A 141825-nucleotide genomic window follows, 5' to 3' on the forward strand; every position below is an offset into this window, starting at 1 on the left:
TATAAGATATTGACCTACCTTCATAAAAAGATGTCAGTTTCAATATTCACTTTGTGGTGAGGGTCCTCAAACATCATCTTCTCTGCGAATAGTTTTTGGGGCTTAGGTTTTCTATGCAAGCAATTCTTAAATAGGAGAGAGTAGAGGCGGTGGGAGAGTGTCCTTATTTGACTAGTAGTCTAATTTGCATTGGAAAAAGAAAACAGTGATGAGGTGGAAAATTTAATTTAATTTAAATAATATTGTACTGACGTGAAAAATTGTGGGAGTTTCAAAAGTTTCGGTTTTATATATATATATATATATAGATAAGTTTTTTTTTTATTATTACTTCAACTGTGTTAGCAATGGCACGCCTTACCATATATGTAAATTTATATTGTTTATTAATTAATGAATTCATTGTAAGAACTAAATTTATTATAAATTAAGAATAATATAAACTAAATTAATTGTTTTCGCGGCCAAATTAATTGTGAGGTGTGACCTAAGATGTACGACCAAAAATGCTATCTGTTTAAAGCTGTTTTGTTTTGTCCGTTTATGCCACATGAAAGACTGTCGCAGACTTTGATGTGAAAGTAAAGCCTGTTTGCCCCTGTTTGGTAAGTGTGTTTGAGCACACTTTTAAGCATTTTAAACAATATTATACATATTTGCACACACTTTTTTACTTAAACGTATATCAAAAACACTCAAACAATATTACTCAAACTCCTTCACCAAACACCCCTAAATGATTGAAAATTTTATTTTAAACTTTGTGTTTTACAGCATGATTCCACTCACCCTAAAAGAACGTGCCAAGGTTGAATGTATTTTGCATGAGTATATATATTGTTGTTGTTGTTGTTGTCGTCGTTGTCATCGTCCACAAGTCGGGTCGACTCGATTTTGGACCTAACCTAGACTTGACCTGTCAACATTGAGTGAAGGGCTAAGGAATCCGAAACCGATCACTAGAAAAATTGGTTGAGTCGGTTTTCGGGTGAGGACGAGTGTCAATCAGACCAGGTCGATCACCGGAATTATAAAAAAAAAAAAAAAAAAAAAAAAAAAAAAAAAGGCATTAAAAATCTGGGGAAAAAAAAAAAAAAAAAGGTCGTTGGAATCTGGAAATTTGCCAAAATCTGGAAAATGTCATCGAAATCTGGAAAATGTTGTCATAATTTGAATTTTATCGCCAGAATCTGCATTTTTTTTGTTGGAATCTGGCACAAGAACAAGATCGTAGAGCTCGGGGACAGAACGATCAAGACCATCCGTTGGGATCCGCTGACAGTTCTCGGTTGGATGGACAAGGAGTTGATGGAAGCTTGGAGCTTCATTTTTCCTCTAAAGGACAAGAGTAGGGTGGACGGTTGCTTGCCGCTGATGGATCCAACTTGGCATTACACCCCCAACCCATGGTGGCGGTTCACTCTGGATCGTCCGCCTCAGCTGCCTCCGGGGCAAACGACCTCCAACATCTCAAGCATTCTCTTGGAATCAGACCTCTCCGAAGCATCTCTCGACCTGATGGAGAGGGAATTAGTCCCCTTGGAGATTTGTCAGAGGAAATACCTCACTGGGGAAGCCACCAGAGTTCTAATCCAAGGCACCCTTCCTCAACTGAAGCTCATCCAGACAACCATGGCAACAACGAGCTTCACGCTCGGGACTCTAACCAAGCAAACGCAGTTGAATCTGCTGGAACACTCCGTGACCTTGTTAACGGGAACTCATGTTCTCAAGGAGGACCTTCGACGGGTGGGATGGACTTGGATGACTTCCAAGAGGGTGTCTGCCCTAGAATATGAGTCCTTCAACCCTCATATCTCCCCCAAAATGAATATTTTGATTTGGAATTGCAGGGGGGCCATGAAACCCTCCTTTAGAAGCTCTATCCGTGATCTAACTAATTTCCATTCTCCTGGAATCATTGTCATTACTGAGACCCGTATTAGCGGTTCCAGAGCCGGCGACATTCTCCGTGCCCTGCCTTATGATGGCATTCACACTACTGACCCTATTGGGTTTGCTGGAGGTATCTGGCTCTTTATGGCGCAGGGACATGGTCGATTTGGATGTCTTGACTGCTACGGAGCAGGAAATCCACGCCATTGTCAAGGTAAACTCCTCTTCCCCTCCTTGGCTACTCTCTTCTATCTATGGTAGTCCTAGATTTGCTGAATGATTAATTCTTTGGGATAATCTTTGTGCTGTCTCCCGTCTCCATAACCTTCCCTGGGCAATTGTTGGGGATTTTAATGATGTCCTTAATGATTCTGAGAAGAAGGGTGGTAATAGGGTTAATATGACAAGAGCTACTGCTTATAGTAATTGCATGAGTTTTTGTAACATGGTTGACCTTGGCTTTTCTGGGCCTATCTTCACTTGGACCAATCGTAGAGATGTGGATGGGCTTATTCAAACTAGAATTGATAGGTGTTGGGCCAACCCGAATTGGTCTCTTACTTATCCTGAAGCTAATGTTACCCATCTTCCCCGTATTAGCTCTGACCACTGCCTTTTGCTCCTTAGCCTCTCTAGATTTTCCAGTTGTAAAGTGGAGAGGCCCTTTAGGTTTGAAAAAATGTGGCTTAGCCATCCTGATTTTCCTCTCATTGTTGAAAAGGCTTGGGATGGAAACCCCATGCTTGACCAAGCAATCTCCGCTTTTGTTAAGTCTGCGACCACCTGGAACAAAGAGGTTTTTGGTAATATTTTTGTTCATAAGAAAAAAATTTTGGCACGCTTTAATGGTGCTCAAAAAGCCATGGCTTCTAGTCCCTCGACTTTCCTCATTGCCCTTGAGAAAGATCTATCCCTTGAGTACAACACCATCCTTAATCAAGAAGAAGAATTTTGGGCTCTTAAAGCTCATTTGAACTGGCAGCTTCAAGGAGACAGAAAAACCACTTTCTTTCACATTAAAACCCTTAACAGAAGGAAAGCTAATAGAATTAATCGCCTTCAAAACCGTGTCGAGGACTGGCTGGATTCGGAGCAACAAATTATAGATCATATTTTGGGTGGATACCAGGAACTTTATAAAACCCAGCATACTTCTTCAGTTGATAAGTCTAAATTTAAGGTGGCCTGGGCCACTAGTTTGTCTGAGGAGTCAAGGCTTTTATCTGCTAATGTCACCCCAATTGAAATCCACAATGCCCTTCTTTCTCTTAAGCCTTACAAGGCTCCTGGGCCGGATGGCCTACACGCGGGCTTCTTCCAACATTTCTGGCCCAATTTGGGGAATTCAGTCATTGAAGAAGTCCTAAGAATATTTGCTACCCAGAAAATGCCCTCTTACCTTAACTAGACCCTTGTCGTTCTTATTCCAAAAAGAATTGGACCCGAATTACTTGGGCATTTTAGGCCTATCAGTTTGTGCACCACGGTTTACAAAGTGGTTTCTAAGGTTATTGTAAGCAGAATAAGGCCCTTCATGCAGCAACTTGTCTCCCCCCTCCAAGCCGCGTTTATTCCCGGTAGGAAAGGTCTTGACAATATGATCATAACCCAAGAGATTCTCCATTCAATGGAAAGGAAAAAAGGCCGTGTTGGAGTAATGGCATTGAAAATTGACTTGGAGAAAGCTTTTGATAGGCTGGAATGGAGTTTTGTGCGCGAGGTGCTAGTTCATTTCAACTTTCCTCCAACCTCAATTGCTCTCATTATGGACTGCATCTCATCATCTACTGTCTCCATCCTCTTCAATGGAGGCAAGCTAGATCCATTTACCCCTTCCCGCGGGATTAGGCAAGGAGATCCTATCTCTCCTTACATCTTTATTCTGTGCCTTGAGTACCTAAGGCTGCTCATTCACGATAAGATTACTCTCAAGGCTTGGAAAGCTGTTAAAGCATCTAGAACCGGCCCTGCCTTCTCCCATTTGTTTTTTGCTGATGACCTCATTTTGTTTGGTCAAGCTACTCTTTCAACGCCCCATGCCATTGATGATGTACTCAGTCACTTTTGCCGCTTGTCAAGGCTGAAAGTTAGCAATGAAAAATCCCGAATTCTTTTCTCTAAAAACACCCCTGACTTGATCAAGAATAACATTTGCTCCTCCCTTGGTTTCTTGGAGACTAAGAAGTTTGATAAATATCTGGGGTTTCCTCTCAAATTCTCCAACCGGGGCAGCAAGGACTTCAACTTCATTATCCAAAATATTCAAGGAAAACTTGCTGGTTGGCAAGCCAATCTCCTCTCCTTGGTTGGAAGACGTATCTTAATTCAGTCTTCTTCTAATGCTATTGCTGATTATGTCATGCAAGGTGCTTTGCTTCCTAGTAGGGTCTGCCAAGAGATTGATCGTGCTAATCGCAATTTCCTGTGAGGCTCCACCCCTGATAAAAGGAAACTCCATTTGGTGAACTGGAATACTGTCACCTTGCCTATTGACCATGGTGGGCTTGGCATTCATGCCGCTCGGCCAAGGAATTTAGCTCTCCTTGCTAAACTTGATTGGAAACTCTCCACCGGTGAGAACTTGCCGTGGGCTATGGTTTTGCGAGCTAAGTACATTTCCAGCTGCACCACTTGCTCCCCTTGGCTCTCTAAAGGCGCCTGCTCTCGTACCTGGGCTGCCTGTAAGGCTGCTAAGCCCACTCTTGATTTCGGGTTGAGGAAAGTTATCTCTTCGGGCAACTCCACCTCTTTCTGGTATGATACTTGGACCATTCTTGGTGCTCTTAGGTCCGCCATTTCTGGTCCCCTTAATCTGCAGGAAAATCAAATGCTGGTTGCGAATTTTCTTGATGATAATGGGAATTGGTCATGGGATAATCTCTCCTTTGTCCTTCCCCAATCTATTTTGGATGCTATTAATGCTACCCCTATTAGCACCTCCTCTCCTAGTGAGGATCTTATTGCTTGGAAGCCATCTAAGGATGGTTGTTTCTCTCTCAACTCTGCATATTTGTTGGCTAAAGGGTTAAATGTTTTGAACCCTCACACTTTTTCTGCTAGCTGGATCTAGAAGCTGAATGCTCCCCAAAAAATTTTCATTTTCCTTTGGTTGTGTTCCTACAACAGCATTCCGGTTAGAGAAGTGTTGGGTTCAAGAGGTTTAACCATTGATCATTCTTGCCCCATATGCAACAATCACTCTGAATCAATTCCTCACATATTTAGAGATTGCCAAAGTTCTGTCAGCTTCTGGAACTAGCTTGGGCTACACTCTAAAGTTATTCAATCTTTTGGCTTGCCTTTCATGGAATGGCTTCATTTTAATAGCACCTGTGGCTTTCCTTCGAAGTCTTTTGGTTTACCTTGGAAAATTGTCTTTATTTTTGGGATATGGACTCTTTGGCTGAATAGAAACTCTATGGCTGAGTTTCACTTCCTCATCCAAGGTTCAAGGCCGCATGCCCAAAAAATCCAGCGTTTTGTTCTCTGGTCTAAGCCGAGTGTGGGTTGGTTTAAACTGAACACAGACGCCTCTGTTCTTCCTTCTTCAGGCCGTGCTAGTGGGGGCGGTCTTCTTAGGGACTCTAATGGTGCTTGGATTCAAGGCTTCTCTAGGCTTATCGGTACCTCTAATGTCCTTCTTGCGGAGTTGTGGGCGTTAAGGGACCGATTAACTATGGCCTTTAACCTTAACATTGAGAAACTTATTATTCATGTGGATGCATATGAAGTTATTAATCTTCTCTCAAAGCCATTTAACACTAACCGGTTAACTCAACCAATTGTGACTGACTGCAGGAGCATTCTCCAAGTTTTCCAGGAGTATCGCGTGCAACATTGTTACAGGGAAACTAATAGAGCTGAGGACCTGCTTGCTAACATGGGGCGCTGTCAAGATGTGCAATTTATTTCTTTTGTTAATCCTCCTTTTGCTGTGTTGGAGGCTTTAGAATATGACTCTATTGATGTAAACAAGCCCTCGCGGACCTCTTTGGCTTTTGGTTATTTTATGCTTCATCCTTTGTTTACCAAAAAAAAGAGACGATATGCAGATGTAGAAGCATATAAGAGTAATAAAATCTTATATGTATGGGTATTTGTGATTTATTTGTTGTTCTTTTAAATGATATCATTAGTGAACTTTTGAATATATAAACTTAAAAATTGATATATTATTTAAGTTTTGATAATAATAATAATAATAATAATAATTATTATTATTATTATTATTATTATTATATATGACAAACTAATTGGTTTCTACCCTGACTTGAACCTGAACGAGATCTGACCTGACCCATTTACCTGGTCTAAGAATACATCTCTCACACACACATAATAGAGTTTTAACCTATAACATTGACTCCATGATGCATGCAATTTATTATCAAACCAAGATACCAATCGGTTTTTAGTGTAAACAGAGTTCGAACCCCAGTTTTGTTATTCAACGACAAGAAACTTTACTAGTTAAGCTAACTAAAACTTAAATACCTAATATATATATATATATATATATATATGTAAGGACACAATTCTTTGGCGGCCCAATAAGGATGTTGGGCTCGCGCATGAAAGATCCCTCACAATATGTTGTAAAGAGTGGGCTTGAAAAGCTGGCCGTTGGTCGCGGGGCGATGCTCCGGGCTCGATTTTAGAGGGATTCCAGTAAAAGAAAAGGGTTGGGTTTGGCCATTTAAGCCGTGAAGCGTGGCGTCCATTGTGATTGGGCTCCTCGGACTTGGTCCGAGGAGCATTAAGGTCTTCCCCGATTACCTAACGGCGGGTCCTTTTATGGTCTACACATGTTATTAGGGTGTTTCCCCTTAGGGAGTCTTTCTTTTTGGAGATCCTCCTCTCCAGATTCACTTGCTTCTTCTTTTATACTAGCCTGCATTCGCTGTCCTTCGTCCACGTGTAGGGTCAATCTTTACAAAACTGACATTTGTCCCATCAGTCCAATCCCGGAATTGTTGGGGATGGTTGATAAAGCTGGAGAGTACGGCTCTATCAGGGGCAGCGCATTGAATGGCAATGAGAGCAGCTGTCCCGGATATTCTTAGATTCTCTTTTAAGTCTGGCCCTATACCAGTTTTATCCTTCTTCTTCTGGTGGGGTTTCGGATCTGCCGAGGACTGAGTTGTCCTCGGCTACATCACAAAACCGTTAGGTGCTCTGTATTGTAGAGCTTGGGCCGTAGTTTGCCTCGGCTCGGGCCTTCGGACTCTCTAAGGGCGAATGGGCCTGGCCCATAAATTATTGGGCCCCCACAATAGCCCCTCAAAACCCTGCTATCCGACTTCTGGGTTGGAAAGGAGGGTTTTGGTAAACCCGGACCTTTAGTAGGGCTTATTTAGTTCAGCCCCGCATTAATGTGGGCGGTTTTCATCTGTCCAGGAAATTCGCCGGTTTACCAGGTACTCCTTTTAATTCGCTCGTAATCTACTCCTGCCGTTTGGCTATCCAAGGTGCGCCTTTAATGGCTTCCCTTTACGAGGTTAATTCACGTTCGGCGGCTTATCTGATGGGGTGGGGAAGTGGAACGGACATACCTTTATTCTTCAGATTCTTTTTGGAAACCTGAATGAATTTAATTCCCTTCATTTTTCTCTTCCTATAAGAAGGCAAGCAGGAGGCCATCACTTTAGTGCAGACTCCCTTCCATCCTTCTGAGATCTGAAACCCCTAGCCTCCCTTAGCGTTCACTTAACCCCATTGTTATACACCCAATCAGAATACGTTTACCAGAACGAGTGATGAAGGAACCATACCCCTCCTCGAAGCACCGTGTTCCTATAAAGCTTGAAATGGCTCGGTCAGGACAAGGGTGGCGGAGACTTAAGATTCGTCTCACCTTCCCTTCAGCCAAAATCCGAAGCAGGGACTCATCACGTCCAACTTTCGGAGTGATTGAGTCGAGAACTCCCATCATCATAACCAACCGCTCTCTTATGAGCTCACCTAATATGGCCCCAACGTGTCAGGAGTCAGGACCGAGGCAGGGAGTAAGTGTCTCTGCTTCTTCCTTTCTTCGTTCACTGGTGGCCCTCTCCGCCTTCCTTTCCTAGTCTTCCCAGCACCAGATCCATTCTGGTGCTTTCTCTTCTCCCTCTTTTGCTCCTTTTCTTTCTTTTCATCTCTTCTCTCTTCTTCTCCTCCTTCCTTACTCATGTCCTCCATCTTCTTCATTCATCTCCTCCATCTTCTTCATTGATTTCTTCCTTACTATTTCCTTCTTCATTTTTTCCTAAAGAAGGTTCTTATCGTAATATGAGCAGTATTGAGACAGAGATTGGAGAGACTTTGAAGACGAGTTTAAAAGACACCTGACTGTTTACTCATCTGTACTGCGGATGTTACCGCTGCATAGGCAGTTCACATTTTGTATAGGCTTGTTTGAGCCCCTCTTTGTACGTTGTAATGATTTTTCATATTAATAAAAGTTGTTATTTTACTTCGCATGTTCTGTCTATGTTTTTACAAATTTGCAAGCGCTACTCGGCACAATAATATACCATTTGAATCAATGATAACTAAAGCCAAAATACATGCTAATAAAAAGATGTCACCATAACTTTAATAGAATTGTTTGACATAGCAATGCGCACCTGTAAATAGCGATACTTGTCCGAAACGAAGCCGAGATTAGAACTGGATGTTCTATGTGGTGTAGGAAGTAATTATTCAAAGACATATCATCCGCCAAAATGAATAGCCCCCTTAGGCTTCCGAATAGTGGAGTGTCCCACCATCATCCTAACACTTTTATCGGCCTTAACATTTTACAGTATTTGAGCTGGGGACTTTCCCATCCGAGCAGTTCCCTATAGGCTTGAGTCCGAGGACCATGCAAGGCCTTGGTTCTGTCCAAAACTTGTAATATTTCTTTTTTGTACTTGGTTTCCCCATAGGCTTGAGTCCGAGGACCATGCAAGGCCTTGGTTCTGTCCAAAACTTGTAAGATTTCTTTTTTGTACTTGGTTTCCCCATAAGCTTGAGTCCGAGGACCATGCAAGGCCTTGGTTCTGTCCAAAACTTGTAAGGTTTTTTATATATATATATATATATATATATTTTTTTTTTTTATACTTGGTTTCCCCATAGGCTTAAGTCCGAGGACCATGTAAGGCCTTGGTTCTGTCCTTGGGCCCATATGCTGAGCGGGCTTGGGCCGCGAATTTACTGGGCCCACAAATTAGGAGGTATTTCTGTAGTCTTTGATCACGCGGTACTTTTTGGCGTCCCAGTGTTCGAGGTGCGCCTTCTCGAGACTCCTTTAACCCCAGGGTTGCAGACGACGTTGGAAATCGAGTCAGAGACATTTTGTTTGTAGCGTTCCTTGGGATGCTGCGTGAATTAAATGCCACCACCTCATCTTTTTAAATAAATAAGGGAGAAAGTTGCTTTACCTAAGCACAAATCCTTCAGTCTCCTCCCTTAGCACATCATGTTTGAGGCGAGGGTTGGGGAAAAAGAACTTTCTCTGCCACAAAGGCGCCGTGTCCTCTTGAGACTCAAAAGAGTGATGTACGGGCAAAGGAGGCATAAATTCAAGAGAATATTCCAGTTCGACAGAGGGGAAAGGGCGTTTCTCCCTCTTTTAGTCAAAATCCGAAGCAGGTTCTAGTCATGCCAGATTTTTGGTATGTCAGAAGAAGGAATTTCCGCCATCAGCGCCGTCTGCCTTGTAGCAGGAAAATTTTTGCGGGGGCTCCCCAACTTCCGGTTCCCTGCACCTTTTCTGTAGGTGGTGTTAGCCTGAGGTCAGGTTCTTTGGCTGCCTGAGTTATGGGCATGTAGAAGCGTCGAGGAATAGTTTCCTTAGACGACATCTTGGAACAGTAGCCAACCTCTCCTCTGTGCTACCTCCTCGGCTTTTCTTCATTCTATTGTATCTTTTTTCTTTTCACTTGCATAGTTAGTTGTAATGTAAGCTTGTTTTAGCTTTTTACTGTACACTGTACTGTTCCTTTGACTTAATAAAAGATAAGTTCATTTCTTTACACATGCTTTTCTTCTCTGTAACAACTACTTTGCGCATGAATATTAAATGTAAGCATGCCCTTAATAATATTCCGGGAAGGAAAATACCTTAACGCAGATTCCTACCAGTTTAAACTCACAAATATTATCAAGTATAACAAGGGTAAGCCTTAATAAATTAAACTCTTGGAACTAACCGGGATAACCGCTGAGTGCTGCGCGATGCATGCTAGACCAATGTCCGAGAGTGTGGCCGAGTAGCAAGGGACTTTGATTGTGTTTTTGGGTAATATATTGCGCTATATCACATCGATCCCTTTGGTGTTGGGGATCCGAGGGTAGACTGGGGGATTCGTGCAGTTTTAGGGATCAACCCTACTGTTAACGGGGAGTTCTCCTCGGATGGATTTTAATGTTCAAGGAACAGTTTTTCTTTCATGTACTTGGGTTCCCCATAGGCTTGAGTCCGAGGACCATGCAAGGCCTTGGTTCTGTCCAAAACTTGTGATTTTTTTTATATACTTGGTTTCCCCATAGGCTTGAGTCCGAGGACCATGCAAGTCCTTGGTTCTGTCCAAAACTTGTGATTTTTTCTTTTTTGTACTTGGTTTCCCCATAGGCTTGAGTCCGAGGACCATGCAAGTCCTTGGTTCTGTCCAAAACTTGTGATTTTTTTTCTTTTTTGTACTTGGTTTCCCCATAGGCTTGAGTCCGAGGACCATGCAAGGCCTTGGTTCTGTCCAAAACTTGTGATTTTTTCTTTTTTGTACTTGGTTTCCCCATAGGCTTGAGTCCGAGGACCATGCAAGGCCTTGGTTCTGTCCAAAACTTGTGATTTTTTCTTTTTGTACTTGGTTTCCCCATAGGCTTGAGTCCGAGGACCATGCAAGGCCTTGGTTCTGTCCAAAACTTGTGATTTTTTCTTTTTTGTACTTGGTTTCCCCATAGGCTTGAGTCCGAGGACCATGCAAGTCCTTGGTTCTGTCCAAAACTTGTGATTTTTTCTTTTTTGTACTTGGTTTCCCCATAGGCTTGAGTCCGAGGACCATGCAAGTCCTTGTTCTGTACTTGTGAGTTGTACTTGGTTTCCCCATAGGCTTGAGTCCGAGGACCATGCAAGTCCTTGGTTCTGTCCAAAACTTGTGATTTTTTCTTTTTTGTACTTGGTTTTCCCATAGGCTTGAGTCCGAAGACCATGCAAGTCCTTGGTTCTGTCCAAAACTTTTGGTTTTTTCTTTTTTGTACTTGGTTTCCCCATAGGCTTGAGTTCGAGGACCATGCAAGGCCTTAGTTCTGTCCAAAACTTGTAAGATTTCTTTTTTGTACTTGGTTTCCCCATAAGCTTGAGTCCGAGGACCATGCAAGGCCTTGGTTCTGTCCAAAACTTGTAAGGTTTATATATATATATATATATATATATATTTTTTTTTTTTATACTTGGTTTCCCCATAGGCTTAAGTCCGAGGACCATGTAAGGCCTTGGTTCTGTCCTTGGGCCCATATGCTGAGCGGGCTTGGGCCGCGAATTTACTGGGCCCACAAATTAGGAGGTATTTCTGTAGTCTTTGATCACGCGGTACTTTTTGGCGTCCCAGTGTTCGAGGTGCGCCTTCTCGAGACTCCTTTAACCCCAGGGTTGCAGACGACGTTGGAAATCGAGTCAGAGACATTTTGTTTGTAGCGTTCCTTGGGATGCTGCGTGAATTAAATGCCACCACCTCATCTTTTTAAATAAATAAGGGAGAAAGTTGCTTTACCTAAGCACAAATCCTTCAGTCTCCTCCCTTAGCACATCATGTTTGAGGCGAGGGTTGGGGAAAAAGAACTTTCTCTGCCACAGAGGCGCCGTGTCCTCTTGAGACTCAAAAGAGTGATGTACGGGCAAAGGAGGCATAAATTCAAGAGAATATTCCAGTTCGACAGAGGGGAAAGGGCGTTTCTCCCTCTTTTAGTCAAAATCCGAAGCAGGTTCTGGTCATGCCAGATTTTTGGTATGTCAGAAGAAGGAATTTCCGCCATCAGCGCCGTCTGCCTTGTAGCAGGAAAATTTTTGCGGGAGCTCCCCAACTTCCGGTTCCCTGCACCTTTTCTGTAGGTGGTGTTAGCCTGAGGTCAGGTTCTTTGGCTGCCTGAGTTATGGGCATGTAGAAGCGTCGAGGAATAGTTTCCTTAGACGACATCTTGGAACAGTAGCCAACCTCTCCTCTGTGCTACCTCCTTGGCTTTTCTTCATTCTATTGTATCTTTTTTCTTTTCACTTGCATAGTTAGTTGTAATGTAAGCTTGTTTTAGCTTTTTACTGTACACTGTACTGTTCCTTTGACTTAATAAAAGATAAGTTCATTTCTTTACACATGCTTTTCTTCTCTGTAACAACTACTTTGCGCATGAATATTAAATGTAAGCTTGCCCTTAATAATATTCCGGGCAGGAAAATACCTTAACGCAGATTCCTACCAGTTTAAACTCACAAATATTATCAAGTATAACAAGGGTAAGCCTTAATAAATTAAACTCTTGGAACTAACCGGGATAACCGCTGAGTGCTGCGCGATGCATGCTAGACCAATGTCCGAGAGTGTGGCCGAGTAGCAAGGGACTTTGATTGTGTTTTTGGGTAATATATTGCGCTATATCACATCGATCCCTTTGGTGTTGGGGATCCGAGGGTAGACTGGGGGATTCGTGCAGTTTTAGGGATCAACCCTACTGTTAACGGGGAGTTCTCCTCGGATGGATTTTAATGTTCAAGGAACAGTTTTTCTTTCATGTACTTGGGTTCCCCATAGGCTTGAGTCCGAGGACCATGCAAGGCCTTGGTTCTGTCCAAAACTTGTGATTTTTTTTATATACTTGGTTTCCCCATAGGCTTGAGTCCGAGGACCATGCAAGTCCTTGGTTCTGTCCAAAACTTGTGATTTTTTCTTTTTTGTACTTGGTTTCCCCATAGGCTTGAGTCCGAGGACCATGCAAGTCCTTGGTTCTGTCCAAAACTTGTGATTTTTTTTCTTTTTTGTACTTGGTTTCCCCATAGGCTTGAGTCCGAGGACCATGCAAGTCCTTGGTTCTGTCCAAAACTTGTGATTTTTTCTTTTTTGTACTTGGTTTCCCCATAGGCTTGAGTCCGAGGACCATGCAAGGCCTTGGTTCTGTCCAAAACTTGTGATTTTTTCTTTTTTGTACTTGGTTTCCCCATAGGCTTGAGTCCGAGGACCATGCAAGCCTTGGTTCTGTCCAAAACTTGTGATTTTTTCTTTTTTGTACTTGGTTTCCCCATAGGCTTGAGTCCGAGGACCATGCAAGGCCTTGGTTCTGTCCAAAACTTGTGATTTTTCTTTTTTGTACTTGGTTTCCCCATAGGCTTGAGTCCGAGGACCATGCAAGTCCTTGGTTCTGTCCAAAACTTGTGATTTTTTCTTTTTTGTACTTGGTTTCCCCATAGGCTTGAGTCCGAGGACCATGCAAGTCCTTGGTTCTGTCCAAAACTTGTGATTTTTTCTTTTTTGTACTTGGTTTCCCCATAGGCTTGAGTCCGAGGACCATGCAAGTCCTTGGTTCTGTCCAAAACTTGTGATTTTTTCTTTTTTGTACTTGGTTTCCCCATAGGCTTGAGTCCGAGGACCATGCAAGTCCTTGGTTCTGTCCAAAACTTGTAAAATTTCTTTTTTGTACTTGGTTTCCCCATAGGCTTGAGTCCGAGGACCATGCAAGTCCTTGGTTCTGTCCAAAACTTGTGATTTTTTCTTTTTTGTACTTGGTTTCCCCATAGGCTTGAGTCCGAGGACCATGGTCCTTGGTTCTGTCCAAAACTTGTGATTTTTTCTTTTTTGTACTTGGTTTCCCCATAGGCTTGAGTCCGAGGACCATGCAAGTCCTTGGTTCTGTCCAAAACTTGTGATTTTTTCTTTTTGTACTTGGTTTCCCCATAGGCTTGAGTCCGAGGACCATGCAAGGCCTTGGTTCTGTCCAAAACTTGTGATTTTTTCTTTTTTGTACTTGGTTTCCCCATAGGCTTGAGTCCGAGGACCATGCAAGGCCTTGGTTCTGTCCAAAACTTGTGATTTTTTTTTTTTGTACTTGGTTTCCCCATAGGCTTGAGTCCGAGGACCATGCAAGTCCTTGGTTCTGTCCAAAACTTGTGATTTTTTCTTTTTTGTACTTGGTTTCCCCATAGGCTTGAGTCCGAGGACCATGCAAGTCCCTGGTTCTTTCCAAAACTTGTGATTTTTTCTTTTTTGTACTTGATTTCCCCATAGGCTTGAGTTCGAGGACCATGCAAGTCCTTGGTTCTGTCCAAAACTTGTGATTTTTTTCTTTTTTGTACTTGGTTTCCCCATAGGCTTGAGTCCGAGGACCATGCAAGTCCTTGGTTCTGTCCAAAACTTGTGAAATTTCTTTTATTCGGTTTACTTTTGGACCATAAGCCCCTATACCAGGGCGGGGAAGGTTGGCTTGAGGCCGTAAGCCCCTGGAGATCCCCGCGCCCTTGGCACTGTAAGGCGTAGCCCCTAGCAGAAGTTTTAGCCGGAGCAACAACTGTATGTCGCCGGAGTCGGAGGAAACCCCCGGAATTTCTGCTTGCTATAGAGCTGACTCCACCGCCACCTGCGCCAACGCGCAAGCTTTCCCACAGACGGCGCCAATTGTAAGGACACAATTCTCTGGCGGCCCAATAAGGATGTTGGGCTCGCGCATGAAAGATCCCTTACAATATGATTTGTAGAGAGTGGGCTTGAAAAGCTGGCCGTTGGTCGCGGGGCGATGCTCCGGGCTCGATTTTAGAGGGATTCCAGTAAAAGAAAAGGGTTGGGTTTGGCCATTTAAGCCGTGAAGCGTGGCGTCCACTGTGATTGGGCTCCTCGGACTTGGTCCGAGGAGCATTAAGGTCTTCCCCGATTACCTAACGGCGGGTCTTTTTATGGTCTACACATGTTATTAGGGTGTTTCCCCTTAGGGAGTCTTTCTTTTTGGAGATCCTCCTCTCCAGATTCACTTGCTTCTTCTTTTATACTAGCCTGCATTCGCTGTCCTTCGTCCACGTGTAGGGTCAATCTTTACAAAACTGACATTTGTCCCATCAGTCCAATCCCGGAATTGTTGGGGATGGTTGATAAAGCTGGAGAGTACGGCTCTGTCAGGGGCAGCGCATTGAATGGCAATGAGAGCAGCTGTCCCGAATATTCTTAGATTCTCTTTTAAGTCTGGCCCTATACCAGTTTTATCCTTCTTCTTCTGGTGGGGTTTCGGATCTGCCGAGGACTGAGTTGTCCTCGGCTACATCACAAAACCGTTAGGTGCTCTGTATTGTAGAGCTTGGGCCGTAGTTTGCCTCGGCTCGGGCCTTCGGACTCTCTAAGGGCGAATGAGCCTGGCCCATAAATTATTGGGCCCCCACAATATATATCTTGAGTTTTGTTTAGAGTAATTTTTATAGTACTATATATATAGTTAAAGAACAAAGCATACCAGAGCATCTCCGGGATAAAACCAAATTAGTTCTATTACCAAAAAAAAAAAAAAAATAGATCCAAATCTACAAAAAATTTGTAAAAAACTCAATACGGATATTTATTTATAAACAATTCATGAATTAAGTATTTTCTTTCTATTGTGATCCAATGTTTATCAGGCAATTCATGCATGGTTTACAAATGTGTGAAGACAAGTGATTCTAATTTACAATTTTACCACGAAAGAAAAAAAGAATATTTTTATTAAATGAGATCACTAATAAAAACTAGGAGAACCAATAATTATTTTAACTAAAAAAAAAAAAAAGATAGAAAATGCCATGAACCTTGTGACTCGGTAATATTGCTGAGTTTCTATCAGGAGGAGATCTATGGATCAAGTCCGTTTATTTGTTGTAACAACTGATATATATATATATATATATATATATATATATTTATATATTTATATATATATATGGAATAGTAAAGGGTGCAAACCTTAAATTTCGCAAGCCCCACCAGGCAGTGTAAATTAATTTTTTTGGAAAATCTGTGGACTCTAAGATCCCGGACCGACGGGCTTCGAGGAATATTCCAAAATCAAAGGTTCTTGTATTTGTTGAATCAATAGGGCAGAAATCGTGTGAAACAGAGAGATTTCCAAAACTGTGGTCACAGTTAAAAGAACCTTGGACGCATTCACCATGATGTAAACACGCTTTACGCCAACAATATGTCAGTCGTTGAGTTGAGAAAAAAATACCAAAAGGCTCCAAATACCTAAACGAACAGAAAAACCCGTTAAAACATTAGTAAATTTTGTGGATATCGAAACCAAATGCTAATAATCAACAATATCAATAAGAGACCACGACATATTCTTAGTATAATGGTAATTTCACAAGTATAAGTACTAGTGAGGTGTGAGGGCAAGAACTGAGGTTCAAATCTCTATATTTAGATTATGCTAGAGTAGAATTTCTATCTTGTATTTAAAAAAAAAAAAAAAAAAAAAAAAAAAAAAAAAAAAAAACAACAACAACAACAACATCAATAAGAGGGAAAAAGAATTGTATAAATATGAAGCTTCCACTTAATTTCTATAAAATATATTTTTATTTTTGAATTTAAAAAGAAGTAATATTAATAAGTCATCCTCAATATGCAAATATGTAAAATAGAAAACGAAATTACTACGTAAGCAAACTTTAAAACTTACATAACCAGCAAGGACGTATAGAAAGAAATTGAATGAAGCTCTGATCGGTATGGGAATATTTTTATGTTCATCCAGTTTCTTCAAGGATAGGTATATTTGAAGAACTCTTGGCACATATTGGATAAGAATAACAGCGTTCAAGATTGTTACATAATTTGTATATTCCGCGCGTCTCATTTCTGAAAGTATGTTTGACATTAACACCTGAATGGATTACAAGAACTTTCGTGTTTAGAGTCAATGGATAAAATCTAATAATGTGTAGGGACAACATTAATTTAAATAAATTAGTGACCATGAATAAAAAGAATTTTTGTTGTGAAATGAGTAACATAACGTTCCTTATCCAAAAAGAAAGTATTCTTTGTCAATTGAAAATTATGTGTTTTTTTTATTTATTTATTTTTTTGGTGTGTGTTTTTATAGATAAAATTTTAACCTATGATGTCAATTCCAAAATGATTGATTTTATCATCAGGCCAAGACTGCAATCGATTTGTTATAGACGATGAGTGAACCTTAAATCTTTTATTCAATAATAAGAAATGTTATTAGTTGAGTTAACTCAAACCTATAAAAATTACATGTTAAAGCATTATTCTATAGGCACTACTATTATGAAATAGAAGTAAGAACATTGGCAAAGTGTGCAGTGGTATCTTTAAGAATTGTTTTTAGGGTGGTTACTAAAAAATTTAAATTATAAAAATATTTTTCTTGGTACCATTTTTTAAAGTAAAATGAAATCAAAAATTATTTTTATTGAATAGGTTGGACGAGCTACAAATTTTATCTTTTTTGTTTTATAATAAGCTTTTTGTTGAATAATTTTTTCACTTCTTGTTGTTTGGTCTTGTCTTGGTTTTTTTTTTTTTTTTTTTTTTTTTTTTTTTTTGTTTATATTTGTTGTTATTTGAGCTAATATTTATTGTCATTATTTAAGCTTTAAAAAAAAACAAGGATTAAGAATTATGTTTGGAGGCAAAATTAATTTTGGAGTAATGCTATGTTCATAACATTTTTACAATAAATTTGATGCAAAAAGCTGTTATTGGTAGGTAAAAATATAATATTAGTATTTGGCCCAAATTAGAATTAGTAACAGCTTACTACATTAGATTTATTGTAAAATTATTGTGAATGTAGTAGCACTGCTTTTATTTTTGTTAAACCCAAATTTTTGTAATTCTTAAGTTAGGGTGTTCAAAATTTTTATTAGGGTAGTTACAATATATTAGTTTAGCATATAATTTTTTTGGAAAATATATATACATTTTTTTGCAAGTTAGGATGGTCCTGTGACCGCTATGGCTTGCAGGTAGAGCCGCCACTGGTGCGATGAACATATTTAGAGTAGTGGTGAAGCCAAAAATTAGCTCACGTGGGCCGAAGTATAATTTTGATGATTAAGTGTTTTTTTTAATAAATTATATTCTTACTATGTAGAGTAGAATAACATATATAGTGCTATAAACACAATTCAAAATATAAATTAAGTATTTTATAATTCAATGTGTACTAAATAAAATACACCCATTAAACTTTAGCAAACTAGAGTCAAGATCGACAAAAAGATTCAGTATCTTTAACTTATCTTTAATCAACTATCATTTTTATGAGGAGGAAGCCAAACAAAATATTTTTTTTCTTTGGGTTATCCCTTTAACTTTAAGATAATGGTTAGGGTAACTATATATTAATTATAATTTATGAATGTCCAATTAACTTAAGAAATTAGTATACACTACTCATCATTAATAAGTTCGTGACTTTATTCAAATGAATATTAGAAACCTCAAACTTTCATATAAATGTATATAATTTAACAAATACTTTATGAATAAATTATACTTTTGCTCTTTGAAATTTAGTGTAATCTTGATTTTGTTCTGTCCAATTTAAAAATTTTGGATTTAGTCCCTAAAATTTCAAAGAGAAAACGTTTTCCTACCTAAAATTTAGGTTAAGTTCAATTTTGGCTCCCTACATATGAGGCTGGTTCAATTTATTCCCCATAAATGAGGTTGATTCGACTTGGTCCCTAAAAAATGGGGTGACTTAATGTACTGTTAGTCATGTAAAGAGAATGGAGAGACCAAATTGTGCCCTTTTGAAAAATTTGAGGACCAAATTTGAACTTTTTAAATTTGAGTGGCTAAGATCGAACCTACCAAATTTTAGTGACCAAAAGTATAATTTACCTAAATTTTATTTATATTAAATTTTTCATTGGCATATGGAGGCCATAAGTATAAATATATATTTTTTTGTTTTATTAAAAAAAATGTTCTACCCATATATAAAATCAATATCTATTTAGAAATTTTTATTTAAAAATAATAATAATAATGGGGAGGGGGTGGGGGTGGCTAATCCACAGTTGACCTGATGGTTAAAAGATATATTATACTACTTTTGGGATTAAAGGATACATAGGCATGCAATTTTTTATTTTTTATAAATATGATAGAATTTCAAGTTATAATGTTCGCTTCATGATAATTACTTTTTTTATTAAGTCAAAATTCTAATTTGATTTGGTGTAAATAGGATTCAAACCCTAAATTTTTTAATCAATGAGATTTTATTAGTTAAGCTAATTAACTAAAACTTGCCACACAAGTGTGATCTAAAAGTTTGTTTATTCAGACAATATGAGAGTACCATTGAATATATATTGGGCTTCAAGTTATCAAAGTGTTACTTTATAGCTTCATATTTAAGAGGTTGTTTTGAGTATAAGATTTAGTTTAGTTTGAGTCTTTAAGAGAGTGCACTTATAGTTGTGGGAGTTAATTTGTAGGTTTAATTTATGAGTATTGATCAAATAATAGTAATGTATATTATTGATAATAATTTTTTGTTTTATGAGAAGCTATTGATAATAACTTTTGATTGTTAATGCATGTAGATGAAACATGAAATTGGTTGAATTATGTTAGATTTTTTGCAATTAATTTCCATGTGAAAGTGCTCAGAGTACATCTGACCTGGCACTCCAAATTAATATAAAGATTTTATTAACAAATGCAAAATGCCAGCTGAAAAAGTTAATTTTTGTATTACCTGTGGAAAGGGAAAAATAACTATAATATCGAACATGAACCACATCCGCAACTTCCACAACTTTTTTTCTTCTTGGCTGAAGTTCCAAAACTTGCACCTTTGACCTTTTGACTCATCTGCGCTTGTAGTCTTTTTTTTTTTTCTCAATATAATTCACAACAAAATGCACTAGGTATTTGAAATCTAGGAATGATCCAAAAAATAGCATTGATCCACATTTTTTTGTCTTCACTAATGCACTTCCTGTCTTCATGGATTAAGGGAGGGGGAATAGAGTAAAATTGGCCTATTTGCAGCCAACTCTACTCTACTCCCCTCCATTCTCCCTCCTTCCTCCCTCAATCGAAACAGACCCTAACTGTTGGATTGCATGTTAATTATATTCCTAATACACATGTCAAATTTCATGTCAATCAAATGTTATTTATTTTTCAATTCATAAACTTATTTTTTATGCATAATTTTAGACTAAAAAAGATGTGAAGTTTAAAATTTAATTGTTGACTAGTTATTAATCTTTGATCTTCTAGAAATTTTGCAAGGATGAAAGATATAAGAAGGAAATATAATCTAATGGTGAATTTGTCAAAAATCACATACAATAAAAAGATATTAAGTAAAGTTATAACCATTTGCTACAACCAAATTTGTAGACAAATTTTCTACTTGCGCTAATGATTCAAAATGCTGAAATCAAAGTTTTAAAAATACAAACTTGATAAAGTGAAGAACGCTCCAATTTAGAAGAAAGAGAGTCGCACCCGTTCCAAGTTTGATCAAATTCACATCTTTTTTTCACGGTCTCTCCGTGGTTGATGCATATGCTTGTTTTTAGTTAAATTTTCACAAGCTTTCATTTTTTTTTTTAATTTTTAGTGCAATCCCATGAAACACAAAGCGCTCCAAATTTCAACACCATTTACAATTCCATTACAACCTCGTCACAACATTAGAGCACTAGCATCATGTATATTAAAAAAAAAAAAGGAAATGTTAACGAGTGCCATATAGGTGGTTTTTTTGGCGTTTAGCACATCCCATATGGGAAAAAAAAAAAAAAACAATTAATGTTTTGACAACTTTTTTTATTTCCCATAAAAGTGATGTCAAAATTTTTCTAAAATAGATTGTTAATAAGTGTCTTAAGGGCATTCGTTAGCATTATTCTAAAGAAAAAAACCATCTATATAAGATGTGCTAAACGCCAAAAAAATGTTGGCACATGCTACGTTGCAATTCAAATACTAGCACTGTAGGGATAGAAATGGCAAAAAAAAAAATTATTATTATTTTACTAAAATGGTAAAAAAGAAATAGAATATATGATATAGGACGCTATATTTTAAAAACCGAACCGGACCGATAGGTTTGATCAATTGAAGTAGGAATAGAGGCTAATTTGGTTCGGAAAAAAGGCCTAAAACTGGAGTTAAACTGGTGAAAACTGGGAACTAGAGGCAAATTCGATTTTGCCTTTGGTTCGATTTTTAAAACCATGATAGAGCGTATTATAAAGTGGTGTGTTATAATAGATAAATTAACTTTTTAATGTGTTAAAATAGCATATGTTTAGAACGCCTAATGCTAATGCTAACCACTTCATCAAAGTATTAGTAGGTTGAAGAAAATTCAAATAGGAGTTTTATATATTTACATTATACTTGCAATATAAATTTTATATTGTAGACAAATAAAAAGTGACAAATGTTATACATATTTGCAAAAAGTGGTGTGTGTGTGTGTGTGTGTATATATATATAGGGAATGAGCTATGTTCCTACCAATGGGGGCCCTTGGAATTTTTTTTTAAATTTATATATAAATATATAAAACTTTTTTAAAAATAAAATAATCACTTGACTATCTAACTCATATTATGATTATTGGCATGTCACTTCAATTATTTGAATAGGCTCAAAGTTAAAATTTTAGTATTGTGGGATTTGAGTATTATTGTATTATTTTATTCAACCTAAAAATTTTTTTGGATTATTTATTTGTTTATTTATCCTTTTGGTTTTTTTTTTACAATATTTTATTTGGCAACACTAGTTATTTATGTTTTTTTTTTTTTTTTTTTTTTTCTTCTATGTGTGGGTAAATTACCATTTTGCTCCCTAATAATATACTATGTGTCAATTAGTTTTACAATGAGTCGGGTTGGATTCAGGTTATATGATTCACAAATCCGTTTAACCCGACCCTATCTACCTATATTTAATATATATTTAAATTTTAAAAAATATATTATAAATATTTTTATTTACTTTTTATCCATCTTCCTAAATAAAACTCAAATCTAAAGTTCTTCTTGCATAGTTTGCATTGATTTGGTGTTATGCTCAGAATTACTTGGTTATAACTTTGCTCTTATTTGTTGTAGCGATGTTCTAATTCTCAATTTATTATTAATAATAGTAATTAAATTTTTTTAAAAAAAAAGTCCAGCCCAATCCATGTGGTTTGGGTTGAGTTGGACCTCTATGACGGATTAGGTTTTTTTAACCCATCATGATTGATAGGTTAAAAAAACCTTTCAACCCGACTCATGTACCCCTACCCGTAGAAAACAGAATAGAACAGACATGCAAAATCTTCTTGGAAAATTTTTGAGCTGGTAGCCTAATATCCAATTTATTTATTAAAAAAAAAAAACAACAATTTATAACTAAATTTGTTAGACTACTGGCCCCAAAAAAAAAAAGAGTTATTTTTAGCACGTAAATAGAGAAAAAGAAACTACCTTGCACCGTTCCCTTGCGTTTCTCTCTGATTACCCATACCTAAAGCTAGTCGATGATCCAACCTCCAAAACAAAGAACCAGCCTCTGAATTATGTTGACACGACCCAACGAGCTTTACAAAAAAAGTTTGAATTTTGATACCTGGAGAAATGGAAAACAGATTAGACAATACTAACAAATTTTTCATTTATTTCAAAGTGCAACAATACTAAAGAACAAGGCTTTTTATTTTTTTTTCGGGATAGGGGGAAAAAAAAAAGGCTATTGACCTAATTGTTCAAAAATATAATAAAAGTAAACAACAAGTATTTCTAAATATGCACACCTTTTTTTTGGAGTTATAAGTAGCATCACTAAATTATATTATCTCCTTAGTGGTTGGTTGAAAATATGGTGAAGTTAGCTTGGTTGAGACTGCGTGGTCTATCGGTCTGGTATTGACCTTAGCATACCTCCTCGTTCTTTCTTGGGTTAATGGAGCGAATACTTATTCAAGAAAAAATAAATTGTAACCCCTTAGATAGAAAGAGAATGTGTAAATGAACCTGATCACAGACTCAAGTAGCATGCATTTAACAAGGTAGAACAAGAGGGAAGGGAATCTGGACAAAACAAAGGGTACGTTTGGTACACTGAATGGAGATTACGATAGGAATTGTAATCTTTATTACTAGCAATAAAATGTGTTGTAATGTAATAGCTAAACCTATTCATTAGTTTGGTTATGAGTTATAACATTAGAATGAAACTTAACATTTATTTTAGGAAATATCTTACTCATACAATTATATCTCTTTAAAAATTATTATTTTTAAATTTCAGAGAGATATGTATTATTTTTTATGATTTTTTATTTTTATAATTGTTAGATGTATATGGAAAGTTTGTTTATTTGGAAATATATTAAGTTTTGAAATTATTGTACTTACTAAATAATAACTAATACAACCTTTTAAAGAGGAATAGTTATTCCTCATTTTGAAGAATAAATATTCATAAGGAATTACTATTCCTTATAATAAAAACATAATCAAACTAAAGAATAACTAAATCATAAGAATAACTATTACATTACAACGCTTATTATAGTCCACTAAACATGCCCAAAGAGTTGCAGAAATTGGCTTTCGTATAGAATTTTAAGAGCATGCGGAGGTCCAGAAACAGCTGCAAGTAATAAATAAGAGTAACTCCTGTCATTATGATCTTAAATTCTTAATGGGTGAGTGATATGAACCATTCACACTGGTCAATCCCACAAGTCTTCCTGTTTTGTCTTTTTCACCAACCAATAAAATTCTATTTTAATGAAAGGGATGGAGCTAGAGTTTTGATGGAGGGGGCCAACGTATAAATTTTCTATTTCAATGAAAATTCAAATCGGTATTTATTTAATATTAACAAAATATACCCCCTTTTATTCAGCATATATATATATTGTGGGGATGGGTAAGATTCAAAAACAAAATATTGCCAAGTGAGTCCGACCCGAGTAGAAGGAATTAGGTTCAGTCCCTCATCAGTTCTGGCCCAATATGTTGATAAGAGTCCAAGTATTAAAACTGAAGAAGCTAACCACCTGAGGAGCTCGAAGAGCAAACACTCCGTGAAAGGCTTTAGATAAAGCCACCTAGACCAAAAGACAAAATACCAATGAAGGAGGTAGAGAAGTACAAGTAAAGAAGAAGGAAAATACCCACATAAAGTACTCATCATCTCTGTATTTAATGCACTGCATTAATTCAGCTGGCTACATTAATAACAGAATGACCCTTGAACAATACCCTCACAGCTTGCAACTCATTCTACCACTAGAAAAACCCTGATGAGACAAATATCCAAATGAAGATAAGTGACTGTATAAGTGGAGGGCTGTGATGCATTTCAAATAGCCATATAAGGAAAAAGGAGTCTTCCAGAAAAGGGGAACAAAGAATTAGAGAAAAGCATACATTATGTAATCATAAGCTTTGTAACTGAGACTTGAATATTATATAAACTAATAATCCTCGAACTAACCCAAGGAAGAGTTAATATTGAAATCTTCTTTTTCAATGGTAATCTGTTGTATTCCTACCGACTTAAACGAAATCAGTAAGGCTTATAAAGGTTGACCTTGAAAACCAATCTTGGTAAATGCTTTTAGCCCACCTATATAAATATATATATATATATATATATATATTTATATATCACCTTTAGTGAGTGAGAAAGAGAATGTGTACTTATAAAAAGAAAAGAGTGGCTGAAAGTGGTTTTGTTGGAAGATTTTTGAGAGCAGGTGCAAGTGATAAATAAACATACCATGGTCTTTAACAGTTACTTCTAGTGTGGGGAGTGTTAACCATTCACAATTGTCTAGTCTTTCTTGCTAGCTATTAATAATTTAATATCGTCATCTTCACCAACCAAGAAGAATTCGTTTTCTTTTTTTTTCCCCAAATAATTATAAGACGGATAAGAATTCAATTTGTTGTTACTTATTAAGTCCTTCGTAGAGTCATCTCCACTTCTCATAGGGGTGCGCCAGGAAGGAAGACTCGTCCAAGAAGACTCTGCAGTCAACTCAACCACTTACGTGTAACCAATATGAGAAATAAAAATCAGCAATCTTCTTTGTTTTCTAATTTTTTTTATTTTATTGTTTTTTGTTTTATATAACTCAATAGTTAGAAAAAGTTATTTAGATCCTGACGTTTCAGTCCAAAAGATTAAGAGGTGTTAATTAAATTTCAAAAGCTTTAATAGCATTCTTATGAACATATATTTTTCACCATTTATTAAGAAGGTAAATTTGTGTTTTAAAGAATTATCACCTTTAAATGAACTAATTCTTGACATAGTTTTAAATATATATCGCAAGTCCCAATATATCACATTAAAAATTATTATAAAAAAATGGTTTACCAAAACAAAATAAATATTAAAAAAATTATCACAAAAACTTATTGAATAAAAAAAAATTCAAGTTTACAGCTTCCTAACAAAACACTTCGTAAAAAAAAAGACAAGAAAAGAAAAGTACGCTTCGTAATTCTTAGTAATTTAAAATATTGGCTAAATAACCTAACAATTATATTTATGTCTAATCAATGTTGTCATCTACCATAAATAAATGTATGTACGATGGGTACTAAATGAATAAGACAGCTAGCATATTTATGTCTAACTACTGTTGTCTTCTTAACATAAATTAATGTATGTAAGATAGTTAGTAAAGGAATTAAATGGATAAGACAGCTAGCATTTGTTGTCTAGTCACCAGTATTAATTGTTGGGTGCCGCTTTTGTTCGGTATCATGTGACACTGGTCAAAAGCAGTGAATTCAGGACATCGAAGGTACTAAACAGAAGCAGCGGCCTTAATTGTTTAGCACTTGACATATCAAATATTAAAAAAATAAGATTTATGAGATATTTTAAATGTTAAAAATTTTAGCATTAATAGCGAAATTGCTTAAGTATAATATCTGGTTTTTTATTATTATTTTGATATGGTGTAATATTAAAATAGAAAATTTGATGTATAGTATATTGTAAAATAATATGTTAAAATTGGTAAAATAAATTGACATTTAGCATAGCACACTTGATGCTTGTGCTTTAATAATGGAACATACAATGAGAACAGTAGATTGAATGATAGTTAGGAATGGCACTACCAATGTAGTGTGTTTTTTGTGACGTGGGATGTTAAATCAATTTAACATCACCATTGTTGACTTAACTAAAGTTACACCCTTTTAAAACAGATTCTCACTATAAATAAGCAAAATACTACTTTCCACATCAGTAATGAGGAGTTATTGGTAAAGATTATATTATGGAATAGCGGTGAATCCAAGAAGATAAAATTTATAACTAACATGCATATATTATTGTAGGAAAAACTTAGGTATATACTTAGATATTGTTATTTAGGTTCTTTTCTTAAAATTCAATCATATGACTACTTAATTAATGAACCAATAAATTCCCATCATCCAGGAAAGCCTTTGGATGACCAATGCGCCATAAACGTGCATTTAATGCGTGAAGCATTACTAATGGACGGACACATAAGCATTACTAATGGACGAACGCATAAGCATGACTGTTGGACGGATATTTAAAGCAAATCACTAAACCACCAGAGCTATTACCGAAGCCATTAAGGCCTCCATTGAAGACCTCCAATGGCTAGAAAAGCAAAGAATTATATAAACCACCTCAAAACCTAAGCAAAGGTACAGATATAAATAATTACACACTTTTAAAAATTGTTTTCTCTTTAAATAGTGATCTGACTTTATTATTAGAGGTTCATTGGCTAGCATCATGCCAATGACCTTTAAAGAGAAACACCATAGTTATTCTTTTGCAGAAAATCGAGATCATTATTGCTAAACTACATCTAGACGAACTTATCAACTAACGAATTTGGCTTCATCATTAACTAAAAATGATGGTTTTTAGATCTCTTAAAAACACAATTGGATTAACTTAGATAATTAGCCAAATTGTTACTTAGTCCAATTTAACAAATCTAGGTTATCACAATCACAATAATCATATCATGCAAAGCAGTGGAAAGACAAATAATACAAAGATATGATCACTCAGGAAACCAAACCGGTAAAAACCTGGGGAGAATTTAACCTAGCTATCCTCAAGATAAACCTGAATCCACTATCTTGAAAGAATTGAAATTCATACAATAAGACTTACAAGCCCCCACGCTCGACTTCTTATTGCTACCCACCAGTAGAACTTACTGACACAACCACGTGCAAGCTCCGAATCCACGGACTCCTTCTTTTTTGGATTCATCGTCAGATACAAGCACATCTATTTGTGTTTCTTTTAAACTTCAATGACAGCATCTGAATTGATCATCAAGGTGTAGATAATATCTGCTCCTTAAAAACCCTAAGTTTGTGCAAAGGAAAGCTCCTCTAGATCTCATAAGAGATTTACACAAACAGTAATATGAGCAACACTAAAACATGGCTAGGGTTTTCCTTTTATACTTAGGACAAATTAAAAAACCCTAAACGTTTTAAACAAACTAGGGCTAAGTTGGAATTCTGTAGAAAAACGCTTCTGACCCGATTTTCGATTGATCGAGCCTAAGCCTCGATCGATCGAACCAGACCGAGAAGCATAAAAGCCTTCTGCATCAACTTATTCCAACTTTACATAAAAGATACAACTTTGAGCAAGTTTAAACATTACTAAATATATTGTTTTGATCATGGTTTCCTAACAATACACATTAAAGTTCTAAATACATAAAAACCTAAGTCTTTAGAACCTAACAAACTCCCCCTTTGGCAATCCGTGACAAAACACAACTAAAAGCTCAAAGTTTACAAAGAAAAGCCCTTTACAAAACAAATGCTCATAAAACAAACTCAATCATAACTACTATCCATCAGTTGCAAGTGTAGACAGCAGCTCAATTGAATTAACCTGTATATTTCCTGAAACACTAAACAAAATACATAACCGCATGTGTGGAAAATACAAGTAAACAAAATAAATTCTTGATTTCAAACAACACACAATAAAGACATATATCAATGAATAACTCATAAATATAAATCAATAAGCAGTTGAAAACAAGAAACATATAAAGCAATAAAAGTAACTCCCTCTAACATGAATATCCCAACAAAAATATGGCAAGAGCTAAAAAAAACATACAATGTGAAGCACCTAGATACAATCTAAACTCCACAAGCTTCAACCAACAAAAATACTCTCCCCCTGAAAACAAAACTCTACAAGTGCTCAACTCAAATAAGTACTCCCCCTTTTTGTGACGGAATGCCAAAGGGCAATCAAAATCCATCATCAAAAGGGAGGTGGTGGTGCAGATCGTCTAAACTGTGCCAACTCTGCGCGTAAAGCACGGATCTTATCAAGCACGTCCACCAAAATCTGTCCGAGCCGCCTGAACGGTCAAGACATGATCCAACGTACGTTGAATGTCCGAATCATCTGAAGTAGTTGGTGGAGAAACATCAGCATCAGCAGCAACAACACCAGACGCCTCAACAACATCATCACTTGTAGAAGAGGGAGGGCGAGGAACAATACCAGATGACGCACCTCTAGGACGCGAAGAATCAACTCTCAAGTAAGCAGCATTCTGCCTAAAAAAGGTGGCACCTATGGGAGCAACAACATGAATAGGCTCACCAGAAGGAAAACCATCTAGACCAAGAAACAACAAAATCCTATGAATGAAAATAGGATGGATAAGCGCATGCCCTATGGTAGAACTCCTATGAACCTCGTTCAAAGAACGAATAAACAGATGTGAGAAACTGATAGACGCACCAGAAACAAAAGGGTACAAAAACACACATCGCTTTAGAGGGATGGTGTAGAGATGAGAAATAGGCCACAAAGAATGACATGCTATCCTAAAGAAAAGATAGGCAATCTCAGTAAGCTCAGCAAATGTGATCTGAGGATTAGAACCCCACTAGATAGAAGACCCAGTGATGTATGACATGACAACATCTAAGGGTGGAGACTCATCATAGGGATAGTCAGGCTCCTTAACAACCAGAACCCCAAGAGCTTCGGCCACTACCCGAAGAGTAATGGTGAATTCAACACCTCGTATCCAACTCCTAACAAGAGTGTAGGAATCATAGACGTGGCAAGAGAGATTCGAGAAAAACTCTCTAATCAGGGCAGCCGAGGGTGGATGATCTATCTCTAATAAGGACAACCAACCTCTAGACTCAAAGTTAGCCCTAATGGCAAGATCAATCTCATCTAAAATCACAGAACGCTCAGCTCAAATCTTACGCTTACAGTTCAGTTTCTCAAAGGCCTCTCTGCTTTTGTCATTCCTAAACACCTCACTCCTAAAGGGAGACTCAGAGGAAGTGGAGGGGGTCTTATGGGCCACAAAACTCACTTGCTTAGTTGTGCATAGAGATGCTTATCTAAGTTAGAAGAGATACAGAGTTTAGAAAACTTTGTTTCAATGGCCATCCAAGGTACACAAGTACCAATGTACGCAAAACACACGTTGTTTTTGTATTTTTCTGATTTTTCAATTTTATTTTTTTATTTTTATGAAAAAAAAAATAAAGCAAAACTAAAAACAAACAAACAAAAACAAGTTAAACCAAAGCATAGCATAAAACTAGACTAACTCAAAAACAAGAAAGCAAAACACATAAGTAATGCATAAACAAAAAGGAGAAGGAGAGAAAAAAAGTGACTAAATCACTTAGAACCTTTTTTCCTTTCATACCTTGGAAGAACCTTTTTGTTTAGCAAACCCTTGATCTGGCGATGAGGGGGAAGAATTGAAGTTGTTCAAGTTCGAAAGGAACATGAGGGCTTTGAGAAGATCTCCAAGAGGAGAAAAAGAGGAAGGAAACTAATTCTGGTGCCTGGACGAGATCATACTGTTGCTTTGTTGAGTGGCTAACCACTTGTAACAATTAGGTCGAGTATGTCCAGTAGCTCCATAATGATGACAGAGATGCTACTTCTTTTGCTTAGACTTTTGGTTATTACCTTTCTTAGTCCTGGGGTTTCTAGTCTCTTTCTTTTCAAGCTTAGGGGGTGCTCCTAAGATAGATTTACCCTTATCTATGTTCTCACTAGCTAAAACATTTTTCACATTATTGTAATTAGATTCAACATTATTAGCAGGTGAAACAAATACAGTAGTACTAGAAGAAGTAATATTAGGAAAAGAGAAATCATACCCCAAACCGGTTCGATCAGAAACAGATTTTTGAAGGCTAAGCATCTCATCAAGCTTTGTACTCGAAGTCCTCTCCAACTGAGCTATGACTTGAAACAGCTCCGCTTCAAGCTTTTTGGTCCTCTCAGCTAAGAAATTGTTCTCAAACCGCAGTGCCCCAATGGTCTAATTAGCTTCATCAAACTTTATGGAGATTTCTTCTCATTCAAGTTCCACATCACTGAGCTTCTTGGTGGCCAGCCTATACAATTTCTCATACTTTTCAGAGACCTTGAACAATTTTGCATAGGCTGTATGGATGTCATCCTGTTCATCTATCTTCTTAAACTTAGACTCCACCAAATCCTCTTCTTCATCTACCTCTTCAATAATCCCCTTAGTAGGATTTATTGTGGCAGTGAATGTATTCAAGATTCCCTCGTCATCATTATCCAAATCATTCTCAGGCTCGGTGTCACTCAAGATAGCAGCAAGGGCTTTGCTTTTCCGAATGGTCTTGAGATAAGTTAGGCATTCTTGTTTCATATGTCCAAAATCTTGACAACCGAAGCATTTTGGTCCAAAGGGAATAGTGTACTGACCGCCGTCCCTAGCATCTTTCTTCCCTTTACATTGGCATTCTTCATGAACTTTTTGAATCGCCTAGTGATGAGATTTCATTTTAGAATCTTCATCATCCGAAGACTCATCAGTGTCATTGCTTTTGGACTTCAGTGCCATGCTCTTGCTCTTGCTTTTGCTTGATTTCCCGATCCTAGACAAACCCAATTCATAGGTTTACAAGTCCTTTGATTCCTCAATAGCAGTGATCTTGGCATGAAATCTCTCTGGATGAGATCTGAGCACCTTTTTCACAATTTTGGGTTCGGGAATAGTTTCCTTAAGATTAAATGTAGAGTTCACTATGTCTTTGAGTTTGGCATAGAACTCATCAAATGACTCATCATCCTCCATCTTAATTTCTTCAAAGCTTGGGGTAAGCCTTCGAAACTTCGAATCCTTAACAACTTTAGTCCCTTCATAGGTTGTTTAGAGGATAGTCCATGCTTCCTTTGTAGTTTCAGTAGAGGATATCTTCTTGAACTCCTTATTAGTGACTGCACTGAATAAAGCATTCAATGCCCTGCTGTTAAAGTTTGCCACCTTGATCTTAGCATCATCCCAATCAGCTGGTACTTCCTTTGGCTTAGTCTAGCCTATCTCCACAGCTTGCCACACCTTCTCATCTAAAGACTGCAGGAAAGTTCTCATGCGTACTTTCCAGTATGCATAATTAGTGCCATCAAATAAAGGAGGTATAGTAAGAGACTGTCTTCTATCCATGACAAACAGGGGTCAATGGATCACACAACAAATATTAACACTAATCAGAGAATGCTCGCTCTAATACCACTTGATAGACCAAAAATGTATTGACCCCTTAGGTAAACTAAAAAATTAATTTGCCAAGTGAATTAATTAAGTCAATTTAACATGCAATACACGTGGTAGTACAAACAAAACACCAAATACCTAAATGCAACGGAAATTAAATTTGACATAAGTGATTTGTTTACGAATGGGGAAATCCACCAAAGCAAAACCCCACCGGGTGAATTTAAGGTCACCACTCCCAAGAATCCACTATTATCAAAATAAACAATTACAAGTAAAGGAATCTCAGTACCTTATACCAACCTATAATTGAACTCTTACTCTAATACACAATTGAACTTGTAATGTAGTGACAGTCTCTCCTTTCAATGCATGACTCCAAGTACATGACTAATCAATCGATGCACGGATCCCAGTACGTGACTAACACACCAACTTGTGAAAGATGTTGACTGCAAAGTATTTCAGTTCATCCATACAATGAAGATCAAGAAGCTCCTTTGTTACAAAACCTTACGGCGTACAAATGTAGCAACTTCTTCAAGAGAAAGATGAACTAGGGAAAATTGTCTCCGGTCACAATATGCATGAATAAAACCTTTGCATCAAGTTGAGACGGCCCTTAAAATAATCCTTATATATGTCTAAGGTTGTGAGAAAAGAAAACCTAAACAAATAGCTTGGAAATGTGTGAAAAACAAATCTGAAAATTTGAATTTCGTAATCCTTGATAGATACAACTGTCGAGCTATTTGTCGAGCTTTGAAGAATTAAACCTTGATAGATATATCTGTCGAGCTATCTGTCGAGATTTAATGAACAACACTTCTTCACTTGATTCTTGGACTGATTTGCATGACTTTAATACTTGGACTTGAACTCTTGTTCCTTTAAGTATTAAACACTTCCTAGATATACCCAATTACAAGTAAAGTGCGTTTTGTCAAATGATTAGCCAATTCTATATGACATATGTTCTTAACAAGTTCCACATATGTCCTAATAGTTATGATTTGAAATATATCAAATTACGATCACAGGACCTAAAACGAATGAAAGAAAGTGAAATTACCATTGATACTGGGAGTGGGGGTGTCTATAGAAGAGTTTATTAAAGAGTGGGTCACTCTTCCATGGCCACTGATCTAAAGATGAAATTGGGATTGAAGGTTGTATATCAAAAGGAACCAAAATTGAGGGAGAACCTAAATTAGGGTCTTGAAAATTTGATGAAAACCAATTCTAAATATAAACCAACCAATCAAAATAGCCAAACCTAAATCCTACTAAACGCCCAAAATTAATATAAAATATTTTAACTGTAGCCATTCTAGAGGTCTGAGGCTAGCAGGATGCTGAACATTGGGTTGGTTGTGTGGTTTGGTGAAGTAGCAAGGTGGAGGGCTTTGCAACCATGAGAAAAACATAGAGACAAATATTAGTGAGAGAGCAGAGGTAGAGGTTTGCATTTTTTAAGCATGAGATAGAGAAGAAGAATAGATTTTCAAAAATAGGATATTAAAATTTAAAAAGAAAATAGCAATGAGGAGGAAAATTGTGGAGGTTCCAAAACTTATGTAATACAACATGTAGAAGTCAACTATTAATCAAACATATTCAATTTTATAGATATTTATAGATGTCGAATTACAAAAGTGAGATAAAAATTTCTTACAGAAAAATACAAGAGAGATAAATGTATTCTCATAAAGCAAATTACGAGGGAAGTAGATGTCATGCAATAAACTACAAAGTAGTCTCATACTATAAGGGTATACCACATGGGTAGTATGTGTAATTTACCTTTTATAATGTGGGAAAAAAAAAAATATGCCCTATGTATCATGGTGTTCATACATTCCACTAGTAAAAAATGAATGAAGCATAATGGGATCCTATTGTATGAAATAAGATTAGATATGCATCGCATGTGTTAATACTTACAAGATAAAGGTTTTACGTAGAGTCCTTATTTAATGTTACCCTAAAGAGTTTATTATTTCACATATTATTCTTTTTCTAAATCTACCATTATCATTTTCAGAATGGTGCACCTACACAGAATCCAAACAAAGTAGCAGCAGCTGTATGACTAGAAAAAACTAACCGATCCATCAAAACTAACTTAATACATGTAATTTGACATCAAAACCAACTATTGATCATTTACAGCGACAGTGTCAGCACTGCTTGATTCTGACGTTTTCTTGAAGCATCAACACTTTGGTTGATCGCAGCAACAGACTGTAATAGTGAACAATTCTAAATAGAAAGATTTCTACTATTGCATAAAATGGCTAGCTAATTAAATCATTGAGTCCAACTCTGTTTATATAATCACAGAGGAGAGAGAAAGCTAAGCTAAAAAGGTGGAGATTCTGTTACAACAGGCTTAGGGGCCGTTTGGATTGAGTTTTTTGATAACTCAATTCTCAGTTTCCATAACTCATAACTCAAAAATGGTGGGACCCATAACAAAAAGGTTGTTTGGCCAAACGATAACTCTGTTTCCATAACTCTGTTTCCATCACTCAATTCTCTGATTTTTGAGTTATGAGTTATGGAAACTGAAAACAACAAAAGGCTGTTTTCAGTTTCCATAACTCATAACTCAATGGCATTTCCGTAAATAAACACACATGAGGGATCCACAGCCACAACTTTTGACCACCTTTTGACTTTTTTTTTTTTTTTTTGGGTTGGCGTTTGCTGTTTTTTTTTTTTTTTTTCCTTTTCTTTTTCTTTTCTGGGTTGGCGTTGGCTGTTTTTTTTTTTTTTTTTTTTTTTTTTTTTTTTTTTTTTTTTTTTTTCTGGGTTGGCGTTGGCTTTTTTTTTTTTTTTCCTTTTTCTTTTTCTTTTCTGGGTTGGCGCTGGCTTTTTTTTTTTTTTTTTTTTTTTTAAGTACCTAGACTCACCAAACTTAGTGAAAAAAAAAAAAAAAAAAAAAAAAAAAAAAAAAAACCCAGACAGAACAGCCAACCCAGGAGAGAAAAAAAAAAAAAAAAAAAGAAGCTACTAGTGAAAAAAAAAAAAAAACACTGTATCGTGACAGGTGTGGGCCCTCCAAATAGTGTGAAAAATAGTGAGTGATGAAAACTGAGTGATGAAGGCAAACGGATGTGAAAAATTGAGTGATGAGTGATGAGTTATGAGTGATGAGTGATAAGTGATGGAAATTGAGTGATGGAAATTGAGTGACGAAAATTCCTTACCCAAACAGGCCCTTAACAACTTAACCACCAATTACACGTGTGAAAAACAGAAATCAAAAGCTAAATAACTGAATAAATGAAACACAGCGTTTTTCTCTTGATTGCAAACTCAGGATTTTAAGTGATACGGTGCACCTGACAAATGGGATTCAACACGACACCGTTTCCATTGTCTTTATCAAAATCATCTCTGCTCTTCAAAGAGAAGCTGCCCTGTCTAGAACAACATCATCATCCGTCTTTGCACGATGCTGGTGCCAACTTCGTTGTACACGAATTGCAGCCTTGGATTGCAATTCCTCGGGTCCTAATAGTGAGAACTTAGACTCCATTATTTTTTTGAAGTCGTGGGCCATTAGAGCGAAGGCTTCCACTTTTGTGTGGGTTTTGAGGGTTTTTGAAGAAACAGGAAGTATGGATAGGTTGCGCATGTCGTCGGAGGTAGGTTTCAAAACCCATTCAAGAAGTTTTCCTCCAAAGTGCTGACCTTTTTCAAGACGCTCAGCACGTCGAGAGTCAGATCCTTCACCATTATTGCTTGTATAAGTCCATACAATGCCATTTGTAATCAAGAATAATGCATCAATAGGGTCTCCCTCCTTGACAATGTAGCAATGCTCATTGTAGAACTTTGGCTGGAGAGAGTCGCAAATCTTATGCAACAGTTGTGTACGCTCATCCAAGCCATTATCTTTCATGATTTTTAGCTGCTCAAGAAAAACAAATATGCTGAAGTACAAATCTATTTCCTAACTAATAAATAAATAAATAAAAGAAGAGATGCTTACTTTCAAATTACCATAAAATCTATTAAAAAAATTTTAACTAGAAAACAATGGGCCAAAGAGTTTTGCGGAGGGATGACAACGGAGTGAGCCAAAGTCGAATGATGGGATCTTCAAGATCCACAACAATTCTATTAACTATTCTACCTTTATTTTTTATTATAAAACTTGTTTCCTTAATATAAATATACTTAAAAAATACATCTACATTACACATCTAAATGACTAGTCACGATTGAAACTCTTTATAATTATTTATAAAGAGTTAAAGTGTGAGACTCATCACATTCCTACACAACACACACTTAAACAATGTCCCAAAAAAAAATGTTAAAGTATAGATTATGTAGCTCTAAGAATTAATATTTCAATAATATCTCATCTGATTCATATAAAAAAAAAATATATAGTTAGAATAAAATAAATAAGCCATGCGAGCTGCTTGAGCCTGCTTGTGTGATCATGAAACCGATCATTTATTAATAAAACTATTCTCTTTTTTCATATTATTATTAACGAAATTTATAATACAGTTATTTAGCAAATTTATAGAGGTAATAAAACTCACATTCTTTAGTATCTGTAAGCAGATATGACGCTTAACTTTCGTTTGAAGATCCGTTGGAAGATTGGGGACCAGGTTCTCCACATTAACGTCTTCGCCTTCTTCATATCTCTGATTTATGTTTTCCATAATAAGGCTTTTTTCTGTACGATCAAAATTCTTTTGGGAAATCCATGATATCATGCCCTTATGTTGTTTTTGTCGTTGACTTGACTTCATCTTCATGCGTATCTTATCCCATTTTTTTATGGATTTTGATCTTGTCCACTGCATGTACATCTGTCCCACCTCTACTAAGTCAGTTCAATTTTAACAAATCTCACCTTGTAAGTTGTATAGTTGTTAGATCAAAATATAATTACTTTCAATGCCTAGAACAATTCATTGGATTAGTTTTTTTTTTTTTTTGGGGGGGGGGGGGGGGGGGGTAGTAGAAGTGTATTTCAGTAATACGTTTCTTTTTCAAAATAAATAAAAAAAAGAAAAAAGAAAAAAGAAAATGAGATAAGTGAGGAGGCTTAGGTTTCAAATCCTCTATCAAAGGTGTAGAAATTATAGACTTCAATAATTTTTTTCCCAAACCATTACCTTGGTTAGGAGACGACGGAATAAAATTGTTAGCCTTATGGATGATACTGGTACTTAGCTTTCCGGAGACTCAGACATGCATCTCTAATGTTCAATATTGATTCATTGATTTAGAAGTTTATATGGCTCTTCCACAAGGCTTTCACAGTAAGGAGGAGATGATTTGTAAACTTAATAAGCCACTTTATAGACTGAAACAGGCATCAAGGCAGTGGTTCTCCAAATTTTCTATCAACTTTACTCCAATTGGGCTTAGTCAAAAGCTGATTACTCTGTCTTTACTAGGCAACAAGGACAGTCTTTCATTGTTCTTTTAGCATATGTGGATGATGGTCTGATTGCTAGTAATGATCAAGAAGCTGTGAATCAATTTAATGTGCTATTGGATTAAAACTTCAAGCTTAAGGACTTGGGTGACTTAAAATTCTTTCTTGAGTTGGAGGTAGCAAGATCAGAAAAAGGAATCACACTTTGTCAAAGGAAGTAATGCATTGGAGATACTGAATGATGCAGGTTCAGTTTGTTGCAAGCCTGTCAAAACTCCAATGGAACAAACCATTAAGCTTAGTATGTATGAAGGTGAAATTCTCGATAATACAAGCATATATAGAATGTTGGTTGTAAGGCAGCTGTACTTGACCATTACCAGACCAAATATCACCTTTGATGTTCATAAGTTGAGCCAATATATGGCAAAACCAAGGAAGCCTCATTTGAATGCAGCACACAAAATTCTACTGAAAGGAATATTTTTCTCATCTAGTGTTGAACTTCATGTAAAAGGCATTGTAGAATCAAATCGGGCTTCGTGTCCAAACACAAGAATGTCTGTGACTGGATAATGCATCTTATTTGAGATTCTTTAGTGTCTTGGAAGTCTAAGAAGCAACCAACAGTCTCAGATCTTCAGAAAAAGCTGAATATAGATCCAAGGCAATTGCTACTTGTGACATAGTTTGGATATTATATCTTCTCAAGGATATTTAAATTGAAGGGAAGCTTTGTTATTTTGTGACAGTCAATTTGATCTCAACATTAGATCCAATATATCCTGTGTTCTATAAGAGAACTAAAAACATAGAAATTGACTGTCATGGTGAATATTCACTCACCAGCAGCTCATCTTAAGGGGAGTATCAAAATATAGAGAGCAAGAAGACAGACCAACTCAAAGAGAAGAACGAAAAGAATCAGATAAAGTGCATGTTAGACTACTTGCAGTTTTTAGTTACAATTACTTGTTTTGTTAGTAACCACATGCTACACACGTGACTTCATTGTGTAACAAAATTAGGCGGGCTTTTAAATTGGATCCATTACCCATTTCCTAAGGGATTGCCCCTTTCAAGGCAATTTTGGCTTTTCCCTTGGGGACAACTGTCTTGATGCATTTTTTCTTTAAACTCCTTTATCCACGTAGCATTAATTTAACTCTTCATTCCTATCGTTCTCCTTGGAGCTTGGTCTTCTCTTTGGGAATATGGGCCTTGTGGTTACATGGTAAAAGATGTGTGTTCAAAAACTCTGCTCGGCTGCTCCTAGTCTTTCTATTGTCTTTGAGGTGAGTAGTGGATTTCTTCCACTTTGCATGTGAAAGACCAAAAAAAAAAAGAAATCAAAACCACAGTGCAAGTTGAGTGGTGCAAACAAGCAGATAATTGGGTTAAATTAAATATCAATGGTTCCTCTTTGGGTAATTCAGGTTTGGTTAATGCTGGTGACATAGTTGAAGTTAAAGATCATAGAGGGATTTGAGTTTCAGGCTTCTCAAGGGCTGTAGATATTCCAACAAGCGTTACAGCCAAAACTTGAGATATCAAAGACGAGTTGAACTTATTCAACCAACTTCAATTACAACTTGATAAAGGTTGTTCACAAACGGTGGACCGTTTGGACCAACATTGATCACTATGATCCTGGTATTCTGGAGGTTCATAAAATTGAAAAATGTGGAAAAGCCTTACGTGAATGGAGTTTAAGTTGTTTTGGGAATGTAAGGAGGGTGTAAAGTTGTTATTTACAACTATTTTGTGTTGGCTTTAATTCCATGCTAAATTTGATTGTAATTCTGTTCAATCATTTTTCTCTGTATTTTATGTGGGAATTTATTGTAAGAGTCAAGCTCTTATTGAAGAGTAAGTGGATTTCGCGAGAAGATTCGCAAGAAGATGCCCCACGAAGTAAGCCACATGCAGAGCACGACTGGAATGTGAAGAGCCATGACAGCTGGAGTTTTTGCGAGTAATTCATGAGTGAGGCCTTCCCACGAAATACCCACAAAACATTCTGTTTTTCTATTTTGTCATTTGTGCTCCGTCATGTCTTCACCCACACTATATATACCCTCATTATGCACATATTGTAAGGAGTGCTTTTCAGAGAGAAAACCCTAGCATACACACTTGAGAGTTAGAGATTGTCATACCCATAATCATCTACACATTTCCTTATGGTTTTCCTCTACTCTTACCTCTCCATATCCAAATCCTTGAAAGGTTGATAGCCCAAACACTTGCCACACCCAATCTAAGTGTAAAGTGAGGTTTTGGTGCTGCTGGGAAGCATTGGAAGAAGCCAATTGTTGGTGGACGCAATTGGGCTGAATTGCGTGATCCAGGAAAGTTAGAGAAGACAAGGCTTTGTCAAGTCAGTTGATAGCAAGAGCTTGAAGGGCTCAAGCACATGGGGTAGACTAGGCTTAGAGGGTCTTTTGTTATCTGTGTACTCAAACTTATTCTCTAGTGGATCGATTTACCGCTTGGAGAGGTTTTTGCCGAGTTCTTCGGTTTCCTCTTCGATAACACGTCTCGTGTTATCTTGTGTTTGTATTTTTCTTTCCTACTGTTTTGGCTTTCATTTTATTATTGATATTTGATAAATATGGTTTAGAGTAGTTTTATTGTTTATTCGCTTGCATTTACTCTTATTTCGCACTTAGTTTAAGTTAGAATAAAAACAACTGAGCTGTAACTATTATTTAGAGGTCTAAACAAACTTTTGTGTTTATACACAAATTTGAGCTTTCAGAGGGACTTGGAGTTGAAGAGAAAACAACTTCAGTAGGTCAAGAAGGAGGCACTGGTGTCTGTGGTAAATTTTTGGGTGTTGGAGTTAAGAAGTGAAGTTAATGACTTGATAAAGAGAATAGAATGTGGTTTCAAAGATCACGATCATTATGGACTGTTCATGGAGATAAAAATTCAATATATTTTCATAACAGAGGAACTCAAAGGTTTTGGAAAAATAACAATGATGATATTAGAAATTCTTTAGGACATTGGACCACTGATTCAAAAGAAGTGGCAGATTGTCTCATTAATTACTGCCAGATCTTGCTTTCCTCCATGGGCAACAGTCAACCAAAGGAAACAATCAACATAATTTCTTTGCGTGGTCACCTCAGGTATGAATTAACAGCTTAAATATGAGTTTATGGCACTGGAGGTTTAGGTTGCTCTTAAATAGATGACACTTCTAAAAGCTCCAGGACCTGATGGTATGCCGCTGCTCTTCTATCAGAATTATTGGAATCTTGTAGGCATGGATGTTACTTAGTTTGTACTTTCTTTTCTTAATTCTGCTTCCCTTCCTCAACATCTCAACCATACTTCTATTACTCCCATTCAAAAAGTCAATAAGCCTGAACTTGTTTCTAAATTTAGATCTATAAGTCTTTGTAATGTTCAATATAAGACTTTTTCTAAGGTCTTCGCTAATAGACTAAAGAGAATTCTACCAAAGATTATCACCACTGTGCATCAAAGTGCCTTTACCAAGAACCGTCTCATCTCGAACAACATCATGGTGGCTTTTGAGACTCTTCATAGCATGCAACATCACATTTCAGTCAAATGGTTTTATGGCCCTAAAGTTGGATATGAGCAAAGTTTATGATAGAGTGAAGTGGTCTTTCCTAGAGTCTGTAATGAGAAAGAAGAGGTTTAATGAATATTGGATTTCTTTTGTTGTTGGTTAATGCTTTGTGTTAAAATGGTCTCTTTATTTTGGTCAATGGAGAACCAAAAGGTTTTATCAAGCCAAACAAGGGGTATTAGACAACGCGATCCTCTTTCCCCTTTCCTATTTCTCATATACATTGAAGGGCTTCACAATCTTATTTCTTAAACGGCTCAACAAGATATTATTCATGGATTGTCTTTGAGTTCAAGAAGTCCCAAGTTGACCCATCTTTTATTTGCAAATGACAACCTTATATTCTATAAATCTACACCTGAGGAATGTTAGAAAGTGATGGATATCTTGGGGGTTTATGAGAGGTGTTCAGCTCAATAGATTAACAGAAATAAGACTATTATCTTCTTCAGTAAATTCTACCTCAAAAGATCGGAGGACTCAAATTAAGAAGGCTCTTGGGGTTACATAGATAAAGCAATATGAGAAATATCTAGTTTTGCCCTCTTTTGTGGGTAGGAAAAAGAGGGCCAACTTTGAATGCATCAAAGAACATGTATGGAGGAAGTTGCGAGGATAGGAGGAAAAGCTTTTGTCATAGACAAGAAGAGAGATTTTGATTAAGGCAGTTATGCTAGCAATTCCAACTTATTCTATGAGTTGCTTCAAGTTTTTATTGGGTTTATGTAATGATTTGGAGAATTTAATCAAGAGGTTTTGGTGAGGACAATTAGGTGACAGTAGGAAAATTCAATGGGTGGGATGGGAGGAATTATGCAAGCCAAAGATTGAAGGTGGTATGGATTTTAAAGATTTAGGTATGTTTAATGATGCTCTCCTAGTGTGGTGGGCCTTTTTGTAATGTTGAGCTGGGCTGCCTCCTATCGTACTAGGCTCAAGTGTTCTGGATTAAGGAGTTGGAACCAATCCAATTGTAACCCACCTTAGTCTGATTTATGCACAAACTATACCCAGTTTGCCAAAGCTTTGGTTACATGCCCATGACAAGCAAAACTGCTATGGGAAAGTTATGGCAGGCAGATAAAATAAAGATAACAAAAGAGATGCATTCGCTACTTAGACAAAAATAAATAAAGCGCAGCGACAAGAAATTGCCCTTTTTATGAAATAGCATAAATAAATGAGGAAGAGATAGTAATAAGTTTATTGAATCAAAGAGAGAAATGTTAGTTTGCATTGCCAAGTTATGTTACAGGGCCGAAGTTAAGAAGGGAACCATTTCCTCAATGCAAATAATCTCCCCAGGAAGAAATTAATTGCTTTGAGGGAACGGGCCTAAATGACCTATGCGGCTATGCCTAGAAGAATCTTTTGCCTTTAGCAGAGAGCTTGGGCTTTAGAGGGAGAGAGGGGATCAACCTATTGGTGCATGCATGCCATTCTATGCTCTCCGTTTTTCATTCTTTCTAATTCTTCATTTCTTTTCTTTTCGTTTTCTTTCTCAATGTTTGCTTATTTGTTGTGATTCTCTCCTAGAGGTTACTATTACTCTGTTCCTCTCCTGTTGTGCACGGCAAGGATCCTTTATATAATGTCTGTCGTGACCGGATTTTACTATTTTATCCTTTAACTACCTTTGTCTGGTCTGGGTGTTATTGCCGACCACCACTGGTTTGTCAGTCACTCCGCCACCACCACTTACCTGTACTGGTTGTGCCACTAGACAAAGAAGACTATTTTGTTTGTTTGTTTGTTGTAGCACTCTTACTTGCTACGGTGTGGGTGCTCTCTCTCTTCCTATCCCTCATAGCATGCACCTAGTGATTCTAGCTCATCCTTGCTTCTTTTGGATGGTATGTTATTCCAACAGGACATTTTTCCCAAAAGAGCCTGAGCAGGAACCCCAGAATAGGTTTTCCCCCTCTCCCTACCGCTAGACCATGCCCTCTTACCTCTGACCCACCCCTTCCTGTATTGGCTAGGTATAAACTGGTGATATCTGGGCCTTGCATATGCTTCACTTCTGTGTATGTCCAAAACCTGCCTATTGCTCATGCATTCGCCGTGGCCTAAAGGCTTGCCTGCACATTCTACCATCCATCCTTGACTTCTTATGACGTGAGTTGTACTCTGATTTCCCTTTCTTTATGGTTTGCTCCCCTTAGGGGCTGGGCTTTGTTTGATTGTGGGCTTTTCTTTCTTTAGCCCACTTTTTTGCTCCTTTCTGCAGTCTTGCTACCATTTCCTATTGCACTATTCTGTCATTCCTGCTGTGATGTTATTTGATCCACGCCTACTAGACTTCTTTGGGCTTGATGCTTATTCTACTCTCAATGACTCAGTATGATCATTGGGCTTTTTGTTACATTGCTTGCGGGCTCCTGTGTCCCATTTATTTTCTCTTAGGCATCTTTGGCCCATTTACTTTCCTTGGGCATCTTCAACCCTTTCTAATTCTACGTTCCCATGAACTTTTACTAAACCCCAAGATTACAAATTACTAATTCAAGCTTATTATCAAACAATGTATGTGCGGAATATGAAAATAAACTAAAACTGAATTGATAAAACAATCTAAACCAAATAAAATCACAACCATAGCAAAAATTAAATGACAAAGATTAAGGAAAGAGAGATACAAACACATAGACAACACAGCGATGTGTTATCGAAGAGGAAACCGAAGTCTTCGGCGTAAAACTTCTCCATCGCCCTCCAAGTAATCAATAATCCCTCCAAGCTTTCTGCTCCAACGAGGTTATGCCGAACCTTTGTCTTCTTTAGCTTACCAGATTCCGCTATAGCCCATAGCATCAACCAATATCGATTGATCTCTTCCTAACTGTTTCCCAAGCACCAAAGAGCCTTCTCATAGATATGGGTATAGTGAGATAAGGATTTGGCTAAATGTACCTCTCAAGGATGTAACAATAGAGAGGGTGAGAGTAGAGGAATTTGGAGAATCAAAGGATGAAGATTGTGAATGAGCCAATCTTGTTTTTCTCTAGGGTTTCTCTCTCAAAATTCTCTCTAGAAACTCTCTACATTTTGTGGTTATAAGGGGTATTTATACTGGTGTGTGTTTGGAATGCGAAAGGTCAGTTTTCCCCAAACAGTGTGGTTTAGTGACTTGACCTCGCGACGTGAGTGTAAGTCGCGAACTAACTACCTGGCCAGACTAAAAGTTTTGTCCTGTAATGCTCTAGTTGGTGTGACTCTTTAGCTCCTCTGCATGCTTCACACGTGTGCCTCCTTTGGCGACTTGCCAGCCGCTAGCCAATCGCGAGGCCCTGTTGAGTGCATACTCTTGAGTTTTTCTTCACACTCTCTCATACACTACCCTTACATGATTCCTACATGAATACAGGATTTCTAAATGTTAAATTCCAAGAAAATTTGGCACGGAATAAAGCCAACTAATGATTGAATAAATTCAACCTTACATGATCTATTATTCCTGTTGTTTGGGCTTAATGGCTTTTCTATCCAATTACTAACTCCTTTCTGCCCATGTTGCTGGGCTTCTTCCTTTTACTGGGATTCCCAAAATGAGCATCAACACCTAGCTAAGCAAGCTTGGCGGTTATTGCATAATAAAGACTATTTTATAGGGTTTTAAGACAAAATTCTTCTTCAATTGCTCTATTTTGGAAGTCAAAGGAGGTACGTCGGGGTCTTATATTTGAAAATGTATTTTGAAAGGTATGGATGTGCTTAAAAAAGGAGTCCATTAGAGGGTGGGAAGTGGGGAAGACATTCCTCTATCTAACTCGTGGCTATCTTCTAGGGATCAACCTCGGCTTCAATTTCCTTTATCTGAAGAGTTATCCACAGCTCATGTAGTTGATCTCGTTGATCAGCTCAACAAGCAATGGGATTTAACTCAGCTAGATAATTTATTCTTGCCTCACGAGGTTAGTTCTATTTCATCCATTCCTCTTTGTAGAAATCGGATTTAGGATACACTTATTTGGCCTTTTAATCAATCAAGTCAATACTCTGTAAAATCTGGTTACAAGTTTTTGGGTGAAGAGTTCACGGACTTGGATCAAAGAGAGTCTTCATCGGGTAAAGTGGAGTGGAAGAAAAAATAGGGTTTGACAGTTCAGAGTAAAGTAAATAATTTATTATGGCGAGCTTGCAAAAACTCTATCCCATATAACAAAATCTATTCATCCTTGAAGACATTTGCGATCATTGCCATCAATCTTCAGAAGATAATTTGCATGATCTTTGGAGTTGTCCTTGTCTTTCACCAATCTGGGATTCAGACTCAATGTGGAATTTTCGAAGTTCAACATCTTTCTCTTGGTTTGGGGACCTAGTTACGTATGTTATTGATAGAGGAAAGAACAAAGATCTCTTCAATGTTTTGGTGTGGACAATCTGGTACAGAAGGAACTTGCTGTGAACGAGCAATAAATCATTCCCCATTGGTTAGGTGAGGCCTACTACAACTACTGCTTATGAAGATTTTACTCCACCCAAGTGTTGCTCCATTTCCCGTAGTCCAGCCAGAGTTCGTTTGATTCCTCCACCTCCGCCACTTTTCAAAGTTAATTTTGATGGTGTTGTGTTTAATGAAGATAGGAAGGCTGGCGTTGGGGTTGTGATCCGAAACTGTTTGGGACAGGTTATGGCTTCCATGACAGAGAAGTGCAATTTACCCACATTAGTTGATGAAGTTGAGGCTATGGCAGCGGTCAGGGCTGTAGTTTTTGCACAAAAATTGAGGTTTTCATCTATTATTCTTGAAGTGGATTCAAAGAAAATTATGAATACCTTTAAAAATGATGAACCTTCTTTTGCTTCTTATGGTCATTTGATTGAAGAGGCGAAGTTTTTAGCAGAATCCTTTGTTGTTTTTAGTGTTTCTCATGTTAAGAGACAAAGTAATTCTGTAGCTCACAATCTTGCTAGATATGCTAGACATATCAGTGATTTGTCGGTGTGGATTGAGAGTGTTTCTTCACATCTTAATGCTGTAACCTTAGCTGATTTGGTTGTTTAGTTTTCGATAAAGTCACAATATTTCTTCTCATTAAAAATAAATAAAATAAAATAAAAACTTCAACTACAAGCTATGATAGTTAAAACTTTTGCTAGAGTTGTTGATCTTGTATCGGGCTGTCTTTCAACTACCACTAGGCTTTCTTCTTTGGTTAATGATTGCAAGGCCCTTCTAAGTGAGTGATGGGGACCCAATTTTTGTGTTGATTGCTTTGAGGGAACCAAGACCTCCAAATTGATAAATAGACTACTTGGGAGTCCATACCTCCAAAGTGAAAACTCACTCAATAATCATATTTTTCAAACATCCTTTATTAATGAACACAAAAACATATATATATATATATATATATAGAGAGAGAGAGAGAGAGAGAGATGGCTTTACAAGATAAAGTAACATTCAAAATCAAAGAAAACCAAATCACTATCTCTTATAAGTAGATAAGAATTATTTAAAGACTAACCTAACAATCTGTCATATTCTTATTTAATTATCCAACCTCTAATAACAGAACTATAATCTTGAAATGATAAGTTATTTTCGGTGTTTTCAACAGAAACATCTAATGACAACTTTTCACTAACCCTATTGTAACAATCGAATTTATAAAATAAAAAATAAAAATTTGTATCCATGTAATAATACTACTAAAAATAATATGATTATTAACATATAACTTATTAAATTATTGATGTGTCATTCCTATTTAGAAATCGCGCTCTCTCTTCTTCATTCAATACATTATGTACCTAGTGCATTACAAACCTCTCCACATAAACATGGGTTTTATCTGTTGAACCCACACCAATTAGAGCTTACTTTCCTATAAGAGAAAGGCGTAATAAATTAGATGTAATGAATAATTTCACATGTAACTATGATGCTTAAACATTTTTTAGAAAGAAAAGAAGAAAAAAAAAAGAAGAGAATTGGGTACTCACCTGCAAATTTCCCAAGAAATATAGAAATAGAATCAAGCCAAAGATGGAAATAGAAAGTGCAAAGCAGTTTTCCCATATATGGTTACTTGTTTGGAGGTTTTGACCAAGAGAACTGCAAAAATGGCACAAATATAGTGTCTAAGATACTAATCTCAAAACTTTATAACTACAATGCATAAAATAAAAATACACAAATTTTAGGGGAAACCAAGCCGTTAGAAGGAGATGTGAAAATCTACACTTGGGCATTCAAGATCATTAGTTTATGGCCTTCAGTCCTCCCAAAGGACCACGTAAGCAATACCTGATGATCCTCCTATCTAACAATATTGTGTCATGTGTTATTATTTATTAAGTAGGATCCTAATCACTAGACTAGTAATGAAAAAAAAGAACATAAAAACATAAAACATTAAAAAAAAACAAACAAACAAACAAAAACCTTCCCCTTCACTATTACTGTCATTAACTCCATTGCCACCACCACTATCCCCAACTCCTATGTCAACAGCAATATTGGTCTTCCCTAATTAACTTTAAATAATTTGCAACCTGAATTAAATAAAACTCATTTTATATTTTCTTTTTCTTTTTCTTTTTTGTTTTTTCTCATGGCAAGGTTGTAACCAAATCTACAAAGTGAGTCTCGAGAAAAAACCCAAACTTCAATCGCAATCCAAAGGTTCTTGTGCATTCGTGGAATGCGACCAAAATTCAGGAACTCCAAATGCCCTAAGATTTATGTACAGCCTCTTTGGCATTATTGATACTTATAGTGGAACTAGCCCAACTAGTCCTGTAAGAGAATTTAGATCCGAACATCTAAAAAATTTAGCTAGCATTTCAAAATGTTATTTTATCTATTTTAACACAGTTTCATAACTCACACTATATCTCGTCTTCTATTTTTACATTCAACACATTAAAATAATATAAATAATTTCAACTACTTTAGCACGCAACCCATTAAAATAATATGTATAAAACAAAAAATAAAAAGAAACGGTTAGTTTCTCCAATCCACCTCTTCACTCTCTTTTCCCCAACTCTTAGTCTGTCTTCCTCACCTACAGCACAACTAGGCACAAAACCCAAATTGAGAATCAAAACAACCCACGACAATCCATGGCACAACCAACCACAAAAACCCATAGCAACTAGCCACCCAACCACCATCGTAACCCATAACCCAAGAAAAAACCCATCCACAACCCACCACCAAGAAACACCTTCCTCAGCAAAACCCAATCCAAAATCAACCCATCAACCCAACCACAAACCCATGAACCCACCATGGCCCATTCCAAAATCAATCCCAAGCCATCACAACCATGACCCAACAAGAGAGAGAGAGAGAGAGAGACGTTGGGGACAGTGAGAAAAGAGTGATTTTTTAATGGATAAAGTTTGGTTGCAAGCTAGGTTGTAGCCTAAAGTTACAACTCCACTTAATATCTTTTAATTGGATGTGAATTTTAACAAATCCATCATTAAATCCATTTTCTTCTTTTATTCTCCATGCTTGCAAAATTTCCAAAAAATCAAAGATCAATTAATTATGTCATCAATTAAATGTTTAAATTTGTAATCTAAAATTATGCATAAAAAAATAAGTTTATGAATCATATAGTAAATAACATCTAATTGACATGAAATTTAATATATATGTTAAAAACATAAAGAACATACAATCTAACAGTTAGATTTTCAAAATATATAGCAATGTTTATTTTTTTAGTGGGAGTTAAGTATTAGCCTTAGAATACAACTAAGTTTTTAGCCAAACTTTGTCATTTTTTAATTGAATGAAAGAGATAGAATTGAATAAATAATGGGGTTAAACGTTTAGCTTGTTGCTATAGTAAGTACTATTGATAGCAGTTTATTGTAGCTTGTTCCTAAAAAATTTTGGATATAATAAACCGAATGTATGCACTTTATTTGATATTTGAGATGCTAAAATAACATTTTGAATGTGAATGCTCTTAACAACTAAGCCAAAGAATTTTGGGTGTGTAAAAGAAACCCCATGAGAAATTTGGTGGCAATTTAATAAAGGGTGCGTGGAATGGAAGGTTAAAGTTAAGGAGATGGGGAAGAGTTTAACGATGAAGGGGGATGGTTATATATATATATATATATATATATATTTTATAATTGGATTGCTAATTAGGATTTGACTCAATAAATAACACATGGCTCAAGATAAGGTTTTCCTACAGTGCAAAGCTTGGGTCTATTAGACCCGTTTTAATGGTGACATGTTCCTTTTTGGTCATATGCCATCATCCCAACAAGCATTGACCTAAGCCTAACTCTTTCCTTCAAACCAAATTAGAGAAAGATCGGAAGAAATTTCCTTCAAATTAGATTGCATAGTTCAACACTTTTCTATATTAAAACAAAAGTTCATTAGAGAAGAGAGTGGAAATTGGTGGATTAACAAATGTGTGACGAGGAATTATGTTCTTCTTGAAAAATTTAAACGAGGGGAAATTAACTATTATAGTCACAAACATCAAATTTAAGAATAGATTAAATATTGAAAAATAAAAGTCTAATATGTGCAAACCTCAGATTTCGCATGCCCCACCAGAAACTGAAAAATAATTTTTGTGGAAAATCTGGCGATTCTAAGACACCAGACTGAAGGGCTGGAAAAAATATTCCAAAGTCAAAGGTCGACGTTGTATTTGGGACATTTATTCGGCAAATATCATTTATAAAAGAGAGATCTCTAGAACTACGATCACAGTTAAAAGAAGTTCCACAACATCTAGTACGATTTCGATCACACGCTACGTGCCAGCAAGCTGCTAGTTGTTGAGTAGAGGAAAAATACCAAAACGCTCCCAATACCTAAAAGACCACAAAATCATTAATTAAACATTAATAAACTATATATGTAGATATCCTAACCAATTATTATTAATTGTGAGCAATAATAATAAGAGAAAAAAATAACTGTAGACATGATGAAACTTCTTAATATCTTTAAAAGATTATAAGAAAGGTATGAGAGAGGTATTAGACCTGTTAGTACACTAGATTTTCCATGTTCTAACTTAACTAACTTACCTCTCAAAAGAAAGGTATTAGAAATAAACCATTACTCAATATTTTTTTAATGAAGGTGAATTTTAACAAATTTACTATTAGATTACATATTTTTCTTATATCTTCCTTATTTGCAAAATTTCTAAAAACTTAAAGATCAATAACTATGTCATCAATAAATTGTTTAAATTGCAAATTTTTATACCTTAAAATTATGTATAAAATATAACCTTATAGATCATATAGTACATATTATCCGATTGACACAAAATTTGACATGTATATTAAGAGTGTAAAGAACACGTAATTCAAAAGTTAAATTTTCAAAATATGTAGTAATGTTTATTGTATTGAGTAAGATTATAGTCTGAGGGTCTGTTTAATTGAAGCGGTGGAAAAGTAGGAAGATAGAAATTGGTGGAAGGATAGAAAAGATTTTATTTTCTCTTTTTTGTTTGGTTGGGAGTGGAAAAGTGGAGTGATGGAAAAAATGAGTTTGAATAAATTTACTCATATACCCTTCTTAAAGAATGATGCCCAATTAAAACAAAAAAAGTGATAAATAACCACAAAAAAAGAGTAATCAGCCAAATTTATTAAAAAAATAAAAATCATGTCAAAAAAAAACCACATCTAGTTTATTAAAAAAAAAAACACAACTATCATGCCTAGACCCTAGAAAATCAAAAGAAAAAAAAGGGCAATGTTACTACCGCAAAGAAAAAAAAAAAAAAAAAAAATGCAACAAGGCAACATTACTGCCTAAGGGAGAAGAAAAAAAAATAAAGGCAACTTAAAGAAGCCCATGTGCACATGCACATGAGCCTTTTTGTCAATCAAAAAAAAATCCATCTCCACTCAATTTTTTCTCCATTTTGGGAAGAAAACATTTTGGTGAGCCGGGGGAGAAAAAATCCGGACCCCCACCATTTATTTTCCATCCTTCTTACCCAACCAAACACATTCCAAAAAAGTTTTTCTTACTTTTCTCTTCATAGTTTTCCATCCACCCTATTTCACCTCCAAACACACATATCCTTAGGTTATAACCAATTTTATAGTTAAACTTTGTCCAAAAAGTAATGCAGGATAGTAGGATCATCACCCAGGGCTAGTTTAGATAGAGGAAGATGAGGGGAGAGTAGAGAGGAGCTGAGTAAATTTGGCCAGAATCAAAACTGGCCACAAGTTGATAACATGAAACCTTTGGAATCTATATATATATAAATTTTTTTTTTTTTTTGGGTATGTTGGTTCATTTGAAATGAATGTTTATCAGAGCCAATAGGACATTGATAAAATATCAAAACTTGTCAAGAATAAATTTATGTTGCATTTGGAAACTTAGATTTGGAATTGGATTTGGATTTTAAATCAATAGATTTGAAATGCCATGATTTCAAATCCATTGATTTTAGATATCATTTCAAATTCAAGAATTATAAAGGTTTAAAATTCTTGGTAGATTGTATTTGTCAAATCCAAATCCTTGACCTTTTTTAAACCATCCAAATTTGGTATTTAGACTTTAATTACCCAAATCCAAATCCATATGTCCAAATCCTGCCATCCAAATACACACTATTAATGAATATGAAATTACCCTGTAATCAAACTTACATGTCCAGCAAGGATGTATAGAATGAAATTCAATGGAGCTTTGACCCGTAAGATTCTATCAAATTTCTTGTCATTTGTTATTAGTTTCCTCCAGGATAGGTAGATTTGATAAACTCTTGGCACATATTGGAAGAGAACAACAACGTTCAAGAATTTCACTATATGTGTAGATTCTGTGCCTCTCATTTCTGAAATAATAATTCGAACTACCACCTGAATAGATTACAAAAAATTTTGTGTTTAGAGCGAATGGACAAAATCCATGTGTAGGACAATGATAATTTAAAGAAACTAGTGATTTATGGGAGTAGTGGAAATTAAACTAGGATTTAATCTTTAAGGGGTCAAATTTTGAGTCCATTTTTTTTATTAAAAAAAAATTTTAAATAAAAAATAGATTAATGGTCCATTTGGATTGAGAAGAAATAGAGTAGAATTGACACAAAATTAACTTATTTTCAACTAACTCTACTCTGCTCCCTTTCACTATCCCTCCTTCTCCTCTCAATCTAAACAGGCCCTAAGATTCAACACTAAATTAATACAGAAAAATGTAAACTATTTTTTTTTTTTAAAGAAGAAGAAGAAGAAAATGAAAATGTAAACTAGCATTTACTAATTGTTGACAAAATAAAAATATAAGGAACAACATAAAATAAATATTTTTCAATACCTGTCAACTTAATCATTAATTGAAGTAAAACTCAACAGTTTTTAATCCTCAAAAGTCGCTTATGATTGATTTTATATTGAGTTTTGGGGTAATTTCCCTTTAAATGTACAAAATTTAAGAGCCAATTAGAAAACTTTCTTCTACTTTATTGTGAAACCTAGTTTTGACAATTTTTTTATTCGAAGAATCAAATGCTATAATTGAGTATTATCAACAAATAAATTCAATGTTATATTTACTACTAGATTATATTTCCAATATTTTGTTAACTAAAAATCTAATTAATATTGTCAAATAAGAATAAAATAAAATAAAATTTTAATTTGATAGTTACAATGAAAGATGGTGGATTTAAACTTTGGAAATCTCCATTATAAATGCTAGGAGATGACGGTTAAACTATAAAGCTTTTGAAAAAAAAAAAAAAAAAACTTACTTACAAACAAAGATTTGAAACTATTCAACTTTGACGACTTAGCATTACAAACATAGGTTTTACTTACAAATTTTACTGTATGAGTATCAAAAATTGATGTCACAATTTTGCACACATCATAAAAAGTAATTCAAATACTCATTTATTTTCTCATTGAAGTATCCTCAATTATATTCCTCGGTACATCACTTTGTAATTAGAGTCAAATTGTACTAATTTTGGAATTTCTAGGAAAAAAAAAAATTATGGATTAACATAAACTTAACCCCATAAAGTGAATTAGTCATATTAAAAGATAAGAATAGTACATTTAATATAAATTATTAACTGATGTCCCCCTTACCTGTGGGATGGGAAGAATAGTTAGAATGTCGAGTAAGAACCGAGGCCACAAATATTTCTGAGCTATTTTCCAAGCATCTGTATTTAACTCAGGTTTTGCCAGTTTCCGAAGTTCCTCATCAATAAAACCAGTGCGAAATTGCAATATAATATGCAGTAGGTGAATGATATCGAAGAAAGTTCGCAAAACGAGAGTTGTTTTCCACAATCTACCGTCAAACCCAATGCACTTCTTCTTTTGATTGATCACAGGAAGGTAAAAGAACAATGGATCCACTGCTACTGCAGTCATACATGACAATACAAATCCTACCCTCCATCTTTTAAGGAATTTCTCCCTCGGGTCAAGAATATCAAGAATATATGCCTTCAAAGTCTTTTTTTCTTTCACTGAATCACCTCCACCATTCTTAAGAACTTGCCTCTGCCCCTCAATGTCGCCCTTCCTAAATAAAACACCACAAATATAAAATTAGGGAAATCGACTGTAATTTTGCTAGGGGAGGCTTAGGTCCCGTAGTGCAATTAATCCCTTCCCTCTCAAAAACATTTTTAGGGCTTCCACTTTTTAACTTTTTTTTTTTTTTTATTCAATAGTTGAGATTGAAAGTTGCTTAGTAGTTAGTACTGCACCTAATCTTAATCTGATCTAGTATGTCCTGTGCATTGGACCCTATAGAATGCTACCACATGGTAGCATCTTATCAAGTGTCATCCTATTGAGTCTAGTACACAGGACACTAGACCCAACCTGAACTCATTAGTAATAATAGTTGATTGTTCAAATAAATTCAATTAGATTAGGATTATGATAGAGTTTCAATAATAGATTATAAGAAGTTAGTATTTATCTAGTCTATTTGAAAGTTTGTATTGCAAAAATTTATGAGTAATGCTATCAGTAGTTCGGTATTACAAGTTTTACTACATTAATCTTATAAACTGATATGTTACCAACTATAAAGAGACAATTCAAGTATTCAATTATGAGATAATTGAAGTTCACTAATCACATTTATTATCACATCAATTTATAAGACTTATGTTGTAAAATTCGTAGAACTTTTAACATTTTCCTAAATTACATGGAGGTTTGGACTCACCACCCAAAGCAGTTCAATTTTTTGTGGTCTTAGCATTATTCCAATTACATTGCAATACATGAAATAGTTTAGCAAGATATGATCTTCTCTTGCTTTTTTTACAATATGTAATTTGAAGTAACTATCGAAATATCAAAAAAAAAAAAAAAAAAAAAAACAATGTATGGAGATTCTGAAGGTATTTTGGTATGACGATTTTAGGGATTTTTTTTCTTATACTTTTTGAGGTTTATGTTTTCTTGAGCTCCAAAATGGCTGAAAATGTTTTATGCCTCAATGAGAGGGTTTTTTTTTTTTTTTTGGTCTTTGAAAAATGATTTTGCTTTGACCTACTTTTTTAGTAGTTCAAAACACCCGAAAATAAGGAAAAAATTTTATTTATTTTTATTTTTTTAAAAAAGCAAATGACTTCTTAGGCCATGGCAAGAAAAGATAAATGTTACTCCCTTCATCCCAAATTGTTTGGCCCACTTAGGAATCCCAACTATTAAGGGAATTATCATTAAATGTCTTATTTCTTTAAAATAAAGTTAAAAGTTTCCTAAATTACCCTTAAACAAAATTTATCAAAATTTTAAAATTTTAAACAACTGTGCATATAAAAAATAAATAAACAAACTTGTCTGCTAAGAAATTTTCAAAGTTATTCTAGATTGCAAATTCTATTGGTGTACTACTACTACAATTACATACTCTGATGGCGGTAGATTACAAATTTATCTTCAAATTTAAATTATGTAGCCACCAAGCCTCACCCAAACTTAATCTTGATCTTCAAATCAAATTTTAATACAACTACTGATAATTTCTATAGTGGCATAATGGAAATGTTAATAAAATAATGGGGTATAAGAAAAGAAAAATCTCAAAAATCATCTTACCAAAATAAATAATAGGGTAAATTCCATTCATACCCCTTGAGGTTTGGGCTAATGTCATCTAGATCTAAGACTTTTCAAAACTAACTTATTTGGTCCCTAAAGCCAATTTAGTCCTTAAAACAGTTGAAAAAAAATAACTAATTGTTTAAGGACTTAAGTTGGTTTTAGGGACCGAATTGGTTAATTTTAAAAAATCTTGAACTTAGTTGGCATTAACCCAAACCTCAGGATTTGTTAGTGAAATTTAGCCTAAATAATAATAATAATAACAAATTGTCCTAACAAATTAGAGTTCACCGCAACTTGAAAGCCAGCTTGGAAGGCCGCTATAATAATAATAATAATAACAAGAGCAAAAGAAACTAACCTTGCACTATTCCCTTGCAGATAGCCAAGATAACTCATAATTGCTGTTTTTGAAGACTTTGTTTCAATCTCAATTCAGGTGGCGTGCGGCTGCAAAATTAAGACAATTTGCTTATTTATAATCTACTTTTAGACCTTTTATTATTTTAAAATAAATTTTAAGAAAAATAAACAAACAAATTATGTTACTTTAGTTTAAAGAATCTGGATATTTTGATGACTCTTAACTGATGCTTACCAAAAATTAAAGGAAAGAATCTGGATATATAGTTGCTACCTGCGTCCATTTTCTCTTTCCTCTTTCATATTCTCCCAAGTCCATCACAAACTCAGAACCCACCACTGTCAGCTCCACCAACGGCCACAAAATGAAAAATAAATCTCAACCAAAAGAAAATCCAACCATTAGCTACACCCACAAAAACAAAAAATTTACAATCATCAATGCCACCTCCAACCACACAAATTCACCTCCATCACAACACAAGCTCCAAACCATAACTACAAACACAGAAAACCCAAACACACAAACACAAAATCTTCAGATTTGTAATCCAAATTGCCAACCCAAACCCACAAGCACAGAAAACCCAAACCCAAACCCAAACCCAGGGATCCTTAGATCGAATACCAAAATCACAAAAATAAGGAGTGGGTTTCTGTTTCTGGGTATATATTTATGCGTGGATGAACATGGTGAGTTGGTCTGAAGAAGAAAGAAAGAAAGACAAAACCAGGAAGAGGAGGAAAAAAAAAAAAACCGTTGATGGTACAGTGGGTCTGATGAAGAATCAAACTGTGTCTGGACCCTGCGAACTTTACCAGAAAAGTCTGGATTTTGATCCCTGGAAAATTGGAAACCATATTTGTGCTTAGAAAAATAGTGACATACTACCAATATTCATTTATCTCAAATGCAACTTCCCATGACCTTACAGGTGTGCACCATAAGGCTTTTTCATTTTTTATTTTTTTCTTGGAAGAAATAAAAAGATTTTCTTGAACCATACTACTCACAATCACAACTATTGATTTGGTTTTGGCTTGAGTCCAGTACTTCAGTCCACTGGATTTGATACGTTTCGGATACGTGTTCATATCATGTATCTTATAATGTACTAGAGTCTGAAACTATGGACGGAAGCTTTACTCCTTAGCTTGATTGTTCAGAGTATGTAACAATAATAAACATGAACAATAAGTAATTCTAACTTCTAAATATAAATCCCCTTAGAGTAGAAGAGAATGTGTATTTATATAAAACGTAAATCGAACCTGACTAACTCAAGTCGCACGCATTTTACAAGGTGGAGCAATGCATAAAGTGGCAGAAGTTGGCTTTGTTATGGGAGTCTAAGAGTGCGCAGAGGCAGAGCAGATGCAAGTAATAAGCAAGAGCAATTCCTGGCTTGCTCTTAAACAGAGTGTAAAGTGTGAGAGCCATTCACAATGGTCAATCGCTCAAGTCTTCTAATATTGTCGTTTTTTCAGCCACCGACAATATAAGTTCAGAATCTTTGAGTGGATATTTTTCCGGTCTCTTATGAGAAAGGTACTTTTCACTGACATACTGACATGTGACTACCATTTAATAATTTTTATAAAAATATTACGGACGTTGTATCTTTTAATAATTGAGACCCAAATATTTGATGTGTTGGACTAAATTAGTAAGGCTAAAACAATTCTTTGTTTTTTTTTAATAAAATAATATTAATTGCAACAACTAAAATAGGAACAAAAATAACCTTGGAGATCTGGGGCTCGTTTGATATATGTATTTAAAAACTGAAAATTGTTGTTTAAAAATATTTGTGGAAATACGTATAGGTGAAAAAGTGCGTTGAAATATGTGAAATGTTGTTTAAAAACTGAAAATGGTTGTTTAAAAACACAAACCAAACACCCCCTGGCCATCTTCAATATGCTTTAGACCCAAAAACACTTAGCAGCAGTGTGTAGTATGAACCATGAACAATAGTCTTTGAAGTGTTTAGTACTGTTGTTTAAACATAGTTTTTAATTTTTAAATATTATAATACATTTTTTCATAATACTTTTTAATATATATATATATATTTTCATAATATTTAAACAATGATATTAAAAATCTCTTTCCATACAGCTACTAATCTCTCTTTAAAATCGTCTTCTTCACCAACCAATAAGGACTCATTTTTTTCTAAGAAATGATTAGGCCCTCAACCCATAAGAATTCAATTTGTTCTGAGAAATTGTCAGGTCTTTCCGAAAGGACATGTCTCATTTATTCGAAAGTCTTTATTTATTTTTTTTATTTTGAGAATCTCCTTTATTTCAAAGTAAAATCAGCTAACTAAACATAGTAACGTGGAATATATGGCGGAAATGAAAATCAACCATGTTAAAACTTAAAAGGATATATAATATTTTCTAAAATTTATTAAGCCGAGAATTATGATTTAAGTAAAATTACTTTAAAATTATGATTTAAGTAAAATTACTTTAAAATAATGATTTAAGCAAAATTACTTTTAAAATAATTTACTATAAACACAATTTACTATTGAAATATTTTTCCATAAGTTTTTTTTTTTATTATTACTTCAACTGTGTTAGCAATTGCACACCTTACCATATATGTAAATATATTTTTTATTAATTAATGAATTAATAATAAGAACTAAATTTATCATAAATTAAGAATAATATAAACTAAATTAACTGTTTTCATGGCAAAATTAACCGTGAGGTGTGACCCAAGACGTACGACCAAAATTGCCGTCTGTTTAAAGCTCTCTTGTTTTGTGACTTTTGTCTGTTTATGCCACGTGAAAGGCTATTGCAGACTCTGATGTGAGAGTAAATGATTGAAAATTTTATTTTAAACTTTGTGGCTTCCAGCATGATTCCACTCACCCTCAAAGAACGTGCCAAGGTTGAGTGTATTTTTGCATGATTATATATATTATTGTCGTGAAAGACTCTCATGTGAGAGTAAATGATTGAAAATTTTATTTTAAACTTTGTGTTTTACAGCATGCTTCCACTCCCCCTCAAAGAACGTGCCAAGGTTGAATGTATTTTTGCATGATTATCAAAATATATATATATATATATATATTTAGTGAATTCAGAAAATTAATTATTATTTTTTTTCTGTTGAAAATATCTCTAAATTAATTAACCAATAACTTTAAAATTGAAATAAAATAATAAATTAGCAAAAAAAAATTAGTTTTTTTTTGTCAAAAATACCTCTACCTAAAACTTAAAAATTGTGTTAAAATAGTAAATTGATAAAAATAATAAATTCTTACTTATACGTTGAAATGTCTTCCTGCTTCTAATAAGCTCTTACTTTTATGTTAGTTTAAATTCCTACTTCTATTCTCTAACTCCCTACAAAATAGAATCACTCTTTTGTTAATTTTAAAACTCCTCCAATCTACAAAACTCACCCCAAGTATTCATATTTTTTTTTTTTGGGTAATTGGAAAAAGTAGAAATCTCAAATTATAATAAATCAAAATTATTAATTTTTACTCAAAAAATAGAAGAGCCTCTGAGCACGCACGTGAACGCGTGCTCAGAGGCTAGTATATATTATTATGGTTGTTGTTGATGATGATGATAGCGCTGTCCACAGGTCGGGCCGGGTCGATTTTGGATCCAACTTACACTCGACCTATTGGCGTCAGGTGGAGGGCAGAGGAACCCGAAATCGACTGCAGGAAAAATCGGTAGAGTCTGTTTTAGGTGAGGGTGAGTGTCGATCGAGCCAGGTCGGTCACCAGAATTTAAAAAAAAAATAAAAAAATAAAAAAAAAGGCATCGAAATCTATAATAATAAATAAATAAATAAAAAGGCATTGCCGAAATTTGGAAATTTTCCGAAATGTCACCGGAATTTGCATTTTATCGTTGGAATCTACATTTTTTTTCACTGGAATTTACATTTTTTCTCTAAAAATTGCTGGGATTTGGCCGGATTAGGCTAAATACCACCAGATCTAGCCGAATCTAGTCGAGATCTCACCAGATCTGGCTTGTTTTTGCAGGATTTGGCCGAATTTTTTTATAACTTCAGTCAAATTCGGGTTGCTCGAATTTTGGAGATGCAAACCCGCCACTCGACCCACCGTTGTCGGTTTTTGAGAACGGAAACCCGTCGCCGACCGACTGGACCTTGGGTTTGGGCTGGAATCAGGCGGTTTAGCCAGGTTGTCGAGCTCCGGTCGGGTCTGGATAGCCCTAGTTGTTGTTATTAATGGTGGTTTTTAGGCCTTATCATTTTTCTATCCCCTTCTCATCCTAACCAAACATTCTTTCTACCCATTTTATCTCCTATTTTTCACTCTTTTTTTGCATCCTCCCTAAAATCATCCCAACCAAACATACCCACTAAATAAAATAAAGACTCTAAAGTCTTAACAAATTATATGAACTTATATCAAACAATATGTGTGTGCGGTGCCTGCTTAAGACAGTAGGGAAAAAATTTTAAAGGGTTCTGTTTATATCTAAATATAACTTAAATAATATTTAGTTTGTTTTTTATATTATAATTTTTATTTCAAATATATTATTAATATGATTAATTCACTCAAAGTAAGCTAATAACACTACAAATTTTACTATATAGGTTTTACAAACTAACTTATCACCAATTTTTTTTTTTTTTTAAGTTATTCAAACATTCTATTATATTGTTTAAGTGGCACCAATCATATTTGTGCCGGTGAAAATGATTAACTACCCTCTTAAAGACACAATTAATTTGTAGTATGGGGTTACTAATAATCTACTGTGGTGATTTGAATAAGAACAAAATTCTATGTGAAAACTAGGAAGATGAAGCTATATTATACATGCAATTAGAAGCAATACAATACACTTGGTTACTTTCTTCTCAAGAACATGCTTTTGAATATGTTCTAAAGCTCTATTTTCTCTTCACAATTCTCTCTCTCTTTCTTTTTCTAAGTTTTTGTCTCACTTTTTGTGTGTTCTCCTCTTTGCCCTTATTCTCCCTTACATTTGCACTATTTTCATCTTTCGAATGTGTTGTCCCTACACAGCTGAAGGGCTTCTTATCCCATCAAGCTCTGGCTTCCTTACTTTCATGATAAATGGAGACTTTTGGGGCTTCCTACACTGTTCAGGCCAGTCATTCATCAATAAATGTGACTGCGCCAAGCAACTGAATCTTATTAATGCGGAGGTGACTGTTACTTTATCAAGAATTTTCAATAGGCTTCATCGAAAAATTATGCATTTCCCATAGTTCCTCCTCAATAGCTTGGCAAGTGCATCATCCTCGGTAGCTTAGTAAGTGTCTCATCCTCAGATCCCGATCTGTAACATTCCCAAGGAGTATAGTGTCCAGACCTAGTATGTGGTCCAAGGTTTTACTCTTTCAAAGTGGTCAGCCATCAGAATGGGCCAGTCAATATTAGGCCTATTTTCATTCGAGGTCCAATATCACTTAGGCTCAAAAACCACTTCCCTGCAATATTTTTGTCATATCAGTTTGTAAGCTTTTTGTTGTAAAATTTGTAGTAGTTTTAATATTTTTCATTCACTTAATGGTGATTGAGTTGAATTTCTATTGATTCATAATTTATTTTTGGAAGAAAATGCTAAAGTTATTACAAATTATACTAAAAAAAAAAAAAGCTTACAAATTAGTATGACAACGACATGGAATTTCAACAAAAGAATAAATGAGTATTGAATTAGTACTTCTTATGATTTGTGACATATCAATTTACCTATTTTAACATACAATTTTACAACTCACCCAATATCCCATTTCTTATTTATCACATCCAGCCAAACACTATTCTTTTATTTATTATAAACTTTATGTGTGTGTGTGTGTGTGTGTGTGTGTGTGTACAAAACTTAGGTACAGTACTTTAGGTGCTGTTCCTTAGATTCCCCTCGTAAGATTCAGCCATGTGACTACTTAACTAAAAAATACTCTTCCATCCTATAAGAAAAAATCCACATGACAGAATCTTAAAAGGGAATCCTAAAGAATAGCACCTAAGTACTATACCTAAGTCTTGTCTCTCTCTCTCTCTCTCTCTCTCTCTCTCTCTCTCTCTCTCTCTCTCTCTCTCTCTCTCTCTCTCTCTCTCTCTCTCTCTCTCTATATATATATATATATATATATATATATGTATGTATGTATGTATGTATATGTATATATCTTTTTGAAGCAACTCAGCAACCTCAAACCCACAGCTGCAACACCACCATCGCCAGCAACCACCAAACCCATATCTATCACTACCCAACAAACCCACATTAACTACATACACTACCAACTATAACAATCACAATCGCCACCACCCCACCACAATCAACAACCATCACCAAAACCATAGTCAACAACCACCACCAAAATCACAAACTTATTAAAATTCACCACAAACCTAGAACAACAAACCCGTCCACCACCCACCACAAACCCATCTACCACCCACCTGATCCATATCCACCCACCAATCCATAGCCCAACTGCCAATCCATAGCCACCCAAAATCGCGTGCGTGTGCGCAAGAGAGAGAGAGAGAGAGAGAGAGAATTAGAGAGAATTAGAAGTGAGAGAGATTTTTTTTTTTTTTTTTTTTTTAGAAGAGAGAGACAATAAAATTATCATTTTTGTTTTTACCATCACAGCTACAGTAACTTCTATATTTAAGAAGTTAATTTAGCTATGTGCTAAAAATTTTAGCAATACCTACTCGATTGTTGCTTTCTTTTTGTTGTTTTAGATGCTAAAATAGAAATTTGGGTGTTTTGAACACTTCGATGCTAATGCTCTTAAGAGTATTAGTACAACCCCCCAAATTGCTATTTTACAGCCCAAACATGTTAAAATCCTTCTTTGCCTTGGTGTGTAAACCTAAATTTTTTTACAACCTTGTTATAGTAAGTATGAGTATATAGTAGGGATGGCAAAAATTGCCCAACCCATGGGTACCCAACCCAACCCTAATGGGTTGGTTTTTACCCGACCCGTGAAGCAAATAGGGCGGGTTTGGGTTTTAAAAACCCAACCCCTAGTGGGTTCGAGTCGGGTGAGGGTAATATGCATACCCTCCCCAAACCCAACCCGTATACATATATTATATAAAAAATTTTAAAAACTCTAACTATAAATACTAACTTTCTCATTTCTCTAACCCTAATCCGTCATTCTCATCCCTCACTCTCAACTCTTAGCCACCCTCCCTCTCCCTCACTCTCACTCTCACTTACTGTCATTGCCCTCCTCCTTGCCTCCCCCACCTCACTGTGCCGGTCCCTCCTCCACCTCACCGGTCCATCCTCCCTGCCTCCCTTACTGCGTCGCTCACTTTCTCAGACTCCATATTTTGCAATGCTCTCTCACTTTTTCATAGCAAACTCTCTCTCTCACAAATCCAAACCCTAGCCGCCGCCATCTCTCTCTAGAAATCTGATTGTGGATGTGAGTTTTCGATCTATAGTTGTGATGGTGTGGGTTTTGATCTATGGGTATATGGGTTTTGATATGTGACTGTGGGCACATGAGTGGGTTTTGATCTGTGATTGTGATCTGCACTTCTTTTTATCCTTTTATCTTCTTCTTTTTTGGGTTTCGTTCTCTCTCATTACAAAAAAATAATTAGGATTTTTGTATTGTGATTTGTGAATCTGGATAGTTGTGTTTGTAGTTGAAAATCAAGAAAACAAAAAATTGATTTTTTTTTTTTCAAAGATTTGGCCCTCTAGTTCAGGCTTGAAAAAAAAAATTGAAAAAAAAAAATTTAGGGGCATGGTGGGGCAAGGCCCCTGGGGGCTTGACGGGATGGGTTTGGGGGTAAAAAAAACAAATTTAGTAAATGGGGCAGGTTCGGGTTTTACGGGGTTATTAGGGCTACATTCGAACATGAAAGGTTTTCCTACCCAGACCTAGTAAACTAAACTAACTAGCCCATGAAATGGAAGAACTTCGTGGATCAAATGAAATAACCAGATTCGACCGACTAGCAAAACTGGTTGAGTGCATAGCCGTAGTCCTCGACCGTTTATATAGGGAGAGTCGAATAGGTGAAGAAGCAACCTTACAGAATTAGGAATCGTTAAAATGTCAAAGGGCTCACCCAAACTAGATAGATCAATGTGTGAATTGCTACAGAGATGTCCATATTGCCTAAACAACCGATGGTGTCTACATTTGTAAACGTGGGTGGCAAGTCAGGTTCGGGTTTAAAGAAACCCCAAGCCTAACCTGTTGCCATTCCTGGTATATAGAACCTATGTAGTAGGTATGTAAAATTAAAAAAATATTATTTTATTTCCTATTTCTTCTCTCGACGACTATCTGACTTTTTTCTTTTCTCTCCTCTCTCTCTTCTTTCTTTTTCTTTTCTTCTTCTCTCACTCTTCGTCTTTGACTCTTCTCTTTTCATCTTTCACTCTTTGACTCTCCTCTCTTCTCTATTCTTTCTTCGACCCTCTTTCTCACGATTTTTTGGCGATGGATTGGTGGTGCTATGAATGGGTGGTGGGTCTCGCGATTTAAGTGGTAGTTGGTTGAGATTTTGGGTCGGTGGGTTGCGATTTGGGTTTCAGTGGAGGTGGCAGGCAGAGTTTTGGTGGTAGTTGCATTGGTGGTTGTGTTTTGCGATCTGGGTTTTGGTGGTGTGGTTGGGTTTTTGGTTTTTAGTTCCCTGTTCCAATGGTGGTGGCCGTTCAGTGTTTCAAGGGTGGTATTGGTTGGGTGTTTCTATGTTTATTTTGGATTTGGATTGCTTGTTGATTTTGGTATTGATGGATTTGGTTGCTGGGTAGCAGAAAGAGACGAAAAGGAGAGGAAGACTGGTTGTTGGTAGGTAATAGCACAGAGAGAGAGAGAGAGAGAGAGAGAGAGAGAGAGAGAGAGGAAAAAAATAAATAGAGGAAGAGAGGGAAAGAATAAATAAATGAATAATATTGGTTGGGATGTGCAAAATAAGAACTGAAATGTTGTGTATATTGTTTAATGGGTTGGTAAAATAAATAAAGTAGTATTCGAAAATATAAAATAGATCTTTTTTTACATTCTCATATGTAAATGCTCTAAGAGATGAAAAAATATACATGTAACTTACATTTTTTATTTTAATTTAAAGCACCCATGTTGGGAAAAGGAAAGCACAAGCACTTGGGGAGAAAAGCCTCTCCATTAACGCCACTGTTGAAAAACTCCAATAGTATGAATAGTTGAAGTACAATGATGACTATGTCTAAGCCCATGTCCCCCCAAGTACTTGAGCCCTCCAAGTTCTAACTAGCAATCAGCTTCATCGTGTTGGAAATATTCATTAATTCCTAGATATGTGAGATGCGAAAAATAAAATAAAAATAGCACACATGCAAAGGCAATCACACAACACAAAAAATAACATAGTTTAACAATTTGCTTACATCTATGGAGTTGTAGTGCTTCACTATGTTCAAGGAAATTATACAAAATGAGGCAGTACAATTAAAAAATCTCCCAAGCCTTCACTTCATGGACTAAGGTTGTGTTTGGCTGGATGTAAAATATTTTTCGAGTGTAAAATATTTTCAGGTGAAAATATTTTCGGGAAAGGAAAATATCTTCAAGTGTTTGGTTGTATTCCAAAAAATACTTTGGAAAATATTTTCTAGTGTTTGGTTGTGTTGCTGAAAATGTTCTAGAAAATCCATTTTTATCATGTTTCTTACATTTTCTTAGGATCCAAACAAATATTATCATAGAGAATCAAAATATATAAACAAGAAACAAAAATCAAAACAAAAAAAATCAAAATCATAGGACCAATCGTGGCGCGATTGGTTTGTGGGTTTGTTGGTGAGGATGAGGGATGGGTCGATCGATTCGTGGGTTTGTTGGTGAGGATGAGGGATGGGTCGATCGATTCGTGGGTTCGTGATCTTGCCGGTGGAGGAGGTGGGTCGATCAGTTCGTGGGTTCGTGGCGTGATCTCATCGTCGCGTGGAGGGGACAAGGACGGCGATCGATTCGTGGCGCGATCTCGCCAGTGGACGAGGTGGGTCGATCGGTTCGTGGATTTGTGGCGCGATCTCACCGTCGTGTGGAGGGGACAAGGATGACGATCTGACCGGTGCGATCTCGAACTCAATGGTGCGAACTCAAACTCTCTATTTGTGCGTCTGTGAGGCCTCTCTCTTTCTCTCTCTCTCTTTGCGCGTCTCCGGAAATGATTTGAAGGTAAAACAGAAGCTGAAAATATTTTCCAAGTTAAAAGAGCTATTTTACAGTCAAAGTAAATAATTTTCCGAAAAATTCTATTTTCCATGCGCAACCAAACACACGGTTTCATGTAAAAGGATTTCCTGGAATCATTTTTAGCCAAAACAAATACAGCCTGAGCCTCACTACAACAAATCTGACTTTTTTCAAGGGTCAAAACCATTGAAAATAGTATTAAAAAACCTTAAGAAAAATTATTTTAAGAGTCCAATTGACCCCTGATAACTTTCGAAACTTATACCGTCGAAAAAAAAATTTTGAAAGCTTTTGTGGCCCTCAAACCAAGTACTCTAATATTATTTTAAGGGTCAAGAGACCTTTAAATAACCTTTTACCAGGGTTTAAAATATTTACATTAACAACTCTTGATAAATAAGGTTATTTAAGGGGTCTCTTGATCCTCAAAATAAGATTTTATTTATTTTTTATTTTTTAAAAACCATAATCATGCACAATATATATATATATATATATATATATATACACACACACACACACACACACACACACATACACAAAAATTCACAATTGTTGAGATGATATGCTATGATATTGACGTATAGCAAAAATGATATCAATGGTCTTAAAAGTGATATGTCAATTATTGTTTAAGAGAAAAGATATCAACCACCACACTATACAAAGACCAAATCTGTCCAAGAGTTAAAAGTTTTGATACATTTTATTCATCATCATCATCTCCAAAACAAGAAGTTATCAGCTACTGCAATTGAACATTTTAGCCATTATGGTGTCTTCAAGTTTCTGAAAAAGAGAGAATGATACAGATTATGAAATTGAAAAATGTAAGGAACACCAGAAGAAACACATGAAGAATAACCTAAAAGCAGGAATAGACTTTAGCAAAACCAAAACTAGTGAGATACCAAATCATCCAATAAATAAGCTCACACCTATATAAACTAATAAAGGGCCACAACATAGATCTTAAAACAAGCATAGTAATCATGGCATCCTATACCAGAGACACCCATTCCTATTCCAAACCATCCTCTAAATTTCTAAACAGAGTGCATAACAAGTAACTTGTTTCATATTCAACTACTCAATGTTAGGATTCTTAAACAAGCATAGTTTTCCAACCATATAAGTGCATACCCATTAAAAATAAATAGTAGCACTTGAAAGTTCTATGTTTTGCAATCAAAGAGAGCATTTGTTGATAGACTAATGCAATATACAACATACATATATTAGAATTCTTGGTTTTCAATGGTGGTCCATGTCCAAAGTGAAACAGAATACCAAAAGTTTGTTAATTTCCCAGCAAATATATCTACGCACCTTTCCACAATATCAAATTCAAGATACCCATAATTTCAAAAAGAAAAAAAAGGCGCAATAGATTTCATATATCTAGTTTTGATTGCAATCATTGTAGTCAAACCAAGAAGACTATAATAATAATAAGAAGAAGAAGAAGAAGAATAACTGAAATTACAAAGCTAAAATATGAAAAGAGAAACAGAGAGGGAGAGAGAGTCTGATTACCTGTAATACTAAAAATGAAGATGAAGAAGAAAAGAGATTCAAAGTTATTCACAGTTTTGTACAGCCAGATAGAACTAGCTCTTTATAAATAATAATAAAAAAAGGTGACTTTTTGGGGTTTATTATTAGCAAATTGGTCAATGTTAATAATAAACAATCACAGTTACCGGAGCTACTTGAGACATTGTGTTTCGTCATCACTCAATATTCAAACATCTGATAATTAAAAATTAAAAAGCCAGATCTGAAGCAAATTAATTATTAAACTAATATGCATAAAAAAAGAGTGCGTATTACAATATTAAAACTTGACAATCATTCAGGAGTTGCAATATTAGTTGCCTCCCCACAATTAAACCCTAAATTTCCAAAATCAAAGGGATGAAATAGGTATTCTCATTTAATGACAGCAACAAGAGTCACCATTACAATTCCAACCTCAAACTACCATATTAAAACTGAAAGGTTTCTCAACATGACTGAGCCCTGTATGATAGGCTATTGGGAAAGTGACAACAAATTCCCCAGCATTTTGCACTAACCTGATTTGAAGCAATTGTTAGAGTAAGAGACACAGATATGAATTCATGCCATACCTAAGATAATGAATGCATATCACAAGCAGCTATATAATCAAGGATGCTGTAATGGATTGCAAAGAATATTTTCAGTGTGCAATCAATGTGATTTTATTCTCTTTCAACCAATATTTCAACTTCTACCATAAATCAGGTTGAAATTGCAGGTTAGAGGAATCAGAGAAAAAGTAAATCCTAAGCTAACAACATCATTAGTTATTCAAGCCATTAAATGTGATTCATGCTTTGAATTTCATCTTATTATGTCCATAGAAAGCCAAAACAGAACATTGAGAAGCAGATCAGGAACACAAATCACAAGCTCACCTGCAACACAGAACCCCACACTGATAAATACTTCAGGTGACATCACTGTGGTCTTCTCCCCCAGAGTTGCAAAAGTAACTGACCAAAGATAAATGAAAAATATGCTTAGTAGATTACAATGTATAGAGAAACATACAAAGCAACTTAACTCCTTTACGCAATAAAGAAATCAACCAACCCTTATCAAAACATATTAGCTTTGAAGGTTAGAGAAACATAAAATGAAATATTATTCTTCCAATTTGTTGAAACAGGTTAGTTTAATTGCTAAACTCTTTTAAGCAATCTAACTAACATGACCCTAAGGACAGAGTGATCTCTTTGTCAACCCAGACTTTCCAAAACATTCTTCATCAGTCATAAACATCAAAATGCAACAATTTCCAATGAAATTTCACACACATACGCATGCACACAATCAGGGTAATGTCTATGTCAATCCATATCCTTTCTAAAACATTCTGCATCTGCTATAAACAACCAAATTTATCAATTTGCAACGGAATTTCACACACACACACACACACACATTAAAAACAAATTAGGTTAATAGCTTCAAGGACAAAACAAGTTAGTTTCTCCGCTTAACTCCTTTAATTGCTTAAAGTAGTTAACCAACTGTTATCAAAACAAGTTAGCTTCGAAGGTTCAAGAATCATTGAATTAACTATTATCCTTTGAATTTGTTGAAACAAGTTAGTTTAATTGCTTAACTAAGTTAGTTTAATTGCTTAACTCCTTTAACCAACCTAAATAACTTGACCCCACAAGAACAGAGTAATCTCTTTGTCAATGCAGGATGGGAGTGAAGACCCATCATTCGGTCCCACATTGCCCCATTTGGTTGCTGTATTATCTTCTCATTGACAACCTAGAACTACATTTATTAAATGGAGTTATCATTTCCTTTATAAGTTAATTATAACCTCTATGATTATAATCTTTTTAACCTTATAAATAAATTGAGTGACTTCATGAAACTTAAACTTTTGTGCATGTGGAACATCCTAGATGGATAGTGTCATAAAGATTCTCACCACCCAGCCATTACAAAGAGGCCAATGCTACAAACAAAGACAAAAAGATTGCCCAAGCATTTTCCACACAATAAAACAACAAACAATATAAATTAACACATATATCAACAATTGCGTAGTAACTCAGCAATTGATAAACTAATAGTTCTTGAATCCAAAGCGAAATAGAGAAATCAATATTTATTCATCAACACAGTCAGAATACAAAAAGGCAGTGAATTCAAATTGATTTTCACAAGCCTCACTGATCCAGACAAGTAGTGCAGTTATACTAAGATTTGATTCGATGAGAATCTGAATGAAAAAAACAAGTTTTTGAATAATCTGATCCTGCATCAAAATTGATCAATTCGATCAAATAGAGATCGAATTTGCATGGTTTAATTTCGATAAAGTGATTGATTCGGTGAAACGCATTAGATCAAATAAAAAGCAACGAACATTAAAGCGCAACAATGAAAGAATCGAATCAAATCGAATTGAATTGAATAGAAAGAAAGGGAAATTGAACCTTCTTGAGGAGACCAGAGGTACCAGGCTTTTGGCCATCGATTGGCTTGGTCTCGACGCGAGAAACCTTGAACACCATTGCTGAGAGAATGAGAGAAAGAGTGACTTCCATTTCTCAGTTTTCTGAGAAATGTGAAACGAAAATTATGGGGAAATCGATGAAAAAGTGTGGGTAAACCAAAAAACAAAAAAATCAAAGACAAAATTAGGGTTTGTGACTTCCATGGTCAATTCGTACCTAATTGGAACTGAGAACACAACGCCAAGAGAGACGAAGAGTCACAAATTGCCGAGATCAATCCGAACCTAATCGGAGCTGTGCGATTTCCATGATCGTCGAGCTGAGATTTCCATGATCGTCGAGCTCTTTGAGCTCTATGCTTTCTCAGTTTCTGGGAGAGAGTGAACAAATATTTTATCAGGGGCTGTGGCTATCATTTTAAATTTTTTTTGTGTGCTTTTTTCAAGGCTGAAAATTTTGTCATATTTTATCAAGGGTTGTGGGCTGAAAAATGTAAAGTTTTGTACCTTTTTTTTTATTATTTTTTTTATTTTTTTTTAATTTTTTAACATTTATTTCAAGGGTGTTTTTACTTATTTTGAGGACCTAATAACCTTTGAGATAAAGTTTAATAATATAACCAAAGGCATTTGTATGTATAGATTGTATCGACAGATTTTAGTAAACTCTCGATAAAAGAGGATTGAAATAACTAAAGTTTGTTGTAGTGTCTCAAAAATCTCCCATTAATAAATAGTAACACTTCTATATTAGGTTGGATCATAATCTGAATTAAACACAAATTAAGCTCTGTATAGCCTGACACATTGAGCCATTTCTTCAACTAGCTTTCCAAAATCACCACTATTGAGCTGCCAATGGAAAGCCACCAATATTATTCGGATTTGAACTTGGGCTCCAATGGTTTCCATGCCTTCAATAGCCTCACAACATTATGTGTTTGGTAATGCAAATTACAGTTACAAATTTCTCTCAAGAATATATCATTTGGAAGAGAAATGGAGAAGTGAGAATATGAAGGAATTTAGGTTCTAGTCGAAGGCTCTCTCTCTCAACAAAACGGAATGGTTAAGATGAATAAAATGGACTCTCTCTAGGTGTATATACTTAGCTTTGACTTATTTTTCACGTCGAGCATGCACAATCTGTGTTATTTGTCATATTTGATAAAGCTGAAAAGTCGATCATGACAGTGTACGTAGGAAATGACGTCTGCATGCTAGTCACGACTTGCATACAACAAAGATCCCAAATTTAGTATGTTAGGGCATCCACAGGAGATGTACCCAATGTGCCAAACGTTAAATATTTGACACATTTGGCACATTAAACACAAAAACTTTTTTTATGAGATGTTTCAAATCTCATAATTTTTGCTACATCTGAACAGTACCGTTCCATTTTGGAACGGTACGGACAAGAGTGCTAAAAAAAAGTTTTTTATTCATTTCTCTCTCATCTTTTTTGACTTTATTGTTGTTGTGGTTGATGATGATGATGGTGGGAGGAGTTAATATATTATTTTAATGTATAGAATTGAATGATAAAACATATGATAAATTAGATGTTGTAAAATGACGTGGTAAAATAATAAAGTAAACTTTTGGTGTGTCAAAATGACATTTTTTTTAGAACATTTGTTGTGGATGCTCTTATGCACTTCACAAGTAGGTTGCAGAATGCAACTTTGGCCGAGGTTTAACAGGCTCAAGTACATTTTACCCAAATATAATAATGCCCCAGAAAAATACATAAATATGAGATAATAAATACACACAAAATTAAGCCAATAAAAACAATGATTTAATATCAAGTTAGCAATAAAAAATTACCCACTACATCTGGCAATTTTTTTTTTTTTAGTTTCATTTGGCATAACTTGATTTCCATATAATCGAGTTTTTCATTGAAACTCGATTTTATTAAAATTGAGTTTCAAAACAGGGGCACGATCCTATATAGTTTGGAAACAAGGGCATATTGCCAAATATTTTGCCCAATAGGGGCAAAAGGCTAGAATCCCCTCCAAACAACTACAATTATATATCATCTTATCCTTCTTTTTTTTGAATCATCCTCCAGATATAATTAATCTCAATCCAAGGACTCAGCTTAGGCTTCCCCACATTCCTAAGAGCCTTCCAAACAACACTATTACACTTGAACCCTGACCCGAAAGCAACTTGCAAAATTCTATCACCATTCTTGACCTTTGAGTTTGCTTCCAGGTACGCCAATTCATACCAAATACTACTACAAAAAGTGTTCCCAAATCGCTCCAAAGTTTTCCTTGATGCCTCCATGTAATCCTCAGTGAGCTCTGAGTTCTTTTGTATCTCGTCCAGCACTTTCTTACTTGCTCCCAATATGCAAGCATGGTTGAAAGCAAGCTTGTAGTCAGGGATGTAAGGCTCGGCTTTCTCCTTTTTAAAGAGCATATTGGTAAAGAAATGAAGTTGCTCAAAAACAGGTAGGACTAGTGGACCAAGAGTGGTGATGTTTGCCTTCAATGCATGGCCTTCCACCTCAATTATCACATCTTTGCTCACTGAGATACCTTGCATATATCATTATAGGAAAACCTTAGGTACATACTTAGGTATTATTATTTAGGTTCATTTCTTAAAATTTAGCTATGTAACTACTTAATTGATGAACCAATAAATTCCCATCATCCAAGGAAGCCTTTAGATGACCAATGCGCCATAAACGCGCATTTAATGCGTGAACCATTACTAATGGACGGACGCGTAAACATGACTATTGGATGGATATTTAAAGCACATCCTTAAACCACCAAAGGCATTATCAAAGCCGTTAAGGCCTCCATTGAAGACCTCCAATGGCTAGAAAAGCAAAGAACTATATAAACCACCTCAAAACCTTACTTGGATTTTGGGACCTTGAGTAAAAAAGGGTCAACCCGTACTTGGCCTGCTTAATTTTCAGGTCGAGGCAGGATAACTCATGGCCAATTGAACCTAAAATGTTTTTTAAAGTGATTTTTTTTATTAAAAAAATTTTGGTTATATGCATTTAGGTAACTTAATTCATTTAATAAAATAGTATAGTTATATAATTTTAATTCTTTATTGAATCGCTTTCTTTGTATACTTAACTTATATTAAAAAGAAAATAGTAGATGAAAATACTAACAAAATACTAGTCATAGTATTTTGTGTCTTTTGTTTTTGTTGGTAGTTGATTGTATCTTAATATATTAAGAAGCAATGATTTTTGTGTATTTGTCTTGGTTGATAGTTTTTTAATACTACATGGATGTGAATTTGAAAAAAAAAATTCGCTTAACTCTGGCCCCCCAGCTTGAAATCTTGGGTCCATCCCTGCTGTTGAGTATGCCTTTTTTGATGAAAAGGCAACTCCTGTAACTGATGGTGGGACATCGTATTACAATATGTTTCATGCAAACTACAACACTCTTGTGTGGGCACTACAAAAGAATGGTTTTGGAAATTTGCCAATCATAGTTGGAGAGATTGGCTGGCCAACTGATGGGCATCGGAATGCTAATATACAGGATGCGCAGCAGTTCAACCAAGGTTTTATGACCCATATATTGGGTGGGAAAGGAACCCCTATGAGACCTGGGGCAGTTGATGCGTATTTATTTAGTTTGATTGATGAGGATGCTAAGAGAGTTCAACCAGGAAATTTTGAATGCCACGGGGGGATCTTTAATTATGATGGGTCAGCAAAATACCAACTTAATCTTGGTGCAACAAATTTAGGAACCCTGGTTGTGGCACGGGGTATGAAGTATCTGGACCAAAAGTGGTGTGTGATGAAGCCATCAGCTAAACTTGATGACCCACAAGTGTCACCAAGTGTGAGCTATGCCTGTGGACTCACTGATTGCACTACCCTTGGTTATGGGACATCTTGTGGAAATTTCGATAGTCGGGGTAATGTCTCTTACGCATTTAACAGTTACTATCAGAGAAATAATTAGCTTAATGGTGCCTGCAAGTTTCCCAATGTTTCAATGATCACCAAAAATGATCCATCAGTTGGAAGTTGTAAATTTCTGGTAATGATCGAGCCATATTATGGTGGCACAGAAAGGACAGTTGGGAGTTTGCAAAAGCCAGTGATTTTGGCTTCTGGCCTCATTCTCTTTTTGCTAAAAATTCTATGAATTTTGAGGCTTCTAGTTCCCAAGGCATCATTTTTCCTCAACTTTTCCTAATTGCTTTGTAGGATAGCATAGTGGGAGCTAAGAGCCATCGATATATGGCATAACTTTAGTTCAAATTTTGCAATCTAGAAGCCAAGATATTCTGTGTCAAATGTATTCATGTCTGAAATCAAACTGCATTTGGAATTCTTTATGCATGGTAAGTAATGTTTGTGAATGGGGGGTACTTATCAAGCATGTTGAGGTGGAGTGTTGTTGACGAGAAGGTATCTTTTGCAGCTGGCATATAAAACATTCTCCCTCTCACAGAATGAGGACCCCACAATTGTGCGCGACTCACATTCTATGATAGAGAGACTACATATATCAGATGCATTAGATAATTAGTAGGGGTTGATAACCTAGTTGCACGGATTTGCTCAATGTGCCCCGGAAATATTGTATAGCACCCAAGTCAACAAGGAAGTACTTCGATCACATGGCTTCTTTGTCTGGAAAATTCTTGTTGTCTTAACTTTTAGGCAATAGGGATAACTTTTGTAGGTCAGAATCCATAATTTCAGTAAGTAAGAGAATAAAGTTTCTTATCTTTTATTCCTATATAGCCTCTTTCACATGTCTAGTTTGTTCCCTTGCTTGGCTGGCTTCAGATGCTTGTTTATATAACTATTTCTCTCTCTTTCTCTCTCTCTCTTGTAGGGAATTTAACCGAAATCCCAACCTGTAAGAAGCAAAAAAAATAGAGAAAACACATGCCAAAGAAAGCAATCAAACGCACAAGACAATATTTACATGGTTTGACAATTTGCCTACGTCCACGGAATTGCAGGGATTTACTATTATCAGGGAAAAGTACAAAGTACGGGTACAAATATTCTCACACTCAAAAAACATAGCAACACCACCTCTAAAAAACCCTAATCACTAAAGTCGGTTTCTTTATATACAAAACGGGCCCAAAAATTTTTCCCAAGGGCGTTGGCCCTAGAACCCCAAGAGGCTTGTCCATGAGTGCTCGAACTTGGGCCTATCGGCCAAAGCCTCTGTTCTATGGATTAAGCCTCAGTAAATCTCCCATTAAAAACCACACAATATTATTCGGGTCAAGTCAAGTTGTCGAACCAGATCAAACAAAATTAGGCTCTATAAAGCCCAACAAATCTCCCACTTGGAGACTAGTTCAATCACCAACATCAGCCTCAATCCTCCAAACACACAATCCCCTCATCCCTGCAACTCATCCTCCTATCCTCAAGCTAGAAGGCCAACTGAAATTGCACATAGTTTCAACTTCTCAATAGTGACACCTTTAGTCAACATGTTTACCGAGTTCTTAGATCCATAAATCTTCTCAAATATTACCAACTTGTCTTCAACAAGGTAACATATAAAGTAGTATTTTGTCTATATATGCTTCAACTTTGAATGAAAAGCCAAACTCTTGGCAAGACAAATTGCACTCTGACTATCACTATGTAGAATGCTCATTTTCTGCTTCTTACCTAATTCATCTAAAAAACCATGTTGCCAAATCATCTCCTTTCCAGCTTCAATTGCTACGACATACTCAATTTTTGTAGTAGACAAAGAAACAATCTTCTGTAAATTTGAAGCCCATGATATAGCTGTACCACCCAGAGTAAAAACAAACCCAGTAGTACTCTTTTTACTATCAATATCACCAGCAAAATCAACAACTACATAACCCTGCAGTTTCAATCTTGCACCTGTGAACCAAAGACATGTATTTCATGAACCTTTTAGATATCTTAGAATCTACTTGATTGCCTTCCAATGCTGCTTTCCAGGCCTACTCATGAATCTGCTCACAACTCCCACTGTATGTGCAATGTCTGGCCTTGTACACACCATAGTATACATCAAGTTACCAATAGCTGAGGCATAGGGTACCTTGCTCATATGGTCCCTTTCTTCTTCTGTCTTCGGTGACTATTCTTTGCTTAGTTTGAAATGACTACCCAAGGTTGTGCTCACCGGTTTAGCTTCATTCATGTTGAACCTATTGAGAACTTTCTTCACATATTCTGATTGTGAAAGCTTCAATGTACCATCATCCTTGTCTCTAATGATTCTCATACCAAGGATTTTGAGATAGAGTGAAGATTGCTCAAGAGTGTGCAAGAAAACAGAGACTCGCGGCTGGGACTCGCGGGTGACTCGCGGCTGTAAGCCATTAGACGCAGCACACGTGCCAAGCATGCTGGAAGGTGAACAGTCATGCAAGCTGGAGCACTATAGGAAAAACAGGACAACTGGCCATACGGTTATCTCGCGACTGGATCTCGCGACTTAGTCAAGCCGCGAGCCACCCCTGTTTTGTTAAAATTGACGTTTCACATTCCTCTCCCACTCCAGTATAAATACCCCTTTTACCCACGATTGAAAGAGAGTTTCCAGAGAGAATTTTGAGAGAGAAACCCTAAATAAAAACAAGATTGATTCACCCACAATCTATACCTTAGAGTCTCTCCAAATTCCTCAACTCTCTTCCTCTCCATTGTCAAATCCTTGAGAGGCATTATACCAAACCTGGTTCTCACCATCATCATCACTGTGAGACAGTTGTTTGGATTTCTGGGAAGCAGTTAGGAAGGAACCAATCTTCATTGGTTGATGCTACGGTCTAGTAGCAGAATCCGGGAAGCTAGAAAAGAAAAAGGTTCGGCGCAACCTCGTTGGAGCAAGAAGCTTGGAGGGCTTAGGTGCACTGGGTAGATTAGGCTTGGAGGGTCTATTGCTGTCCATGTATCCCAAATGTATTTTCTAGTGGATTGTTTACCGCTTAGAGGGCGGCGGAGAGGTTTTTCGCCAAGGGCTTCGGTTTCCTCTTCGATAACACATCGCGTGTTGTCTTTGTGTTTGCATCTTCCTTCCTCTCTATCTTTGCCTTTTTATTATCTGCTGTGGATTTTATTTTGTTATGGCTTAGATAGTTTTTAACCAATTTCATATTATAGCATATGTTAAGTTTCCGCACACTAGTTGTTTGACATATTGCTTGAATTGGTTAAGCTGTAATTTAGGGGTCTAAACGTTCAAAGGTGTTTTTACAAGTTTTTGAACTTTCAATTGGTATCAGAGCAGGTACACTACTATTGGTTTCATTACCATTGTGTGATCCTTGACTCCCTTTTGAGATGGATAGGTCTCAATCCCTAAATGCACCTCCATATTTTGATGGTAGTAATTATGCTTTTTGGAAGGTTCGCATGAGAGCTTTTCTGTGTTCTATTGATGAATCTGTTTGGGATGCTGTTGAGATTGGTTGGACCAGACCTGAGGCAGCCAAATCCACTTGGGATAAGGCAGCACTTGCTGCATCTAATGCTAACAGTAAAGCACTCAATGCTATTTTCTGTGGTGTGTCTCCAGATGAATTTCACAGGATTTCTCACATTACCATTGCCAAAGAAGCATGGGAGATTTTGGAAACCACCTATGAAGGCACTAAGAAAGTGAAAGACACCAAGTTGCAAATGCTGACCACTCGGTTTGAGGAGCTCCAAATGAGTGAGGATGAGTCTTTTGACTCTTTTTATGGGAAGCTAAATGAGGTGGTTGTCAGTAAATTCAACTTGGGGGAGAAAACGGAGGATTCAAAGATTGTAAGGAAGATCCTTCGATCATTGCCGGAAAGTTTTCGTGCTAAAGTGACAGCAATTGAAGAGAGCAAGGACCTTGATGACATCAAAGTACAGGAGCTGGTTGGTTCTCTGCAGACTTATGAGATGTCGTTGTCAAATCAACGGAAGAGTAAATCTCTTGCTCTAAAGACCATTAATAAGAAAGTGGAAGATCAAGACTCATCGGGAGAAGATGTGGTTGACAAAGATGTTGCATACCTTGTCAAAAATTTCAGAAAGTTCTTGAAATTCAAAAATAATGGCAAATTTGATGAGAAAAGAAAATTCCAAAGTTCTGGAAGGGAGAAAAAGGAATTCAAAAAGAAAGATGGAAGAGAATCCCAACCCACACAAGGTGTCACTTGTTTCGAATGTAACGGGCATTGACACTTTAAGAAGGAATGTCCGAATTATTTGAAATCGAAAGGTAAAGTGTATGCCACGACTTTGAGTGACTCGGATTCGTCTGACTCAGAATCAGAAGAAAGCTGTGATAGAGAGGGGAATTATTCAGCCTTTATGACTATCGCTCATGTTGAGTCTTCGGATGAGTTGAATCTGCTTGTACGAGACCTTGGAGAACATAGTGATGATGAATCACTAGGAATTGTTGAAGAATCAGATGCTAAAGAAGATGAAAGCACAGCAAATCTTCAAGAGAATTACAACTCACTCTTGGAGAAGTCTGGTGAGTACATAAGGGTGGCCAAAGCTGCTGTGAGAAAAATGAAAAAGGCTGAGGAGGACTACAAAAGTCTCCTAATCCGATATAGGGAGGCCAAATGTGAGATAGAGACACTGAATGGTGAGTTGTCCGAAACTTACACAAAAGTAAGATTTCTTGAGAATGAGGTTGTGCAAGCAAATGCTAAAGTAGAGAGGGTCACCACCAAGAAGCTAGATGATGTTATCTCATCTCAAAAGAGCTTTTCAGACAAATCCGGATTGGGATATACTGGAGGAAGTAGTTCATCTAGAAATGTCACTAAAGAAGTGAAGTTTGTAAAGGCCAAAGATCCAGTTGTAACTGATCTTACTGGTGAGAAGCTCGAGGTGGAGGAGAAGAAGAATGTGGTGAACCAACGGATGATGAATCCACGTAATCAATCTGTGGGCAGGTCTGAATCTCGTGCCAAGTCACACCCACGACCATAAAGAGGTCCTAGAGCAACTTATGTGTGTCATTATTGCGGACTTCAAGGGCATACTCGACCAAATTGCCAAAAGTTAAGAGTAAAGAATAGTGCAACTCCTCAAAGGTCAGGAGGACCTAGAAATGATAGAAGAATTTGGGCAAGTGATCAATCTAGAGATCAGAATGGTGATCCCGGAATGATGAACGTGATGAAGATGATTGGTGTATTCACCAACTGCTTGGAAAGCTTCTCACGAAAGTTTGAAAGCCCTAACTCCCGTACCCAATCCTATAAGGAAATCACCCCAACCGCAAGTGACGTGTGGGTGAAAAAGGGTACTCATGCATAAGCATTACAACATGTCCATGCATTAATACTTCCTATGCTTTGTGACAATGTTTATTTGTTTTGCTTGCTGTTTTTGTTGTTGGTTGTTTGCTTGTCTTCTTGTGCATATTTTTAATTTTGTCTTATCAATCTTTTTGTTTCTTGTGTCAAAAATCCAAAAATCACATAAAAATTAGAAAATCAAAAAACTTGATTGACTTTGTTGAGTCTTTGTCTCAAAACTTGTTTTGCCTTGTACCTTTGTTCTAATGGCTTTGTGCATTTTCGAACATTGCTTGTTTTCATGCACTCATATCACTGTGGGAAAAATCTTGAAATCTATGTGATTGTTGTAAATAGATCTTCAAACTTGTCATGAATGATTAGTGAATGGTTATGTTGATCTTGAGACATGCATAGACTTGTGTCTATATATCTTCCCACCCTTTATTTTTGTTTTGCTAAAAAGAGCTCACCAAATGTAAATCTCCAAATGAAAAGAGATATTGAGCTGCAAAAGTCTGTCGCACATTCTAGTATTTGACTAGGAAAAAGGGTAAGCGACCTTATATTAAAGTGAATGTTTATTCAAAAAGCCAAAGGCTTGTTCATTAAAGTGAAATATCAAATATCACTCTCACCATGAGAGGTGATTGTTTCAAAAGATCAAAAAGATCAAATGTTATAATTGAAAGTGGAGTCAAATGTAAAGCTCCAAATTTTGTTATCAAGTTATGTGGGAGGTCATATATACATATTTCTATAATTAAGATGGGTCACATGATCTAGTGCTAATTGTGTATGCCTTGGTTGAATTGATCATTGAAACTTCACATTAGACGAAGGACTATCTCATTGTTGATATCCACACACAACACACAAGTGTATGTTCAATAAATGTCATATTCATTTGTGTGACTGTACTTGATGAAATGTGTTTTTCACATACTCAATCTTTGTTAAATCAAGTACAAAAAGATTTTTGAGTGTTTTAGGTGTTTTTGGAAAGTATTTTGTTTGAAAAATCTGAAAATTTCAAAAATCCTGTTTTGCCCTGTTTTGGCGGCTCAGTCGCGGGTATGTCAAGTCGCGTGCCTCAGTCGCGTCTTCGCGGGTAATTTTTGGCGACTTGTTCGCGAGTGGAAGGTCCAGTCGCGAGGTTCACTCAGAGATTTTCACAGCTCAGCTCGCGACTCACTCGCGGGTAGACCTTCCAGTCGTGAAAAACACTTAGAAGAATTTTTTCAAATTTTTGTCCTTGAGTGTTTTGGCGGCTTGAACTGGCGACTGTGTGGCGACTTGATCAAGTCGTGAAAATCGCGTGTTTGGCAGAAACAGGAGCAGTTTTTAAATCTTTTTCAGTTTTCCCTCGAACTTTTGTGACTGTTCATCTTCTCTCTAACCTTTCTCCCTCCCAAACACTCCGTGCTCCCATCTCCAATCTCCATTGTTGCATACTTTCTGCTCATATTCTTCAAGTCACAGGTATGGGTTTTTAATTTTGAACTCATTTCTACTTGATTTCGTGTTTTTCCCTTTGATCTTTCGCATTTGTTCATATTTTAGAAATGGGTTTGTGTTTTGGCTATTGTTATTTGTTCATGCTTAGCTTACGGATGCTGTTACTAATGTTTGTGTTGATCTTGATTGTTTACTTTTTGGTCTTCATCCTGTGCTTAGCTTAGTGTGTCTTTTATTTTATCTGATCTTGAGCTGTTGTGATGATTCAAAAATGTTCTGTTGGATGTTGTGAGTTTTACTGTGCTGAATGTGCTTATTCTATTGTGTTAATCTGTTGGGAGCTTCTGTTAGTTTTCAAAATGCTAATTGTGTGTCATCTCATTTTTCCATTATATGTCTCAATGACATATATCTGCCTTTAGGATAGTTTCTATATCTGTTGATTTTGTATTTGTTTCCCATCTTGGGCTTGTTTATCCATGTGATTGATCTAAGTAGCTTATGTTTAAATGTTCCAAGTTCATTAGTATGGATGATATTTCTTTGATAATTACATGGTACTGACTAGTTCTGCACATATATTGTTCTATGCTATTGTGGCCTCTTCTGATTGTTCACAGATGGCTCCCTCACCTCCAAAGAAGAAAACTCCTGCAAAGAAGGCTGACAAAAGATTGAAAATGGATCCTAAATTGTTTAGGTCAGTTCATCACTTTGAGAGATGCAAGGATAACTTTTTGAAAGTAGGAATTATCCAAGAAAGATTTGTAGATTTGGAGGACTTAAGACAAACCTTTATCCCCAGCTATTTTGAAGGAAGAGGATGGGAAAAGCTTCTGAGTGATTTCCCTGTAGTGTGTGAACCCCTGATTAGGGAATTTTACTTAAATGCTGTGATAAAGGAGAATGAGTTAAGTTGCTGGATTAGAGGTAAAGAATTCATTTTGGATGCACATGTCATAGATGATGTAATAGGACTTGAGGGATTAGAAGATGAGGAATTTATCAATTACAAGGATAGGAGTGTTTCTATTGAAACAGTGCAACAAAGGATAGGTGGGCAGAGAGAAGGGAAATGTTTGAATACCACTGCCTTTCCAGTGGACATGAGGTGTTTAACAATAATCATGATATTTAACCTCTATCCCATTAAGAAGTTGACTACAATCAATTGTGCTAGAGCAATTTTTCTGATGGATCTCAAAGAAAAGAATTTCATAGATATAAGTTCCCACATATTTGACACCATTGTGGATGAGACAAGAACAACCTCTAGGCCAAAATTGATCTTTCCCAGTTTGCTAATGAGGATTTTTAGAAGGAAGGGTGTTCCAATCCCTCAAGACATCAGTCCCATGTCCACACCTTCTACAATTAACAAGCTTACCTGCAAAAGGATTAGTGTTAGGCTTCCAGGAGAAGAAGATGAAGGTGATGAAGGAGAGGATGTCCCAATAGAGACTGAAGCAGAGGCAGCAGTGCATGCATCAACCTCAACACCCAGAAGGAGTGGCAAAAGACCTAGATCATCAACTTCTTCAGATACACCTCCAGATGCTTTCCAAATCATTCTGGAACGACTTAATGGGATCAGAGAAGCCCAGACTGAGCACTCTGAGAGGATGAGAGCCATGCAGGACTAGATTGATGTTTTGTCTGCAAAACTTGACAGCTTCACCACTCAGCCTGAACACTGACCCTTTGGCCATTCCTGTCAAAAAGGGGGAGATGTTTCTTTCTGTTGATAATGACATTGATGATTGAGAAGCAGAAAAGCAGCTCTTAAGGGGGAGTAATGTGTTGAGGGGGAGTTGTCAAATTCAGAGACTTTGTTTATATATGTTTGTGTTTTGGGTACTTTTAATGTTTTATATGGGTGTGATACACTGTGTTTGGTGTATAGTTGTTTCTAACTCTTAACCTTTACTCTTGGTTTAAACTTTAATATATTTTGATGATGTTATTCAGGATGTTTTGTGTTTTGTACCCATGTGCTTTTGCAAGCTTTTAGGGTTAATATTTTATGCATAGTTTGTAGGCTTTATGGTATGTACCTTACTTATTGCAGCCTTTATGCTATGTTGAAATCAGTACTTTAATCTAAATGTCCTGCATTTTGGTTTATGTACTGTCACTCTTGTGCCCTTGTAGGATTGTTCCTAGATGCATATACCTTGTGTACTATGCATTGGTTGAGTGTTGAACATACAAGTGTCTTGCCTTGTGCTTGTCAACTTGTATGTCCTTGTGTTCATTCCAAGTGTGAATGAGCACTGTGATCACTACCTTGTGGTGTTCACTTGGTTGATCAAGCCATGGTTTGTTTCTTAACTCCATCTATGCTTGATCACATATTGCCTGTTTCATATGCATTCTATGATTTTCTGCTTACAATGATCATGGTGTATTGTTGTGTTTCAGGAGTATTATGTTCATATGATTCAAGTGCTTCACAGCTTCTAGAGTTAGGTGTGAGTGAGTTTTTGTTCAACTGTTCCTAACTCACATGTTAAGTCTAGAGTCTGTTTTAGGGTTTTGTCACTGAATAGCCAAAGGGGGAGATTGTAAGGTTGAATTTATTCAACCATCTAATTGGCTTTATTCCGTGCCAAATTTGCTTGTAATTTAGCATTTAGTAACCCTGTATTTAGGTGGGTTTGATGTAAGGGTAGTGAGTGAGATAGAGTGAAGATTGCTCAAGAGTGTGCAAGAAAACAGAGACTCACGGCTGGGACTTGCGGGTGACTCGCAGCTGCAAGCCGCTAGACGCAGCACATGTGCCAAGCATGCTGGAAGGTGAACAGTCATGCAAGCTGGAGCACTACAGGACAAAACAGGACAACTGGCCATACGGTTATCTCTCGACTGGATCTCGCGACTTAGTCAAGCCGCGAGGTCAAGCCGCGAGCTACCCCTGTTTTGTTAAAACTGACGTTTCACATTCCTCTCCCACTCCAGTATAAATACCCCTTTTACCCACGATTGAAAGAGAGTTTCCAGAGAGAATTTTGAGAGAGAAACCCTAAAGAAAAATAAGATTGATTCACCCACAATCTATACCTTAGAGTCTCTCCAAATTCCTCAACTCTCTTCCTCTCCATTGTCAAATCCTTGAGAGGCATTATACCAAACCTGGTTCTCACCATCATCATCACTGTGAGACAGTTGTTTGGATTTCTGGGAAGCAGTTAGGAAGGAACCAATCTTCATTGGTTGATGCTACGGTCTAGTAGCAGAATCCGGGAAGCTAGAAAAGAAAAAGGTTCGGCGCAACCTCGTTGGAGCAAGAAGCTTGGAGGGCTTAGGTGCACTGGGTAGATTAGGCTTGGAGGGTCTATTGCTGTCCATGTATCCCAACTGTATTTTCTAGTGGATTTTTTACCGCTTGGAGGGCGGCGGAGAGGTTTTTCGCCGAGGGCTTCGGTTTCCTCTTCGATAACACATCGCGTGTTGTCTTTGTGTTTACATCTTCCTTCCTCTCTATCTTTGCCTTTTTATTATCTGCTGTGGATTTTATTTTGTTATGGCTTAGATAGTTTTTAACCAATTTCATATTATAGCATATGTTAAGTTTCCGCACACTAGTTGTTTGACATATTGCTTGAATTGGTTAAGCTGTAATTTGGGGGTCTAAACGTTCAAAGGTGTTTTTACACGTTTTTGAACTTTCAGATTTGTTTTGGAACTCCTAAATCCTTCATTGCAAACTGTTTGGATAATTGCTTCTTCAGATTATTAATCTCCTCAATGCTAGACCCTGCAATAAGCATATCATCCATATACAACAATAATATGATGTAAGAATTGTCAAAAGACTTAACATAGCAACAGTGATCAGCTTCACATCTTTTGAACCAAATTCTATGCATAAAACTATCAAATTTCTTGTACCACTGTCTTGGAACTTGTCATACAAGCTCTTTTTCAGTTTGCAGACTAGATTCTTTTGTCCCTAAACAATGAACCCTTCTAGCTGAATCATGTAAAGGTCTTCCTCCAAGTCACCATGAAGGAATGCCGTCTTCACATTTAATTGCTTAAGATGTAAGTTTTCTGCAACCACTATTCCCAGTACCAGTCTGATTGTTGACATCTTCGTAACTGGAGAAAATATTTCTGTGTAATCAATGCCTTCCTTCTACTGGAATCTTTTAACAACTAATCTGGCCTTGTAACGTTTGCTACCATCATGCTTATTCTTTATTCTGTATACCCACTTGTTGTGCAAAACCTTCTTTCCTACTAGCAATTCAGTAAGTTCCCATGCCTAATTCCCCAACAAGGAATCCATCTCATCCTTCATGGCTAACTCCCACTTGCTTGAATTCTCATCTTGCAAGGCTTCATCATAACACTCTAGCTCACCACCATCAGTCAATAGGAGATAATTTAAAATAGGTGAATAACGCTGTGGAGGTCTAATGTTCCTGGAAGATCTGCAAACTTCAACTACAGGTGTACTCAGATCTACCTGTGAATTTACATTCTCCTTTTCTGGACAGTACTTTCAGTCAATTAATCTAAGTTGACAAATTCAGATTTTTTTTTATCTATCTCTGTAACATTTGACACTACAGTCGACTTGTCCTTGTACATAACCTATTCATTAAATATAACATTTCTACTTCTGATGATTTTCCTATTTTGTTCATCCCAAAACCTATAGCCAAATTTTTCATTACCATAGCCAATGAAAAAACATATTTTAGACTTCGCATCAAGTTTACTACGAGCATCAGAATTAATATGAACATAAGAAACACAACAAAAAACTTTTAAATGTGAAAACTTTACCTCTTTACTGCTCCAAACCTCCTCAGGAAGTCTGAACCCATAGAAACTGATGGTCCTTGGTTTATCAAGTAAGCTGCAGTGCTAACAGCATCCGCCAAGAAAGTTTTTGGTAGTCCAACATGCAACCTCATACTCTTAGCATGCTCATTGAGAGTTCTATTCATGCGCTCAGCCACATCATTCTGCTGTAGTGTCCTAGGAATGGTCTTCTCCATCCTAATTCCCTGTGCAACACAATACTCACTGAACCCTCCATTTATATACTCTCCTCCATTATCTGACCTCAAATATTTTACTTTCAAACCTGTTTCTGTCTCAACCATGGCCTTCCACTTCTTAAAAGTTTCAAATACATCAGTTTTATTTTTCAGAAAATAAACTCATACCTTTCTACTTGAGTCATCAATAAAAGTGATGTAGTACCTTGAACCTCCAAATCATGCAATCGAAGAAGGCCCCCACAAATCAATGTGTACTAATTCCAATTTTTCAGCCTTCAGTGTCTTGTCAGTTTTCAAGAAGCTCACCTTTTTCTACTTTCCTAAGATGCAACTTTCACACATGTCAAAATCAATGGACTTCAATTCTGGTAGTTTTTCTTTTGACAGTAGCATTTTTATCCCTTTCTCACTCATGTGACCAAGTCTGCGATACCATAAGTTTGTATCAGTACTTGCATCAATAACTGCAATTGTGTCTCTTGGACATGAGGTTATATACAGAGTACCAGTCTTCTTTCCACGAGCCAATACCCTAGCTCCCTTTGTAACCTTTCAAGTACCACCAACAAATAGTATTGCATGTCCTTCATCATCAAGTTGTCCAACGGAAATTAAATTCCTCCTCAGGTCAGAAATATGTCGAACCTTCTCAGTAACCAAACAGATCCATTGGGCAATAATATCTGAATGTCTCCTATACCTATAACATCCAAGGTTGAACTATCAACCAAATACACCTTACCAAAATCACTTGTAACATAATTCTGTATGATTTCTCGATGTGGAGTGGTATGAAACGAAGCTCCTGAGTCCAAAATCCAATCATCAACTGGACTGTCTACTACAAAAATAATGCATCCTGTACCTCTTCTGTTATAGCATTAGCATAATCATCTTCATTTTTATTTTAGGGCTTTTGTATTGCCTCCTAAAGTGACCTGTTTTCCCACAGGTCCAGCATTGTACTTGTTGGCCTGATCTAGATTTGCTTCTGTTCCAATTAAAATTTCTAGATTTTGATCTACCCCGGTTTGAATTTCTATCATTACCTCTACCTCTTGTCTCAAGGTTTAGGGTAGAACAAGATCCTGAGCTTTCACCTGTATCTCTTCTACGAATCTCCTCAGCCAGAATTAAATCTCGGATGTCATTGTACTTCAACTTTTCCTTTCCCATAGAATTGCTTACTGCCATCCTCATTGCCACCCAACTGTTTGGCAAAGAAACCAAGATGATCAGAGCACGAATCTCATCATCAAAATCAATTTCTATAGGCGACAATTGATTTGTGATAGTATTAAATTCGTTCAAATGTTGTGCTACTGATGCATTCTCTGCAATCTTCAAATTGAACAATTTCTTCATCAGATGGACCTTGTTGTTTGCGGATGGCTTTTCATGCATACTGGACAAAACCTTCATCAGATCTGTTGTGATCTTCTCCTTTACAACATTGTGTGCAATAGACCTAGATAGAGTTAACCTAATAACTCCCAGAACCTGTCTGTCAAGAAGCACCTATTCCTCAGCTTTCATAGTCTTAGGTTTTGTCCCCAAAAGAGGCAGATGCAATTTCCTCCCATAGAGATAATTTTCAATCTGCATCCTTCAACATGCGAAGTCTGTGCCATTAAAATTTTCTATTCCAGACGCCTTTCCTGCTTCCTCTGCTATTGCTCCCACTCAAACCTAACCCAAAGCTCTGATACCAGTTGTAGGGAATTTAACCGAAATCCTAACCTGTGAGAAGCAAAAAAAAAAAGAAAAAGAAAACATACGCCAAAGAAAGCAATCAAACTCACACGACAGTATTTACGTGGTTCGGCAATTTGCCTACGTCCACGGAGTTGCAGAGATTTTACTATTATCAGGGAAAAGTACAAAGTGCGGCTACAAATATTCTCACACTCAAAAAACATAGCAATACCACCTCTAAAAAACCCTAATCACCAAAGTTGGTTTCTTTATATACAAAATAGGCCCAAAAATTTTTCCCTGGGGCGTTGCCCCCAAACCCCCAGGAGGCTTAACCATAAGCGCTTCGACTTGGGCCTATCGTCCCAAGCCTCCGCTCCATGGATTAAGCCTCAATAAATCTCCCATTAAAAATCACGCAATATTATTTGGGTCAAGTCGGGTTGTTGAACCGGATCAAACAAAAATAGGCTCCACAAAGCCCAACATCTCTCTCTCTCTCTCTCTCTCTCTCTCTTACATAGTTGATTATTCATCCTACCGCATCCTCATTGAATAAGCAATATCATCACATACACGAATCAAAGCCAATAGAACTCCTGGCTTGGTGGAAAAATAAAAATGAGGAGGGCTTATCTATGAGTATGCAAAAACTGTTCCTTATTGGACCCATACAAATACAATTCAACATGTTCCATCTAAATCCGTAGCAACTAAATTAGAAAACCATGTTTTTTTTTTTTTTTTGGTAAGGTGGTAGTGCTTATGGCTGCTATGAAATAGTTCCATTCCTTGACAAATTTAGTAGTGTTGATGTTACTATTTGAAGGCCTGGAATGATTTGCGATTAATAATTGTCGTCTATGGGCTGGCCCGACCTATTTTTACTTGGCCCATAGGCCTATTGGGTTGGGTCAATTGAGCCATAGACCAGTCAATAGGTGGGGCTGGGCTGGGCTAAAAGGGAAAATCTTAACCTATGGCCCTGCTAATGGGCAATGCTCAATTTATCTTTAGTGGGTTGGGTTATTAGGTTAGGTCGAATGGGTTATTTATAGGCTTTTTAATGTTTTTTTTAATAAAAAATTTGTCTTTAAAGAAAAAAATAAAAAAAAATTTAAAGAAAGAATCAAAGAATTCAAAAAAAAAAAAACATTTGGTTTCTTTACTGTCAAAACCTAATAAAATTTTTTGCTAGGGTTTTAAATAGATTTTTCTTTTTCTATCTTTTAATAAACAAAATGTTTGGCGTTTATTCATTTATATTTGATAAAATTACCAAGCTATTAGCAAAAATATATATTTAGAAAACATAATTTAGCTCAATCACGAATTTAAAGTAATGGCCTCTCATATCCCGAGATTTAACTTGGAGCTCATTTTACTTACCTTATTTGACTGAACCTTGGAATTAGGCAAAGACTAACTAAAAGGGAAGGAAAATGAAAGGCAAATATTTACAAATGATTCAATATTTTTGGTGTTTTTGGTTTTATAAATAAAATTAAAATAAAACAAACAATGGCAGAAAATAAATTAATTATAAAAAGAAAATAAAAGGGAAAATTGTACAACACTTACTAAAATTAAGAAAAAAAAAAAGGAAAGAAAGTCAAAATCTGGGTTTTGAGTTCTAACTACTGCGCACCCTTGGTGCGATTAGTGCTGTCCAACTAGTTGGATAACCCGGCCAAACCGATCAGATCTGCCTAACCTAAAGCCCCATGGTCGGTTCCAAATACCTAAGTTAGTTGGATGTGGGTATAATTACTACAAAACTCGAAGTTTCGGTTTGTGTGACGATTTAAAAGTCTGAAAACCGTAGCAATCGACCCGACCGAAACTACTGTACCATGTGCATATTTAATTTCACTTTCAGTCAGGCAGGTAAGTTTCTCCATGGTGGAATAGACTTTTGTGTTTTGTCATGTCAGTGGGCAGTAGCTATTCACCACAAATTAACTATAAGTTGTCTTTTTTTTTTTTTTTTTTTTTGGTAGAAAGGAAAATTCATTAAACAACCAAACTAAGAGGGAAAAGAAGGATCAACAACGGTCCTGTTAACATACAAGCCAGATCTGTCCGAGCATAACAACTCCAAAAGATCCATAGGCGGATCTTGATACAAAATAAAAGGTCTCTCTTGAACAGAACCTATTCTAGCCAAACAATCCGCACACAAGTTTGCTTCACGAAAACAATGCATGATCCGAACTTGAGCTATTTGGGATATCAGCTGCTTGTAGTCATCAATAAGAGGCAAAACAGAGAGATTGGTAGTAGTTGGGCTGGTGAGGAGCTGCACAACATCCATTGCATCAAGTTGAACGTTCACAACATTCGGGTTCATGTTTTTGCAGAGCATAAGACCACAACTCTGCTATAAAGCTAACCAAGCACCCAAGCCTCCTGGAAAAACCTCCAACCCACTCTCCTTGCTCGTCCCTGATCAGTCCACCACACTAACTTTAAGTTTTCATGTCAGTAGTTATTCACCACAAAATTAACTATAAAAAAATTGTTTGAATCAATGTTGGTAGGCAGATTAGCTATCCACGTCAGTTTGAACTTTTGAATCAATGTTAGGCAATAGCTATTCCCGTGAGCATTAAAGGCTTTGTCCTATAGTAGTTGTTGGGCTCAATACAATTTCACCTTTATAAACCAAAAGAAAACAATAATATTAATGACTCCCATATTCCCAATCCACATCTCAGAATTTCTCTTTAAAATTAAAACCGTAGCTTGACTCTTCCTTACCATCCATCACCATTGCCAATGAGTTTCTCTTCTTGTTTGCCGACGAGTTTCGCTTTCTATTTGTTACCATGTGTTGGGTCTACTCTCTCTCAAGTATGATTTCAAAATCTCATTTCGCTCTTTATCTCTATTCCAAGCTCATAGATATTTGGTTTTTGCTATTTTTTATGTTTGACTTCTCTCTCTTTCTCCATTTCAAGCTTTTTTCTTTGCTTGATTTTCCCTCTCTTTTTGTTCTTTTCCTTCAAACCGATCACCCGATGAATCCAACCTGCCAAACCGAAGAACCGAGATAAACGGTTTCGACCGACCATTCGGTCGATAACGGATGAGAAATCTGTTCACCCGACTTGAGCGGGTCAAGTGACAGTTTGACCCCAAACCCGATCCGCTCGACCCATGGACAACCCTAGGTGCAATGGTCACTCCATAAATATAAGTGCTATGAGATGTGGGGAGACAAGGGCCGGGATTCAAGTCTCGAGGAGGGAGCTTCACACACATATACACTTAAATTAGGCTAGAGTAGAATTTTTATCTTGTATTAAAAAAACAATCTGGGTTCTATCAAAAAATACATACGTAATGTGTCATTATGCCAGAATAAGTAACTGGGCTTCAACCAGATTTCAAGATTCATATTATTTCTAAAAACTAAAAAATGAAATTAAAACATAAGTAAACAACATGTTATCATTTAAATTATTATACATCATGCATTATATTAATAACAAAATATAAAAACGAATGTAAAAAAAAAAACATAACACAATATACTAGGCATCATATTAATAACATAAACATATAAAAAAAATAAAAAAATAACATAAAAAATACATCACACATCATACTAATAACAAAACATAAAAATAAAAAATAAAAAAATGATATAAAGCAATAATAATAATAGAAGTAGAGAAAGAAAATAGTCCTATAGAAATAATGCAAGAAGAAGATGACATAGAAAGACAAAAGAGTAATAATAAGAAAGATGACCTAATAATGGAAAGAACAATATGTGTAGAAGACAAAGTAAAGAATCCTAGTGCTATAGAAATAATACAAAAGAAGAACTTGGACAAAATTGATAAAGACAAAGAAAAAGAAATGATAAGAAATGGCATAGTAAAAGAGATGTTAGAAAAAATTGAAAGACAAAATGATACCATTGTAAAGATAGAAGCTATACGAAAGAAATTAGATATAAAAGGAGATATAGAAAGAGAAAGATAAAGGAGTACTCTAGTAGAACTAGTCAACAAAGGATGGACGAATAATAGTCCTAAGAAAAATGATAGTTTAAAGGAAAAAATTGATGAAAGACTAAAATCAATTGAAAGATCCATGATATATATCCAAAATGATAGTTTAGCAAAATTAACTAAAAAGATAAAAATTTTAAATTCACCTTTAGATATAGACAGAAAAAGAGAGATAACAATTTTAAATATTACTGAATCATTAGATAATGAGAAAAATAACAGAGTCATAAATGTAAACAACATGGACATACTAAAAAAAAATGTGATAAACATAATAAAATTGCTAAACAAATCAGTAAATTAGAATTTGAGAAAGATGTAATAAACGAACTAATTGAAATATTTAACATTAAGCAAAAAGAGATAGACCAAGTAACGAAAAAGGAAGAATTAAAATCAACCAACCCACTCAAAGTCAATAAAAGAAAAAGGAAACAAAAAGACATAATAATGAAATTTATAGACAATCTACCTAATCACCTAAAAGATAAAAAAGACTATTTACTAAAATTGAAAGATTCTATAGACAAACCTATTGCATGTATTAAGTGTAGAAAGTATGGACATCATGTTACAAAATGTGGAAAAGAAGAAAAACTAAAGAAAGAATAGGTTAAAAAAGAAAAGACAAAATGAAACAAGATAGAATAGACATAAGACTAGTAACCAAGCAAGACTTAATGAGAGAAGAAAAGCAAGAAATTAAAGAAATAATTAAAGAGGATAACTCCACAGACATAAATGAACAAAATATTGCAAAAATAGTAAACTTGAAAGATTTTTCTAAATCTCTGACAGATTCACTTGTAACAGACATAATAATGACAGACCCCTTAGGTCCTCCTGTTGATAAAGATGTTACAAATATTAATGTCTCAAATTATAATAAAATTGGAGTAATTCTACGGTACCCCCCAAAAAAAAGGGGGGCACGGTACCCACTAGTAGGTAACCTACTACATCAGGTTACTTTTTTCTCACATTTGACAGTTCCATTCTCACATTGTGCAGTTCTAACATCACATGTGACAGTTTTTTTCTCATATTTGGTGATTCCCTTACTTTTTTCTCACGTTTGACAGTCCCATCCTCACATTGTGTAGTTTTAACATCACATGTGACAGTTCTTTTCTCACATTTGGTAGTTCATTTACTTTTTTTTCTCAAATTTTGACGGTTTCATCCTCACATTGTGCGGTTTCAACATCACATATGACAGTTTTTTTGTCAATTGGGTGGTCCCCTTACTTTTTTCTCACACTTGACGGTTCCATCCTCACATTGTGTAGTTCCAATATCACACGTGACAATTATTTTCTCACATTTGGTGGTTCTCTTACTTTTTTCTCACATTTGACGGTTCTATCCTCACATTGTGCAGTTTCAACACATGTGACAGTTTTCTTCTAACACTTGGTGGTTCCCTTTTTTTTTTTTTCTCACATTTGACGATTTCATCCTCACATTGTGCGGTTTCAACATCACATATGACATTTTTTTGCCATATTGGGTGGTTCTCTTACTTTTTTCTCACACTTGAGGATTCCATCCTTACATTGTGCAGTTCTAACATTACATGTGACAGTTCTTTTGTCACATTTGGTAGTTCTCTTTCCTTTTTTTTTCCCACATTTAACAGTTTTATCCTCACATTGTGCAGTTCCAACATTACATCTAACAATTCTTTTGTCACATTGGGTGATTTCCTTACTTTTTTTTTTCTCACACTTGACATTCTTTTGTGACATTTGGCGGTTCCCTTACTTTTTTTTCTCACATTTGGTGGTTCCTTTACTTTTTTTTCTCACATTTGATAGTTCTATCCTCACATTGTGCAGTTCCAATATCACATGTGTCATATCTTTTGTCACATTTGGTGGTTCATTTATTTTTTTTCTCACATTTGATGGTTTCATCCTCACATTGTGCAGTTTCAACATCACATTTGACAATTCTTTTCTCACATTTGGTGGTTCCCTTATTTTTTTTCTCACATTTGATGATTCCATCCTCATATTATGTAGTTCCAATATCACATGTGACAGTTCTTTTCTCATATTTGATGGTTCCCTTACTTTTTTTCTCATATTTAGCGGTTTCATCCTCATATTGTGCAGTTCCAACATCACATGTGACAGTTTTTTTCTCACATTTTATGGTTCCCTTACTTTTTTTTTCTCACATTTGACGGTTCCATCCTCATATTGTGAAGTTCCAATATCACATATGATAGTTCTTTTGTCACATTGGGTGGTTCTCTTACTTTTTTCTTACAGTTGATGGTTTCATCCTCACATTATGCTGTTCCAAAATCACATGTGACAGTTCTTTTGTCACATTTGGTGGTTCCTTTTTTTTTTCTCACATTTGACAGTTCCATCCTCACATTGTGCGATTCCAACATCACATCTGACAGTTCTTTTGTCTCATTGGGTGGTTCCCTTATTTTTTTTTTTTCACATTTGACGGTTCCTTCCTCACATTGTGTAGTTCCAATATCATATGTGACAGTTCTTTTCTCACATTTTGTCGTTCCCTTATTTTTTTTTTCATATTTGACGGTTTCATTCTCACATTATGCAGTTTCAATATCACATGTGATAGTTTTTTTTCTCACATTTGATGGTTCCTTTACTTTTTTTTTTCTCATATTTAATGGTTCCATCTTGACATTGTGCAATTCCAATATCGCACGTGACAGTTCTTTTTTCACATTTAGTCGTTCCTTTACTTTTTTTTTTCTCATATTTGACTGCTCCATCTTCACATTGTGTAATTCCAACATCACACATGACAGTTCTTTTCTCACATTTGGTAGTTCCCTTACTTTTTTCTTACATTTGATGGTTCCATTGTCGCATTAAGTGTATGTTTGGTTAGGGTGAAAATAGAGAGAATGGAAGATAGGGAGAGGAAAATAGGGTGGAAAATGACATTTTCTACCATTTGGTTCAGGAGAGAAAACAAGAGAGACAGAAAATGGGGAGGAAAAAAATTCTTCTAGGCCCATACTTTATTATCCTCCTAATTTGGGAGGAAAAGATGTTGATGATGTAATTTCTACAAATACCCTCACTTTGTTACACTCACCTACTCCTCTCATTTTCCCACTATTATATAATAAGGACATAATACTCAATTTATATAAACTACATTTTCCATCCTTTCCTATATCTACAAGAAACACGCTACATGTATAATTTTTGGCCTTAGATTTAAGCTCTCTTTTCCTTCTTTGTGGGGTAGGAGGCAATGCACTTAAACTGTGTTGCCCCAAGTTACCTTGTGATATTGAAAAGAAAATTAGAAAAAAGTCGGATAAACAGATCCCATTAATCTACGAATCCAATCTAAACATACTCAATTACTTATCTAAACATACTCAATTACTTAATTGATGCTTTCGTATCTGACATGTCTTATACAGGCTTGATACCCTAACTTGCAATTTGAGTCATTCAATTGTAGGCTTCAAGGTTCACACATGTAGGAATTGCACATTCATTTTTGGTCTAGATTTTCATAATGAGATCAGCTAGAATGCCCACAAACTTCAGATGCGCAGAAGTGGAAGGGCACTAATGTACGTATAGAACTTTTTTAAGCTCTACGGAGGAAGAAAGTGGGCCCTTAATGTGCATTAACATCTCCATTTCTTTCATGCATTTGCAAACTTCCAAGAAACAAGCAGCAGCAAAAACAATTCAACTTGTTATAGAATCTGAATGTTCAAATAGCGTATAAAACACTATGAACGTTTAGACCCTCAATAAACAAAATACCAATTCAAGTTTAATATCAAACATTTAATGTGCGGAATATGAACATAAGCTTAATATAGAATTGATAAGCAATCTAAATCAAATAAAATCACATCCACAACATAAACTAAATGACAAAGATTAAGGGAAAAAAGATGCAAACACAAGGACAACACAACGATGTGTTATCGAAAAGGAAACCGAAGCCCTTGATGTAAAACATCTCCGCCGTCCTTCAAGCGGTAAATAATCCACTAGAATGTAGTTAGGATACATGAACAACAGAAGACCCTTCAAGCCTAATCTACCTAGTGTACCTAAGCCCTTCAAGCTCCTACTCCAACGAGGTTACGCCGAACTTATTTCTTCTTTAGCTTACCGGATTCCGCTACTAACCATAGTATCAACCAATATGAAATTGGTTCCTTCCTAACTGCTTCCCAAACACCAAATGGCCTTCTCACATATGTGGGTACGGTGAGAAAAGATTTTGGTAATGAACTTCTCAAGGATGTAACAATGGAGAGGGTGAGAGTAGAGGAATTTGAATAGTCACTATGTGAAGATTGGGGATGAGTCAATCTTGTTTTTCTCTAGGGTTTCTCTGCCAATATTTTCTCTGGAAGCTCACTACATTTTGTGGGTATAAGAGGTATATATACTAGGGTGAGAGTGGAATGTGAAGAGTCAGTTTTTTTTTTTTTTTTTTTCAAAACAGAGATGGTTGGAGGCTTGGCCTTGCGACTTAACTGAGCCGCGAGTTCTAGCCGCGAGATAACTGAATGGCCAAACTAGACTTTTTGTCTTGTAGTGTTACAACTAGCATGACGATTCAGCTTTTCTAGATACTTGGCACGTGTGCAATTTCTGGCGGCTTGCAAGCCACTAGTTACCCGCAAGTCCCTGATTCTTTGCATAATTTTGAGCATTTCTTCACACTCTCTCACACACTACCCTTATATGATTCCCACCTAAATACAAGGTTACTAATTGCTAAAATATAAGAAAATTTGGCACAGAATAAAGCCAACAAGATGGTTGATAAAATTCTGTTAGGTTCTAAAATTTAGAATTTTATGTATTTAGAACTCTAATATGTAATGTTGGCAAACCATTATCAAAACAATGTGTTTAGAAGCGTTTAAGTCTAGCTCAAAGTTGTGATTTTATGTAAAGTTGGAATCGAGTTAAAGCAGGAAGTATTGTGCCTTTCAGCTTGGCTCGATCAATCGAAAGACAAGCTCGATCGATCGAAGCTCGAGCAGAATGCTTTTCTGCAGATTCATCCAACTCAGCCCTAGTTGTTTTAAAACGTTTTTAAGGTTTCTTATTTGTCCTAAATATAAAAGGCAAACCCTAGCCACGTTTTAGTGTTGCTCATATTTTGCGGTTTGTGTAAATCTCTTGTGAGATCTAGAGGAGCTTTCCTTTACACAAACTTAGGGTTTTCAAGTAGAAGATTTATCTACGCCATGATGATCAATTCAGTTGCTGCCATTAAAACTTAAAGAAAACACAAGCGGGTGTGCTTGTATCTGGCGGTGAATCCAAGAAAGAAGGAGTCCGTGGATTCGGAGCTTGCACGTGGTCGTATCAGTAAGTTCTACTGATTGGTAGCAATAAAAAGTCGAGTGTGGGGGCTTGTAAGTCTTATTGTATGAACTTCGATTCTTTCAAGATAGTGTATTCAAGTTTACCTTGAGAATAGTTAGGTCAAATCCTCCCCAAGTTTTTACTGGTTTGGTTTCCTGGGTGATCATATCTTGTGTTATTTATTTTCCGCTGCTTTGCATGATTTGATCTTTTATATTGTGATAACTTAGACTTGTTTAATTGGACTAAGTAACAATTTGGCTAATTACCTAGGTTTAATCAATTGTTTAAGAGGTCTAAAAACTCTCAAATTCAACCTTACAGAATCATCACAAATACTGATGATTTTTCCAAGAATAATATTTCATTTATGAAGAGCTAACAATTTAATGACTTAAATCTAGGAGCAGCATAAATTCAAATCACCGCTAATACTTTTTTAAAAAAACAAAATGGAACCACCTCATAAAGTTTGGTACAAACAAAAATCATTCTAGTGTCAACCTTTGGCAGCCAGCCAGGTAAACAAGTAACTAATGTAGAGAAAATTTCAGAATAGCCTTAATTTCACATTAGGGGCTGACTTGAACCTAGCGGCTGGCTGATTAGATTAGTCACCTGGCAAAAACACAAAACAACTTGCTTTTATTTCCATTACATGATGGTAATCGCACGCAAATCATAATTTATAGGTGATGAAATACCAATTCCATTTTTCACCCGAAAAAGAAAAAAGAAAAAGAAATACCAATTCCATACACTAAATTACCACAAAACAAAATAGAACTAGCAAGCAACCCACACTATTCAAATACTGATGTCACAAAAAATCACATGTCTATAAGGTTAGGCCTTTCTAAAGCAACACCAAGGCTGCAAGACTTATACAGATATTTCTAAGCTACAGGCATGGTGCACAGAATTATCAGTATAACATACGCATTGATAAACTAAATAAAATAATGTGAAGGAAGCATGGAAGTAATGGATGATATAAAATTAAACTTAAGCCAGAAACATGATGGAGAGAACCAATCAAACATCAAGACAACAAAATTCAAAGAAAGGCCAAGGGGAAAAATGAAACTTCTGGTGTGGAGGTGTTGAAGGTAAGAAGAAACTGAAATATTGTCTTTTTTGTAACAAAATCCAGTTCAAAAGAATATGACAATAGATGAGAGTCATTCCACATTTAAAACATCTGCATTGCTCCTTATATAGGATATCTATGAGTAGCTTGAAAATATTTACAAACTTATCAAGCAAATTATAACATGGATATGACTTTATATCAATCAAATTATAACAAGAGACGAGAGTAATATAATAATGAGAAATTTAATCTACCCCCTCAAAAAAAATTACATCAATCAAAAGTTTATACTGTGGGAAGTACTATGTAAACCATATGTGAATATGATTGTCAACTTACATGCCAATATCTTGATACGCAATGATCGATGTAACTATTTTCACCCATATTTAGTTCAGACTCCTTGTACTTGAAATAATAAATGATAATATGACCAATTTGATACATTTTCTTTACACAAGGATGTCAAATGAGTACTTTCTGCAATTAATTAATATAGAGAAAAAATTACTGAACTTTGTAAAAAAAAGTTAACTGGATTCTTCAAAGGTGAATTCAAAATCAACTTAGAAAAGTTCATGCAAATTGCAGGAAAGAAATTAACACAAAGTTTTGTACCTTTTCTCAACACACTTATTAAAACATGTGTGTGTAAGCCTGATTCAAAAACAGAAAAAGGAAGTGGTTAACCTCAATAAATATTTATCATGAATGGAAAATCATAAACAATGCAATTTTATTCAAAATATATATCACTATGAGACATCCTCAACCATAGCAGTCCAATTCCCAATCTTAATCTAGCAAGTGAAAGCATTGATAAATGTGCTTACTATAGGGTAGTTTCTTTTTTGGTGGTAATTATGCACTCATCCTTTTTATAGGTGAGACCACACCTTAAAATGGCATTGACCTAAATTCACAAAGTAATATTTCCAATCATGATGGTTAGTCGTTTATTTGGTATCATCTTGATTCATAGCACCTCACCTCACCTAGGAAAAACCAAAGCTAAAATAAACTCTCAATGAGAAATAATGTTAACCTGATTTTTCATAGTAACTGGACTAAAAAAGAAAAAAGAAAAATAGTTAGCTAATCCTAATTTGAAAGTAATCACTAGGCTGAACCTGAAACTATCTGTGCAGCATCTGTTGTTGCTATTCAGAATTGGAGATGACCTTACCTTGTACTCTGTAATTGTTGTTGAGGTAAAGGTGTTAAGAGTAGCTATATCTTTGTCAAACAAACAAGTGGGTTTTGGTTTTTGTCTCTTGCTACATTCTCTTTCTCTAAGTGCAGTGCTGCTCTACAACTTTTGCGGTAATGTACAAATGCTTTGGGAGCTGGGGGACCAACTATTTGTTACTCAAGTTGAGAGATCGCTTTGTTACTGACTAATTCCCAGTTGAATCCTTGCCTTTGGCACCAACTGGCTCTATGCAAAGCCACACTGCTAGAAAGTAGAAAGTAGAAACTAATGCTAAAAGAGGGACACAATTTTGATACAAGAGATGATCTAATTAGGAAGGCTGTTTTTATTACAACTTCAATTTATGGTGAACATTATCCAGATAAAATATCTGCTCCTGAAACTCTGAGCGAACTCACCAGGCTTCTTTCAAATTCTAAATTTTAGAGAAACCAACTCTAAAATTGGAAACCAACTCTAAAATATAGCACAAACCAACACTAAAATTGGTGTTCTTATTGCCAAGGTGGTTGAAAAAAAAAATAATCTCCTAAGTCCATAGGTTCATAGTATCGTGGCCTCCCCACACCCCAACCAAATCTAATCTTATCCCAACTTATGACCTGTTTGGAAGTTTAGAGAGGGAGAAGAGTAGAGGGGAGTAGAGGGGAGGGGAGTAGTGGGGAGGAGAGTAAAGGGGAATGGATATCCTCTACCTTGTTTGGATGTTTTTAAAATTAGTAAGGGGGAAGGGAGTAATTAGCCCTTTCTCTTGTTTGTATATTTTAAAAATTAGGATGGAGAAGAGAGAAATTATTTAAAGAGACAAATTTACCCCTATTGGAAAATGGACTTGCAACATTGGTCTATGATTAATTTATCAGTTTTATAAAGTCTTGAACCTGATTATAATTCATCCAAATCTTATAATATAAACACGAAACCACGATTTTCAACAACTAGTACAGTTCATACATACAAATGCTTATCTAAAAATTCTATTATTACATATCATACCCAAAAAAGAAGAAGAAAAAATTGCTAATTAAAAAAAAAAAAAACAAAAAAAAAAAATACAAAGCTTGATACAGATTAGCTTCCTAATCTCCTAAAATTAAATCATTATCAATCGAAATCCAACTGTTCTCTGAATGTTTTAAAACAAAGTGTTCATAACAGTATTAATAAAAACTAAACAATGCCTAATTTAGTAGGTTTTTTCAAACTCCAGCCGAAATCCAAATTCTCATTTCTTTTCCACATTTTCTGAGCAACCAAACACAGGCACAAGTAGAGGAAACAAAAAAAAAACAAACATAATTTCATAGAAACACAAAACAAATCCCCCAAAATGCAGACAATCAAAAATGACATTAGCTCTCGAAATCCACGGATTCTGTCTCCCCCAACTAGAGCAGTGTGCTAACCAAAACGCACTTCTCCGATCTCAACCTCACTCTCCGAACCGATTCTCAAAGCCCTAACCCAAGCCGGCTTCGAGTTCTGTATGCAGGTCCAAGTTGCCACAATCTCCTTACTCTGTAGCTACAAATACGTCGCCGTCAATGTCGCTACCGGCTCTAGTAAAACCCTAGCCTTTGTGGTCCCACTCGTCAAGATCCTTCGCTGCAACAAAACTCCTCCTAAACCAAACTAGGTTCATTTCTAAATCCTATTTGATTGCCGAGAAAGCTCAAGGAAAAAAAAAAAAAAAAAAAAAAAAAAAAAAAAAAAAAAAAAACTAAATGGAAAATTGTTTCGCTTTTCGTGGTCCCACTCGTCGACATCTTCCGCCGCAACAAAACTCCTCCTAAACCAAACCGGGTTCGTTTCTAAATCTTGTTTGTTTGCCTAGAAAGCTCAAGGAAAATTTAAAAAAAAAAAATGGAATTTTTTTTTTTTTTTTCATTTACCTTAAATTTTCTCAGGAAAGATTATTTATAGAATCAGTTTGTTATTTTTGTTAATTTAAAAAGGGTAAATTAGGGAATTCATTTGGTTAATAATTTATCTACTCTACTCTCCCTCCAAATCTCTCCAATTTGAGGGAATTAAAAATGAGGGATTAGAGGTAGTTGAAACCCCTCCAAACCTCTCCCCCTCCTTCCTTAAAAAACTTCCAAACAAGGTAATTGAATTACTCTCCCTTCCTCTACTCTACTCCACTCCCCCTCCTTTTTTAAACTTCCAAACAGGCCATTATGGATAAGGGTTCCCACGTCTCACTCAAGTTTCATGTCTCGCATCCCAAACTCAAAAGTGTAAAGATTATTTGGTTTTTTTTTTTTTTTTTTTTGAGAAACCAGTCTGTGAGACAGACCAATGCTTTTATTAAAACATAAGAAAACTATGAACATCAAACAACAAGGGGGATAATGTCCCCAGGTAAGTCTTCAACCCAAACCTGAAGTTCTAGCCTAACCCAAGATTTCTTTGCCAAAGCATCGGCAACCTTATTACAATTTCGTTTCACATGGCAATAGTGATCCAGGCAATCAATGGTGGACTGTCAAGCCCTTCGATGTAAAGATTAATTTGTCAAATATATAAGAACCAAAACTCAAACAAAACAATAATAGCATAAACCCACAAAGTTTAGAGAGATAATGTAAATCCATATCAGCTTTGATCATATGTAAAGAGAGAACTTGAAGATTGTGGGTGGTTCTGTTGATTTAGAATGGCAGAAAAGAAGCGTTGTCAAGTCATATAGGAAGGGTTGAAGCATCACCGAGTTGAATTGGATATAAGTGCACCGCCGATTTGAGGATGGATTGGAAGAGATGAAATTAGAGAGCAGCACCAACGAGTTGGATTGGATGAGAAGAAGCACCGCCGATTTGAGGTTGTGGGTGTACAGCTGTCTGGTTCTTGTATGGTTTTAGCTATTTTGAGGGTTTTGTTTTAGAAAGGCAAATTGAGACAGAGCAAGAGAGGTAGAAAGGCAAACGTGAAAGGAGATAAGTATGATGAATGTTATAATTTTTGGTTTATATATAAAACTTGTTTAGTCGGTAACCAAAATCCATTAAAATTACATCAACAGACAAGATTAACACAATACAAAATGAAGGGTTTAGATTTAGGGGGTACGGTAGAATGACCCATAAAATTGATAACAATAGACAGAGCTCTTTGAGTGTAATTGACAGGGTTATTTTTCAAAAAAAGGATATAGAAATTGCTTTAATAATTAATAAAGAGTTTTCTTTGACAAAAATAGACTCTCGAGTTGACATAAATGGTATATAAGAAGGATAAATACCTTTAAAGTATTATGAAAAATCATCTGAAAGATTAACTAAAGCCAATGAAGAAAAGATAATAATTAATTATAAAAGATCTAATGTTCACAAATGTAGTAATGGAATATGTTTTGAAACTAATTTTGTTTTAATACATTACCTTTCTTCTACAGTTATGGCTTTGCTTTAACCCTTTTAATGACAAATGAAGGAGTTGAAACTAATGTGCTAGGAAAAGATATAATTTTTTAAGTTTATCTCACCCCTTATCTCGAAAAAAATTTATTCCCTCAATATGTCACTATCTTAAAAGATATTAATAAAGAAAGAATCTATAGAACAGAAAGATATTTGTCATCTTTAAATACAGAAATATCACTTGTTAACCAATTGACAGATAATGACATTAAGAAGTTTAAACAGAATATAGAGACAGAGATTTGTTCTAATCTCTATTACTTTTTGGCATAGGCACCGACATATAGTACAATCATCTTGGGAGAAAGACTCTAATGGAGAATATACAAAAGATAGAGCTATGCTTACAATTTCTTTATAGTATCCTCAAATACTCATATAACAAATGTTTTAATAAAAGAAGTCTTGACAAATTCTCCTTTACTAATCATTAAAGAAAACATTAATTGTGGTAATTTCTTGAACAAAGACAGATTTAATTTCTTAACGGATACAGTTAATCATAAGTCCCTAATAGATTTTCCCCAGACTATTATAGTGGTTGATGAAAGATTTTATGGAGAAGCTCAATTTCACATATTCTCGCGAAATGAGATATATAGTAAGACATACAAAATGAATAGAATCATGGCAGACTTTGTGAAGTTTTTGAATTACAATCACTCTGACATTGACAGACTTTATCATGACTACTGTTATACCACTACTCAACGAGAGCACAAAGATGTAGAGAAAGAAATTTGTTCTATTATATATGTTTTAAATTTTAAAAATGATTTTCTTATAAAACATTTTAAAGGAATTTTATAGAAAGACATTGGAAAAAGGGCTTTAAAAATGAATTTGAAAGAAGCTTTGCAAGGAAATATTTATTTTCAAAATATTATTTAAGGATATAATGACATAGCAACTATTCCTTTTACCAAAAGCCAATTGCAGACTAATATGAATAAAAGACCCTCCAAGGCAGACATGAAACGAAAGGGCAAGGCACCAACGGTGCAATTCAAAGAAATCTAAAAGGGTTCAGCGAAGATTTCGGATAAGCATGAAGGCGTCTCGATAGAGACAATATCCCTTTAAGATACGTTGCTAGCAGAGGCAATGTATTCATGTGGTGAAAAAGTGAGATTCTGCAAGAAGTGCTCCACATTGATCTCACTTTTCAAGAAGGAGAATTTATAGACCTTCCTTTTCATATTAAATTACTGATAATTTCCAAGCAGCCTTCACCTTCAGACAGAAACCCTTATTCCAAAAGACCCTTAAGTCTTTGGAATTACATCTTTTTAGCACTAGTGCATTTATTAAAGCACTTGGTTATCAACTCCCTAGCAAGAAGGATGGAGATTCAAGCTCCATAAAGATAGAACCTCAGTCTCTAAAAAGCTATCTTATGGGAACAAGCTTTTCAAAGCTCCACGCTAAGATTCAGCAAAAAACAAGACTTGCCATTATAACCCTACCCCCTGAAATACAACATAATATACTAACTCATAAAACCATAACCAGTTCTTATGATAGATGGATGTATCTTTTTAAAGTTTTAGTCTCTATAGCATTTATCAGGATAGACATGATAGACGACATATGGTTATCTCATAAAGCCACATGGTATGAAAGCTTTGGAGAAACAGAATGAGTTTATGATGGACAGCATCCCTATCCGGGATTACTTATCAACACAAAGATAGAGGATTCAGTGATTTGTGATCCTTCATGGTTATCTGAGATGCTAGAAGCAGGTTTTATCAGCAAACTAATCCTAACTTCTGGAATTCAGATTAGTTTATTTCCTAAAGTCATCCAAGAAGCAGTTGCACAGATTGGAGGACTTAATTACATGAAGCTTACTATTTGGAGTACTCTCCCAGCCTGGGACACTAGTTACTATATGGAAGTTCGGCCAGCACACATTTTGGTTCTCATAAGTGATTTTAGTTATGGTCCTGACTACTATTGGTATACAGGGGAGACTTACTATCACTTGATGGCCCATATGCTCTGGCACAAGAATGGTCTAATTTCGTGAGCAATAAGATTTTTGAAGTATAGAAAGAGTTAGATCATGACTTCCACTTATATGGCTACACCAACAGGATATTTGTATATGAACCAAGACCTTCAGCAATGAGGCTCATTGGGAAAAGAAAGATTACTAGAGACCCTAGAATAATGACAAAGAATCATGCTCCTACCTTTCTTCCTATTTCATACTGCATTCTATGTGGTAATTATGGAGTACTTCATGAGCATGAGCAGTATGAAGATGACTCTGATCCACTAGATTATGATAACTACGCGAATACAGACTGATAGATAGATAGACATACCAAGCAAGACAGAATGCTCTCCTGGACAGACAACTGTGACAGACCACTATTCACCAATACATGTGAATAGCTTCCAGATAGATCTAGATAGTCCAGACAGATATAGACAGTTTTTTCATAAGTCACTATTGTTCACATGCATGCGTACCCTGAAAGATTCCCAGACAGACTGTTGTTCATGAATAGTAAAACATTTACCATTCATTTCCACAGAATTCTACAAGTTTCCACTGATAGATTAACTTGAGTTAGCTTTACCTACTCAAATTACTTTTGAAGACTTACCATGGTTTACTTCATCTATAAAAAGACAGACTCTAAAGACAGAAGACATGTTCAAATTTTAGGTTCAAATTTAAGGTCTAATTCCCAGGAAGAAGATAGCTCTCTCTCTCTCTCTCTCTCTCCCTTAGAAAGACTCTTGTAATCCTTTCTCTCTTGTAATCCTATAACCCTTCCTTTCAGACAGAATCTTGTAACCTTTCATTTTCAAAGGCAAATTTTTACTTTGTAATCTTGTAACTCTTTAGATAGAGTTTTATTTTCAAAGCTTGTATCAAAGATAGACGTTTTCAGTTTTAATCAAAGATAGAAGTTTTTATTTAAGTAAGATTTTACTAGTTTCTGTTTTCATATTCCATACTCCATTTTAACTTATTTTGAATATATCTATTTTGCTATTTTCTTCTTTCTTATCTATTTTATCATTGTTTATGCTTCCATATTATTGCTTCATTTTCTACTTTCTGTAATATATGTTAGAAGATAACATAGAAAGACAAAAAAGTAATAATAAGAAAGATGGCCTAATAATGGAAAGAACAACACGTATAGAAGACAAAGAAAAGAATTCAAGTGCTATAGAAATAATACAAAAGAAGAACCTAGATATAAATTGATGAAGACAAAGAAAAAGGAATGATAAGAAAAGGCATAGTAAAAGAGATGTTAGAGAAAACTGAAAGACTAAATGATACCATTGTAAAGATAGAAGCTATATGTAAGAAATTAGATATAAAAGGAGAGATAGAAAGAGAAAGACAAAGGAGTAGTCTAGTAGAACTAGTCAACAAAGGATGGACAAATAATAGTCCTAAGAAAAATGATAGTTTAAAGGAAAAAATTGATGAAAGACTAAAATCAATTGAAAGATCCATGATATATACCCAAAATAATAGTTGAGCAGAATTAACTAAAAAGATACAAATTTTAAATTCACCTTTAGATATAGACAGAAAAAGAGACATAACAATTTTAAATATTACTGAGTCATCAGATAATGACAAAAAATAACAGACATACTAGAAACACTATTTGTCATAAATGTAAACAATATGGACATACTGAGAAACAATGTGATAGACATAATAAAATTGTTAAACAAATCAGTAAATTAGAGTTTGAGAAAGATGTAATAAATGAATTAATGGAAATGTTTAACGTTAAGCAAAAAGAGATAGACCAAGTAATAAAAAAGGAAGAATTAAAATCAACAAACCCACTCAAAGTCAATAAAAGAAAAAGGAAACAAAAAGACATAATAATGAAATTGATAGATAATCTACCTAATCACCTAAAAGATAAAAAAGACTATTTACTAAAATTGAAAGATTCTATAGACATACCTATTGCTTGTATTAAGTGTAGGAAATATGGACCATGTTACGGAATGTGGAAGAGGAGAAAAAGCTAAGAAAGAAAAAGATAAGAAAGAAAAGACAAAAATGAAACAAGATGGAATAAACATAAAACCAGTAACTTTACAAGACTTAATGACAGAAGAAAAAATGGTAAAACAAGAAATTAAAGAAATTAAAGAGGATAATTCCACAGATATAGATGAAAAAAATATTGTAGAAATAATAAATTTGAAAGATTTTCTAAACCTATGATAGACCCCCCCTTCATTAGAAAAAAGACATTTTAGATAATGATAACAATAGACAGAATTTCTTGAGTTTAATTGACAAAGTAATTTTTCAAAAATGACATACAAAAATCACTTTAGTAATTAATAAAGAGTTTTCTTTAACAGAAATTGCTTTAATAGACTCAGGTGCTGACATGAATTGTATACAAGAAGGACTAATACCTTTAAAGTATTATGAAAAATCATATGACAAGATTAACTCAGGCTAATGGTGAAAATCTCATAATCAATTAAAAAATACCTAATGTTCACATATGTAACGATGAAATATGTTTTGAAACTGTTTTTGTTTTAATTAAAGACCTTTCTTCTAAAATTATTTTAGGAAATCCCTTTATGGCCTTACTTTATCCCTTCTTAACAACAGACGAAGGAATTAGGAAAAGACATACTTTTTAAATTCATTTTACCATTGATCCCAAAAGAAATCTATTCACTCAATAATACTTCCATAATAAAGGAAATTGACAAAGAAAGAATTTACAAGAAAAACATATATTTGTTATCTTTAAAGTCAAAAATAATATATGAAAGAATTGTTGATCAATAACAGATCCCATATTGAATCATAAAATAAAAGTATTCAGAAAACAAATTGAGACAGAAATTTGTTCTAATCTCCCTATTGCTTTTTGGCACAGGCACTGACATATAATACAATTAGCTTATGAAAAGGACTTTAATGAAAGAAAGATACCTACTAAAGCTGGACCAATACAAATGAACAATGAATTATTAGAACACTGTAAAAAAGAAATTGAAGATCTTTTAATTAAAGGCTTAATTAGTAAAAGCAAGTCTCCTTGGAGCTGTGCCGCTTTTTATCTTAATAAACAGGCAAAATTGGAACAAGGGGTTCCAAGATTATTTATAAATTATAAACCTTTAAATAAAGCATTACAATGGATAAGATATCACATTCCCAATAAGAAAGATTTACTTGATAGACTTCATGAAGCAACCATATTTTTCAAATTTGATATGAAAAGTGGATTTTGGCAAATACAGATAGATGAGAAAGACAGATATAAAACTACCTTTACAGTTCCTTTTGGTCATTATGAGTGGAATGTCATGCCTTTTTGTTTAAAAAATGCACCTAGTGAATTTCAAAACATAATGAATGACATATTTACACCTTTTATAGATTTTTCAATTGCTTATATAGATGATGTCTTATTTTTTTCTAAATCAATCGATGACCATTGGAAACATTTAGATATATTTGTCAAAGTAATTAAACATAATGGATTAGTTGTCTCAACCACTAAGATAAATTTGTTTCAAGATAAAATCTGATTTTTAGGTCATAATATTTATAAGGGAACCTTAAGCCCCATTAACAAAGCCATTCAATTTGCTAATAAATTTCCAGATGAAATAAAAGATAAAAATCGGTCACAGAGATTTCTTGGTAGCCTAAATTATGTTTCGGATTACTTTCAAGGATTAAGAAAGACATGTAGACCCCTATATAAAAGGCTAGAAAAGAATCCTCTTCCATGGACAGACAGACATACTATGATAATCAGACAGATAAAAAAATAAACTCCCTTGTATTGTTATTCCTTCCCCCAATACTTTTAAAATTGTTGAAATAGATGCTTCTAACATAGGTTATGGTGGATTCTAAAGCAGGTAGCAAAAAATGATGCCAAAGAACAGATTGTTAGATTCCATTTTGGTTCTTGGTCAGCTACCCAGCAGAATTACAACTCTATTAAGAAAGAAATGTTATCTATTATATTATGTGTTTCAAAATTTCAAAATGATCTTTTTAATCAAAAATTTTTAATTCGAGTTGATTGTAAAAGTGCTAAAGAAGTTTTACAGAAAGATGTTTAAAATCTTGTCTCTAAACAGAGTTTTGCTAGATGACAAGCTATTTTAAGTGTTTTTGACTTTGATATTGGATATATTAAAGGAGAAACTAATTCAATTCCTGATTTTCTAACCCATGAATTCCTACAGGGAAGATAAGTTCCCCCTCAGATAAGAGCAGCTCCCTAAAACCCAGAACCAGACAGTCTTATGCTGCTATTCCTATTCCCCCTAGCAGATTCCTCCCTTGCCCTTCTTTCACCTCACCTACTCTCTCTTCGAACAGACCCCAATTGACATGCAGACCAAACCCCTTTGATCCACTTTCCCTAAGCCCCACTCCAACAACCAAACAGACATATGCTTCGCCCTCAACTTCTCCCTTAAAAAAACCATTTAACATAGCTGCATTCTCTTTTCCCCCTTTAACCACTCCCTCCAACCAACCAAAGTACAGATCTTCTACCTCTCAAGAAGCCCAAGCCCCACAAGAAGACCAATGTATTAAGCTCCTGAAAGATTCCTGGAATTTTTTTCTATGGATTGAACAAGAATACCAGCACATAAGAGATACTCTCTCCTTAGTCAGACAGCTCATACCCCTAGGATGGAAATAGCCTAAGACAGAAATATTAAAAACCCAGAAATTTTATGAGTTTATTTTAGTTGATACAAACTCAATCTTGGTAACACATATGCCTTGCACCCAAGACCCAATTAGAATTGGCTACTCTAAAGTAGTCATAAAACAGATCCTTACCCCTTCCCAATGGAAAGCACCACCCTAAATCACAAAAAACTTTTCCCAACCCTTTGACCCTCAGTTTAATAATTATTATGACTATGTAGGAGCCTGTGATAGGTTCCTTCTATTCCAAAATAATATTAATAGACATACTTGGTTTTCCATTTTGATATGTATAGAAAGAAAAACATAATGATACTTATACCTTTCACAGTAATCTTAAATACTCATATAGCAGATGTTCTAATAAAAGAAGTTTTGACAGATTCTCCTTTACTAATCATTAAAGAAAACATTAATTGTGGTAATTTCTTGTACAAAAGATAGATTTAATTTCTTAACAAATAGAGTTAATCATTTACATGGATGTAAATGACCAGTCTAATGGTTGAAATGAACTACTGCAACTATGTTTGTGAATCAACATCTTGAACAAAGGTGAGATTGTTTTGGTATTTTGGTGGAGAAACTTAAGACTAATGATATGATGGTTAAATGATCATAAAAATAGTGAGTTTAATTGAGAAATCATGAGAAAAATATTGGCTTTCTAGCTACTAAAGGTCAGAAAACTCAATCAAGTTCTTACAAAAAATTGGTCTTAGACTCTTTGAAACTTAAAAGTATTATGGAATGATTTGGCAAAACTTTGCTATGGGTGTAAAAAGTGGGATCTTTTGAAGGTGGGAAATGGGGGTATTTGTAGAGTTTATCAGGCTCTAGGGTTTGGTGGGACATTCAAGCCAGCATTTGGCCAGACTGATTGACTAGAAGATCCCACCAAAATAGAAGTGAAATGATTTTAGGCTTTTGTCACAAAGATGCATATGCCACAACTTTGGTGCATAAGCATCTTTGCTAAGCCATATGCAAAAATGGGTTAGAAATGGAATTTTGGGTTAAAACTTGGGGTTTTTGCTTTTGGTCATTGAGCTTCATAGACAATACTAATAATTTTGCTAGTAATTTAATTTCTCGTCATTAGGACCAGGGACTTCGAGTATATATAGGCCATGCAGAACAAAATAGAATGTCTACAACATCAGTTATAACTTACAAACTAATATAATTAAAAAGTGTAAACATAAGACTTTAGGCAAAATCCTTATTCAAATTTAAAAATGTTTCCCTAAACAATTTATAGTTTCATACATTACTCTTTTTCTAATTCTACCATTATCATTTTCAAAATCCAAACAAGTAGCAATCATATGACTAGAAAAACTAACTTAATACTACAAAGACATGAAAATAAACTATTGCTTTGTAACAATAGTGCTGTCTGGCTTTGTTGGATTCTAAAGTTTTCTTGAACCACCACCAATGCTATTGCTATCATCTGTCTTCGGGTGATTGCGGCGCCAGATTCGCTGTACGCGAGCAGCTGCCTTGGACTGCAATTGCTCTTGGCCTAATCTTGACAACTTAGACTGCCATATTTGTTTCAAGTCATGGGCCATCAGAGCAAAGGCTTCCACTTTTGTGTGTGTTTTCAAGGTTTTTGACGAAATAGGGAGTTTTGATAGGTTGTACATGTCGTCGGAGGTAGGTGTCAAAACCCATTCAAGAAGTTTTCCTCCAAAGTACTGACCTTTTTCAAGACGCTCAGCATGTCGAGGGCCAGATCCTTCACCATTGTTGCTTGTACAAGTCCATACAATGCCTTCTGTAATCAAGAACACTGCATCGATTGGGTCTCCCTCCCTAACAATGTAGTGGTGCTCATTGAAGAACACTGGTTTGAGAGAGTCGCAGATTTTAAGCAATAATGTTCTTGCTTAGCCAATCCACTGTCTTTTATGATAGTCAGCTGATGAAGAAAAACAAATATAAGTCGAAGTACAAATGTAGTTCCTAACCATATAAAGAGATGCTCAAGTTGAAAATACCATAAAACTATATATATATATATATATATTTATATATATTTGACAAAATACCATAAAACTAATTAATTTTTAATTATATTACACTAGCAATATGAGCATTTAATGCATTTATTAATAAAAGAGACATATGCATATTAATTTAAGAAATGATTTGAGTAATATAATTTAATTCAAATATTAATTAAAGAGACATATGTAAATTAATTAAAGAGATGATTTTTTTTTTTAATAAATAGTTTGATAGTTATAAGTTATAACGGGTTGAATGAGTTCAAATTCTTGATGTCTCTGTTGGAAACATGAGGAGTTAAGTTACAAAACTCTTAGCAATTAAAGAAATGTTTTAAATAATTAATATCATTGTTCTTAAAAAAAAATAGACAAGTATTTTTTTAGATAACTCTTAGCAATTTAAGAAATGTTTAAATAATTAATATCATTGATCTTAAAAAAAAAATAGACAAGTATTTTTTTAGATCGCATGTGGAAACACATTATGTAACATAAAGTAATTTTTTTTTTAGGAACGTGACTAACTATATATCAATACCTACTATTACGATAAATTTTTTTTTTAAAAAGAACTTTCTTTTAAATTTCGTAGGAATATTGGTAATAAAATTTTAGACAGAGTGTTATTTTAAACTTCTAGGTAAGTACTTTGTTAATACAGTTTCATGTACAGCAAATTATCTTAATAATTTTACTATATTTATAATAAATTACAAGATAAAAGCTTCTCATATGTAATATTTATATCCATTTGACATAAGCACAGTGTTTAAGACCTGAGTTTTATTATATTAGCTTAAACTTATATTATATCTATATATATAACAGAACTCACAAGCCATAGCCACCCACTGCCGTCTATGCTGCAAGCCCACTTTGTGGAAAATTGTTTGTATATAAATCTATAAATTTTTAAGAAATTGTGGATAATCGTAGAGAAATCATAGAAATTATGAAAATTTAAAAAGATGTTAGGAAAATTGCTGCGTATATATATATTTTTTCTGGTTTTTGTACAAATAATCAAATTAAAAAATAATTTTTTTTCATAGATCTAATTATATCATCTTTAGTGTTTAACTTTTTTTTTTTTTTTTTTTTTTTTGTTCTTGGGTTATTATTTACTAAAATTATTAGTTGTAGAATATTTTAATAATAAAGTATAATTTGATGAAAAGTATATTCCCGAAAACATAATCGAACGCAATTTCAATCAGCATAATTACTTTTTCATAAGAATTCAACATAATTTAAAATTATATTTCTCTAAACAATGTATTTTGCAAAAATTCATTTTTGTTAGAATCAATTCTACTAGAATTTCTATTTTCCAATAGTCTGACCACACGTAGCCATGAGACTGTTCTTATGTACACTTAATAAATTCTAAAATCTATTTATTTAACATTTTTATTTAATTCTCAAATGATATTTTATTACTCATTAGATATTGGATCTAGTAGGATTTTATTATTAATTTTTAAAAATAATTCATTCTCACTATAAATAATACATTAAAGCAAATAAATACTTGTTTTAACTATTATTCAAGACGATATGTAATTACATAACAAGTATAGAAATAATAAATTACAGACATTAGTTGTATTGGGTATACATGCATGTGTGTGTAAAGTCAAATATTAAATAATAATGACAATGGTGAGTGCTTAATATAATTGGGCCTAAGCTTTCGTTTTTGGGTAAGTAATATTCCCTATATATTATATTAACTACTCAATTGAAATCCCTTCAAATTGCTCTTAATTTTATTCTAAAAAGAAAAAAGAAAAAAGAAGGGTTCTCTAATATCTCAACAAGTTGGGATTTATTTCAACTATTCTTCTTTTTTTCCCTTTTTATTTATGAAATTTAAAGTGCATTTCTTAGTCATTAATTATCCATGGAAAAAGAGTTATTTACCAAATTTACAAAGGTAATGAAACTCACATTCTTTAGTAGATCTAAGCAGATATGGCGCTTGACATCGCTTTGAAGTTCAGAAGGAAGATCAGGGATAAGGGTCTCAACATAAACGTCTTCGTCTGCTTCATATCTCTGACCTATGTAGTCATTAATATTTCCCTTTGTTGTACCATGAAATTCATGTTTGGATATCCACGACTTAAGGTTTTTTTGTTGCTTTTGTCGTTTACTCGACTTCATCTTCATGCGTTTCTTTTCCCACTTTTTAATTGATTTTGATGTTGTCCACTGCATGTACATCTATCCCACATCTACTTGTCAGTTCAACTCACCAAATTCTTAGCAGGGATTGAAATTAAGAGTCTTAATTCAGGGATTGAAATTAAGAGTCTCAATTCAGTAAGGGTAAGGTGTAAAACTCATATTTTATACCATTCAAGAAGATATTGATACATTAGTTTTTTACTTAAAATTCAATAAATCCTACTGCACATAATAACATTTCAATAAATTCATAATTAATTTGGATTTTTCAAATGGGTATTAGAATTGATTGAGTGCGGTTGTGTTTATTGTTTATACGTAAAATGATGATGTGGCATGTTGAGATTAGAGAGGTAAAACTTAGGTTTTACATCACATTATTGTAGAATTTAATTTCTAAAATTAATTATAGTAGTTTACATTTTACAATTATACATCTCATTGTTCAACTTCAACACACAACTTCATTGGGTAGTTCACCAAAAAAAAAAACAAAAACAAAAGAAGAAGAAGAAAGGAAAACAAGATATAGAGAGAAGGTTTAGGTTTCAAATCCTCTACCAAAGGTTAGAATTTATTGACTTAAACAATCTTCTGAAGGAGAAAAGGTTGCGGGTTTACTTATGAAAGTATGGGGTTTCATGATCTCATTTAAAACTACAGGGCTAATGAAAATACTATTTTTGTATTTTCCCCAGAAAGAAAATACTAACTTGTGGAATTTGTGAAAACGTTCACTAGAATATGCACACACAAAAACCTCCCCCCACCAAAAAAAAAAAAAAAAAAAAAAACCGATCTAGTTTCTAATGCAAAAAACATAACAAAAAATTCTAAATATGGTTCCTAAGGGTGTTTTAGACATTTTAGGTAGGCAGTTTTCTACAAATGCACAAAAGTGACCAAAATGACCTAAGGAACCTATGATATCGTAATGTGGATATCATAACGTAAAGTCTCACATACACGGGACACCATGGTTCACCTTGGTGCACCATAAGTGGAATGCTGTACTAGATATCATAACGTGTAAAATGTGGAACTCTACTAGATTTCTACTTTGAAAATAAGATGAAACTTTGCCGAATTTTCGTTGTGAAAATTTCTTCTTGACTCTTTACAACCAGGGGTGATATGCTCAATAAATTGAACCCTTACCCTCACCAAGAAATGGGCCACATTTCTTCTAATCTAGTTAGTGAAATAGACACCTGGTTATCTTAGGTTAGAATGGGATTTCGAGTACATCCTGACGCTAACATATTGATAAACCTTGGTTTCTTAAAACGTTGCCTGTTTGCATCATTTTTTATGTAAACATATCATGATGGAACACTTACCTTGAAAACTAGAAGTTAATGTTTTCTACTTATTGGTCAACAAGAGTCGGTAAAAAAGGATGGGCATCGTGGGATGTCTAACAATTTTCTCATGTATAATCGAATTTCCAAACTCATGTTTTTTGTTCAAGAATTTATTATTATTAATAATAATGATGTGTCATACTTCCTAGTTCCTATCTACAAATCACTCTCTCTTTCTCTCTGTTCTTCATTATGTGCATCTACATCTAGTGTATAACAAATTTCTCTCGCATAAACATGAATCTTGTCGATGGGTCCATATATGAAGCTTATTTTTATGTGAGAGGAAAATGTAATACATTGGATGTACTAAATAATTTCACATATAACTAGGAGACTTAAAAATTTTCAAAAAGAAAAGAATAGAAGAGAAAAGAATAGGGTACTTGTATGCGACTAAATTTCTCGTTTCGAAATGAGTCGAACAAGTAAAATAGTGTCACAAATGCGAATTTATATTAATGATTGTGTGGTACAATTCTCTGTAATTACAAAAGAGTTATCCTCTGATTCGATCTCCTTAAAAGACTTATTGATTGGATTTGTAGCAATGTGATTTTGATTCGAACACCCAATGTACTTCAATTTGGCTGAAGAATGGATCGAAGATCTTTGGAACAGAATTATAATGAATCTCTAGCTATGAGCTTGTTGGAAATCCCTTGTTCTTCACGTTCTTCGTGTTCTTCGTGTGTTCTTCGTCTTCGAAGGTTTGTGGTGGAAGTTCTTCGGTGCTTTAGAGGCTTGAATTCGTTGAGCTTCACTGATTTGTGATTTCTTGAGGTTTCCGGAGGCTTTTAAGCTTGATTCCAGTGAACTTTGAATCTAAGAAAATGATTTGGATGATTCCTTTTCGAATGTTCTTTGTATTTGAAGATTTGTGGCGGAAGTTCTTCGGGGCTTTGGAGGCTTGAATCCGTAGAACTTCACTAATTTGTGATTTGATGATTTTTTCGGACCTTTGAGCTTGATTCCCGCAAACTTTTGGATCTAGGCAGATGGTTTGGATGATTCTGCTTCGAATGTTCTCCGATTTTACGGTTAAAGTTCTTGAAGTTCCTGGAGGCTTCAGGGCTTGATTCCAGCAGAGCTTTTTCACTTCTGAATCTTGGTCCTTTTAAATGTCTTAGGAAGGCTTCTATTTATAGGAGTTTGGAGGTGAGTGAGCAACACGTGGTGGAGGTTGATTGGTGACACATGTCATAGCCTGATTAGTCTTCTTATGTCATCGCTTACACGTGCTGGACTGCTTGTGTCATTGCTTACACGTGCGAGGTTGCTTGTGTCATCGCTTACACGTGCGAAGCCATTTGTGTCATTGCTTACACATGCATTGATGCGTGATTAGTTTTTGCATGACACTTGGCAAATTTCTGTTGGCTTCTAAATAGTGATAGCAAAACCTAATAGCAGTACGTGGTGCTTTGTAATTGGCTATATTTTATGGATTTAGTAATGTGACGTGTTAGCTTGTGATAGGTCGAGAATTTTCCCTCTCTACAAATACCCCTTCAAGAGTCGTTCACGCACACAATCTAGAAGTGTGGTGTGGGAATGAGTTTCAAAAAAAATGGATTTTTGTACTTGACTCTTTAAGTGAAGTAGTTGAAGGTGGTGGAGCTTTCAACAGGATGAGATAATTTCCGAAGAGTAGACCCACCCATATGAAAGGCTTTGATGAGACTGAAAAGGGGTCTGCGAGTATTTGAATGTACTCGCGTGATGGAGCTTTCTCAGCAGAGGTTAAGTTGAAGTAATTTTAGAAGAGTATTTTGGATTGTTGGCGGCGATCACAAGATGTTGAAGATGGGGAAGATGAGAGAATGGTGGCTGGGTATAGCATGCAGAGTCATAAGGCTAACCTCATGTTTTTAAGAAGTCTAGGCAAAGTAATTTCTGAAGAATATACCTTGAATTACGACGAGGACTTATGGGAAAGTGGTTGAATGCACATGCGCAATTGTTTCACTCAGTTTAAGTTGAGGTAATTTCAGAAACTTATGGATTCTGGGTATGTTGGTGTTGGTGTTGAAGAAGACGGGGATGAAGTAAAGCGAATGGGTGAAACACATGCCACCATGGTGCTGGCCCTGTATTGCTGGGGACCTTTTGGTGTAGATGTTTATGGGAAGTACACCTTTGGATATGTGACTAACTGCATGCTAAATGAGGTCCGACAACAAGTAGTAGAATGTGCGTGCATGATGGGACCACGCTGAGGGACGTTAAGTTGAAGTAATTTCAGAAGAGTACCTTTTGAAATTCTTCAAGCTGATTTTAAGTTAGAGTAATTCCAGAAAGTGAGTTTTGAGGTACCAGCAACGATGACCTTTAGGTCCCATAGTGGTGGGAACATGGAATAAGGCTTTGGTGACCATTTACTGGTACCAAAGGCTGAATTCTGATGAACTGGTGCCTTAGAGGTTGTTTTAAGTGTTGGATGGAAGACAATTTGTAGGATACCCCAACACTTTTTACCATCTTCACCTACTGCCGCTTGTTGGAAAAGTATAGAAAAATGAAAGATGAAGCTAACTTGTGATTCTAGCCTTTGAAACCAGTCAAGTTGTTGTTTGTTCCGAACCATTGCTTCTGTTGGAAGACCAAGCAATTGGAGAGAGACTATGGGAGACCTGAGGTTAGGAACAGGTGTCTCTGCTAGACTTAGGTTTCCTGGCCAACCAAGTCCACGGAAGCATGGGAGGACGATGTAGACCTTGTTATGTGTAATTTTATGGACAAAGGTGGTCGTTAAGGGGAGAAACAAAATTTGTTTGGATCTCAAAACTGCAATGATGCTGTAAATAGGGTTTCGACCGAACCATGAGAGGGTTGATCTCAAATCGATTATAAAGCAATATTGGTTGCTAGGTGTTGAGAATGATGAGGCCATAGTGAGAAATGGCTGTGAAAAGGAGGACTTAAGAATTTGAAAGAAGCAAATCCTCATTTCATGATTTAGTGTGTGTGTGTGTGTGTGTTTTTTTTTTTTTTTTTTTTTTTTTGATGATTTTTTGATGAACCCAGCCCTTCTATTTATAGCAGAGAGACAAGGAATGGTAGATAGGTAGTTGAGAATGGCGGTTGAAAATTTTTGGTGAGAACGGTAGATGGGAACGGTAGGCACCGAACAGGAATGGTAGGTTAAAGATTGATAGGCACCAAACAGGAATGGTAGGTTGAATTAATGGCCTAGTGTAATTTCAAGTTCCAACACACTTGTGAGAGTTCATTTGTACTTCGAAAGGGAAGTCTTGATGAAGTCTGAAGAATAACCCTGAGGGGATCCCAATTAAATGGATGAATCTCTAATTTTGATCTCAGGAGCTTAAGTTTTGGACATCGTCAGTACTTCAAAGATGTGGGTTTGATTGGTGATTTCCAAGTCCAAAACAAATGAGCGGATTTCAAAATCAGAATCTATGTGAAAGTCTGAATAGGACAAGCTTTGCTCGAACATCTTGATTCTTGGTCAAAATTCACTTAAAGCCAACAGTTACAGAATCACACTATTTGAGCAATTTTGGATTCTCAAATGAAGAAATATACCCCAAAATTGGAATCTACGCGAAAAATTGGGCAAGACGGGTTCTACTTGAAAATTTTGACTTTTGGTCCGGATTTGTGCAAAAGTCAACTTTCTAGAAATTGGATGTTTGCATGATTTTCGAGTTTTGAATGAAGAAACGAATCCCAAAATCGGAATGTACTAGAAAAACTGAGTGGGATAAGTCCATTTTGAAAATTTTGACTTTTTAGTCAAGGTCAAAGGCCTACTTGGTCAAAGCTTTTTTTTTTTTTTTTTTTTTTTTTTTTGCAGGCAGTTCGGACCGGGTCAGATTTTCGGGTTGGTCTGGGTCAAACGGGTCAGACTGTAATGGGTGGTGACGTCATCCATGACGTCATTGCGCTAGGCGTGTGTGTCAGCGTGTACGCATGCGAGAGAAATGCCAGCACGTGTGAGCGCGTGAGCGAATGGGGTAGCACGTGTTGCTGAAGGCAGTCACCGCTAGATCTTTTGGCAGTGCGTGCTTATGTTTTTGGGTCTGAAATTTTTGGGTTTTGTCAATCTAAGGCCGTAGAAGACCATGGTATAGTCAGTTTTCTAAAATCCTGGGCAGATTTGCACAGATTTGAAAGACTAAGCCGTGGGTCGTTGCGAGTCCATGGCCGCGCATGGAGGCGCGTGCAGCCATTTTTGGGCTTGAAATTTTAAGGTTTTGTAGATCATGGGCCGATAGATCTAGTGGTAGTATTATTTTTGTGAAATGAATTTTGGATTTGCGCGCCTGTAAAGAAGTAGGCAGCGATCCTCTGAAGCTTTTGCCGGCACGTGGAGGCGCGTGAATGAGCATCCAGAGTTCATTTTCCTGGGTTTTGTAGATCGAAGGTCGTAGAAGATTTCTCTGGTGTTAGTTTTGTGAAATGATCTTTAGATTTTCACAAATTTGGAAGAAAAGGCCGTGGGTGACAATTTGTCTATGATGACTTTTCTAGTCCTTTTTTGTGGGCGGCTTTGACAGTGGATTAATGTCTTCGGCGGCTCTGACAGTGTTTTGACACTGGTAAAGTAGCAATGTCTCTGCTTTCAAGGTCGGCAGCACAAGTAACTTTGAACAATGTTTGGGCTAGAGCTCTATCCCAGGTCTAGTGCAGCAATTTTTTTAGATGGCATGTGTACTTTTGCAGGCCTATAAGCCATATTTTCTGAGGTCTAGCATAATATTTTCTTTCTGACAGCATGATACTTTTATGAGCACCCTTTTCTTTTCAAGGTTTGGCGCAGACTTCCTTGACCTTGAGTGTCTGCAAAATTTGACTTTGAGCTCCACAAATCTCTATATAAGGCCATCCGAGGCATGCATTGAGTTGTACAAACAGCCTTCAGTGGGTAGTATAATACTTTTAAGTGTAGAGAAATCATGCAGAGAAATATATAGATATATATATATATATATATATTTTTTTTTTTATGCTTTGTTTGTACTAACTTTTTTTTTTTTTTTGATAGGCTAGTGATTAAAATTGAAGCTCTCTCTCTCTCTCTCTCTGTTTATCAATTTTTTTTTTAAGATGTGCCATGAGATTTTCTTCTGACAAGTTTTTTTTTTTGCTTGTTTTTGTTATGCAGCATGCTTTCCTTGGCAATTAAGCTGCACCAACATTTGTCTTTTCAACGCAATCATTTTAAGAGTTTTTGCAACGTTGCCATATCAAGAGTCTTTACCATGAAGCGGTGCCAGCATTTGTCCTTGTATTGAAGCCATGCTGACATTCATTTTTGCCATGAAGCCACGTCAACACTTCATTTGCACTAAAGTCATGCCAACGTTCAACTTTGTCATGATGCCAACGTTCATCTTTGTCATGAAGCTAAGTGAACACTTCATTCACACCAAAGCCGTGCCAACGTTCATCTTTGTCATGATGCCAACGTTCATCTTTGCCATGAAGCTATGTCAATACTTCATTTGTGCCGAAACCATGAGGCCACGTCAACACTCCATTTTCATCGAAGTCGTGCTAACGTTCATCTTTGCCATGAAGCCATGACAGCACTTCATTTGTGCCAAAGCCATGAAGCCACGTCAACACTCCATTTTTGCCGAAGTCGTGCCAACGTTCATCTTTGCCATGAAGCCATAACAACACTTCATTTGTGCCAATGCCATGAAGCCACGTCAACAATCCATTTTCGCCAAAGCCATGCCAACATTCATCTTTGCCATGAAGCCACGACAACACTCCACATTAGCACTTGCACTTGCATTGAAGTCGCGCCAAATTTTTAGAGGCAACATAGCTCAGATGTCGAGGGTGCATAGCACTATAGCCAAACATCGAGATTTTAAAGATGCCAGCAAGATGTTGAAGATGCAAGGAGTCCCTTGAAGTTTCAAGAAGCTCCCATCAAGACTGTGAGGATGCAAGGAGATGCCAGGAAAACTTTGACATTGCAAGGACTTCTCATTAAGATTTCGAAGATGCCAACGAGACTTTGAAGTTTCAAGAAGAATGCCGGAAAGACTTTGACATTGCCAGGAGCTCTCATTAAGACTTTGAAAATGCAAGGAGATGCCAACAAAACCTTTAAGTTTCAAGAGGAATGCCGCGAAGACTTTGACATTGCAAGGAGCTCTCATTAAGACTTTGAAAATGCAAGGAGATGCCAACAAAACCTTGAAGTTTCAAGAAGAATGCCGCCAAGACTTTGACATTGCATGTACATGCCCTTGGAGGAGAGATGATGCAACACCAACTTCAGATGCTGGAGGAAGGTGACATCGTCCTACTTTTGGCGAAGTGATGTAAAACTGCACCACTCAGAAAGGAGATGATGTGGTTCAAATTTCAGAGTTGTGAAGTGACACAACCTAGAAGAGAGAAGATGTAGCTTAGACTTGTAAGGTACAAGAACATGCTCCTAGGAGATAAGTGATGTAAAGCATATTTCAAAGATGTGGGAGGATGTCCACAGAAGATAAGCAATGTCATGTAGACTTCATTCCTTGCAAAAGAGGTTGAAGATTTTATTTTACTCCACAACCAAGAACCAACTTATGTTTATCATTAGTTCAAGGAAAGCTAAGTAACAGCAATTCTTTGTAGCTGTCATTTTCTACCATAATGATCTTTGATCATCATGTAGTGAGCAATTGACTAATCTTAAGTGACGCCTTGCCAATCAAGGGTTTTTGAAAGCACGTTGATGGTCTATGGAGAAATTCTTCAAGCTAGACAGGCAATCCTTCTTCTTTTCATGTGACTGAACTTAGTGACAAGTACTAAGTTGCCTACGTACCTTGGAGAGGGATCAAGTCATCACGTAGTTCAACATTTTTTTTTAATTTTTTTAATTTTTTTTATGACTTCTTTTTTTCTCTTTTTCTTATTTGTTTTTGCAAAAAGGGGGGTGCAGTGTGTAATAGTGGGTATCACCACTAATCGAACCTGAGACCTTGTCCTCAAGGGAGACACGGGCATCCAACCGCTACGCCACACTCGCAATTGGTGACATGGAGTGGGATTAATTTCTCCTTATTGGTATGCTTTCAAGGGTAATGGAAAGACATCATGTATTCTTGCAGCGCTACAGTGGGCAGTTTAAACTCTTACCAAGGAGAAATCCTTGATTTTCAAGCATAGAAGCGTTTGAAGAACTTCCCATTGATGGGGCCGATCCTTACGCCATTATTGTCAATCAATTTGTAAGCTCCAATGGTGTTTGCCCCCTGCTTGAGAGTTGGAAGTATATCACAAGCAACGGTCACATGGTTTAACCTAACAACTTCATCAAAGTTTAAAATAATCTTGTTTTCTTTGGCAAGCTTCATGATTTGTTCTTTGAAGACAAAGCATTTTTGGATTGGGTGGCCAATGATGTGATGATATTTGCAGTAGTTAGGGTCATCAACTTTCCCCATGTCTTCTGGTCGCTTACATTCTGGCAATTCAATCAGCTTAAGCTGCAATAGTTGTTCTAAGATGTTTGGCACATCTTCATCAGGGAAAGGATATACTTTTTACTCACGTTCTTTAAAAGTCAGGCGACACACCTCGTTCTTTTGCCATCCTTCAAGCCATTTTTCATTTGCATTTGTTCCTCTTCTTGGAACCTTGACTTCGGCAGTGTTAACAACCATTGGGTCTTTTAGGTTGGCTTTTGCATTCCTATCATTCTTCCTTACTTCCTTTTTGCTTTCCTCAAGTATGGGAGGGTTTGTACATCCATGGCTAGAGATACTCAATTCCATGTCATGATCACGAGTTGCTAACTCCTCAAATGTTCGAGGCTTTATCCCTTGGAGGATGTAAAGAAGTCCCCAATGCATGCCTTGGATGCACATCTCTACAACAGATATTTCAGAAAGTCTATCCTTGTAATCCAAACTCAAAGAATGCCATCGATTGATATAATCGACCACCGGCTCATTCTCCCATTGCTTGGTATTAGTAAGCTCCATCATGCTCACCATGTGACGTGTGCTATAGAATCGATCAAGAAACTCTCTTTTGAGTTGCTCCCAACTGTCAATTGACTCAGGTTCTAAGTCTGTATACCAATCAAAGGCATTTCCCTTGAGTGAACGGACAAATTGCTTTACAAGGAGGCTTCCTCGAGTCCCTGCATTCTCACAAGTTTATACAAAGTGAGCAATGTGTTGCTTAGGATTTCCTTTGCCATCAAACTGTAAGAACTTAGGGGGTTGATACCCATTTGACATTCTCATGTTGTCAATGCGCTTTGTGTAGGGTTTTGAATATGTGAGAGAACTTGTAGAAGAACCTCCATGTTGTGCTCGAATGGTATTTGTTATCATGTCTTACAGTTGTTGGACAGATATCGAGGCCATTGAGGTGGAATGTCCATGTTGAGAAGTGCCTTCACCTCCTTTTCCTTTATCAACCCTGGCGTTTTCTCCTTTCAAGGTAAAGCCAGGTGGGTGCTAAGGGCCAAGACTTGATTCACCCGAATCTTGTACCTTTAGCTTGTTCATTAGAGTTGCAATTTGGAGGTCCTTATCTTCAAGTGCTTTTGTGAGAAGGACAACCCTTTGTTCCATTTCAGCCATCTTTTCTTCCATGGTCGAGGTGTTAGTCATCATGACTGACACAACTTCCCAAGATGATGGAGAAGGAAGTGAATTAAAGTGAGCATGTGAAATCTCATCTTTTGGATTCCCTTCGGTGGGAGAGCAATTGTGCGACCAACTTTTTTGAACGAAGAAGGGGATTTACCCCCATACTTGAGGTGTTTCAAGGTGGAGACATCCTTGTTGATGACCTTGTTTCTTGGAAGAGGGTCTAAAAAGATGATTTTCTGGACCTTGACTTCCTTGGTTGATTAAGATTGAAGTTGATTGTTTGCTTTAGGTTGGCTAAAATTGATTGCACCAATGTAGTTGTTGGTAGTAGCCGTACCAAGTCTAATTGAAATAGCTATTGTTGAAGCTTGAATGTTCTTGCTAGAGGCCATTGAAGTTGGTAGCAATGTGATGTTGATTTCTTTCTTTAAAGGAGAATGAGATGGGAGGCAGAGAGGTCCCACCGGGCATGCCAGAATTTGTATGCAACTAAATTTCTCATTTCGAAATGAGTCAAACAAGTAAAATAGTGTTGCAAATGCGAATTTGTATTGATGATTGTGTACTACAATTCTCTGTAATTACAAAAGAGTTATCCTCTGATTCGATCTCCTTAAAAGACTTGTTGATTGGATTTGTAGTAATGTGATTTTGATTCGAACACCCAATGTACTTCAATTTGGCTGAAGAATGGATCGAAGATCTTTGGAACAGAATTACAATGAATCTCTAGCTATGAGCTTGTTGGAAATCCCTTATTCTTCACGTTCTTCGTGTTCTTCGTGTGTTCTTCATCTTCGAAGGTTTGTGGTGGAAGTTCTTCGGTACTTTAGAGGCTTGAATCTATTAAGCTTCACTGATTTGTGATTTCTTGAGGTTTTTGGAGGCTTTTGAGCTTGATTCCAGTGAACTTTAAGATCTAAGAAAATGATTTGGATTTTTCGAATGTTCTTTGTATTTGAAGGTTTGTGGTGGAAGTTCTTCGGGGCTTTGGAGGCTTGAATCCGTAGAACTTCACTGATTTGTGATTTGATGATGTTTTCGGACCTTTGAGCTTGATTCCCGCAAACTTTTGGATCTAGGCAGATGGTTTGGATGATTCTGCTTCGAATGTTCTCCGATTTTGGGGTTGAAGTTCTTGAAGTTCCTAGAGGCTTCAAGGCTTGATTCCAGCAGAGCTTTTTAACTTCTGAATCTTGTTTCTTCTAAATGTCTTAGGAAGGCTTCTATTTATAGAAGTTTGGAGGTGGGTGAGCAACACGTGGTGGAGCTTGATTGGTTGCACATGTCACAGCCTAATTGGTCCGCTTATGTCATCGCTTACATGTACTGGACTGCTTGTGCCATCGCTTACATGTGTGAGGTTGCTTGTATCATCGCTTACACGTGTGAAGCTGCTTGTGTCATTACGTGCGCTGATGCGTGATTGGTTTTTGCACGAACTTGGCAAATTTCTGTTGGCTTCTGAATAGTGATAGCAAAACCTAGTAGCAGTATGCGATGCTTTGTAATTGGCTGCATTTTGTGGACTTGGTAATGTGACGTGTTAGGTTGTGATAGGTCGGGAATTTTCCCTCTCTACAGTACTCACCTGCAATTTTCCCAAGAAATATAGAAATAGTATCACGCCAAAGATGGAAATACAAAGTGCAAAGCAATTTTCCCATATATAGTTACTTGTTTGGAGGTTTTGACCAAGGGAACTGCAAAAATGGAACAACTATAATGTATGATAATTAATGTTAAAAATTTATAACAACGACAATGAATAAAATAAGACTACAAAATTTCTTGGGGAAATGGATAATTCAATCCTGTTACATTAATGAGAAAAATCTCAATTAAAAGAAAAATGAATAGAAAGAAACTATAATCACATTCCTAAAAGAAGAAAACAAAAATAGAAGACTAATATTGAACTCGAATTCTATCACATGCTGCTATTTCTTTTTTTGGATAAAACGCAAAACACACTCTTGAAATTTGGAATGTTTGAATTTTACACTCTAAAGTTTCAGAATTTTAATTGTGTCCCTTAACGTTCTATGTTGTTTGGATTGTTAACCCTCCATCACTTTTTTGGCTAATGTGTCTGTTAAATGCCATATTAGCTTATGACATGTATTAGTCATCCCAATTAAATTGTGACGTGAGGATTATTTATTACATGTAATAAAATAACTTTAAAAAATCTTTAAAATAATTAAAATAAATCCTAAAATCTAATTAAATAAAATGATTAGATTAATTTTTTTTTTCTTTTGAATATAATTTCGGAAGATCAGTATGAATGTGTTCTTCCCCAAAGAATCAAAAGTCCTCAAGAGTGCAACACTGAATCTGATGAAGACTAGTGACTAGGTTTGGCATCAAAACAAATCTGACCCCTACGATCGATATGAATAGAAACAACAATGATAAAACCAAGAATGAAAGGCTCCTGCGACCCATTCCACTCTGTTGGCTCTTTCTTTCTCTATTATAACCACAACTCCATAAACCAGGTCCACTCCCATCAAAGAATCAAAGAGGCAAAATGGTGAAATACCACTTATTTTTGAAATATTTAGCAAAATAGCATTATTTGCAAACTATCTGGGAAAATACCACCCTTTTGGAATTCGATAGTTTGAAAATCGAGTTCTATGTAGAACTCCATATTACCAATATTGAATTCCATGTGTGTTTTGCCATGGTGGCAAGTGCTGATGTGGCTTTTCTGAATAAAAATTGCCATTTGAAACTTGATATTAGAAAAATCGTATTTTGTAGATTTTTTTTTTTTTTTTTCAAGTTGAACTATTGAGTTCTTTGTAAATTATATTTTTTAAAATAGAGTGGAACTTGATATCGGTAATGTTGAGTTCCACCACAACTAAACTTAGAAGCAAAAGATTATGTGAGAGAAGAGTACTTGCGGATGCTACTTTTGTGAGATAAGAGTACAAGTTAGAAAGCATAAAAATAAAAATAAAATAAAAAAAGGAGGGGAGGGGGGGGGGGGGGGGATACAATAAATGTAGGACTAGGAAAATTGAAACCAATTTAGGCTACGTTTGTTTCAATGTAAATCGAATTCCAAGTGTAAAATGAATGCAGGGGAAAATATTTTTGGGAAAGGAAAATATTTTCAAGTGTTTGATTGCATTCCAAAAAATGATTTGGAAAATATTTTCTAATGTTTGGTTGTGTTCCTGAAAATACTCTAGAAAACCCATTTTTATCATGTTTCTCATTTTTTTTAGGATCCAAACAAATATTATTACAAAGAATCAAAATAGAGAAACAATCAAAGAAACAAAAATCAAAATCCCAAGACCAATCATGAGAGAGGGACTTAAGTGACAGAGAGAGAGAGATCGGTTCATGGGTGACTTGGTGGTGGCGACGGCAGTGGTGACATGGACACGGTGGGTTGATCTAAAGGTGGTGGCTCAATCTAGGAGTGGGTCACTCACTGGGTGGTCCGATCTAGGAGTGGGTTGCTCACACGGTGGACAAATCGGCTCAGGGTGGGTCGTTCACTGGGTTGGTGACGATGAGGAATGGGTTGGCGGAGTAGGATGGGTCGGCGGAGTGGGATGGGTCGGTGAGGATGAGGGACGGGTTGGCGGAGTACCCTCTCCTTGCTCGGCTTGAGGGATGGGTCTTCTTTCTCTAGGTGTGAGTCCGGTGAGGATGGGTCTTCTTGCTCGGTCGGGACCCATGTCTTCTTTCTCTGTACTCTCTTTTCTCTCTCTCTCTCTCTCTCTCTCTCTCTCTCTCTCGCTCTCTCTCTCTCTCTCTCTCTCTAGGTGTCTGAGTCCAGAAATCATTTGAAGGTAAAATACAAGTGTAATTGGTTTTCATGCGTGAGGCTGTCTATTTTATGGTCAACTAAAATTCATTTTCAGTTTGACCGAATATTCATGCGCACCCAAACACCCTCAAGGTGTAAAACGTTTTCCTGATTTCGTTTACCACCAAAACAAACGTAGTCTTATTGTGGAAATCAAGGAAAACATGCACAGTACATTAACAGCAAAAGAGACTATGTTTTTCTCTTTCCCTTTTTCTTATACAATCTGCCACACAAAGGCATATATATAGAGCAAAAGTTCATTTATAGTTGTATAACGCACAACTTCATTTATAGTTGAATATTTTTGTTATTCTACTCCCCTCGCCTTGTACAAATTATAATTTTGTTATATGATTTTGTGCTGTCCTAGGAAATCCACAGAAGGGTTGTTGTTTTAAGGATTTATTTTGTGTTTTTAGGTGGTTATATTTCAAGTTTTGAATGACAATCAGGAAAATAGTTCTTTAAATCACTTTTGTGACATTAAGATAAAAATATCATTCTTATTCTCCTTTCTTAGGTTCCTTTTACATATTACAGTACATTTTAAGTGCAAACGAATAAGTTTGCTTTGCTTGTTTTGATATTCTTACTGAAAGATAACTTATAATTGTTTTTTTTTATACAGTGATTGGATAATTTATTCTGGAGCCTAGTAGAGATATAATGGATATAGATATAGTGACACGCTCTCATTTGAAAATGTAGATTATAGACTCTAGTTATTGAGTGTAAAAACCAAAAAATTCAAATTCAATTAGATTCTAAATTAGATTTCAATTAGAATCCAATTTTTTGCCATGTGTCTATCTAAGTTTCTAATTTTTATGGCAAGTAAATTATTAGGTACAAAAACTGAAGAGTCTAAAACTATTTAAATTCTAAATCATCTATATATATATATATATATATATATAAAACCGAAACCTCTGCTGGCACCACAATTTTCCACGTCAGCATAATATTTAAAAAATAAAAAAAAATAAAAATATTATAACTCCTCAAAACCCTAGCAACCTTACCCCTCTCTCAAGTTAAGAAATATAAAGCCACGGTTCCTGCAAACTCTCTCTCTCCAAACATAAATATCAAATTCAACCCCTTTAGATGGTTATAATACTTCAGTATTCCAAGAGAAGTTTGTGTTTTCGTTAATTGAAAGCCTTAGAGAGATAAGTGTTGCAGTTTGGAACCACAATACAGAAGACGATTTCATTGGCAGTGGAAAGTAATTACTTTGTCTCATATTTTTGTTTTTTGAATTGATTTTGTGTGCTTTTTAGACGCTTTTGGATCAATTTTGTTAATTGGGTGTTTTTTTTTTTTTTTTTTTTTTTTATAGGGTCCAATTGGGGAAGGTTCTTTCAAAGGGTTACAACGGCTGCACTTGGTGTCTGTATACTAATAGTGGGGGGTACGTAAGTGCTATAAATTATTAACCCTTTTAAGTGTATAATCTGTTTCTAAAATTTATGTGGATGGAGGGGTTTAAGTTTGCTCAAATTAACAGAATCTTCACATGTTCTTGTAGTGGAAAGGCTTTGATAGTTTTATTGAGCTAATCCATAGTCCTGATATATTAATAAGTTTGGATTATATAGTAACACAATCAAATTAAATTCGTTGCTACCCTTAGAATACTATGTGAAGAAGTTGTTACAATGCTCAAATTTTAACTTCATTTTTGTTCACCATTGAATACTCATATAAGCAATTTCCAATTCAGTGTTCAAGAATTAAACCAAAATTCTAACTGGGCTATCATAAAATATTATTATTAGTATGAATTTTATGGAGTTACAGTGTTCAGGAATTAAACCAAAATTCTTTTAAATTATCTATAATATTTTGTCCTCCGAAAATTTTCTGTCTTTAATTTTAGTATATTGTGTGTTTCTTAAGCTATAGAGAGATTTTTTTTTGTTTCTTATTTTCAATAATAAATCATTTTATTGCAATACCGGTAATTATTTGAGAAATCCAATATGTTCATATCTCTATAGAATAGAGAATAGTAGAAGTCAATTTTATTACAACTACTTAAATTGAGTTGACTTAATTCTGTACAATTACAAAGTATAGCATGAAAGATAATTGAATTAATTGTTGTAATTTTTATTTTCTTTCCATGTTTTGAATTTCCTCTATATTATTATTACAATTGAGTAAAGATTGAGAAAGTAACATTACTACTCTAATTTGAAGTTTAATGCGTCCTTCTCAAGTCATGGTCTTTATTTATATATTTACAGTTTATATTTCTAACCGTTGATGAGAAATTAAGGCTTAGTTGCAAGATATGTGTAAATTCTTCAGAAAGCAACTTTAAATAGTAAGTCAATGTGTCTCTTACATTTAAGTATTAGTTAGAATTATTTTCAAATGATTGTACCAATAACAATGAATGTGTATAAATTTTGTTTAACTATCCCGTGCATCGCACGGATTAGCGACTAGTATATATATATATATATATATTAGTCCTAATATGTGCAACCATCAAATTTAAGAATATATCTAAATAGATTAATAAGGAATATAATATAGCATATGTGCATACCTCAAATTTCGCATGCCCCACCAGAAACTGTACGTAAAATAGTTTTTGTGGAAAATCTGTGGAATCTAAAACACCAGATCGAAGGGCTTCAAGAAATATTCCGGTCTTTATAGGGCAAATATCATCTATAAAAGAGAGATTTCCAAAATTTTGGTCACAGTTAAATAAACTTCTACATTCCTCATGATTTTCACATGCTATGTGCCAACAAGCCGCTAGCCGTTGAGAAGAGAAGAAATACCAAAAGGCTCCCAATACCTAAAAGACCATAAAATTATTAAACATCGTCAATAAATTCTATAGATGTCCAAACAAAACAATATTAATTGTTGCAACAAGAAAAAATAATATGGAGAAATAGAGAATTATGTAGAGATGAAACTTCTAACTAATATCTTTGAAAGATTTTAAGATATGTATTAGAAATAAATCATTCTCAATCAACGAAGGTAGATGTTCTAAAAATTCAGGACCGGTGGAAAAATACTTAGGAAATTATGCAGGATCATCTACTATTGTTGGATAAAGTGCTTATTTTGCATAGATTAGGCACGAAGGCATCCTAAGCATTTTGCTAAGTCATTCTCTTTGAACGTGACATGCAAATAACTCATGGCTTTGAACCAGAAAGTAGCAAAGAAAAATAAAACAAGTACACAAACTGAGAACACAATATTATACATGATTTGGAAAGTTCCTTGCGTCTAAGGAGTGCAAGATCAAATGAGTTTCACTCACTAAGGATACAAGTGTTGGGGAGATAAATACATTGGAGAGTTTTTTTAACTAATTAATATAACATATAGAGCCACACATTAACCCAAAAGGCTAAGTCCAATGGATATATACTCAATTATGTTATTATTATTATTTTTTTTAATACAAGATAGAAATTCTACTCTAACCTAATCTAAGTATATATGTGTGCAAACAATGCCAGTTCTATAGGGTAAGCAATTGATGTGGTCGCTTAAGGCCCCAGGTAGAAAAAATGCCCCAAATTTTAATTTAATTAAGCTCAAACATTAGCCATTACGTAAAATAATTTTTTTTACCAAGGAGAAATGTTACGTTCACAATATTTTTCACAATATTTTTACAATAAATCCTAAGTAGTAGGTTACTAGAGGTTGTTATGTATTGATAACAAAATAAATAATTTCAGTATTGAGTTCAAACTAGAACCAGTAACAACTTAACAATTATGATTTGTTGTGAAAAATATTGTGAATGTAGCACATCTAAAAAAAAAAGCAATACACAAAAAAATTCATACCGTTTTCCACAATAATTGAGTTGACAAAACTTTTATAGTTTTTACCTAAGTCCACCACTAATATTACTTTTTTACTTACCACTATTAATCTACTATGGGTCCGTTTGGATTGAGCTTATTGTTGCTGAAACTGAAAACTGAAAACTGAAAACTGAAAACACTGTAGCAAAATAATTTTTAAATGTGTAAATAGTGTCGTGGGACCCATGAATAGTACATGAACAGTGTGTAAATAGTATTTTTTGTCTCCTGCACAGTACTTTACTGTTCACGTGCAGAGGAGAAAAAAAAAAAAAAAAAAAAAGGTAGGAAAACGTAGAGCTGAAACGCAAGTTTCAGCTCTACCCAAACGGGCACTATATCAACATGTGTGAAAGTTTTGTCAATTTTTTATGTCTATAGACTTTCTAAAAAAAAAAAAAAAATCTACAATGTTCATGTTAATTAGTAATAATTTTGCATCTAAAACAAGATAGTAGAATTTAAGTAATATTTTTTTAAAGTCATATTTAAATATATAAAATGCCTCAATTTTAGTTTTCACCTTAGGCCCCCAAATGCATTAAGCCGCCCCTGTGTATGAAGCTTTCTCTTGGAGACTTAAACTCTGACCCTTGCCCCCCACACCCCACACCCCACACTCTATACCCCACAAACACTTAATACTTGTGGAGTGACCATAGCACCAAGGGTACACGGTGGTTCAATTATGTTATATTAAATATTAATTCTTCTCATTATTATTCAATGTGAAACTTTACTCACACTAGTAACCCAACAACAAGACCTCTTACTACAGAGAACTTTGTGTTCTATTACATTTTTAGAATTGGGTAAAACATATATACAATTTCTTTTTCTACTTTCGAGTGGAGAAGAAGCCATCATAGGAGGTGGGGTTGGGTTAGGGCTTAGTTTGGTTTGGGGAAGACCAATTCGAAACGGGTTTGATTTTGGTCTTCCCCAGGTCATGTGTTTTCTGATATGTCATGTGTAATTTTTTAACATAAAAACATTGTCAATCAATTGAAAATTGTTAGGAAATTGTTCCATTAATATATAGACAATGAGACTAATGACGCATAATAAAAGGACCAATAGTACTCATTCCCTTAAATTTTAAGGATCGATAGTATTCATTTAAAACTTCAGGAACTTAAAGTGCTTACTTGGTAAATTTTTTAGGGACTAACAATATATTTTGGCCTTAATAAAATGAAATCTTTAGAATCTATAATGATTGTTTTTTGTATGTTGGTTCATTTGAAATCTAATTTCTTATCAAAGTCAACAAAACATCGAAAAAACATCAAAACTTGCCAATATAAGTTTAATGATTACGAAGTTACTCCTTAACCAAACTTACATGACCAGCAAGGATGTATAGTATGAAATTCAATGACGCTTTGACCAGTATGATTCTATCAAACTTCTTGTCTTTTCTTGTTAGTTTCTTCCAGGATAGGTAGATTTGAGATACCCTTGGCACATATTGGAAAAGAACAATAGTGTTCAAGAGTTTCACTTTATTTGAAGTTTTCGTGCCTCTCATTTCTGAAAAAATAGTTGGAATTACCAGCTGCACAAAAGATTAAAAGAAATTTCGTGCTAATTGGAAAAAAAATCCGTGTGTTGTACGTACAATGATAATTTAAAGAAAATAGTGGTAATGGGTGTCTGGGAGTTACTTTATATCTTTTTTTGTTGCGAACCTACTTTTGACAATTTTTTGGTTATAAAGTCAAATATTATACTTGACTTTCTCTTAATATAAAAATAAAATAAATGTTACATGTTTATTACTTCATTATACGTGCAATATTATGTTACCTAGAAAACTAATTAATGTTGCCAAAAAAAAAAAGTTTATACATACAAAATGTTGGGGAGACTTCAAAATTCAAATTCTCCAATACATAAGAACACTATAAGCTTATGGGTTTTGACTTAACTATATTATATTAACTATTATGATCTTGTCATTGTTATTTAATATAAGCCTTCACTTTCTTTTTTTTTTTTTTTTTTTTTTTTGAGAGTCAATATAAGACTTCACTTGCATGTTTATACTCAACACAAAATTTTGAAACTACTCATCTTTAGTCGCATAGTATTACGTTCTATACTATATCCAACTTTCCTCTAGAGTATTACCAAGGTTTTTTTTTTTTTTTTTTTTTCAAAAAAGAAAAAAAACCAAACGATCATTAGATGGAGCAAGACAATAGCATGCTCAAAATCTAAAATTCTATCTTTAAGGTTCTAAACAACAAAGTTTCTCCAAAAAAAAAAAAAAGAAAAAAAAAAAAAAAAGGTCCTAAACAGCAACAAGATTTAAGCAACAATTAGCAACAAGATTTAAGTAACAATTACCTGTGGGATGGGAAGAATAGCTAGAATGTCGAATATTAAGCGTGGCCACAAATACTTCTTAGCTATTTTCCTAGCATTTGTATTTAACTCAGGTTTTCCACTTTTCAGAAGCTTTTTGTCTATAAAACCAGTGCGAAATTGCAATATAATATGCACTAGATAAATGAAATCGAAGAAGGATCGCAAAACTAGAATTGTGATCCACAATCTATTGTCGAACCAAATGCACTTCTTGTCTTGAATGATCACAGTAAGGTAAAAGAACAATGGATCCAGTGCTACGGCAGTCACGCATGACAACACAAATACTACATTCCACCCTTGAAGGAACTTCTCCCTTGGGTCAAGAATATATGTCTTCGATGTTGTTGTTGCTTCTTGCACTGCATCTCCTCCACCATTCTTGGGTAATTGCCACTCGATGTCATGATTATTACTGAATAAAACATAGCAAACATAAAATCAGTTATTGGCTCTTAATCCTATGTAGGGTGCGAGTAAAACACAAAAAATGCAACCATTAGAACTACATAGTATCACACCCGAAATGTCATTCAAACATCAAATTATAATGTTTTGCTTGAATAGGAAAGTTTATTATTTGATGTTTGGCCACTGAGGAAGTAGAGGAAATCACAGGGAAATGTAAATTTGGATTAGTGTTGATTTTCGTGCTGACGTGGCTTATTGTAGCACAAAAACGGGTGACATGTCAGGAGAACAATTGACACTGACCAACTGGGTGACATGTTAGGGCCTATTTTGTACTTAATGGTGAGACTAATAATAGAGATGGACCATTTTGAAAACGGAGCCAAACTTTAGGTGCCAAAATGAAACTTTTAAAACATCAAGGACCAAAATAAAAATAATCTAGTTTCAAAAAAAATATATATATATTTACCCACCCACTCTACAAAATACCTAACCTCAATTATTTCATTTTAACATTCAATAGATTAAAGTAATATAAACAACACAATAAAATAATATATCTAATTGAATAAAAAACAGCCCCAACACCACATCCACCCACAACAACCCCTGCCACAGCCATGGAAACCACCGCACATCCACAACCACAGCCACCTTCACCCACAATCACAGCACCAACTATCACAATCCCTCCAAATTGCAACCCATCAAACACAAAAAGACCACCACTGCCACCCACAAGGGCCACAACCCCTACAAATCAGAAACCCCACCACCGCAAATCAAATCACAAACCCACCAAAACCCAGCCACACCTGCCGGAACCCATCCACACTTGCCAAACCCCATCCACATCCACCGAACCATTGCGAGACCCACAAATTGAGCTACCCACATTGTAGCCGATCTCAACCTCCACGACATGCCCACGTTGTCACTGATCTCAGTCGTCTTGATTTTGAGTTAGAGGAGTTAGGCAAGAGAGGAGAGAGAAAAAAAGAAGAAGAAGAAAGGGAGAGACATGGAGATGTTGAAGAGAAAAAGAAAGGCAAGAGAGAAGGTCGAGAAGAAGAGAGACGAGAGAGAGAAAAGAAAAAAAAAAAAGAAAAGAAGGGAGACACGGATATTCTGAAAAGAAAAAGAGAGAAAGACAAAAAAAAAAAAAAAATTTAAGGGAAGAGCAGAGAAAATGAAATAAAATATATATATATATATATATATTATATTTTTGGAGCTATAGTAAAGTAGTTTATCAGAGCTTGGTTGTTAATATTTTTAGCTTTAACACCATTAACGTAGTTTTATTTTTATTTTTTTTGGATTGTTAAAATAACGTTTAAGCAATTTTAACACCATCAATGTAAATATTTTTATAGGCCTAAATAGAAATTTTGAAATATTCACCTTAAATATTAAGAGCCAAAAATATATTAAATGAGAGAGAGAGAGAGAGAGAGTGAGTGAGTGTGTGTGTGTGTTAAATTAAATTATGTCCAGAGCAAAAGAAACTAACCTTGAACCGTTCCCTTGTGGATGCTGAAGGTAATTCATAACTAAAGTTTATCAATGATACAATGTCTAGAAGAATGAATCAACCTCTAAATATGTATAGAGCCCACGAACAGTACCACAAAGTTCTGACTTTGGATCCCTGAAAAAATGAAAAAGAAATTAGTGAGTTACAACCTATTGGCCACTATTGACACTACGCTTATAAGGGGAAGAGTCTCATTCAAGCTAGACATGAAAAGGAAGCAAATATCATTACATATAACATAATTTAATTTTAGCTGTTTAGAAATGTAAATATTAAAGCAAACTATAAGTAGTTTAAAATATGTATATATCTTAGAGAGACATGAATGTGTATTTACAAGAAGTAAATTGAACCTGCTTAACTCAATTAGGAAGCATTTTACAAGCCGGAGGCAAAGCAAAGAGAGGCAGAAATTGGCTTTGTCATAGGATTCTAAGAGTGCATAGATGCAAATGAAGATGCACATCCAAGTAATAAGCATAGCTAGCTCCGTGGGCACTAGTCCACCTTAAGTCTTTCTTTAAATTTATCTTTCTAACCAACTACATGATAAAGTTTCAAAATATTATAAATTCAACTCAGCCAACTAGCCTAGTGCGCTGGTAGTGTAAACATAAGAAAAAAAATTTAACCTCGCGACTTCCAAGTAAAATAAAATGGTAAACAAATGAATAAAATAAGCTTATATTTGCAATTTGAACTTTAACTATAAGCTTGAAATTGCAATTCTACATGTGGTAGTACTGTAGCAAATAAAAAAGTCCAACTTCGCATCTTCCCAGCAATTAGAAATTGGTAAACAAATGATAAAAAAATAAGCTTAAATTTTCAAATTGCTAATTGACTGCAAACATACTATAGACTAATGGTCCATTTGGATTGAAGACGATGAAGGGGAAGTAGATGAGAGTTGGTTGAAGATTACCCTATTTTTGACCTACTCTACTCTATTCTCCTTTGCTTCCTCTCCCTCCCTTTTAATCCAATTAGGCCAAAGGAATATATTCTTTTGCACCCAATTCACATCGACTATTTCATATACACATCTACAATAAGAAATAATACATATACAACATTTTCATAATATTTACACAATATATCATAGGTGATAAATTGTTATTACTTCTAATTTGAATTTACAACTAAAATTATTTTTTTACTCACTCATCACAACTAATAACAACTTACTACTTAAAATTTATTATGAAAATATTGTAAAAATATTTCGAACATTTTCATAAAATACTGACGATCGGGCTTATTAGTATTAAAAGTCTGGTTCTAGCTAATATACACGGCTTTGTTATGGGATTTTTGTTAAAGGGTGGAGCTTGTGTCCAGTGGCACTGGCCACTGGATACAAGCTGGACCCTTTGTCAAGAGAGTTAGATGGTATGATGATGATGATGATGTTGGGTTAATGATGTCATTTGATTAAAGTGTCGTTGTGTCATGAAAGGCGACAAGATGACATGTGGAACGTGGAGCGGTTGAAAATACATCATTGATCAAAGCTGATTTGATTTGAATTCGGTGAAGCAGAAAAGCATAAATGTTTGTGAAAGGTTTGGTGCGTACTTATACGCAGTAATTTTGCATTATGGTTATAGGGCAGAAAAAATAAAATAACATGTGTCTAAGAGTCGGCGATGCACATAATTAAGTAGGGCCTTAAATATTTATCATTTTTTTCTCTGCTATATAATCTATTATGCAGCAATAGAATTACCCGGTAAAACTTTTCCCTCAACAAATTACTGTTTCTGTAAACATTTTAATTATTATATTAGTTTTTTTCTTTTTCATTTTTGGTTACGGTGATGAGCTGAGTCAAGTCCCTCGACTACTAGTAGGACTTTTAGAATAGGCTTTCAGCTGGAAAGGGAGGAACTTGTTAGTCGTGACTTGTGACTTATCAGCAAATAAAATAGCACTAATACCCTATCAAAAAAAAAAAATAGCACTAATAGATCAACCAAGTCCGTGAAAAGCCCACAGTATATTATTCAAGGTCCGTTTAGGAACAACTTATTTAACTGAAATTTTTCATATTTTACTGAAAATACTATAGATAAAGTTAAAAGTTAGTTGAAATAGTATAAAATGATATATGAATAGTACCAAAAAATGCAATGAACCTATTAATAGTAGTAAAAATAAGTTAAATAATAAAATAAGCTACCAAATATAATATATCCAAACCCAACTTTAATAATCCATGAAGTGATATAAGAGTATCTTCAATAGTCTCTTTAAATATTTGTATTGTTTGGATTCACCTACTCACTTTTTCAAATACATTTTTTGTAAATTTGAATTTATTCAATTATGTGTTGGTTTTATTCTATGCCAAATTTGCTTGTAATTCAACAATGAGAAACCCTGTATTCAAGTGGGGATAATGTAAGGGTTGTGTGTGAGAGAGTAAAGAATTGATCAAGTGTGTGCAAAGAAAGAGGCTTCTTGCGACTGGATCTTGCGACTGACTCACAAGTGGTGACTCGCCAAAATCAGCACATATATGGAGTATGCAGGAAGTTGAAGGGTCAAGACAGTTGGATCACTACAAGACAAAAAGTATAGTTTGGCCATTCTATTATCTGGCAACTGGAACTCGCGACTTGTCCCATTTGCGAGTGACTCGCTAGTGCACCATGTGTTTACTGAAAAATGACTTTTCACATTCCTTCTCATACCCTACTATAAATACCCTTATACTCATGAAATGTAGAGAGCTTTTAGAGAGAATTTTGAGAGATAAACCTCAAAGAATAAAAAGATTGATTCATCCACAATTTTATACCTTTGACTCTCCAAATTTCTCTACTCTCACCCTCTCCGTTGTCATACCCTTGAAAGGATCTTTAACCAAATCCTTACCTCACCATATTCATATCAGTGAGAAGGTTCTTGGTGTTTGGGAAGCAGTTCAAGAGAGAACCAATTCATTTTGGTTGATGCAATGGGTTTATTGTGGGATCTAGTAAGTTAGAGAAGACAACGTTAGGTTTAACTTTGTTGGAGCAAGAAGTTTGGAGGGCTTAGGTGCATCGGGTAGATTAGGTTTGAAGGGTCTATTGCTATTTATGTATCTCAACTGATTTTCTAGTGGATCATTTTACCACTTGGAGAGTGGTAGAAAGGTTTTTCGCCGAGTTCTTCGGTTTCCTCTTTGATAACATGTGTTGGTGTTATCTTGTGTTTGTTTCTCTCTAATTCTTACTCCTTGCTTTTAATTACTGTTGTGTTGTGATTAATTTATGGCTTAGAGTTAGTTGCTTGTTTGGGTATAGCTTCTATTTATCATTATGCACATATATTGTTTGAGTATAAGCTCGTGTTGGTATTTTTGTAATTGAGGGTCTAAACATTCACTAATGTTTTACAGACTAAGTGAGCTTTCACTTTCCAATATACTCTATCTTTTTCTCTATTCCATTAAAATATTATTTCTTCATTATTTCTTTATTTTTTTTAAAAAAAATTTCTTCATTCATTCATAATGTTTATATTTTTCAACATTTTTTCGTAATACTTACACAACAAAATCTTATATGGTAAGTTGTTATTAGTTCTAATTTGAACCAGCCACTTAGTGTGCATTTGGGTTAGAATGAAAAATTAAAATTATTTCACTATTTAGCTTATTTTTGCTACTATTTATGGGTCTCATTGCACTTTTTGGCACTATTCATCGGCTTCATTATACTATTTCAACTTTTACCTTTATCTACAGTACTTTCAGCAATAATTTTTCAGTTTTAGAAAAATAAACGGTATCCAAACACATCCTTAAATTATTTTCACAACATTTCTCTGTCCACAATTGAGGTGAAAATTTTCACATGTTAACACATAAAAATAAATGTGAAATAGTGGAGTGTGAAAATCAAAACCCTAATCCTGGACTAAAACCTTGAATTAGCAATCGCAGGGGATAGTCTAACAAAAATAGAAGGGTTCAAATTACATTGGCGAACTGACATTTCAGTTTCCAACCTTGAAATTTTCAACAACAAAAAACCTTGTACCTTACACTGGTGTGGCCCTTCCTTCAGTCGAAATGGTTTAAGAAGTTGTAAACACACCACAAAAATAATGTAGTTTCCTACAAAGTTCAAATCTTGTAATTAAAGCAACAAAAAAAAAAAAAAAAAATGTAGTTTCATACAGTTAAAGAATTTTCTTAAAGCTCTTATGTACCTAAGATCCTCTCTATCCATTATAAAATGGGTAGGTTGAATTTGGCCGTATCAAATCTGATAATCAATTAAATCTCTAATTTATAATCTATATCAAAATTTATGATATATATAAAACCAAAGACATTTGACTTTTGATTGACAGTATAATATGTGTCGTATAAACTTTTGAAACCTCATAAACTTATAATTCATTATTTTAACATATGTTTTGTACTTGAATTGAAATTTTATTCCACAATTAAACCATTTATTAGAATCATAATAAATCATATTTTATTTAAATAATACTATTTATATTTTCATATAAAAATACAAATAAAATCATAATAAATATTTAATGTAAGAATATATAGTTTCATATACTATCATCACTATCACAATAAATGTCTATTGATAACTATCATAATCATCAAATTCAGTAGAGCACATATAGTAGAGCACGCTGAAGCTCTAGCGGCAAGCTGAGCCGTTACATTGGCTAGGTAGTTGTGTCTGTCTCAGATGGTTTTTGAAGGAGATTGCCAAAAGGTAATTGCAGCCATAAACTCAACAGGAGCATGCCATACTCTGTTCGGCCATATTATAGATGAGATCCGTTGTCTTAGTTCTACTCTAGTTAATAGTTGTTTTGTGCACACTCGTAGGGAGGGCAATAAATTAGCCCATGTCCTAACTAGAAGAACAGTTCTAACTGCAGATACTGATGTTTGGGTAGAAGAGCTACCTGGTGATGTGGATGATGTATTCCATTCTAAAATTATCCAATAAAACTCGCTTACTTCTTTCTCAAAAAAAAAAAAAAAAAAAAATCATAATCATCAAATTTCATCTTTAGAAAAAAAATAAAATTGAAGATGTTGGACATTGGTGAGTGTCATATATTATGCAACATAATCTTTGGAGGTCTCACAATTTTTCACGCATTATTCAAATAAATATTTTTCAATTGAATTTAAATTTTCTATAACTACAACTTTCAATATTTTCATACTCCATTAGAATCTTACCATATCATAATAAGTATTTTCATATTTAAATATAATCATAACGAAATTTTTTTTTTTAAGATACATAAATTTTTTATATTAATTACTACCAAGATTATCAAATTCCATCTATAGAAAAAAATTAACTAAAAAGGGACATCAAAATTTCTAATTTGGTTTTCAGAGTTTCAAAAATGCTAAAAAATGTTAGTTTAATTTTTTTTTTTTTTGAATTTACAATTTTATTTTTAATAAAGAAGCTCAATTCTCATATAATAGAGGATTGTTATAAATCTCATCTAATGTAACTTTGGATTTTGGATTGAAAATTTCAGCAATATGCATTGATATGCCAGTCAAATGAGAGGGAGAAAGTAAGAGTAAAATGAATAACAAAAAAAAAAAAAAAATTAATGTCCGTTTTTGTGGTGTTAATTATAGCTTGTTAGTTAACTGTTGTAGTCAGAATGAGTACATTAATGACCTTTGGAGAGTTTAAGAACAAAATCAGACTAACAAAAACATTATAAAAAATATATATATATATATATATATATATACACATGTAGGAAAGGACCCCACATTTCTTCTGAAATGATATGATTCATTAATGACTTTGGAAAGTTTAAGAACAAAATAAGACTAACAAAAACATTAAAAAAATAAAAATAAAAATACATGTAGGAAGGATTAACTAAGACCTTGACATTTTGTCATTAAAAAAAAAAAAAAAAAAAAAAGACCTTGACATTGCGTGTTAACATGTAGGAAGGATTCTTGTTTTCGTAATTTAGCTTTCTAATACTTTATAGATAGAAGTACATGCTATCAGAACAACATCTTGACATTTGACATTGCAGCTCCATTAGAGGTAGCCCAACATAATTTGGGGTATAAGGTGAAAATTTCATATAGCTTTTTACATGTAAATATTAATTAAATAAAATTATTTAATACTAATCAAATCAAGGTTAATTAGATACATCAAATACATAAATTGATGAATAACACCAACTTAACAAATTTTAATTTCATATAGAGAATTGAATATTATACTTGAACTGTAAATTTTAATAAAAGGATATAAAAATATATTGTGATTAAAAAAGATATTTTATTTTGGAAATATGACAATGCATAGTTAAGTAAAGTTGTAATCTAATTTTTAATTTTATTACTTGTTTTTAAGAGAGAGAGAGAGAGAGAGAGAGAGAGAGAGAGATTATTTGGTGTGTGGCTTTTTAAGATATCGGTTTACAAAAAGTAAAGTCTCAAAATATTAGGAGAGATTAATCTATAATTGGTGATTTAACACATTCGCAACATTTTTTGAAACATTTTGTGGTTTCAATCGGGTTAGGTTGCTATTGCCTATTGGTCATATATTTTGGAAGTGTTAATAGAAGTGAAAAGGGAAAATGCACTAAAAGTACTACAAAATGTTCACAATATGATATGACAATGACTATGTTTGATAAACTTCAACAACCTAATTATAAATGTTTAAATTTCTTTTTTGTGATCAGTGACATGTCAATTTGTAATCCTATAATAAACTTTGTGTTATCCTTAGCATCACTAATAAGAAAGAAAGTGTGTGCGTGTGCACACACACATATAATTTTATAAAATTTTGGGTTTTTTACAATCTTGGATGAAGGGATGGATGGGGGCCTCTTCTTTTTTTTTTTTTTGGGGGGGGGGGGGGGTGGGGGGGGGGTAAATTTATTATATATATTATTTGTGGTGGGGGCCTTAGGCCGGCCTGAGCTCCATGTGTGAAGTCAAGAAATATAAGGGTTAAAAGAAGGATGAAAGCTTTTAGTTAACAGGTGTATTTACCTATCTCTTCAGGATGAATTTAATGGGTTCCACTACATTAGAAGAGCAATAAAAGCAAATAAACAAATTCTTTAACAAATTGTTGTGCAATTCTCCCAAAGAAGTTCTTGATTGATTACAATAAAAAATTTAACCTTATTTAATGCCTTCTCAACAAAAAAAAAAAAAAAAAAAAAAAAAAACCCTTAACCAATGCCTCAAGGCACTTGGT

At 35.2% G+C, this 141825-nt stretch overlaps 4 protein-coding genes and 1 pseudogene across 10 annotated transcripts; 1 reads left to right on the forward strand and 4 right to left on the reverse strand.

The window, feature by feature from the left end:
• Positions 1-15832: 15832 nt before the first annotated feature.
• Positions 15833-22935, reverse strand: LOC115969004 (cyclic nucleotide-gated ion channel 1-like). Of its 2 annotated transcripts, XR_004086845.1 has the most exons (4): positions 22907-22935; positions 22361-22502; positions 16552-16755; positions 15833-16112 (listed from the first exon to the last, which is right to left on the reverse strand). XR_004086845.1 is itself a non-coding variant. In XM_031088564.1 (3 exons), exons 1-3 carry the CDS (start codon positions 19651-19653, stop codon positions 16053-16055), a joined length of 300 nt encoding a protein of 99 aa, XP_030944424.1. In that variant the 5' UTR covers positions 19654-19658; the 3' UTR covers positions 15833-16052. The 2 variants fall into 2 exon arrangements, 1 of the variants encoding a protein (XP_030944424.1); XM_031088564.1 differs by lacking the exons at positions 22361-22502; positions 22907-22935 and adding an exon at positions 19618-19658.
• An 11669-nt stretch (positions 22936-34604) lies between these two features.
• On the reverse strand, positions 34605-56383 carry LOC115968568 (cyclic nucleotide-gated ion channel 1-like). Of its 6 annotated transcripts, none has more exons than XM_031087987.1 (10): positions 56184-56383; positions 55670-55753; positions 55147-55409; positions 54910-54998; positions 52560-53004; positions 51108-51320; positions 49003-49289; positions 46431-46542; positions 36021-36296; positions 34605-35374 (listed from the first exon to the last, which is right to left on the reverse strand). In XM_031087987.1, exons 4-10 carry the CDS (start codon positions 54945-54947, stop codon positions 34865-34867), a joined length of 1881 nt encoding a protein of 626 aa, XP_030943847.1. In that variant the 5' UTR covers positions 54948-54998; positions 55147-55409; positions 55670-55753; positions 56184-56383; the 3' UTR covers positions 34605-34864. The 6 variants fall into 6 exon arrangements, with proteins under 6 accessions (XP_030943847.1, XP_030943846.1, XP_030943848.1 ...); XM_031087986.1 differs by adding an exon at positions 55926-56065 and having other exon boundaries at positions 55147-55753; XM_031087988.1 differs by lacking the exon at positions 55670-55753.
• An 11421-nt stretch (positions 56384-67804) lies between these two features.
• On the forward strand, positions 67805-73308 carry LOC115966325 (annotated as a pseudogene).
• A 36498-nt stretch (positions 73309-109806) lies between these two features.
• On the reverse strand, positions 109807-112646 carry LOC115966326 (probable cyclic nucleotide-gated ion channel 10). Its single transcript, XM_031085576.1, has 2 exons — positions 112371-112646; positions 109807-110329 (listed from the first exon to the last, which is right to left on the reverse strand). Exons 1-2 carry the CDS (start codon positions 112644-112646, stop codon positions 110192-110194), a joined length of 414 nt encoding a protein of 137 aa, XP_030941436.1. The 3' UTR covers positions 109807-110191.
• Positions 112647-124146: 11500 nt separating this feature from the next.
• Positions 124147-135009, reverse strand: LOC115966327 (cyclic nucleotide-gated ion channel 1-like). Its single transcript, XM_031085577.1, has 7 exons — positions 134935-135009; positions 134558-134695; positions 132610-133045; positions 131603-131815; positions 128961-129218; positions 124237-124262; positions 124147-124150 (listed from the first exon to the last, which is right to left on the reverse strand). The coding sequence occupies exons 2-7, from the start codon at positions 134593-134595 to the stop codon at positions 124147-124149; spliced, it is 975 nt and encodes a 324-aa protein (XP_030941437.1). The 5' UTR covers positions 134596-134695; positions 134935-135009.
• Between the last annotated feature and the right edge of the window lie 6816 nt (positions 135010-141825).

This window comes from Quercus lobata, chromosome 11, assembly GCF_001633185.2.
Source record: "Quercus lobata isolate SW786 chromosome 11, ValleyOak3.0 Primary Assembly, whole genome shotgun sequence".
NCBI lineage: Eukaryota > Viridiplantae > Streptophyta > Magnoliopsida > Fagales > Fagaceae > Quercus > Quercus lobata.

Excerpts from the sequence above, each read along its gene's own strand:
- LOC115969004 (XM_031088564.1), bottom strand. The coding sequence starts at position 19,653 with ATGTTCGATATTATAGTTATTTTTCCCTTTCCACAG. Across the intron at positions 16,756-19,617 it reads TTATTTTTCCCTTTCCACAG|GTGTTAATGTCAAACATACT; the intron begins GTAATACAAAAA and ends TAATCCATTCAG. Across the intron at positions 16,113-16,551 it reads TATACGTCCTTGCTGGTTAT|GTATTTGGAGCCTTTTGGTA; the intron begins GTAAGTTTTAAA and ends CTGTTCGTTTAG.
- LOC115968568 (XM_031087988.1), bottom strand. The coding sequence starts at position 54,947 with ATGAGTTATCTTGGCTATCTGCAAGGGAATAGTGCAAG. Across the intron at positions 53,005-54,909 it reads CTGCAAGGGAATAGTGCAAG|GAAGGGCGACATTGAGGGGC; the intron begins GTTAGTTTCTTT and ends TGTTTTATTTAG. Across the intron at positions 49,290-51,107 it reads TATACATCCTTGCTGGACAT|GTATTGGGAGCGTTTTGGTA; the intron begins GTAAGTTTGATT and ends GTGGTCTTTTAG.
- LOC115966326 (XM_031085576.1), bottom strand. The coding sequence starts at position 112,646 with ATGTACATGCAGTGGACAACATCAAAATCAATTAAAAAGTGGGAAAAG. Across the intron at positions 110,330-112,370 it reads GCTTAGATCTACTAAAGAAT|CTGACTATCATAAAAGACAG; the intron begins GTGAGTTTCATT and ends TTTCTTCATCAG.
- LOC115966327 (XM_031085577.1), bottom strand. The coding sequence starts at position 134,595 with ATGAATTACCTTCAGCATCCACAAGGGAACGGTTCAAG. Across the intron at positions 133,046-134,557 it reads CCACAAGGGAACGGTTCAAG|TAATAATCATGACATCGAGT; the intron begins GTTAGTTTCTTT and ends TGTTTTATTCAG. Across the intron at positions 129,219-131,602 it reads TATACATCCTTGCTGGTCAT|GTATTGGGAGCCTTTTGGTA; the intron begins GTAAGTTTGGTT and ends ATGGTCTTTTAG.